The 144179-nt window shown below is 38.9% G+C and overlaps 1 protein-coding gene, 1 long non-coding RNA gene and 1 other non-coding gene across 4 annotated transcripts; 1 reads left to right on the top strand and 2 right to left on the bottom strand.

Annotated features, from left to right (window-relative positions):
* Window positions 1-35209: 35209 nt before the first annotated feature.
* Window positions 35210-102544, top strand: sult4a1 (sulfotransferase family 4A, member 1). 2 transcript variants are annotated; one of them, XR_005634726.1, is made up of 8 exons: window positions 35210-35667; window positions 66987-67117; window positions 85013-85093; window positions 86572-86698; window positions 87246-87340; window positions 87916-88054; window positions 90965-91053; window positions 100272-100357. XR_005634726.1 is itself a non-coding variant. In XM_039761831.1 (7 exons), exons 1-7 carry the CDS (start codon window positions 35499-35501, stop codon window positions 100382-100384), a joined length of 855 nt encoding a protein of 284 aa, XP_039617765.1. In that variant the 5' UTR covers window positions 35212-35498; the 3' UTR covers window positions 100385-102544. The 2 variants fall into 2 exon arrangements, 1 of the variants encoding a protein (XP_039617765.1); XM_039761831.1 differs by lacking the exon at window positions 90965-91053 and having other exon boundaries at window positions 35212-35667; window positions 100272-102544.
* On the bottom strand, window positions 94407-108834 carry LOC120534328. The gene is made up of 3 exons (XR_005634727.1): window positions 108754-108834; window positions 95700-95810; window positions 94407-94441 (listed from the first exon to the last, which is right to left on the bottom strand). It is a non-coding gene; the product is annotated as an uncharacterized LOC120534328 (long non-coding RNA).
* Window positions 108835-116229: 7395 nt separating this feature from the next.
* trnad-guc lies at window positions 116230-116301 on the bottom strand. Its single transcript has one exon. It is a non-coding gene; the product is annotated as a tRNA-Asp (tRNA).
* Between the last annotated feature and the right edge of the window lie 27878 nt (window positions 116302-144179).

The following is a 144179-nucleotide window of genomic DNA, read 5'->3' as shown; positions in this document are numbered from 1 at the left end:
CAGACGCAGCATACGTGCCTGTTTGAACCGGACTCTGTTTATCGGGTTGGCCGTTTCAAGAGGTTCTGACTGTTTTCCGCAAACCGTGGCTCAGGAGCCTGGTCATAAAGACTCTGGGCTGCTTTAACATCTTTCCGCCTTTTCACAAGGTTCATTCATTTGTTCAAAATGCTGTAGATGAACTGGAAAATGAACATTCTATTAGCGAGGCTATTGTACAGGCCTTTCACAACATGGACGATCCATCTTACTCTAAAATACGTGAAATAGCCGATGCTTTCTCTAAAAGGCATTTTTCTGTACCAGACATGACCGATGCACCTTTGGGGTTTTACAGGGAGTATGATATAGAAAAATCAGACGAAGTGTCTGAACTCAATGTGCCTGTACTATGAAATGTTTTAAATGTTTTTAATACTGATGTTTTGAAAATTACCAATAAATCCTCCTTTGATTTTTAAACCATTGACATTTTCTTTCACCGTCGGATGGAGGGTTACTTGAAAAAGTTTATTATAGCCCGCAAATCCTGGTAGCTTTGGGGGAAAAGACTCTTTGAAAAGAGCTCTTGAGGTTTCGGGTCAGAAAAGTAATGACCAACAGGTGTCGGACTGGTTATCCGGTCAATATGCTTATACAATTCACAAACCCGCTAGAAGGCATTTTAGGAGAAATAAGGTTTATGTATCCGATATAGACTCACAATGGCAGATGGATTTAGCGGACATGACAAATGTGACCGAGCATAATCGGGGTTATAAATATTTGTTAACATGTATCGACGTACTTTCTAAGTGCAGCGTGGGTACGACCCTGAAGAACAAAACGGGTAAGGAAGTGACGAGAGCCTTCCAAGACATTCTGAGCGCCGGGCGTACTCCAAAGAAACTCCAGACCGATAAGGGGAAAGAGTTTTTCAACCGTGATTTTCAAAAGCTGTTAAAGAAGATCGGGATAAAACATTTCACCACTGGAAACGAATTAAAGGCCTCCGTGGTGGAGAGATTTAACCGGACATTAAAATCTAAAATGTGGAAATATTTCAGCGCTTATAACACGAGAACCTACATCGATAAATTGCCTGATTTAGTATACTCTTACAACAAAAGTTATCATCGAAGCATAAAAATGGCTCCTTCCGATGTAAACACGTTAAATTCTTGGAAAGTTTTCAAAATTTATACGCCGCCAACCCCCAGGCCCGCCATTGTTTAAGTTTAAAGTAGGAGACACGGTTAGGGTGTCTAAAACAAGACATCCTTTTGAGAAAGGTTATGAACAGACATTTTCAGATGAAATCTTTACCGTATCTGAACTTGTACCTAGGGCCCCGGCGGTGTACAAACTGAAAGACTACGACGGTGAAGAGATTGTAGGTTCCTTTTACGACCCCGAATTACAGAAAATTAAAGTCGGGTCCACAGACGTTTACAGGATCGAAAAAATACTGGCCAGGAAAGTTAAGAATAAAAAACGACTCATTTTAGTCAAATGGCTCGGCTGGCCTGAAAAATTTAACAGCTGGATACCGGAGAGCCAGGCCCAAGATGTTCAATAAAATCCACAGGGCTCCTAATCGACTCTTCATTCTCTAGCGGTATACGATGGAGCGCAAAAGTTTTTTTGTGACACTTCCGAGCAACGCTTCCTCGGACATTTTCCCTAGCAACACCATTTCCAATTTCACACGAAGCTTGCTAAACCCATAGAATTAGAAGGTTCTTGGGAAGTCGGTCTAGCAGAAGTTCAGTACCCACATACGTGGAATACCATAGACAAGCCAGATAATGAATTCTACGTTCGCCCCGTGTAAAAACATTACTACATTCCATGCGGCTATTACGAAGGTATTCACGACCTACTGTCTTTTATGAATTCGACAACCTTAAGCCTGCCCACTTTGACCGATGTTGCAGCTGGATTTGCCCCTTCTGAGAACCCTGCGAAATTCAGTTATAATGCTGTGGAACGAAGAGTCTACGTGGTACCGGGTGAAAAGGATGAAACTATACACTTAAAAGGACAGCTGGGTCGAATATTAGGAGCGCATCCTGATCAGACTCGGGGTTTAACTTATAAGGCTCCTTTCCCCGCCGACATCAGGGCCGGCTTTTACACTTTATGCGTGTATGGAGATATGGTATCTCATCAGAGAGTCGGAGACAGCTACGTACCCTTTTGAGGTGTGTTCATATAGAGGATCAGGCGAATAAAATTACAACCATCACATATGACAAACCGCATTATCGCGGTCAGCAAGAATCATTTTGACACTGTGACTATTGAAATAAAGACGGACCAGAACAAAAACGTGCCATTTCAGTTTGGTAAGGTGATAGTGAAGTTGCATTTCAGACCCGTCAGGCATTGTATGCACGACTGATACAATGAGGTCTTACCAGGACCCGACACCTTACATCCAATATTATCAGACCCAAGCGGGTAACGGCTTACCAGGATTCTCTGGATCCCCTGTAATGTATGGTGGGGGGATTGGAGGTATATTTCGAGGACTGTTTAGAAGAGCTTTGCCTCTCCTGAAAAAAGGCTTTGACATCGCAAAACCACATATCAAATCCGGCTAAAAATATTGTAAAAGATGTGATCACCGGGGCTATATCCAGTGCTGCAGGTGGAGTCCTAGAAAAACAGGAGGGAGCGGGCTTGATGGTCATGAGAAAGACAAAACGCAAGAGACCACCGGGGTCGCGTCAGCCCCCGACAGCTAAAAAGGCTAGGCGCACTATTTTTGCAGCATTCTCTAAACGTCGTCAGAAGAGGAACAAGAGTAAAGCCCGCAAAAAGAAGAGAGACATTTTTAAGAAAAGATGGCTTTCGTACACAGAATGTCTGAAGAGTGTGTCAAATCTGAACTGGATCTGTTTACGGTGCCTTTCACTCAGACGAGTGTAGATAAAAGTATATACGTTGAAGTCCCACCACTCTCAGCCCTCTCTGAAGTAGCCCCGCTAGAATTTCTCATAGCCGGAAATGGGGAAGATTACCTGGATTTGAATAACACTCTTCTACACCTAAGGGGAAAGATAGTGAATGCTGACGGACTAACATACCTGCCGGGGCAAAGGTCGGATTTGTCAACTACCCTATAGCCAGTTTGTTTTCCCAAGTTGATGTCACCCTCGGGGACCGTCTAATATCCCAGAGTTCAAATTGTTATCCTTACCGAGCTGTCTTAGAAGGCCTGCTAAATTACAGCCAAGAGACTCTTCATTCTCAGTTTGCTACAGGACTTTTTTACAAAGATACACTTAACAAATTGGAAGAGACAGACCCCGACGGAGAAAACATCGGTTTTAAAAACCGAAGCGCCTATACAGCCGGTAGCAGGACTGTTGAACTTCTGGGGCACATACATACAGATCTCTTTTTCCAGGAAAAACTACTATTGAACGGTCTAGACGTGAAGATTAAAATGGTTCGGAACAAAGATGAATTCTGTTTAATGTCCGGGGATGCCGAACGTTACAGAGTAATCATAACATCGGCCTCCCTGTTTGTAAAAAAAGTAAAAGTTTCACCGGCCGTGAAATTAGGACACGCTCATGCCCTTACCTCAGCCAATGCTAAATACCCTGTGGAAAGGGTGAATATGAAAGTATTCAGTATGCCCGCGGGGATCCGAGTATGCAATCAAGAAAACCTGTTTCTGGGCCAACTACCAAAGTATGTGGTGATTGGCATGGTAGATAATGAGGCCTTTTCGGGTCTTATACACGGAACCCGTTCAATTTCAAACACAATGATGTAGAGTTCCTGGCTCTGTACATGGACGGTGAACAGATTCCTGCCAAACCCTTTCAACCAGACTTTGTAAGCGGCAATAGTGCCAGAGAATATTATAACCTGGTATTGGCCACTGGTAAGCATTTGAAGGATCAAGCTCTGGCTATCAGCCGTTCAGAGTTCTCGCAAGGATATACTCTTTTCGCTTTTGATCTAACCCCGATCAAGAATGCGCGATCATTTTCATTAGTTAAAACTGGAAACATGAAATTTGAATTACGCTTCCGCGTCCCTCTCCCTCGGACCGTCAATCTAATAGTATATGCGGTCTTGACAACATCATTGAAATCAACCAGAGACGTAATGTTCTGTATGACTACTAATAAACACCATGAATACAAAACAATTAACAGAACTACTGTCCCAAGACCCCTACACCGAAAGATATTTCCGCGGTGTGTTGGCGTGTGATCAACTACCGGAAAAAAATAACGGCTTGCCGCCATGTTTGTAGTGAATACTCACCGTCAAACCCAACCCGGAGAACACTGGCTGGGGATTTACCTCACAGAAGACGGAAACGGGGAGGTTTTTTGATTCCTATGGAAATCCCCCGGACTTTATCTACTTCGAAAGACATTTACCATTTCTTAAGCAAAACTGTAAACAAATCATTTACAATAACCGACAGCTTCAAAGTTGGTTCTCGGACAAATCGGTCATCACTGCCTCTTCTATCTGCATCAGAGAGGAAAAGGTCTCCCGTACACCTCTGTAATAAAAAAGTATTCTGAGGACGTGAACAGTAATGACTCTATGGTCTCTAAATTTGTTCGTTCCTGGCTTCCTTCACGGGACTCTGTTTTATCAGTACCCTTGCATGCAAAGATCCGAGACCTATAAATATTTCAATAGACGGTTAAAGGATGACGACACTCTGTAATGATATAAAATTGTATTTAATAAACAAATAATTTTACAAATTAATAAGCAATCCATTCCAGTCTTTTTTTTCTCGGTTTCAGTCGGTAGGGGCCAACTTCTGTTTGATGAGCAGGAGGGGCGGCGGGTGGTTTAAAACTTTCAAGGAGTTCTCTCGTTTCATCATTAGGTACGACAGAAAATGGAATGTTCAAACCGGCCATGGCGTTTACAAATTCCTTCCACCCCCGCGGCCTCCTATGTTCAGGTATTGTATGAGAAGCGGTCAGATTACGGACCAAATCCACCATGTTGGATCCGACCAAAGGTTTACCTTCTAACAACAGCTCTCCACGATTATTCCAGAAGGCGTAATGGGGATTAACGGACATTTTATGTAAAACAAATTCAATATTTTTCTTTGATTTTACAGGCGCGCTTCTCAAAACCTCTTGCCAAACCTGGTCCTCAGACACCTTGACTGTTCCGGGGCCCCCCTCGCCACTTTCTTCTTTTGGTAATACGACAGACTGCCAGCTTCTTTATCGGCTTTTTAACTAGAGTCAGATATCTCTGCAAGATGGAAGTGTAAAGCTTCACCTTCTCGTCAGCCCCTATATCACAGCGTTGCAGGATGTTTCTCATTTCTTTGTCCAGTTCAGTTTCTGTGGCACTCAAGAGTTCGTTCGGGGTAGCACTCTTTTGCTGAAAAAGAGACATCTGTTGCTGCGGGACCAAATACATTTTCTGAGCGTATTCCATGTTTATGCTCTAGAAGCTAGTAAACTGGATATGAATGGCACGGCTACGCTTAAAAGAGCCCCCAAAAAGCCTCCTTTCTGGTTCAGAATAGCTTTCTTCTTTTTTAAGGTTAGTTTTTTGTCACTTATTTTTCGGACAGATGTTTTATGCTTCTTGAGTCGCTTAAACTGTTTGGGGGAAAGAGGTATATTACCTTTTAAAGTATTACAGGCTATCTCGGACAAAGCATTAATTAAATCGTCAGAAGAGGCGTTGATAAGATTTTTACGGCGACAAGAGCAACGGAGTAAGACCTTGAGAGGTTTTAAGTTTCTGGTTATTCTGGCCGACATGCTGACGGAATATGTTACTTTGACTCAGAACACCTTCTTTTATCTTTTCACGGTGTACACGACAGGCCAGTCGGGCGGGAACAGACCTGTTCTTAATCGCAGTTCGTCGGGGTCTGCGCCTTTAAATCCACTAAGAGATAGCCGTACGGTAGTTTTGTAGCATCTTCGAAAGCCTCCAGAAAGAACTTAACACGCCTCGGATACATTTGACGGGCCAAGGTAGTAATCTGCAATTTGTCCCTGGGGTTTTTAAAAAGAGTAATATAATTGGCGTTAAGATTAATCGTTCGGCTTTTCTTTCCTTGAAAAAATAAATTTTGAACCAAGTAAATGATAGACAGATTCCGATGATGAGTATATTTTGTGAAAGCTTTTTCTATTTCCTGGCTTTCGCTAGCCGCTTCCATCAGATCATCTATAATGACCAAATTTATTTTCTCAGGAGGGAGAAGTTCGTCGTCGCATAAAGACTTTGGGAGCCCCTCAATAAATTTTAATTGCTGAAATTTAGCCGACAGCTCGTCGTACATTTTCTGCCAACAACTATAAAACCAAACGATATTTTGAAAAGGGTGAGACACGACGTGATTCGAATGTTCCAATAATTTTTTCACATAATAGGATTTACCGGAACAAGAGGGTCCAGAGATAATTTTAGCGAAGGGGTGTTGAAGGCGGGCGTCAAAATCTCTTTTAGTAGCCATAAGGTCTTGTGTTGTAATCTTTTAGGAGAACCCTCTTGTTATAAACCACTCTGAATTTCTTCCTGAGTGGTCTGTTTTCTAAAGTGAAAAGTTTTTTATTTCGATGGATCTGCTTACCGTGAACCAGTAACTCTTGAGTAGGGGCTTCAAGAGACGTCACAAAATTCTGAACTAAATTGGTTAGTGACTCGAGGTTTATAATTTTACCGGTTTCGTGATTGATGGTGATACCTTTTACCTTCATACATGTTTTGCCTTGTGCCGTTTTATACCCGTCACGCCTTTGGACCGCCTGAAGCAAATTCAGTAATATAATCACCAGGATTTAACTCACTGGTGAGCTCTCCTAAATAGTCACCCAGAGGAGGATTGTACTGACCCGGCTGAGAAGTAAAAATGACCGAGTCGGTGTCATGGTACAACACCCTTTCTCCCAGACTGTCCAGTAAATCGTACAACTCTAACCGTGCATAGGCCGTGGTGAAAGCAGCAATGACAACATTAACGCTACCAGGTAGGGTATACTTTTCATCGGTGTACTTCCATTGTATTTGAGCAATCTCATCGCCGATAAATTCAAAATAAGAAACATTATACTGTTTGGAGAAAATGTATTGCAAGAATTCCTCACCGTCCTTGACTAAGCTAGTAGTGAGATGGAGAGGTTTTTGCCCAAATTTACCCCAAAGAGAATTTAAAAACAACTTTGAAATCTGCCTCTTGGCTGGATTTTGGCGATGTTATCGCGGTCCAATCGTACACCTTCCTTCTGATAATAATCTAAAATATAACGGTCGCGGGAAGCTTCATCCGTACACCAGGCAGGATAACCCGAGGCCTCCTGCTTGCCTTTTAGATGAAGCTTGATATAATCTGAGAATAAGTCAGAAGTACGTTCGGGGTAATGCCAAATCTCGTATACTTTTGAAACTTTATACCCTTTGTCAATGGCCTTTGCTATTTCCACACTGCACCAAGTACCGGTTAAAGCTCTCTCATCCTCTGTGTGACGACAGTCCACAATCTGAGCTTCTGTCTCCGCGCAGGTGCGACAGAGGGTGAACATTAATTTCCCACAAAACCTGAGAGGCAGGACTGGAAAATTGAGACCACGTGGAGGATGGACGGTGGCTTTAATTAATCCAAAATACTGCCCGAGATCCCCAAACTGCTGAAAAATGATAGTGGGGTGACCGACCGGGTACATTTTGTTTTATTCACAAACGGGTACAAGCTAGTGAAATCATAATAGTGAATCTGTTCGGCCCCCACCGCCTTGTGGTACAATTTTATGGCGTTGGTACGTCCCGAACAAAGAGTCCCTGGGTTGTATACGTTGAGGGAAATCACAGTGTTTTAAGAAACTTTGTAGCCCGAGGTCTTGTTTTTTCATACTCTCCCAAGAATGCTCCCAGAGCACTCGCACATCTAGATTAAATTTTGTCCTAAGTATTTCCAATTTTCTCATAAACTTTTGATACATAGCCGCACAAGTCATACCGGTTAAAGGATGGGTACTGTTTAAATCATAACATTCGGGCAGCCGTGATAAAACAACCAGCAAATTCAAAGGCCGTGAACACCTTTAACTACGGCATAGCCGTCAAGATGAAAGGAACCCTTCTTTACTTCCCCAAGGTTTAGAGCGTGTTGTATGTTCAATTTTTCTGTTTCACAGAGATACAATAACCATTGAATAGAGCGTTGAATAGTTTTTCTGACTACTACTGTAATGGTCAGAAGGAATTATACCTACAGACTTTGGAGGCATGCAATTTTGCCTGTACATGGCCATACATAGAGATGCCAGGGTCATGCATTGAAACGGGTCAATGTTGCCAATTTTGATGACCTCGTCTCTGAATTTAATGCACGCTGTTCTAAGAATTTCACGTCATTTTACAATAAAAAGCCATCTCCTCTTTAAAATTAAAAATACCATGCTTGACCCGTCGTACCAGGTAAAAATTCTTCCTTTTCTTTGGTCATCATGCTCTGAACACCGTAGCATTCAGGTTCGGGGTAGGGACCGATATAATTCTGGTTTTCAGCCGTATTGAAGAAATGGGGGAAATAACCTTTTGCGGCTTCAAACCCCATGGCTTTAGGCATGGCACTCAATTTCATTGTTAAAAATTCAAAGAATCTATAAAACGTAATTTATAACCATCATCTGTGAAACACATCAGCTTATTTCCTTGAGTAGTAACACTAGGGTTCACACCATTTTCAAGCAGATACTTCATTAAAAAGTACCCATCGTAACCTTTTGAATTGTGAGCTATGAAGGTATAGCCATGATACTTGGGGCGACGGTATCTGGCAAAGAACTGTTGTACACAATCTTCACCCGCCCAGAACCAGGATTTACCCTGTAAGGACTTACAGTATATGTAATTAGGAATGTGCACCCCCGTTTCTTGCCGACTTTCAAAATCGTAAAACACGTATTTCACAACGATCCTCAGACTTCAAGGTTTCTATAAAGCACTGATGGTTTTCCGCATCATTTCCAATTTTTGTTTTACAAACACGGCATTCTTTGGGCCGACATTTATGGGGTTTTGAGGCGGCATTCACTGTGTAAGTTTTGTAACACAGGGGACACATTTTTGCAGTGTCACAGGCCGCTTCCATATCGTTGGTCTTGTCGTTAAATTTAGGAATCGTATGCTGAATAAAACAAAATTGGGACCGACAGTAACGGTTGCAATCACCACACTTGACAAGTTCTTCAGGGATCGGACGGCAGTCGGGGGAGAAACACACGTTGCAATGGCCTTCAACGATGGCTAAGGATGGAGTGGTAGCTTGTGTAACAGTAATCGCATAAGTATTTAACCCCCAGAAACCCCTTTAAATTCAAAATACCATAGTAATGGTTGTCGTGTAAAAACATAAAATAGGTTTTGGGGTTTCTACCTCGGGAGCTTTCAAATTTTAAAAATTTATCATTTCTTAGACACCTGTACCAGACAACAATTTTAATACCCAGCAAGTTTTCAAATTTATGCAAATCCAAAGGACACTTTTTCATGCTCAGATAATCCAGCCCTGCTCTAAGTTTATACGCTTCACGCATGCATAACGGGGCTTTGCCTGTACCGTCCTCCATTAGGCTAAGCAGACAAAAGGCAAAACAGAGCTGATTCCGTAATTATAAGAAATAATTAAATGCTTCATTTTCTTTCTGACTATTTCATGGTTGAGTAGAGATGATACCTTGCGGCCATAAGCGCCCCCACTAGGTGACCGAACAATCTGAGTGACTAGCATCAGAGACTCATCAGCCAACACACTTGCATGACTCTGAAGAAGATTCTCTATCTGCTGAAGAAAACCGTCTACATTAATATTAGAGCCAGTCAATTGTATAAAAACGCTGATAGGTAATGAATCGCACGCAATTCTAGCTGTACGACATCTTGCGGATTTAAAGTTCCTGAAAAACTATCCAGAATTCTTTGCAACGTCTCATGAATACTGTTAAACACCTCCTCGTAAGACTCTAGTTCATAGGCATCTGCGAAATTTAAGGGGTGTCTTATTTCAGTGTTGTTAAAAGCAGGTCTGTCGATCTGTTGAAAAATGTCCGGACCGTCATTACTAGAGACAGCAGAGGGCCCGGCCATGCCCAAAGTAGACGAGGGTGAAGGTTTAGATACCACAGAACCACCGGACATGACTGGCGCGATTGAAGAAGTTGAAGGGGTAGCTGCAAGCGGCTGTGTAATAGGGGCTGATGAAGCGGTGACTGGAACAGGGGGCAAGACTGAAGCAAGGGGAGCTATTGGAGCAGAAGTGGAAGCTATGGGACCAGAAACAGAGGAGCCAGTGATTGGGACAGAGGGGTTACAGGGGCCTACTAAAGTAGACGGCTTGGCCCCAGAGGGGCTAGCTGAAATAAACGAGACTGAAGCAGAGTGCCCCAAAGGGGTCATGACTGGAGCAGAAGTGGGAGCTACAGGGCCAGAAACAGAGGAGCCAGTGCTGAGGACAGAGGGGTACAGGGACCTACTAAAGTGGGAGCTACAGGGCCAGAAACAGAGGAGCCAGTGCTGAGGACAGAGGGGGTACAGGGACCTACTAAAGTGGAAGCTGTGGGGCCAGAAACAGAGGAGCCAGTGCTGGGGACAGAGGGGCTAGCTGAAATAAACGAGACTGAAGCAGAGTGCCCCGAAGGGGGCATGACTGGAGCAGAAGTGGGAGCTACCGGGCCAGAAACAGATGTAGCCAAGGGAGTAACCGAGACTGATGTGGCCATACTGTGAGAGGGGGTGACATTTACAGAACCCGACATATTTGTTAAACCATGACCCGTTTGAGCATTCACATTCTCGTTCAAAGACCGCTGAACCCTTTCTAACAAGTTATTTAATGTCTGCATCTCATCTGGGGTGGCTACTGGACGTAGGGCTTCTAAAAGGCTGTCAAGCTGGTCAAAGTCGATGGGAGTGGTAACAGGTGAAGGGGCTCTCATGGTCGCTATTATATTATTCATTTGGAACAGGTTTTGATTTTGCCAATTAATATATTCCAATTCATTAAAATATCGGGGTGGTGGAGTAGGCATTTTGGGGCGAATCGAAAAGGTGAGCTCATCCGACATGTCATGCAATAAACCAACATTTTGAGCACCGCTCCCAGCATCCAAGTCCTCACTTGCACGCCTTTTGCCAGACATTATTTGGGTAACAAGTTTTCTAAAATAGCATACAATAAAATAACCTTTTCACGTATATCCGGAGACAGGGGTAAAAGGTCCGGTAATGCACTTTGAAAAATCAACAGCACTCGTTCGATTTCCGCCTTCAGCTCAGCAGCTTTAGCAGCGGGATCCAATCTTTCAGGCTCACCGATTATTTGGGTGAGAAGTCCGGGTGATGATGCAAACGGCGGTGATCCCCCGAGTATATGAGTCAGTAAGCCAGGAGAGGCTGGTTCTGAAAAAACAAGCAAGACTAAGTTTTCTTTAAAAATAAACATTTGTTGAGCGCTCGCACAAATAATTCAACTTACCGGGGGCGTGAATGAGATGTTCAATAATAGACTGTCCGAGAGCCTTTGCGCCGATTCTAGATGCTGACTGGAAACTTGGAAGAAAACCCGCTCTTTGAGGCGTCGAGTATTCTGCTAAAAAGTACATATTTAACCCCAACGCCCCTATTTTCTTCCCCACACACACACAAACGCGCCCTGAGTTGAAAGTGATACTTACTTTCTGGGGACTCTTTGGCTGAGGCAGGATTTTTATTCTCAAAAAGGCAATCTGTTTCAGCTATTAAATCCTCCAATTGCGAACTAGTCAGTTTTAAAGAATCAAACAGTTCACCCTCCGATTCTAAAATATAAAAGACTAGGTTTGTACGTACTTAAAGACCATTGCATTAAAAAGTAATCAGCCGGAACATTCTTATAAAAGTAATTAACATTTAAAAAGTAATACGTTTGTACATACTTAAAGGCGTTAAAAGTTTTAAACCGGTAGCGGTCTTATAATCAACCTTTCGATTTATAAAAGGTTAGTCTGTATAACTACTATAATTAGGGTTAGGGTTATTTGTACTTAAAGGCGTTAAAACAAAATTTCGATTTATAAAAGGTTAGTCTGTATAACAACTATAATTAGCATGAAATGTACATTACCAATAAAATAATTTGTACATAATTTGTACATACTTAAAGACGTTAAAAGTTTTAAATCGGCGGTCTTATAAACAATATTTCGATTTAAAAGTACGGCCGAAAGAAGATCTGACTCACTTTTGAACAGCCAACCGGCCAGAAACTACAGCCTTCTGAAATAAGAAAAATAATTCATTTATAAACTCGGGCATTACGACTAGATACAGTTTTTTCATTTAAAAGCAGAAAACATACCTCCGAGTGAGAGGCTGCTTTGAGATTGCTCTTCGTCGCTGGAACTATCTGATTTGAAAGCGGATATAGAAGAAAATCATTTCAACAGTTTGATGAGACGGGCGTTAACGGCATATATTTCTATAATCTACACTTACCCTCAACCACAAAAGTATTTTTGCCAAGCCAGCCATTGCGGAAGAAAAGCGAAAATGCCTACCTTATGGCAAGATCTTGGAGACACTCGTAATGTTTGAATAGTTATTGTAGTAACACAGCGAAGCCAAACACTTTATCGCGGCACCTAGGGACCCGTAACGCCTTGGAGGGCGGAGCGGCGCGGACGTTTGAGAAAGCTCATAGGTTCAGAGTTGTTGATGTTCCGCCTCTAAGGGGCGGTGACCCTTTCTAGCGGCAAAGAAGCCTCATTCAAACACATGCCTCTGTAAGGTTCAAATCTAAGCGTATACTTTGTTTTACCGAGAGATCGCCACACGTATTTTAAAGTTAATATACTGTAAATGTGAAATAAAGTCAATTTTGACATTTGCACAATTAACACGGCTAAAATAAAGTAACGGAAAGACCCCATTCTTAGATCGCGACATATATTTTAAAGTTGACATACTGTAAATGTAAAATAAACTGTATTAACACGGCTAAAATACATTATCAGAAAGAGCCCTTTCTTAGTTCGCCAAGTGTACTGTAAATGTGAAACGATCTCAATTTCGACATTTGCCGATTAACGCGTCATATAGAACCCTTTTTAATAACTCTTCTTGCGAGTTTGTAAAGATCACTGTGAATATAAGAGAGTCGTTAGTGGAAAATATTTCATTTAATATCTTTGTTCTTAGACCATAGGAATGTAAAAGTTTTGTGCTTAAGTTTGCAGAGCCAGTGCTAAAAAGCGTGTTAAGAATTTTATTAAAAATCAGAAGGAGTGTATATATTCTTAATCGCTTTGATTCGGGGTGAGAATAAGTATTTTACTTATGATATAAAAAAAAATTGAATACGTTTAAATTAGATTAAGACTTTTGTTAATTGATAACATGAGGGGCGCCGACTCCCTGTGGGGACCTAATTGCTTCAACATCTGTCTAATGCCTAAAACAGCCGGTAAGCATGTAATCGGCAAAGCCCTGGGATCTCACGGTATGGTAAGTAGATGAGACAGGCCGTGATCGATCATATTTGGCGCATTCCGATGGGGAGGCACGTAATTTTCAAAGAGGCATTCAGGCATTAGGAGTGGCCATGTATTTTCGTGCTTTTGATTCTAATGCAGCTTATAACGTTTTTAGAAATTTTTTTATATTTATTTTCTTACTATTAGTTTACAACTTAGATGGGAGAGTGAAAATCGTTTTTAGTTAGGGCGGTGTCGTGATCTTGTAACTTAGTATGGTTTGAGGGGGTGAATATTTCAGTTATGACTGTGCAGGAAAAATAAAGATGCGTCGTGAACTTCTAACTTAGACGCGGAGTGAAAATCGTTTTTAGTTTAGTTTGGTTTGAGGTGGCTGTGGTGAACATCATTTTAGTTATGACGGGGCAGGAAAGACGCGTGTCGTGAACTTATAACTTAGAGCAGAGAGTCCCTATCGTTTTTAGAAAATTGTATATTTTTAGTGGGGTGTTCGAGAGACAGTGCTGAAAAGCGTGTTAAGAATTTTAGTAAAAATCAGAAGGAGTGTATATATTCTTAATCGCATTGATTCGGGGTGAGAATAAGTATTTTACTTTATGATATAAAAATTGAATACGTTTAAATTAGATTAAGACTTTTGTTAATTGATAACATGAAGGCGCCGACTCCTGTGGATACCTAATTGCTTCAACGTCTGGCTAATGTCTAAAGCAGCCGGTAAGCATATAAGCGGAAAGGTCCTGGGATGTCACGGTATGGTAAGTAAATGAGACAGGCCGTGATCGATCATATTTTGCGCATTCCGATGGGGAGGATGCGTTCGTAATTGAAAACGAGTCTTTTGAACCGGTGAAATTTACAAAGAGGCGTTTTCAATTACGTCTGTGCCGTGAGCTTAGTTTGGTTTGGGTTGGCTGTGTGGTGAACATCATTTCAGTTATGGGGTGAAGGAAAGATAAAGACGCGTGTCGTGAACTTAAAACTTGGAGGTGGAGTGAAAATCGTTTTAGAAAATTTTATCGTATGGGAGTAGGATTTTTAGTGGTGCGTGTTTTCTTTGTCCTGCCTACGTTGTGGTTGTCAGCTTGTTGAAGTAAGAAGGAAAGTGAATATAAACCATTGATTAGTTCTTTTATTTGATAATTTACTAACACTTGCCCGTCTGGGAAGGGATATTTATTTTCTTGCAATTAGTTTATAACTTAGAGCGGTTGTGTGAATATTTTATAGCGTTTTTATGTAGCGTACATATGCGTGGCTTTGCACGGGATAAGTGTATATTTAATTTTATAATATTAGTTTTGAATCTAATGCTTATAAAATGTGTCCGTGCGCTTATATCTTAGCGGGCCTGTGAATATTTTCAGAAAGTTTACACATAGCTATGACGGCAAGACATGTTTGTATTTAATTTCACAGTATTAATTTTGAACCTAATGTTTATAAAATAAACCCACGTGTCCTAAGATTATAAATACATTTTCATACTTTTATAGTTTCATATTTACATAAATTATATTTTCATAGTTCATATTTTCATATTTCCATATTTTCATAATTTTCATATTTTTCATATTTTCATATTTCATATTTTCATATTTTCATATTTGGGGGGGCTTAATGTCATCCATCATATTTGGGGGCGGGGCTTAAAGTCATCAATCAAATTCACACCTCTTTTGACACTAACTATCTATATGTACTACTATCATCTTTAAGTGGAAGAAGTTCGAAACCACCAGGACTCTTCCTAGAGCTGGCTGGCCATCTAAACTGAGCGATCGGGGGAGAAGGGCCTTAGTCAGGGAGGTGACCAAGAATCTGATGGTCACTCTGTCAGAACTCCAGAGGTCCTCTGTGGAGAGAGGAGAACCTTCCAGTAGGACAACCATCTCTGCAGCAATCCACCAATCAGGCCTGTATGGTAGAGTGGCCAGACAGAAGCCACTCCTTAGTAAAAGGCACATGGCAGCCCACCTGGAGTTTGCCAAAGGCACCTGAAGGACTCTCAGACCATGAGAAACAAAATTCTCTGGTCTGATGAGACAAAGATTGAACTCTTTGGTGTGAATGCCAGGCATCACGTTTGGAGGAAACCAGGCACCGCTCATCACCAAGCTAATACCATCCCTACAGTGAAGCATGGTGGTGGCAACATCATGCTGTGGGGATGTTTTTCAGCGGCAGGAACTGGGAGACTAGTCAGGATAAAGGGAAAGATGACTGCAGCAATGTACAGAGACATCCTGGATGAAAACCTGCTCCAGGGCGCTCTTGACCTCAGACTGGGGCGACGGTTCATCTTTCAGCAGGACAACGACCCTAAGCACACAGCCAAGATATCAAAGGAGTGGCTTCAGGATAACTCTGTGAATGTCCCTGAGTGGTCCAGCCAGAGCCCAGACTTGAATCCGATTGAACATCTCTGGAGAGATCTTAAAATGGCTGTGCACCGACGCTTCCCATCCAACCTGATGGAGCTTGAGAGGTGCTGCAAAGAGGAATGGGCGAAACTGGCCAAGGATAAATGTGGCAAGCTTGTGGCATCATATTCAAAAAGACTTGAGGCTGTAATTGCTGCCAAAGGTGCATCGACAAAGTATTGAGCAAAGGCTGTGAATACTTATGTACATGTGATTTCTCAGTTTTTTTATTTTTAATAAATTTGCAAAAAACTCAAGTAAACTTTTTTCACGTTGTCATTATGAGGTGTTGTGTGTAGAATTCTGAGAAAAAAAATGTATTTTATCCATTTTGGAATAAGGCTGTAACATAACAAAATGTGAAAAGTGATGCGCTCTGAATACTTTCCAGATGCACTGTATATTTGTGTTTGAAAATGGCAAGTGTGTGCTATACTTTAGCGCTTAACTGTAATAAGAGTAGTTATATGCATGGAGAAAACCTTAGGACTTCCTGGTTTAAGAATGTTCACAGAATGTCCCCTGTTGTTGTTCAACTATCCCTGTTTATTTATCTCTGTATTAGCTGGCTTAATGGAGCAGTAACAGAATGTTTTGGTAGACATCCAAAGTAGACAGTAGTGTATACCTGCCTGAGTTATTCAAGTCTGTTGGGTTGCCTGGATGTTTTATTTTAAATTGGTCATTTGAGTTGCAGGGACACCTGAAGTTTTCAGTGTGATCTCTGGAAGGATGACCTCAAGAGTTTTACAGGAATAATCCTTGCTACAGATGTGATTCCTAGGTTGCCCCAGAAGTGCTTTAGGGCTGAAGTTTAAAACCCCCTACTGGAAATGAGTAAGTGGAGCTTGGAGTTAGAAGAGGAGGTCTGGGCAAGGGTCAATCTGGCTGTGGGGAGCTGTCCAGTGTGGTTTTAGAGAAAGGTTATAGAGAAAAAGTAGTGTTAGCAACAGTATTATATGAGAAAAGGTCCAAACAAAACATGGAGACACATCGAGATAATGCCAAATTGTTCAATAGACTCTAGCTGCGGACCTCTAAAGCTCCACTCCATTTAGCAGGTTGTCGCTTTGTTGTATTTTAGTGGTAACACCTGGTTGCACTATGGTTAACATTAAGGTTTGAGGAGTGTTATCAGACTCAAGTCAAGTAAACCAATTCACAAAATCCTGCAATCCAATTAGCTGTCTAGTAGAGCTACTGAATTGTGGTGCTGTGGAGGTCTGCAGCAGAAACCATCTCAAATAGTTAAACCCAAAGAGACTCTTTGTTATTTTGTAATATATTTGTCATTCCTCCACTACCTGTGTGCTTTACTAAATTACTCTTCTTCATCTATATGTGCCTCTCTGTTAGTTTTCAGTTACTCTGTATATGGGTATGCTAACCTTGGTCCTACATTCAGTTTTATCTTAATTATGTGCACTATTACCTTATTATAAGGTCAAACTCCTAGACTGTTTTTTATAATGCATAATAAGAAATGATGCATGAATCTTATTTTCATAGATAATTCAAGTCATAAACAGTTATTGTACTGCATTATCTGTAAGTTAAATGGCACCCAACATACTTTCAAATGCATTTATTGTAACTCTATAGCTGTCAGTCACCTGGTTGGAAGTTTTGTGGTTCCTCTGTTCCTTTAGAAAATCATATTCCAGTTTTTTTCTTTGCCATTTCCAGGACTGCCTTTGTCCTCTGAGGGCTTCTATACTCTCAGTTATGCAAGTAAACATCATAATCTCCCCTTTAAAAATTCAATAAAGGCCACAATATCAGAATATCAGAAAAAACTATTTGAATTGATTTCTGTTTGTATACTCGCTTTGTGGCATTACTGTTACTCTTTGCTTGATTGGTTTGAAGTACTTTTTGTTGTTTTTTTGTTAGATTTTTATTGCAGTTTCACTGTAATTGTGTTAGCCTTGCCCGAATGACTTTACTTTTCAAACAATGACTCTTTGATTCTGATCCTGTCCTTCTTGAATGAGAAAGAATCACCTATTAATTTCCAAACTTATGCTTAGCTTTGTTCATAATTTAGTGAGCATGGCTCAATCTGACAGCAAATATTGGACCTAAAGGTATGTGTGTCAAGGCTACTTGATCTCTGACACTGGTGTTTGCAGAGAATACTTATAATCTAAAATGTGAATTGATTCAATATGAACATACAGTAACTTAGAACAACAATTGTGCACATGGCAAATCATACATTTACTTATGCTACCAATTAGGTTCTTCACAGTCTTCAATGTCTGGTGCAGCTTCTTGACTTACCAGTGAATTGCGCTCTCTGATTTAATAGAAATCCCTTACTTACAGCCATTATGGAACTAACAACCTCCCATCCTTGGGTAGCATACAGTATATGTCATCTAATGGCTAAATAACTGGACTACAACTGCAAGTACAATGCTGCTGATTCAAATCCTACCCTCTACACAATGTTTAACCCTAAGTAATTCATTTAACCTGCCATACCACATGCACTTCAGAACAGTTAATCCACCTGAAGCTAAACATGTTTTGGCCTGACCAGTACTTAGATGGGAGATCAAAGGGTGAAAAGCTTGGGTTGCTGCTGGAAGAGGCATTGTTTTACCCTAAAATGTTGTTTACCCTAAGGTCTGAATGTGGATACCAATGCCCCAGTACAATGGGGGACACAGCTAATATGTGTTGTGTATACTGGCACAAAATAGCTACTGTCGCATCATCCAGGTGGATGCTGCACATTAGTGTGGTTGAAGTGTCTCCCCATTTACTATATATAGTGCTTTCAGTAGTTAGAAAAGCGCTAAAGAAATGTAAGGAATCATTATTATTATTATTATGCACTAGTTGTGAAAAGACGCGTATAGTATGCAAATGATTAAAATGAGTACTGATCTTGTACGTCACAACAGATAAAGAGTTTGGCCAAATATATAATAGTAAAATATTTACAAAATTAGGGTTAGGGTTAGGGTTAGGCTTGGGGTTTGGGGTAGACTTAGGGTTAGGGTTTATTATAGATCAGATTCATTTTAGATGAATTAGAATAAAACATCAACTTATCTTATTCACCTGAAAAACCTAGTCTACCTAGTTTTGAATTTTCATTTTCAAAATCAGCTGCTCTGTTTAGGTAATGTAGAGCTTTGTGGGTTCTAGAATTTACCAGATTATACTGCTTACTTGTCTCACACTAGACCTTTGCTAACAGCTAACAGAGAACCTAACTGATAGTGATGACCTAACCTAACCAACATACCCATATCTAATCTTAAATGTCCTTGTAATAATTGTTGTGTGCCAAAGAAAAGTCCATTCATCCCTTCATTTTTAGACAGCTTAATTAAATCTTAGGTTTCAAAGACCAGAGTTATTTGGCCAGCATCAAATGCAAAGTAGGAAACAACCCTGAGGACCGTGCCAGTATATTGCATGTTGGACAAACACCCATAATCAGTTATGCCAGGCAAGTCACCAACTATATAAAATAAACTTGATTTGTCTGTATATCCTTGTGTTACTAAGGACCTTTAACCACACATTGATCCAGTTACTGATAAAGTGTATTAAAAATTGCATGGAAAATGTATAATAAAATAACCACTTTAAATAAAAAGTATGAACTAAAGAAACAGAAAAATATTCCTATTCCTATAAGATAGGAATTAGCCTTTGCCTAAGAGCTTGGTTTGAACCAAAGTAGAAACTGAGATATTGTTTGGTAATGGGGTTGAATGTTTAGAATTAATTTGACACGTTCCATTCAGTTCAGTTTATTATTTAATAGTTCTCATCACTGAGTAAAAGCTAAAACTAATTCCATATATTTAAAACTATAATATGCAAAGATACAGTATTAAATCTTAAAGATTTGCATATAAGTGTATTGGAAAAGCAGTCACATTTTATTATGTTGTTAAATTGTTTCAGTTTTCTTTTTTCTACAAACTGGGCAAGGTCTAGTTTTTTGCTACCTTAGAAAAAGGCAATTTCTATACACATAATTGCAGGTCATAGAGATTTCCCATGAATCATACATGGATGTTAGATGGAAGAGCAGGAAGGGTAGTTTCCCCCTTTTTTGATTTTGGTGAGCTGACACTCAATCGTTTCATTGAGCGCCCTCCTTGCAGATCTTGATGCATGGATATTTGATCATTTCACCGGTGGGGTGGAAATTGGTCAAAAGGCTGCTCGCCATTGTGGGCCCCTGTGCATGCACCCAGAACATCCTGAAGTTAGATCCACCTCAATTATAATTAACTAAATTCAGCCCCAAAAGTATGAGCCCTTCCCACAAGTGTTTGCAAATTTATTAAAAAATAAAATGCTGAAATCTCACACTGCCACCAGTATTCAAACCCTTTATTCAATACTTGGTTGAAGCAGCAATTCCAGCCTGGAGTCTCCTGGACTTTCACACATTTGGATTTGGAAATTTTTCTGCCGTTGTTTTCTGCAGGTCTTCTTCAGCTCTGTTAGGTTGAATGTTTTTTGGTCCCTCTAGAGATGTTTGACTGGATTCAAGTCCGGGCTCTAGCTGGGTCACTTAAGAACATTCACAGAGTTGACCCAAGACTCTTCTGTGTTGTCTTTGCTCAGTGCTTAGGTCATTGTCGTGTTGGAAGGTGAACCTTCCTCCTAGCCTGGGAGCCAGAGCACTCTGGAACAGGGTAGTCATTAAGAATAATTTTGTTCTTTGCTTTGTTCAGCTTTCTTTCGACCTTGTCTAAATTATCCTAGTCTTTGTCCTTGAAAACCAATCTCACAGCATGATGTTGCCATAACCCTGTTGGAATGGTTTTGCACAGGTGATGTGCGGTTACTGGATTCCTCCTAACATGAAGCCTAGAACCGAGGCCAAACAGTTACATCTTGGTTTCATCAGACCAGATCATCTTGTTTATTACAGTTTGAGAGTCCTTTACGTGCCATATTGCAAAGTCCAAGCAGTTTTTCATGTTATATAATGTTATATAATAAACCTGTGTCAGAATTAAGCATGTTCAGATAAGTAATTAATGACAATTGAGAAAGGGCTGCAAGGAAATAAATGCATTGATTTTTTTTCAAAGAAGTGAATAAATGAACAACTCTTTCCTTGTTAATTTGTTCAATAAACAAACATTCAAATGAAATAACATTTGCTGTAAACACTTCAGAATGGTGAATGTTGTGCTAAAGGTTGGCCTCAGATCCTCCCTACAATACAGTAATGTTATATGACACCTAGCAGTATAAAGCACTGAAAACACTTTGCTCATCTGCTTTGTTCTAGTTTATCGTTTCAGAAATCTATATTGCTCTTATTTGTATTGCATTTTGTAAAATGAAGTATAGTGGTGAGACTGATTTTCAGTAACTCTGCTGAATTAATACTGATGTATCCTCTCATGACATTGCAGAAGGATAATTGATAACCAGAGGCTATTCTTTCTTATAAGGCTTTTATGGTTGTGATCTTTTGAGGAATAAATTAACTACTGTAGCCTGCAACAGTCAGGTTTGATTGATATTGACACAACAGAAAATAGACTACAACTGAAATGATATAAAAAAGGTTTTATCTATCTATCTATCTATCTATCTATCTATCTATCTATCTATCTATCTATCTATCTGTCTGTCTGTCTGTCTGTCTGTCTGTCTGTCTGTCTGTCTGTCTGTCTGTCTGTCACACATGTGTACGGGAACAAGTTACGAGCTTAGTTGATGACAATACTACCCTGGGTCACCTGAGGGCATTGTACAATAATGGCATTTCTTCTTCTTTCCCTGACCTGTTACCATCCATCCTCTTCCGCTTATCCGAGGTCGGGTCGCGGGGGTAGCAGCTTAAGCAGAGAGGCCCAGACTTCCCTCTCCCCGGCCACTTCTTCCAGCTCTTCCGGGAGAATCCCAAGGCGTTCCCAGGCCAGCTGGGAGACATAGTCCCTCCAGCGTGTCCTGGGTCTTCCCCGGGGCCTCCTCCCGGTTGGACGTGCCCAGAACACCTCACCAGGGAGGCGTCCAGGAGGCATCCTGATCAGATGCCTGAACCACCTCATCTGACTCCTCTCGATGCGGAGGAGCAGCGGCTCTACTCTGAGCCCCTCCCGGATGACTGAGCTTCTCACCCTATCTTTAAGGGAAAGCCCAGACATAGTCCCTCCAGCGTGTCCTGGGTCTTCCCCGGGGCCTCCTCCCGGTTGGACGTGCCCGGAACACCTCACCAGGGAGGCGTCCAGGAGGCATCCTGATCAGATGCCTGAACCACCTCATCTGACTCCTCTCGATGCGGAGGAGCAGCGGCTCTACTCTGAGCCCCTCCCGGATGACTGAGCTTCTCACCCTATCTTTAAGGGAAAGCCCAGACACCCTGCGGAGGAAACTCATTTCAGCCGCATGTATTCGCGATCTCGTTCTTTCGGTCACTACTCATAGCTCATGACCATAGGTGAGGGTAGGAGCGTAGATTGACTGGTAAATTGAGAGCTTTGCCTTACGGCTCAGCTCCTTTTTCACCACGACAGACCGATGCAGAGCCCGCATCACTGTGGATGCCGCACGGATCCGCCTGCCGATCTCACGCTCCATTCTTCCCTCAGTCGTGAACAAGACCCCGAGATACTTGAACTCCTCCACTTGGGGCAGGATCTCTCCCCCAACCCTGAGAGGGCACTCCACCCTTTTCCAGCTGAGGACCATGCTCTCGGATTTCGAGGTGCTGATTCTCATCCCAGCCGCTTCACACTCAGCTGCGAACCGATCCAGAGAGAGCTAAAGATCACGGCCTGATGAAGCAAACAGGACAACATCATCTGCAAAAAGCAGTGACCCAATCCTGAGTCCACCAAACCGGACCCTTTCAACACCCTGGCTGCGCCTAGAAATTCTATCCATAAAAGTTATGAACAGAATCGGTGACAAAGGGCAGCCCTGGCGGAGTCCAACTCTCACTGGAAACGGACTCGACTTACTGCCGGCAATACGGACCAGGCTCTGACACCGGTTGTATAGAGACCGAGCAGCTCTTATCAGGGGGTCCGGTACCCCATACTCCCAGAGCACCCCCCACAGGATTCCCCGAGGGACACGGTCGAATGCCTTTTCCAAGTCCACAAAACACATGTAGACTGGTTGGGCAAACTCCCATGCACCCTCCAGGATTCTGCTAAGGGTGTAGAGCTGGTCCACTGTTCAGCGACCAGGACGAAAACCACACTGTTCCTCCTGAATTCGAGGTTCGACTATCCGACGGACCCTCCTCTCCAGAACCCCCGAATAGACTTTTCCAGGGAGGCTGACCTGTTACTGTTGGTATTAAGAAGCCTCAGTTATGTTTCTTGACACAAATGATTAATTGGCTGAATGTCATCAGTGTTAGTGTGTCAGAGAGAGGATGTGCAGCATTGTTCATAATGGCACTCATTTTTGTTACCTCCAGAAGGCCCAGAGTGTGTCCCATAACTAAGCCTGCCCTCTTAATTAGCTTGTTGACTCAGTGCGCCTCTCTTGAAGTGAGGCTACCAGCTCAGCACACCATAGTGTATAAAATTTCTGTGACCATCACAGAGTTGTAGAAGATGTGTGTGAAGTCACTGCCCTCATTAAAGAAACACAAGTCTCTTAAGGAAAATGAGACTACTCTGTCCTTTGTGCTACAAGACCAGACCAACCTGTCATTGATGTGGATCCCCAAGTATCTGCAGCGGTGCACCACCATAGAGGCTCTTTTGTGCAGCAAAAGTCAATAACCAGTTCCTTGGTTTTGCTGATGTTAAGTTGCAGACAATTCTTTTTGCACAAAGAAGCCAACTTCTCCACCTGACTCCTATACTCTGTCTCATCCCCCTTACCAATACACCAAATAAATGCAGAGTAATATGATAATTTCTGCAAATCAATTGACTTGGTGTTATATTTATAGTCAGAGTAGTACAGAGTGTAGAGAAAAGGAGACAGGACTGTTCCGAGTGATGCTCTAGTGTTGGTCACATCTGTATCAGAAACAGCCCCTGAGACTTAGAAGCTGTGGTCCCTAATCCTTTTGGAGTTTTTATTTTGAAAGCGAAATTGTATTTCATATAGTTGTATACCACTTCAGGATTCAACCCACTATTCCATCTATCTAATAATTTTCTTCAGATTCATTTTTCAACACATGGTCACTACAGGTCAGAGACTATGCTTGCAGGATTAGGGACAAGACAGAAATCGATATCTGGAGCAGGAGTCAGCCTAACACATTGCAGTATCATGCTCAACAGACCAATACAAAGTTGTTACAGAACATACTGTCTTTGGATTCAAGGACGGAAAACTGTAACACACAGATAAAATCTACTCAGATGTGGTAAGAATGTACTAAGTTTACACAGATAGTGTGCAAGCCAGTATTTAACCCATTCTCATACACTATTAAAAATAAAGGTGCCAGAGTGGTTCTTCAGAGCAATGCTGGAGGGAAGCCATTTTAGGTTCCCAAAAGACCCATCCACATGAAGGTTCCAAAAAGATCAATTTATTTATTTAGATATGTAACAGCCTCCATACACTGAATAAATATGACTAGATGGTAACAGATTTGTGAAATACCACTGGGACACAGTTTTAAAAATAACACAACAACACAGGCTAGGTCCAGGTTTTCTTAATATCTCAGGGTCCTGCAGCTTATATTAAAGAGTTTAGTTTTTTTTCTACATATTAATAAATTTTTCCAAGCCCAAAGAACCAACTTCATATGCAAAAAAACCATGTGAGAATTAGTTTTTTGTCAAGCAATGGTTCTATGAGAAATCACACAACCTGGTAAAGAACCATATGGTACCATTAAATAACCAGTATTTTTAAGAGTGAAGAGTTGTGGACCAATAGCATCAAAAGTGATCTTTTTTTCAGAGTTGGGTGTTCTAGTTGATAAAATACTTACTTACAAGTGCTCAAGTTAGGATAATCAAACTATAAAATTTGGGGAAACTGCGGGACAAGGATGCAATATTTTTGTTTAGGATTTAAGCTTAAGACTTTGCATCACATAAATTTTAATTATTATTATTATTTTAATAAAGATCCTTAAAAGAAAATACTCATTTACTGTCACTTGTACATAATTTTAAGTCATGCACTGGCAGTACATTTGGAACAAAAATACAGTGAAATTTACAAAAACTATATATTAATGTGCTTACTGATAGTCATTTCACAATATAGAATAAGCAGAATAGTTAACACAATTTGTCTTGAACAGATAACTAATTTTTCAAGTTTAACCGGGAGATGTGTGCAAAATTCAAAACAAATGAAAATGAAGCAACCAAAACCCAGACATGAGTCAAAATTCAGAGTCAAAATTCAGGCATAAAGTTGAAAACCAGGTGAATAAAGAGATTCAAGAAAAGTTTAGAATGACCTATCTGCAGATCTTATAAAGCTCAGTGCAAACGCTGACTTTTTATCTAGGACACGACCCTTAGAAACGCAGAGTACAACCCTAACAAAGTTATGCAAATTGGCTTCCATAATAGGAAGAGCCTATAAGACCCCAAAATTCAGCCCTGATCATGACATAAGTATACTGAACAAACAGAAAATGTAAAGCATAAATCAATCATTTAGTACAGAAGAACAAATCTTTAAACAGAAAACTACATAATTTCACTAATCATGCATTAAATATACTGTACATTGAAACATATATATACATATATATTCTTTTTTTTAAAAAGAAACCAATTTTACATAAGACAAAAGTAATACATACAAAAATCAAAATCCAATTTGCAACTTATAATGAATTGCAATGAGAAACATCCATCCATCCATCCATTTTCCAATCTGCTGAATCCGAACCTAGGGTCACGGGGGTCTGCTGGAGCCAATCCCAGCCCCAACACAGGGTACAAGGCAGGAACCAATCCTGGACAGGGTGCCAACCCACCGCTGGACACACACAAACACACCCACACACCAAGCACACACTAGGGCCAATTTAGAATCGCCAATCCACCTAACCGGCATGTCTTTGGACTGTGGGAGGAAACCGGAGCACCCGGAGGAAACCCATGCAGACACGGGGAGAACATGTAAATTCCACGCAGGGAGGACCCGGGAAGCGAAGCAATGAGAAAAATGTAATAGTTAAATCAAATCACAATTAATACATATTTATATGAAATTCCAATAAATTGATAAGACGAAAATCTTTACTAAAATTCCCACATGAATTTACCGCAAAGATTACAAAAGTGGAAAAAGCAAAAAAGATGAAAGATTAAAAGTGACTGTAAACTTACCAATGGATACAGTTAAATAACCTTCAATAAAAAAGGGGGTAAATGAGAAAAACAAAGAAGGGGCCATAAATTAGATACATCATAAATAAAACAAATGAAAATCATTTTGTGCGCCAACTAAGTGAAATGGTCAGTCCTAGGTTTATGCCAGTGATACCATGAAGGCCTAGAAGAGCATGTAGCATTGAGCCATTATTGGGAGTTGTTTCATTGGATTCCTCACTCTTCCAGATGATTCAATGTGTTGGCCGACACATTTTAAGGAAGGACCTCTTATTCAGGGCACAGCATACTAACTTTAGACTTAAAACAATAACAAAACAGACTAAACATGTAAAACAGAATGAATAATGGAAATAACAAAGTAGCAAAAAAGATTACACTACCTGTTGTACAAGGTCAGGTGCTCATTATAGTTGATAACATTTTCTACCAAGTGATCAGAAAGGGGAGCTGTGCAAACAATAATGAAAACTGTCGCCATAGATATAGTATAACCAAATATACATAGATTGAGATAGAATGAGGAGTTGGAAACTAAAATCAAAACAAATATTTAGAAAATCCTTAAAGAAAAGAGAATGAAAAAACTAATAGAAAGGACAAGAGGCAAAGCCTACCTCACCAGTATTAAGTAACTACTGAAAAAAGCTTGACTGAAGGGACTTGAAACTAGCTAAAAAAGAAACTGAAAAAATACAAGGTCAATGAAGTGGAATTTGGAAGAGGCATACAGCATTAAACACAGAGCTTAAGTAGCAGAATTCCTGTTTACTTCACACAGTCCATACACAGCACAGAGTAGTTTACGACTGAACGTAAATTAAACTAAGGGGTATATCACAGAAAGCAAACCTGCTCTGATAGTACAATTTCCGCTTTCACAATTATTTCCAATCCTAAAGATGCATCTGACACAGAAAAGAAACTCAAAGTTCTGCGGCACTTGGAGCATGCAAACTCTCCTATGCATTATTCAAAAAACAGGAAAGGTGCTGGCTTCCTGTGTGCTGCATTTTTCTGTGGAGAAAACACACTAATCTGCACGAATGAATGTTTCAGTGAGTGTTCATCTGGAAATTGTGCCATGGATGAGAGGCACAAATAGAATTGATTTTACTTACATGCAACAGATTACATGAATTACACGGCTGCAGAAAAGAACACAAGTAAACACAGAAGTAAACACAGTGACTTTCTTCATCAAGGGTGAATCAGGCAGGTTTTCCTGTATTTGGACTGCAGAGGCAACAGAAGAAGGTTTAGTACACCCAGACACCTTCTGGCCTGGCGTGGAATTACCTTCCCTTGGTCCATACAGCTCCTTCCTACTCACATGTGTGTGACACCTGCTAAGCAAATTTTGTTCTCAGTTTTGTGAAACTATATGCAAATCAGTACTTGCCTGCTGTGCTCATCACTGTCTGTAATGTTTCTTAATGGCAAGGATGTTCAAATGCTGAATTGGATGGTTGCATTAGCAATTTTTGTGGTCGACATTTTTTGGTCAGGAAGTGAGCACCATCCAACAGAATGAGCAGTTTAGAAAGTCATTTTATTGGAGAAGTAGTGAGCCTATTGATATAGTTGTAAGTGATCTCTGTTGCACCTGGGATTAGAATAGAAAACCATATCTGATTAGCACTTAAGTGGAACCACCTTACATTGGAATATGTTCTTAGGATGTTAGCTCTGAACTGGATCAGAAACCAAAATTGATTTTGCGTCTCTCAATCACTCAGTGGTTTCCATCTTTTTTGGCCACTGCCTCTGTGATGTAGCATGCTTAGGTGTATACATAATGTCTCTAAAAGGTAGCTCCTCCCACAGCCTACAGGTATTAGGAGAATGAATGACAACTATCTGTTTTTAAAATCAATCAATCATCCATCCACCCATCAATTTTCTGAACCTACAGAGCTTTGGGGAGCTGGAATTTTACCTAGCCAACATCAGGCTCAAAGCAGAAAGCAGGCCAGGAATTAATGTAGCACTAATCAACACATCTTCAGATGTTTTACCAGCCAAAATTGTTTCAATCCAAGATAGAAGGGGTCAGCCTTTTATGCATGTACAAGAATATGTAAGGAGCTTTATTTAATCATGCTGCTGCCCTCTTTTTTCAGTGACTCCCTTCATTGATGAACCAGTTCCAGACAGCTTCAGGGTCATATGCCATGACCATCATATGACACCTGACATGTGGCTTAACCTGTTTCTGATCATTACCATTGAAAAGTACTCACCTAACAGGCTTCTTTTATTATCTTGTACTTCACCTGTGACAATGAAGTCTACTTTGCTTTGTTCTGCCACAGGTTTTCTGTTCCTTTTTACCCTTTCATAGATTCAACCCTATATTGGACTTATGTCTCCTTGCTTTGCCCTTATGCCTTTAGTGTCCTGCATGTCCATCTTACATTGTGATGTTTGCACACCAGTCAATCCACTGCTTCACTGATCTTTAATTTTATGATTTTATTTGTTGGTATTTTGTGATAGCACAGCCAGGGAAATCACTTTATAAAGCAAATGTGTATCTTATAGACAACACAGTGACACAGCAGATAGCATGGCTGCCTCATTACATTTAGACCTCAGCTCAGGACATGAATGCTTAAGCCTTCTGTGTGGAGTCTGTGTAAGCTACCCATTTTCATCTTCAGTATCCTGCTACATTTGATTCTGGAGTGATCTCTGACATACAATCCCACCTAGGAATGGTTGCTTCCTTGCATCCTCTGGTAATTGTTGAACTAGACAGATGGATGAATAATTGACCAGAATATGTTGTGCATGGCTATGTATATCTCAGTTACTGTTTTTTATCTGTAAAACCATAAAGGGACTCTCAGCCTGTCTCAACAAAGAGCTATATATCAAAATCAACTAAATTGAAGTGAGTTGAAAGTGTACATATTCTGTTCAGGATTCTAAATTTAAAGTTTATTAGGGCATGCTTATGAAAAGAAAACAAGAAACAGCACTTATCCATTTGGGTTCAGCCGTACAGAACTGTGGCTTTCAGGTGCTGGAGTTTAATGCACAGCATTGTTCTGACACTCAACATGCCTTCCTGCAAGCATATTTTAGGCTATCGTATTATACTGTAGTTTGATGGCGTGGTGGAACAGAGGAATGCAGTGCTGCCACATAGGCCCAAATCCTGGGTTTGACTCTCACATCTGGCCTCTATTTGTGTGAAATGGTGTTGAATTTTCTTTGGCTACTTTGACTGTGCTTTCACAATGTATCATTTAAGTATGAATGGGTAAGTGACATTCTAAAAATGTACATGTGGGTATCTTAAAGTAACCTGTTTGATATTTCCATGAAGGTTGAATTAGAAAGGTTAAAAACAGTTCAGTGAGGTGGAGGTAATTCATGGGGAATACAGGCAGAGTAACCTGGAGACAGCTGAGATCAAAACACTACAGCACAAAAAAGTTCATCAACCAAATCAAAAGCAACAGACAGACTTAAATAAAGATAAAAGCTAGTCACAAAATAAAAGAGTAACAGCATCCTGCTCGAAAGAGACAGAAGAGACACATGCATCTAGTTTTAGATCCCTTCCAGGTCCCTTCCAGTTGCATAACCAGCACCTGCTTGTAGGTGTATTATTGGGTCCATCAGTTTGAAGAGGATTAATTTTGGCATTACCGATTTAGAAACAAATGTAGACATGTCAGCTAACCTCTGATTAATCGGATGAAGCACAGGATCTCTTTCTTGGTTTAAGTGTGTTTTTCATTTCCTTAATATTTTTTTTTGTCTTTTACATATTTTGCATATTAATTCTGTTTTTATTTGTGCTCTGTGTTTTACCTATTTAACACTGTATTGTACAATAGTTTCTGCAATTCAGTATTTTATTATTAATGTATGTTTAGCTCTCTACCTTGTCTCCCATTTGTTGTGCTTAATGATGCAACTGAGGACATGCCCCTAGTAGTATGCTGTATAAGGGGATGCTACAGTTACACTGCTGCTTCGGCTTTGCTTTTGATTCCTGTATTTTGGTCTGTGAGTCATTTTGATGTTTGGATATCCTGGCTTTGACCCCTACTATCTGTAATGCTGAAAATACTAGTAAAGGAATTTATTAAGTAACTGGGAGAACTTTCATAGCCAAAAAGGCCAAAAAAGGGTCAAAAACCAGCAAGGAATGGCAATGTAACCAAAGCCAAAACACAAAAATAAAACTAAAGTCAAAAAGGACTGTACAAGTCAATCCCAGAGAATCTTAGCAGTAGAGGACATTTTTCAGCAAAAGCATGAGTGACAAAAACATTTTCTGAATCCACAAACTCATGAAGATAAAACCTTTTGGAGCGATTTTTAACCCTTTTGGGTGATTAGTCAGAAGCATGCCCCTAGAAACACTCAAGTTGCTCTAACAACCAGTGAGCATGATGGCACTAAAATGGTGACAATAATGGAAAAAATTCAAATAACATAAGGAAAAGTAAGTTTTAATAGGAAAAAAAGTACATTCATAATCTACAGCAACAAAAAAAAACACAAAATAGAGAGCCAGATGTCTAAATCTGAGTAAGTGAAAGGAAGAAAAATGCAAATAAGCAGTTATATATCATATATATATATATATAGGAATACATCAATATCATTTGTACTCTCAATGGCTTTTGTATAATTGGACTTATCTGGATTTTGGTTCCACCTTTTCAGCAAAATCTGTTATGCTCCTTGCTGTTTCTGCCTTGCTTTTCTTGTATACCTTTTGAATAACGTGGAATCTGTTTAATCTTGGAACAGAGATTTTTTTTCTTTCTTTTGTGGTCACTTTTAATATATTTTATATTTAAAAACATTTGTTCCATTTTATAGCCTGTGCAGGCCTTCAGCCTGCCTTTTCAGTTTTACAGTTAGACTATTTCTGTTCCTTGGATAAAGACCTGTGCTCAGGTCTGGCTTTGTTTCTGAACTCCTTTTTGATATTTTTTGAGTGGCAGGATCATCACAGGTAGAGCTGCAGAATCATTTCTTTGGGATGTCTTTTGCTATGTCTGCTATCTTAATAAGACATGTATGCCACTGAATGCCTCCTACAATGAAGCACTTTATCCTACATAATTCAATTTTGAAGTAATGAGGGTAAGTGTGAGAGATTCAGAATGGATATGGTTAAGAGTGAAAGAAGAGACCCATCAGCGAGCTTTGTGTATGCTAAATCCAATATCAGACTTAGCTTTAAATGCCGATTTGGTCCCTGTTTACAGGGTGTTTTTTCATTGTCTCCTTGTCTGTGCAGAATTTTCTTCAGTTTCTTAAGAAAGTCAGGTTCAAAGATTGAACAGACATGTGGTTGATTGCTAGGCACTGTATGTGCCAGAGCACACTTTATGGCTTAGAAAAGACTGACTGCTCTGAGGTCACAAAGCCCCTTAAACCTGGAGAAAAAAGAAGCTACTCATAATAAGGCAAAAGTGGAGACCTGAAATGCTCTCATTTGTCTTCTCTGAAACCAGCGCAGTGCCAGTCACATCTGAAACTCTGCCAAGCCTCTCTGTAATATCCAGCAGGCCCTTGATTCTGACAGCACTGCTGAGGCCTTCCATTGACAGCTCCATGTACTGACAGCCTGGCAAATCAGATGACACACTTGGAACGGTTCACTGCCTGCAGTGCCACTCACACATGTATTTTTCAGGTTGAGAATGTTTGGATACATTAATGGTGACAATGTTTTAAACTTGGTTTTTCAGGTCCTATGTGCATTAGCTGAACTGCTTGGCCTTTAGCCTCGGCTGTTCTGTTCTAATTGCTGTACGGGATGCACTTGTGGTTCGGTACAAAGATGTCATTTTACCGTCATGGAGAAAATAAACCGGACCACAAGGTTGGGGCTGATGGCAAAGGGGTGATTCTAATTTGTTGAAATGGAAAAGCAGGCCAACATGCCCACTGGCCTCTTTGAATGTTAATTTTTTTTTTGTTTTTCTTTCTTCCTAATTAGTAGGCTGAATGGTACTGATATAGCGTCCAACCTGGCACATGGACTTTGCAAGCATGCAGCATTACCCAAAGGGTGGACCATCATTTTAAGAGTTTATGTGCTGTTATGCCTTGTAATGACGTGCACTGTTAAAGGCACAACATGAAATTAAACTGACTTATTTACCTGACAACTTAATTAACATTTCCTTCTCTTTCACATTTTAGTACATTAAATGTATAAATGAACATTTACTGTTTTATTAGATTTCTGAGCTGAGCTGGCGTCCCATTCAGACTGGTTCCTTCTTTGTGTATGATGTTCAAAGACAGGCATCTCATCTAAATCTGATTTCATCATATATCCAATATTGAATAAAATTAAATTGAACTAAATAATAACCCTGTCCTTTTTGTTAATTGTGATTTCAAACATCTGTCAGTACATACATTTAACTCTAAAAGCCTGCTTAATGCATGACTGACAATCATTTTGGGAGAGATGCTTGGTGATGGGTATTGTGTCTGGGAGATTGGCATTAGGCAAAGTGGAGCTTTGGTATGAGATTCCAGAAAAGTGCTGCAGAGACGAAAGGAAATAAACTTCAGAAGAAGGGCTTCTTATCTGCCTGAAGCTTCAGGACTAATGAAACGTGATAGAAAAGCATCAGACAGTGAATTTTAGCACTGTCCCTTTAAGATATAACTTTCAGTTAGGTTCTTTCACACATTTACTGAACTAATTTCTTCGAGTATGGAATCATGGGGAGCTGGGGCTTATGACAGCAGCATTGGGAAGGAGCAAGAAACCAACCAGTAATATGAGGTTTGTCTAAAAGTGTCACAATAGGCCCACCTTTGCTGTATGACCTGCTTGACTTCGGGTGGTGGAAGAAGTCCAGCAAGCACAGGGAAAACACACTTTGACATAGGAAGGATTTGAAAAACAGCTTTGATATGTCCAAATGATGAACTCATGTCTTTGGAAGTTGAATTACAGAATTGAACTATGTGGTCAAAGGGGGATCATGTAGACTCAGATGGTGACAAACCCAGGTCTCTGAACCTATGAAATTCAACCTTGCCAACCTTAATTCAGTTGAAGTTAGCTTGGTCAGTTATATCACAGCACAAGACATTTTCAGCAACAGAGAGAAGACACAGTTTAAATGATGTTCTTAAGAATTATTTATGAACACTTTGAAATTACTTTAGCTTTTTTTTCCTCTCTGTTGCTTCCTTACTCCCTGGTATGGAAAAAACATCACTTATGAATAGCTGTACAATTCATCTTGATATCTAGTTATGTAAGACATCAAGTATTTTAGGATTCCCATACATTTAGACCTGAAAAAGCCACATTTGAGACCATATGCATAGGAAATTGCACCTTTATGATAAACAGCAAACCAATAGGTGTCTTCAGCAAAAATGATCAGAAGGACTTAAGTTGTGCATGCCACATCAAATGGTCCTGGAGTTCATCTGTTAATGGGATATGAAGGGTCAGAATTACCCCTTTTAAAATATTTTTTAAAATTAGGATTGTTAATTTAGGTATGTGGAATGTCATTTTATGCTGTTTTGAGGTTGCTGATCACAAATATCATCCTTTACCGGTGGCCGTAGCCATTTAAGAGCCACTCCAAGAAGGGTAAAAATGAGAAATTTCAAACATAATCATGCAGGTTATCATTTTAGACTGTTTCAAGGTCATTGATTAAAATATGATGTTATTTTTGATTTTAGATTCTTTACTAGAGATCTAGTCCTCTGTGACCATTATGACGGGGGGTGGGGGGTAAAGGGTGGGAATGATAAATTTCCATTACAATGGAGTTTAAACATTTAAATTGACACACACATTTTAATATTTCAGTCCCATCCAGGACTGATTTATGTTTGGATAGGGTTTGACTTGTAACAATTATTTACTGAATATGTAGGTTCTCCAAATGAATATAAATTTTTTATTATTATTATGTACTTCTACAATAAATAATAAATTATTACATTTCTTATGAATACCAAGAATTTGGGTGGCTCACGCTAATTCAGACTTTTTATATAATGACAAATATATATAAATATAAATATATAAATAAATAAATATAAATACATATAAATATGGTTGATATTTTTGAATTTGGATTTACTTATTTGCTGACTTACATTTATGGTACTATTGGTTACATTTCTTTTGGTCTTCCAATTGGAGCACAGGCTGGTCAAGTGACGTGTCTATGGTCACACAGGGTCAGTATTTCAATTCTCAACCTCAGGAGTGAAAGTCCATGCTTTAACCAGTACTCCACACTGTCTGCCTAGGTATGTGTTAGGCCTGGTGGTAATGGAGGAAATGTAAAGATCAAGAAAAAACAAACCTCTGGTGACCAACATTCTAAAAGAAAGGTTCCAATCTAGGGGCATAAATCAGACTGACAAGGTAAGACTGACTTGAGCATACCTACATTGAAGTCAGTATCGGAGTGAACTTCATTACATGGTGTATACAGGGAGCAGAAGTCTTCATCAAGTACTTCTTGGAAGGTGGTCATACAATATTCATCTGTAATAATACATTTGGAAGGGCATTGCCAGGCATCTACTTTGTATGGGTGGACATATGCTGTCCAGTTGATGTGCTTTCCATCTGTTGCTCTCTGAAACACACACAAACCAGGCAACCCTTTCTTTTCCTGAATCATTGTACCTTGTACATTGTTATAGGATAACAGTTAATTACAGTCTAGTTTTGGCTGACCCTTTTAGAGTTTTCAGTTAGTCTAATGGAGTGTGAGAGGAAACTGAAATCCCAGTGGAGAATATTCAGTCAGAATCTGAAACGTGAGTTATATGGGGCAGTGCAACTATGCGCCCCAGAATTTAAATTCCTTGCGAATTTAGGTAATTTCCATATAGTGCAAACACTCCCAGACATACACAGTTTTGCTCCCACGCATGCCGAATCACCCGCTGTTTATGTGTTAAAAGGATTTATGCCATAACCCGACGTAGATCGCTCAGGCCGCCATCCCAGCCGGAGCCCGGAACTTCTCTGATACATTTCAGAGGCAAGCTAGCTGTCGTTTGCGAGCTCCACATTAGAAACTGCGCTCAAGCTCGAGAGTCGCCTTCGCCTTTAAGCGCTGATGGTGCTGATGCTGAGGCATCGTCAGGAGCTACATTACATCACTTCGAGCAGAGCTGATTTGCTGAAGGTCACAGGCTTCTTTCCATTCCGCCACGGGATTCTCTGACTTGAAGTGCGTCTGATCCGGGCGTACATTGTTCATTATTTTTATACTGGCTAGAAATATCGGCACATAAAAACACGAGGCTTTGCCAGCGGGGACCGCAGGATGGCAGAGAGTGAGGCCGAAACGCCCAGCACCCCAGGGGAGTTTGAAAGCAAGTACTTTGAATACAATGGAGTGAGGCTCCCCCCGTTCTGCAGAGGGAAGATGGAGGAGATCGCGGACTTCTCGCTCAGGAGCAGTGACATATGGATCGTCACCTACCCCAAATCAGGTACGGTCACCGGCCACTACGCGGCGTATTTGAAGTGGGCCACTGCGTTGACGGCTACCAGAAATAAAGGTGTTTACTTGGGACCAGGGCTTACTGCTGCTGCCGCCGCCGAGAAGTTCCGCCACCTGCGCCCACAGAAACAACTTGCGTTCAATCCGCTACACAATCCGTGGTGTCCGCATCGCGCAGGGCGTCAGTTAGGCCGAGTGGCATTGCGTGGCGCGGTGTGGGCTTTCTTATTTATTGGTTGTTTTTGTTTATTTATTTTTTGTTTTTTCTTTATGACCTAGGAAAACCTGGCGTCCCGTCTTGGACTGATTTATGTTTGGACAGGGTTCCACTTGTAACGATTCCCTGCTGAATATGTAGGTTCACCATATGAATGAAAAAATATATTTTGTATTTTCAATTTTACAATCACAGAGCAGATGCAGTGTTTTATGATGATGATGATAATAATGATGATGATTGCAAAAAAAACTGTGGATAACTCCAGCAGCAATCGAACTTGAATTGGAGTGGATGCCAGTTCATCACTGAGAATCAGAGATGATCGAAAATCATCCTTCTGATCATCCATCCATTCTGGGCACTTTTTAAATTCAGTATCCACGTTAAATAATATAAGTGTGTGTCTGTGTATCTGTACTTCCTTCTGGTTGCTATCTTTCAGTTATTCCAACAGGTGGCACATCACAAACAGTTGTAGTAATAAAATGCATTGCACTTGTCATTCCAACAAATGGTACATCACAATCATTAACACTGCTTTTATGTATACCGTGCCAAGTGGCTAGAGACATCAGCATTACATTTGTCATTCCAACAGATAGTACATCACAGACATTTCTAGCATTTTATTACATGTTACAAAATACATTCCAGTAGAATGAAATGCAAATGTTTATACTCAGATTTACATTTATTACTTGGATTTCAACCCTTCGTAGACAGGTGGCACAGGGAGTTGGATAAAATGTTATTCCTGCAGCAATGTACTTCAGAACTGGAACCAACCCTGGAAGGGATGCCTGTTTGTGAAAAGACAAACTCACCCACACATCCTCATTTATTCATCAGGGGACAGTTTAGTTTTGCAGACCTGCCTAACTACATGTCATTCAGAAGAAGAACATGATATTATAGGGAGAACATGCAAGCCCCACACAGAAGGCCACTTCCACACGGGCACAAATGCTGTAATCTGCTGCTTCACTTATCCCATTACCATAAAGAAAAAATGTTACAGGTACATTATTACTTATAAAAAGCCCAATTTGTGTCTACCTTACTGTGGGTTCAAAAACTGCAGGATATTTTTATAACTCTGCACAAAGAAATGATCTTGTAAGGCTAATCAAAATTACCAATATATATAATTTTCTGATACAATATGTATAAGAGTTATGCTTTATTACAGTGTGTGGCAGTGGATGTGTTGTTCTTATCATTAGGGCTTCAGTATTGAGGCTTTAAAATATCACTGGAGTCTAGAAATGTGATGCTAATAGTTATATCACTCGTCACAGCAGGCAGTGTGGAGTAGTGGTTAAGGATTTAGACCTCAACCCCTGAAGCTGTGGGCTGAAATTGCACTAGTGACACGTGTGTCCATGAGCAAGTCACTTCAACTGCCTGTGCCCCAATCAGAAAAAAACAAAACAAATGTAATCAATTTGTTGTCAAATGTTCTCCAGTCCTATTGACTTAATTCTTGCAAAATAACAACAAGTTAAGTTTTGAAAGTTCTTAAAGTCCTACTGTCTACCACACTCCCTGGTAGCTTATTCCCTGTGTCTGTGGTTTTCTGTGTAATGAAAACATCCTAATGTTTGTGTGAAATTTACCCTTAACCAATTTCTAACTGTGTCCTTGTGTTCTCAATGAACTCATTTTAAAATACAAGTCTTGATCCACTATACTAATTTCTTTCATAATTTTAAACACTTTAATCATGTCTCCTCTTAACCTTCTTTTGCTTAAACTGTATAGGCTCAGCTCTTTTAATCTTTCCTCATAATTCACCCCCTGTAGCCCTGGAATCAGCGTAGTTGCTCTTCTCTGGACCTTTTCTAGTGCTGCTATGTCCTTTTTGTAGCCTGGAGACCAAAAGAGCACACAGTACTCAAGATGAGGCCTCACCAGTGCATTATAAATGTTGAGCAGAACCTCCTTGGACTTGTACTCCACAGATCGTGCTATATAACCTAACATTCTGTTAGCCTTCTTAATGGCTTCTGAACACTGTTAGGAAGTTGATAGCTTAGAGTCCACTATGACTCCTAAATCCTTCTCATAAGGTGTACTCTCGATTTTCAGACCTCCCATTGTGTATTCAGACCTAACATTTTTACTTCCTAATAATAAGTAATGATGCTGGAAAGTGGAAACGTTGCATGTTAACACATGCATATAAGAATTCTACCATATTATCTGTACAGGACAATAATGACCCAATAATCCTATGTTATATTGAAAAACTAATTCAGAATACAGACAACTATTACTGCACCGCGGAACTTTCAGTGTTAAATTATTCTAAAGTGGTTCCTATATGTTCTTTTAATGATTAACTTAGCACCAGCAATTTTGTTGTGTAATTATATTCCCAAAATCATGTCAGAGCAGAAAATATCTCATAACATAATATCCTCAAACCATAATCCAGTTCTAACTAATAGAAGTCCAGAACCTATCATGGCAGTACCAGACACATGGGAGGAAACTAACCTTAGAGTGTGTGATTGGGCCCAATTTGGGATTGCCAATTAATGTAGCATGGACATTTTAAGGAATTGAGAGAAAAAAAACAGTGCTTAAAATATGGGCAACAGGGAAAGCAATCAAAATCCACATGGACAACAATCTGGCATAAGATTAGGACCCAGGACACTGAATTGGTGAGGCAGCAGTGCCCACCACTTTGCAACCATTAGCTTCCTGATGGCTGAAGTTACTACTGTGACTCAAATAAAAGTATACTGTGTCATATAATGGAAAAAATTAGGTACAAATAAAATGAAAGCCTCCCTGTATGAAAACTGTCCAACAAGATCTCTTTAGAGAGTGATAAAGAAAAGGAAGACATACTGTATGACATAGTTTAGTTAAGATATCAAAGAAATGTGGCTCCTCATCAAAGATTCATCTTGTAACTGGATGTCGTTGACATCAGAGGCACAGGTCCATCTTACCAGCATCATAGGCTCCCAGGCAAAGTAATGTGCTGGGGTCCCTGTTTTGATAGCAAAACAGAAACTTTACATAGGCCTCTGAAAAATCCTGGGCCCCTACACTCCTGGGTCCCCTGGCTAGTGCCCATTGTGCCCATACAGTAAGATAGCCCTACAGAGATGACTTGTTAAATCTGAATTGAATTGAACTGCTTAATAGGTCATGCATACAAACAAGACAAGACTAAAAATCCTGGGTTAGGTTACTTAATGATTTGTGCTACAATTTTAGTTTTCCAAATTGATGCTGTGAAATGACAAATGGAGGAATACTTACAGTAGGTAAAAACAAGACCTGCACTTCCTTCAGAATTGGGGAAACTGTTAAAGTTACCTTTAATTTAGATAAGGACAACATGCCAACAAAAAGAGCATTAAATATAAATTCAAGATGGGAGAAGAATAATGTACAGAATTTAACAGGTTATGTTGACATAACATTCCTATCATCTAGTGCACATTCACTTAAATATGTTAGGTTGTATTTTAGAAATTTAAATTTAAATGAAGGGACATTATGCTCAAACAGTGTGTTGGTTAGACCGTGCCTAGAATATTGTGTGCAGTTCTGGACACCATGTTACAAAAAAGACATAGCAGCACTAGAAGATGGAGAGAGAAGAGCAACCAAGGGTATCCTGGTACTAAAAGGCATGTTTTATTCTGACAGGCTCAGGGAATTAAATGTCTTTAGTCTTCAGCAGAGAAGGCTGTGTGGGGACCTTAACCAGGTTCAGAATTTTCAGTGGCACCAGTAAGGTTGATCCTTCTTTCAGTTAAATAATTAGAAACTAGAAACTCAATGACATTAGTAGAAATTAGGGGAACATGCTTTAAATACACTTCTTCAAACAAAAGGGAACAATCTACTGAGTCATGTAGATGAAGCAGAAGCCATGACAAGTGCCTGGATGATACACACATTCCTTCACCATGCCTGACTGACAGCTGTGGTTTCGTCTCTAAAATATGTCATGTTCTTATGAACTGTTTAGCATATGTTGACATTTAAGAATCCTTAAGCTTTATTTTGACAAAAAAAGGACATAACTTTATCCTTTGTCATCATCATTGTGCTATACCCCATATAGTATACATACTGTGTACTGCATCCAGGAGCAAAACAAAAAGCCAAAAAAGGGAAGAAATCTGACCTTGAAAACCAGTTAAGGTTATTAAATGGGACACCTTTTTGTCCTTTTCCCTGTTTTCCACAATCCTCATTAACATTCGCAGTTTAAAAATTTGGAGCTTACTGTACCCAATGTATCCTTCACAGACAAAACACTAGGTTTTCACCAATTGTGTTTTCTAAGAAGGAAGTCAATTTCAGCAGATTTTCTGAACATTTGTGTGCATGCACATTTACACATACTGTACAATGGTAGACATATTTATTATGTGAATATCTGTATAATATAAATGTTGCACCTAGATGTCCCTCATTAACACAGAATAATGAATTTTGTGTAGTGATGGCAGCTTATTCACCACACACAGACCACCCTTCTACTTACCTTTTTTTCTTCCATCCATCCATTTTCCAACCCACTGAATCCAAACACAGAAAATGTAAAGCATAAATCAATCATTTAGTATAGAAGAACAAATCTTTAAACAGAAAACTACATAATTTCACTAATCATGCATTAAATATACTGTACATTGAAACATATATATACACATATATTCTTTTTTTAAAAAAGAAACCAATTTTACATAAGACAAAAGTAATACATACAAAAATCAAAATCCAATTTGCAACTTATAATGAATTGCAATGAGAAACATCCATCCATCCATCCATTTTCCAATCTGCTGAATCCAAACACAGGGTCACAGGGGTCTGCTGGAGCCAATCTCAGCCAACACAGGGCACAAGGCAGGAACCAATCCTGGGCAGGGTGCCAGCCCACCACAGGACACACACAAACACACCAAGCACACACTAGTGCCAATTTAGAACCGTCAATCCACCTAACCTGCTTGTCTTTGGACTGTGGGAGAAAACCGACGCAGACACCTGGAGAACATGCAAACTCCACGCAGGGAGGACCTGGGAAGGGAACTCGGGTCTCCTAACTGCGAGGCAGCAGCGCTACCAACTGCACCACCATGCAGCCCACTCTTTTTCTTTCTTTCAGTTAACTTTTAACTTATCTAGAAATAAATGTAAGAGCAATGGAATTTTTTAATCAGCACCCTGTAAAAATAAAGTTAAATAAGGTTTTACTCAGTATTTATGTTACACTAAAAACAACTTCATGGCTGCATTATCTGCACTTTATAATGATTAATTTCTGTAACACATAATTTATTTACAAAGTTCCAGACCTGCTCTCTACCATGGTCCAAAGCAGCCTGTTTAATTATCTGTTCGGTACTTCTCTCAAAGGAAATTCAAGAATAAGAACTAAAGTTAGTTATAGACTGTCCACAGCCAACAACTAACAGCACATCAATCAACGGTGGTCTTACATCCTTTGAGTCGGAATCTGCTGTGTGCTACATGACATTATAACGTGCTGTCTACTCACACATGTAATTGCATTCTGTTATCAGTGATATTTTTGGATGGTTCATTGTTACAAACATATTTAATATTTTGATGAAGTAACTAAAAATGTAAAAATGATTCAATTTTCAAATCAGTTAACAAAGTCCTTGAATGCACCTAATTAAGCTGCTTATCCAGGGCATGGTCTCAGAGCAGCTGGAGGCTATCGCATCAACCGTCAGGTGCAGGGCAGAACCAACATCCAGACAAGTCACCAGCCCATACACACATACTGGGCCAGTTTTACAATGCCAGTTCACCTAACCTGCTTGTCTTTGCACTGTGGGAGGAAGCCAGAGCACCTGGAGAAACTCCATGTGGAGATGGGGAGGACATGCAAACATTATGCAGGAAGCACTTGTTGTTTGGCATCCGTGCTGCCATTGTACCACCCAATGTTATGCCATGCATACATTTTCTGACTGTTTTAGTTTTACCTCCTGTAGCAGGAAAAATGAGCTGGTGTGACAGAGGTTTGTGGAAGTTGCTTGTATAGCTAGAATTCGGAACACCATCAAGAACAATTTATTTCTTGTATAGCCCCAAATCACACAAGGAATGCCTCAATGGGCTTTAAAAAGTCCTGTTTTTTCACATCCCACCAGCCTTGATTCTTTAGGAAGATATTATAAAATAAAACTTGTAGGGAAAAAAATGGAAGAAATCTTGGAAAAGGCAATTGTCACCTCGAGCTGCTTGGGGATGAGAAAAGATGAAAATATACAAGTGGAAATCACCTCTCTTAAAGTAAGTTGGAAATAGTAAACTAATCTGTGACTGAAGTCACAAAGAATGTTTCTCTGCATTAAAAGCCTGACGGATTCAAAAATTTACCAACATTGGGAGTTGTGAAGTTACAAACATTTGTACAGCATGCTCTATGTAAGATATTTCAACAAAATATGAACTCTCCAAACACATTTTCTTCAGTAATAAGTATATCAAATATCAACAAAATCTGCTTATTCTGAGCAGAGTTGTTTCGTGCATACAGACAGGCAGACAAGGTGACGAAGGTAGATACTTTTCACATTATATGCAAAGACACTTAAAAATGACATATAGAAAAACAGAACTGCAGTCCTGATGTTTGTACCTTAGTGTTTAATATTGGTTATGTCCTGACCATACGTTTTGCTCTGCATCTAAAACAGGAGTGGGCAAAGTCGTTTCTGGAGGTTAACAGTAGCTGCAGATCTTGTTCCAGCCTAATAGCTTAATTAGAAAACAATTGTTGCCAATAATGTAATTAATAGTGCTTTAATTCTTCCATGTCAGGTCAGGTCTCATGTCCTAGATTTCCTATCGAAATGATTTGAAGTCTAAAACGGATGAGTAATTCTCAGTCCTTTTCTCTTCACTTGTCTTCTAAGTATTTAATTAAACCAAATAGTGCACAAAAAAACACACACAGGTGTAAATGGAAACAAGCTAAATAGAGAACTGCTGGTTTCTTTTGTCATTTGCATCTTATTGCTAATGATAATTAGTATTTTTATATTATTTATTAGTAATAATAATTATAATATTTATTAATAATAATAAACCAAGACTAAAGCTGTTTAAGACTAAAATAGACAATAAGGGTTCAAAATCTTAATGAGCGAGACAACGAAAATGAAGCAGAAGTGTTATTAAGCAACTGGGTTCGAACAAAAACCCACAGCCACTGCAACCCTCCAGGAATGACTTTGCCCACCCCAGTTCTAAAGGAATCTGTGTCTGTCTCACTACAAAAATCTGTATATCTAAAAGCAGCATACAGATCAGGGATGGCAAACCCTATATACAGTTGTGTGGTTTCTGTCACAAAACCAGAGCAAGGAATCAGGTCAAGGAAAATAAAGAAACTTGCTTTCATCAATGCTTTTAGCATTTGTGATCAGTAGGGGGTGTTGTAGCACACCAAATCCCAAACACAACCACACAACCCAGTCCCGGGTTCAAATAAAACAGGTTTATTAATCAAAATATCTTACAACAAGATTCTTACACATTGGGTCTCCACAAATACAGTATTCTCATCTCCTCTCTCTTTTTCTCAATTCCTCCACATCTCCAGGCGAGTGTTGTCCAGCTCCTCTCCCAACATCAACTGGATGAGGTTGAGTGGCTTTCTTTATCTTAGACTTGGGAGTACTTCTGGTGCTTGTTCATCACCTGGTCGAATGGAAGTCCCCAAGAGTAGGGATCACTAACCATCATGACACCCTCTGGCACCACCCACAGAACCTAATAAGGCTGCCCCATGGGATACAGCTCCCGGCATGCCTTGTGGGTGTCCATACAGATAGTGCAACCTAACATATCAGGGGTGCATGTAGCCCTAACCAGTTGTTTCCCCAGGTCCTTCTATCACCCTGACCTCCTGAGCGGGTATTGTTCCTCGATCTGACCCTGCTCAGATGTCAAGATACCCAGTTCCAAACTGGAATCATCAGATGCAGGGCAAGAACAACACCCAGCCAAGGTGCAAGCCCACACACACAGAGCCAGTTTAGCAGTGCTAAAGCAAGGAACATCCTGTCTTTCTTCTTGACCTTCCGATAGGCTGGCCTCCCTCCAGGTAGGAACCTTGTCCTATCCCAGCATGGAAGGCCCACCCAAGTGTGCCGTCCTTTATATAATATAATACAATACTTGCTGCTACTGTCACTGCAGAGTTGGCACACTCACCCTGTGTGTGAGTAAGTTTTTCTCTGGGCTATCCAGTTTTTCCTCCTCATTCCAAAGTTCTGCAAGTTTGATTAACTGCGTGAGTGAGTATGTGCGGATACATAATCATGTCCTGTAATTTACTGGTCTTCCATTGAGGCTTAGTTTTTACTTAATACATGATGCCGACAAGATCAGACACCCACCACCTTGAACTTGGTTAAGTGGATTTGATAATGGATGGAACGATGGTTTACATATTACAGCTTTAGAAGCCCTAAAGGATTTTTATAACCAATAATTAGGATCTTTAACTGCATCAAACCTTCTTTTGGTCCTGTTAATTTTTATGCAAGTTTAAAGGTAATGCGCTCAGCAAAATAATTATCCTGTTTAAGTTTGCTTCACGTTTCTATCTACAGTATCTCCCCTTTGTAACTCAAGTATATAGGCAGTGGACTTGGCCAAAAATAATAAATCAAACAAAGCTGTCTTGTTTCTTGGTTTCTACATGCTGATACTGTATTCTGTTTTTATTAAACAATTTTATTTAACTTGACTCCACTGACTGTTTGTTTGTCTGTGTCAAATCTTGCAACTGATTTTAAAACCCCTTTTGGCAAAGCAAATTTCTTCAAATTTTGCATACATGTTCAGTATCAATGACAATACAATAATCCGTCAAAACTGATGCAATTACGTAACAAATTTGGCCGCAATTAATTAATTAAAGCACACAGATGTGGCCTTAGGGGTGTGTGTGGCTAGGGCTGACCAACTCAGTTACGTCAAGCAATGTTACTGATATGTGTGGACTGTATAAACTTGCATGCAAATTTAATAAAAATAATGTTAACATACACCAGATTTTCTAATTATAGTATTCAGCTAAATTTTTGCTAGATATAATACAAACTTTACAAATAAAATATGAGTTTCAGTGTTTCGACAAGAAGTGTGAAATTAATGTAGAGGTATCATCATGAAATTTCTTACTGATTTTCAGGTTCAGGGACGTAAATCTACTTTTCTTGCCTTCTGATTGGAAAAGTCGTTGATGACATCTTCGTAGTCTAATCTGGATGCAGTGTCTTTTTCTATAGATAGGAGAAGCCAACCCGCCGACTAATGGGCTATGCTTATTTTAGGAAGGGATTATACTGGCGACCCTTTTCGGGTGATGAAGGTGGACTATGTAATGTTTTCAAAGACATACATGTACGAAATTTGACATTGAAGAGGAATTTTAAAAGGGTTCTTCTTATTAGCATCTCAAATATATATATATATATATATATATATATATATATATATATATATATATATATATATATACTGGAGAATATAACTTGACATGCGGACCTCAAAAGCGGGGCCCCCTTAGGCGCGGGGCCTGAGGCAGTCGCCCCACTTGCCACCTCCAAACGTTGCTATATATAGAATATAATAAGATATAGGAGCTTACAAGTGAGAGATGCATCGAATTGCCCCTACTTGCCTCTTCCAGTGAATGAATTGGGTAAATATGCGTGCTGACTTTACTTGTTTACTCTTGCAAAGGAGTAGCCTTGATGATCACAGCGAGGAACAATTGCCGTATACTTGCCACTCTGTCGTCAATATTTTTTTTCCCACTCAACCGAGCACTAATCCCATAAGAGCCTGAACAGAAAAATAGAGACAAAAATATCAAATTCTCTATAGTATTCAAATAATTCTGCAAAGAAGATATATTATGTAATACTTTTAAAGAAGCTTCACATTCATTAAAAATGATTAAAGAAAAATCATTTGCAAAATACCCAAAAAGTAAAAAGTAAAATATTTAAACAAAATTTTAAGTAATAAAATATTATTTAGTTTAAAATTCAAAAAAATTTTTTTTCTTTAACCACAGTTTTCATGGTTATATGTGACTAAATCAAATCATGGGATGCACATAAATTAATTAATTCAATCAAATAATAGAATAGCTAGTTTCATTATAAAGTATATAAAAACAAAATACTGTAATTTTCCACCATGCTAAACAAGTTTCAAAAATTAATTGAATCAATTAATTTACATGTGGCCCACGATTTTATTTAGTCACATATAACCATGAAAAATGTGGTTAAAGAAAAATTATTTTTTTGCTTTTTAGTGCATTTCTAACTGAAGTAATACAATCGCATTACCTACATTTTCTTTATATATTTTATTTCTTTTCAGATACTGAATGCTGGGACTGATTGTGGATTCTTTGCAATGTCAGCACTACTACTAATCAACTCTTATATTATATATTAAATGCCTGGCATTTCACATTCACTCCAAAAAAACAAAATGTTTGCGTGCGTCATCTGTTGGGGTCATGCAAGGCCATCCGCTGTACTCAGCCTTGGACCCTGCTCTTTTTGTTCTGCATTTCTTCTGCCCTATCCATCTTACAGTATTTGACAACATTCTTTCTTATGGCATGATCTTGGCATCAGGAATAGGGAAATAAATGAGGAACGCACCCTTTCAGCAGAAGTCTTGAACTATGTCTTTAAAAGTATTGTGAAGGCCTTGATTTAGCTGTTGCTTTTTGTTGGTTACTAGTAGTTCTGTACTGTTTCAAAAGACAATCACATAGCTTGAACAGTCTCTCTTTTGTTTTACCAACAGGAAATTGCAGCACAGCTCAGATCTAATTTGCTACTGAACCTGATTCTAATTTAATGAGGGATACAGGACTGGATGGCTTTTATATGAGGCCAAAGCTAAAAGTTAGGTTTTGGGTTGTCATGTGTAACAGTGGGGGGCCTGAGCTCTAAAATCAGCATAAGAACTGCCCTCCAACAATATACAGTCTAGTTTCTTTCAGTGTAATAAAAGAGCAAAACTAGGGGATCTTTAGAGCCTTAATTTAATTGGATGCTGTTGGGATTGCTCCACTGTCACAATGAGGGGTACACTTTGGGGGCTTTAAAGGCCTTCAGAATGGGGATTTCTGCATAGGGTTTACAAAAGTGTGTAAAATGATGCAAATAACACAGATAAAGAGTTGGGGTACCACCTTGTTAACCCTGTATAATTTGACAGTTTTTTTTGTGTGTAAATAAACATGGAGTTAGTTGCAGAGATGTCTTTACAGACACGAGTACAAACAGAACTGAAGTAGGTAGCTGGTTTTACGAATTATGAAGGAAGATGGTAGGAAGGGGCAAGTCCAGAAGGACAGACACTGGAGATGATGTCAGTGACAGAAGGGTCATTAATCACCAGGTCTGCAGAGGGAGAAATAGAGAAAGGATCAGAAAGCAGTGCCAACCCCTGGCTCGGCAGGTAACTACATTTGCTAGAGCCCTTAAGCTGCCTTCCATGTGCATATGATTGGCATGTAATGAGATCATCATAGACTCGTTTGTGTATTTTACCGTGTCTACCTACTACATTTATTTATTTTTTAGAATGTTACCTTTTTTTATATACACATTTTCTTTTGTTATTTAAAAATTTGTATCATTGCAGTAATGTTAAGCATAGACTGTGATGCTTGGTTTATAGGTATATTGTCAAATATTTTTCTTTACCTTTGTGATTACTCAATTAATCTTTATTATATGCAGTATAATATCATTTATAGCAGAATGTACAACGAGACATTTAAAAAAATACCTGAGATTACAGAGCAATGCGCCAGAGAGTAACTAGGGAAATTATGTCTATGCATGCTTTTATATTTTAAAACAAATTATTGCACCAGAGATTTGCAGTGAGCATCGCGTCAAAGTAGGAATGGATGTACTCAAATACAGAGCACATGCATACAGATACACATAGCTGGGTTATGGAAGCAAATCAGAATAACCAGAGAAAATCCTAGTGGACATGGGCAGAGTGTGCGAAATTCACACATAAAGACTACAGGTACCAAATAGAGTACATTAGATTAGATAAACTTTATTAATCCCTTGGGGAAATTCTACCTAACCTATTTATGTGAATCCCCAGGGACTTTAGTTCTACACCACTTCCATGTCCTCTCCCTTAATGGTGACTGGTCTCAGAGGTTTCTAGGCATGCCGGAGCTATTTTGTCTTGCTGATGTTGAGTTGCAGGTTGCTGTCCTTAAATCACAAAATGGAGTCCTCCACAACTTTCCAGTTCTCCGAGTCATCAAGTAATACAAATACATGGAGTTGCCAAGAAACACCAGTAACACCACACAACAGTTCCACTCTGCTATGTTACAAGGTTATTCAAAAGCAAAATAAATAACCAAAAATACAGGGATATCAAATCATAATAAAACCACATAAATCATTTGACAACAATAGCTATAATAGTAACATCTTATAAATACTAAATGTATCCCTATTTTCGTAAATACTACTTAAAGTTAATGTTAAAAAATCAAACATAAACTAGTAAATACCAAGATTCTCCATTATATTTTTTATTTCTATAAAATGTTTAAAGCTGCTTTTATGAAAACACCCTGATAAAGTCAGGTTTGTCAAAAAATGTCTTTTCAGATTTGTGACACTTATTGTTGCGCGACTTATGTTTGCATCAGTATGTGGAGGAAAAGAGAGTTGGTTAGGGACACCTACCGGAGATTAATATTTAATGGAAATCAAAATTAGCTTTCAAAAGTCATAAACTCCTAATGTTTTCATTATTCAATACCCTCCCTTCTTTTTCTTTATATTACCCCAACTTTAAGGCTACCCACCAGTCAGTTGATGATTATTTCTAAACAGCCTGTGTTCTGCCAGACTTTGTGGTTTCCTATGCCCACGTTCTAAAGATGCAGAATTAGCCTTTGAACTGGACAGACTGTTCCTGCCGTGGCTGCTCATAACTGAAGACAGCAGCTTCCAATACCTTTCAAATATGCATTACATGTGCTTTCACTATGTTCCTCACATTATCAGCATTATGCAAACAAAGCCAATGTTTAAAAAAGAATTAGCAAAATATACAAATAAGGAGGCAGAGTGTAACGGTAGTACTTTAAAAAAAAAAAGAACATCCTGAAGACAGCAGCGATTAATCTTAGTGTCATTTGCAACTGACAGTACAAGATAACACAGTTGATGTGTCATTGTGCAATCCAAGCGTGAACAAATCATGTCCTTTTATTTCTGAACTAATTCAATGATGAGATAAAACATATCATAACTAAACTCCTTTTTAGCCTTGAAAGAGCAGCAGGATTTTCCCATGTTACTAGGCTGAACCATGTAGGACTTTTAAATAATAAGTGCATTTCCCACGGTCTCACATTGTTATTCAAGCCCTGCTTCATACTGTAACTCCTTCTGTATTTCACACTCACACACATTCACACTTGTTAAATAGCAAATACCAAGACTGCCAAACACTACTGTGCTGAAAGACTGTGAATATCACTATATCATTTAAGCAAAAATATACTTAAAGGGGGTGGCACAGTGGTAGCACTGCTGAATTGCACCAAGGAGAGCAGGGTTTGTGCCCCAGGTGTCCAATGTGGAGTTTGCATGTTCTCTGCATGTCTGAGTGGGTAGTCTTCAATTTCCTTGACTGTCCACAGACCTGCAGGTTGGGTGTGAGTGTGTGTGCTAGCTCTGTGATGGACTGGCCGCCAGTCCTTGAGTTATTCCTGCCTTGCATCCAGTGACTGTTGACATACCCTCTGGCTGTCCCATAACCCTGTCCCCTGGATAAGTGAGTTAAGAAAATGGATGGATATACTTAAAGGTACATGACAATATTTAGAGAAAAATAAAATGAAATCTTGGCTCAATGCAAACCGTTGTATTTTTGAATGATTGCACCCAATACTATTGTTGTTATGTCAAATAAAATTAAACAATTGGACTGCCTGGATGCCAATGTACTGTAGATCGTGAATGTGTAGAAGTTCATTTCAATGGCAGAATTAGTTTTTTTTGCAGCTTTTATTTTTTCATTTTAATTCAGGCTGTTCATGCTTTCTGTGGATTGTTGCATCATTGCAATTTCATCATGTGCATTATTTGTCCTATTACAGGAGATATGAATTGTGAAAAACTGTTTATTTTTGTGATCTATATATAGAAAAGTGAATGTTTGTTTATGTATGTATGTTACAGCATCACTTCCGATTTTCATGAAACTTGGTACACATGTTTGTCATTGGTCGACTAAAAATACTGTAGGGTGAAATCAACCCTAATCCACCCCCTTCTGGGTAGGTTGAGGGGTGATCTTGTGGTCTTGTATGCATGTTATTATACAGTTGATACTCCGAATGACGAACTGGAGGTGACTGCCAGCATTCTTTATGTTTGAGCACCGCAGCACCCCTGTTGCTTTTGATATTCAATAGAGTTGTCCAGTTCTGAGTGTCAACTGGATTATAACATACAGTACATACAAGACCGCAAGATCACCCCCCACCCTACCCAGAAGGGGGTTGATTAGGGTTGATTAGTGAGTCTTCATTGTTTGTTAATTTATTTTTATTTTTAAAGCTGTGTTTTTTTTAAATGATATTTTTCCCAATTAATTAAAAAAAGAAAAACTTTATTTTCCTCCTGGGCAATGCTGGGTATTTCAGCTAGTTGATAATAAGTGTAGGGTATTCAAAATGTAAAGCAGGCCTCAAAATACAAAAGAGGCTTTTGTGGTCTGTACACTTGAACAAAAGCCAAGTATTAATCTCAAAAAGGGAGGGGGCAGCAAAAAACCCTTTGACTCAAGAAAAAAAAAATCTCTTTAAGTTTATTAATCAGAAAAGGGCAAAACAAGAAGTTGCCTCAAAATGAGCTCTCAAAAAATGGAGATTCTTTTCATGCTGTTTTTGACTTTATTGCTGTCTGTTGTTGGTCACCAGTGACACTTATTCTATCAGAACCTTTGTTGTCTCTTTACTGCGTGAAAACATGAAGCTAAAATGTGTTTGCCCATCACTTCAAACAGTAATAAGAGTATAGGAGAAATTGGTGTGGCAGAAGTAAGAAAGTTGAGATGGATGTGTGGAGTTACAAAAAAATTGCAGAATAAGAAAGGAGACAATCAGATGTACAACAAAAGTGGAAGTGATATCTAAGAAAGTACAGGAAAGTAGGTTGAAGTGGTATGGACATGTGATGAGGAGAGACAATGAATATGTAGGCAAAAGAGTGATGGGAGTGGAAGAACAGGGGAAGAAAGAGCAAGGAGGACCAAAGCAGAGGTGGATAGATAAAATAAATGCTTGAATGGTGAGGAGGTGCAGGACCGAGCTGTATGGAGGAGGCTGATTAAGCACATTAACCCCACATAGAAGTTGGAAAACATGAAGAGGAAGAAGAAGAAGATTATGAAATACATAGGTCAAGTAAACTAAAAAAGTATATATTTTGGGCAGAGTGTTCCTGTAAATTCCATAGAGGTAGCCTTCTTGTGTACAAACCTTTTCCTGTTTTACTTGATCCTTTGAAATCCCTTTCTTCCTCAGTCACATAATTCACACTGTTAACACGAGCTACTTGCCAGTGGATTGTCAATGATCCCTTTTGATTGCATTTCATTTTAGTAGCCTTCAACCAATGATTTTCCTTGGACTCACATGTTCATTCATCACAGATCAAAATCACCTTTTCTGTCAGTTAACAAGTTTCAGCCACCAACAATCTGCAGCACTTATAGTTATAAACAAAATGGGTTCAGTTGCAAATGAATGTGTGCACAACAGAAAAAAAGCACAACCTTTGGGTGTTTGCTATGATTCTCCAGTGGTCGGAATGTCTACAATTAAAAATAATAAAAAGTAATCAAAAATATGTAATTGTAATGAATAGAAAATTTTAAAAACAGTCAAATGAATCTTTAAGTATGCATGCATCAATTTTTTTGACATCAAAAGTGGCTAAAGGAGTGTGTGACATCATCAGTTTAAGGTTTGACATGTGTCAGTATCTAATTCATTAACATTTTGCTTTTTTCTTCATTTTTCTGGGGCAAAAAAACCTTCATCATAATATTACTATGACATTCAAATCTCCAAGGTTTATTTCATTGAACTATGTTAAGCTTAAAATCACACCACACCGAGCAAAAAACAAATTCATTCAAAAATGACTAAATACAACATGCCCAGTTCAGACAGCCACATAGACCAAAAACTCATGTAGAGGATATTAAAACATCGAAAGATTACTAAGGCAAGGCAGGCAATTTTAGAACAGCATTAATGATTTCAGTGTAGTATGATGGTGTAGAGACCTGTGTGTGTTTATATTTGTTTCATTTTATTACAGTATATCTAGCATTACTCCAAATAATGCTATTAATAAGATAAAAGTAATAATTTATTACATTTATATAGTGCTTTTCTTGCTACTCAAAGGGCTTTAAATAGAGCATGGGGTGCCACTTTAACCACCACCAATGTGCAGCATCCGCCTGGATAACACAACGGCAGCCATTTATGTACCAATTCATTCACCACACATGAGCTATTAGGTGGTGAAAGTGTGAAAGAGATAGTTAGCCAATCAGGGACAGGGATTACTAGGGGGCAGTATAGACAAGGCTGTGATGGAAAACTTAGCCAGGACATCGGGAAACATCCTACTGTTTTTGAAAAATGGCGAAGGGGCCACCTGCCCATCACCATCAAGGGACTGCCCTCAGCCCTACCCACAGTCCCTTGTGATACATTGTATCTGCTGTCATTGATGAGTTCTTGTGATTATGATTCTTGTGCTTTGTGGATTGTCTCGATGTTTGACCTCTTTGCTCTATTTTTTTTAACCTTTCTCTGGATTTGCATATTGAGACGCCTTTGCTACTGGATTGCCTGTTTTTGTCTTCCCTTTGTGTCTTCTCCTTGTGGGGCTTTTGGTTACTGGTTTCAAGATTTTATGCTCAGGTACTTCCAGATTCAAAATACTCACTTTCTTATAGTATATTATGCTTCAAAAACAATTTTACTCTGGGCTGCAGTAGGCCTTTCTCTGGAAAAAGTTACCTGTTGTGATGGACAGCACCTATGGGCTCCTATCCCATCCGGAATGGGTACTCACCCATTACCAAGTGGAAAAGCCAAGAAGAGAAAAGGACAGAACAATTCCTGTTTTGGCCAGAGAGTTGGCACACAATGCCAACAATATGAAGAGTGTGCTGGTATTCCAGCTGAGGTCGGCCAAGAACTTTTATATAGCTGGGAGGCCAATACACTGGAAAGACAGGAGGAGACAACTAGACATTGTTACAGTTTCTCGCAATACGCTAGATGGTAGCATCTTTGTGCTTCCATAGCCATATGGGTGCCTGAGTGGCATGCTGGGAACCTGATGGATTCCATGGTGTTCTGCAGAGATCTATGATCCCTACTTTGTGGGGCTTCCTCCTGAACCACATGTGTTGCCTACTGGAAATGCCCTGGCACTGGAAACGCTCCCGGGTTCTCCATAAAAGGAGCTGCTCTGCCTCTTCCAGATGAGTCAGACGGAAGAAGAACAAAGGCCGCCTGTGAGGATTGGAGGAGGAAAGAAGAAGAGAAAGAGAAAGAAGTATGATTGTGGTTGTCTTGGAATGATAATTTCATAAGAAGCCTTTGTTAAGGTAATTTATTATAATAAACCTTTTATTTGAATCTAGGAATTATGTCATTTTGGTTGTGTCTGGGGTTTGGAGTGCTGCAGTGGCCCCTAGTGGTCATACTGTAAAGATAAAAGAAGACCCACCTGTCCTCCCTCTGTACTTATATCTGTCAAAGGTGGGTCTATTAATTTTCAAAACTTACAAAATGCACCAAATGCAGCAATGAAAACGGCAATGGGCTTAAATATGTCTAGCAAGACACTCACTTAACACTACCAGCAGTTGTGAGTCTAAGGTTTAAGAAAGTGCAGATTGCATTTTGTACATATTTTATGCATTAATATTTTGCATTATTTGTATTGTTACTCATGTAATGCCACTTTTGTCCTCTCTGTTACCACTATTTTGTGGTTGTTTTATATTGTAGCGACTAAGGAGGGTGAGGCACAAAACAAGTGCTGGAAACATGGTGCTCCAAAGATGCTGAGTTTATTAAACAAGAACTGAACAGAACTGCAATAAAACTTTACCAGCCCACTTTTTAGGGTCGCTGGGCACACCTATAAAACAATGAAATGTCACCATGTGTTTTGTCTTTACCTGTTTTTCGTACACTGTTGACTTTTGAGACTTTCTTTCTCTCTCCTCATCCATACACACATGTCCCCACACCCCCTTCCTTCCTGTCTCCTCCTTCCCCCTGTGCACGCAACTTCTGTCTTTCTATGTAGTTGTAAAAACACAGAGCCTGCCCTAAACAGAGTAAACAGAAAACATCAATTACAGAACGTCACAATATGGTCGCTATGCTTGTTCAGGAGATCAGATGGCAATGTTTGAGCTTTTGCATTTTTGGCTAAAAACGTTTGCAACTGCTTTTAAAATGTGTGGTCACTAATTAAGCACAACAGAAGATGCATGACTGTCCAATGTCACATGCCTTTCTACGTTAATTTAATTTATTCTTGTATTAATTTTTACACTCACACACGTCAATTGTGAGCTTTTCTTTGCATGCAACACTAATTTAACCCAGAACATTTTAAAATGTTAGACAAGTGATGCCAGAACAAAGATTAAGAAATGGCCCATAAAAAATGCAAAAACAAACGATTCTTCATAAAGCTTGGCCCTGAACACACAGGATTTTAAAAAAAATATATCAGAAGTCAGGAGTGACCATCCATCTTCTAAACGCACCATGTCATGTATTTTCTCTGTCTGACATTTAGGTGTCAATTTCTGGTGATAAGTGGCTGTCACCTAGATCTGTTACCCTTTTCCATAGCCATGTCCTGTTTTGCAGATGAGATTCTTAACTTCAACCAATAACTGATACAGCACCTCTTCAGTCAGGTATTTAGTCATATTGCTTTCATTCCATCTCCTAATAATCTTTCTGTCCATCCAAGCATTTCAGGTTCACATTACAGTTCAGATTCAGGTTTATTATAATGTATTAAATTAAATTCTTATCTGTATGTTTTCAATTGACTAGTGACATCAGTACATACCAACAGCAGACAAAAATGACAACAAATATGATACCTTAAATGTAACACATTTAAATATGTTACATTTATGTAAATGCCAGTCAACATATGCAGTCAAGCAGTAGTCTGCATGATGGAATATTGCCAGCTAATCAGTTCTCCATCCATCTAGCTATTAGCTCAAGTATCTCAAGTCAAGCATTTAGTTCCAACACCTTCCATCCGTCTTTCTCCACATTCAAACATCTATTCACTTTTCTAGCTGTAAATCAATTCAGCTAAGGGCTCCAGTCAATCCACACAGCCAGGGAAACAAATCTCTTTCTGTCTACCAAGCCATTGAGACAGTTGACCAGTTCCTCATCCATCTTTCCAGTTTAGCATTCAGCTGGCTTGCTGTTCATTCAGTCATCTTTTCTATTTATCCAATCATCTGTCTGCTTTGTTGACTGTCTAGCATTTCAACCTCTAGTTCCATCCATCCATCCATCCAGCCAGCCATCCATCCATCCATCCGGCCAGCTATCCATCCATCAATTCAGCCAGCCAGCCGGCCGGCCAGCTGTCCATCCAATCAGGCATCTAGCCAACTACTCGGCTTTCCATCCCTCTATTTTCTAGCTGAAGTCTGTCCATTTAGGGATTTAGTTGGTATGACATTCATGCATTCATCCATCATTCAGTACACCCAAACAACTATCCTTTTAGGTAGCCCAGTCACTAGCCCCAGTCCATTTATCAATTCTTTCATTTAAGTACAGATAAACAGACAGGTTTCATGCCACTAAGCACCTGTCCACCCTTCTAATAGTCCAACTTCATCCATTCAGGCATTCAGAACATAAAAGACAATCTTTTTATTATAAAAAATAATACATTTCCTTATTGTGTGCTTTCTAGAACTGTCCATCTGGATTTACTTCCCTGCTCTAACGTGCCACAGCTGCTAGAGTTTCAATTGATTTCTCTGTTCCCACAGTGCATTGCCCTCTGTTCTTAGTCTCGGATCTTCTGCAGGCTCTTCCTGTAAATGTTGCCTTCTTGTCCTCCTTGTGTTACAATTTACATTTTTTTCTGCTTCAGAGTATGCCAGCCAGCTACTTTATTTTAAGATGCCTGCTGTTAAAGACAATACAGTATTAAATAAAGACATTGATTATTGTACAATTTAATTTGATTGTCAATGCTGCTTTTTTCAGAGAGCAGCACTCTAAAGAAATTTTCAGAAAAGTAATAAATAAGATTGCTTGAGAGATGATCTTCCTGTCTTTTCAGCATTAGCACCTTTATGAGGTAAAGCAGTGATAAATGAAATGTAATGCCTCACATTCTCAGCTGGAATAAGGAGTTTTTAATCAGGTTGTGGCACTGGACTATAAACCGCAAGGCTCCTGGTACAATTTCCATCTCAAACTTCCTGTTAGACTTCTTGTGCTTCAGTTATAAATACATACAGCCAACAGCATATTAACAATTACACTATGGATCTTGAGTATGCTTGTTGAGTGCTTTGAGCACGGAAGAAGCACTTTATAAATGAAAGTTAGTATTTAATTATCAATAACACTGGCGATACTTGGGTTCTTCACACAGAGGAGATCCTAGTAGGAGAAGACCTGTAAATGGAAGGCTGTGTGGTGTAGCAGCTAAGGTAATGACTTTAAGCCACACGTTTAATTGTCCAATTCCCATCTTTAACTCTCAGTGTATCCCTTGAGTCATAAATATCACTATTTGCCAAAATGTATATAGACAAATATTCTGAATCTCGATCTTGTAAGTAATCCAAGATAAAGTTGCCAGTCAAATAGCCAAGCATTTCACTCATCTAAGCCTTTCTTCTGGCTTAATAGTTAGTTGGGAAGAGATTGGGGTGACTGTTTATTATTTAAAATCCAACAGTCACATGTACAATAACTTTTGGTACATTATTCTCATTTATTTTACTTTTCAGATAAAGCCCGTTTGGCAAAACAAGAACATGCCTATAAATTGGCAAAGAGTTCTCTGTTATTTGTTTTCTCTTTGTTATACTTTTTTTTCTGGTGCAATTTAAGTTAAACTCTATAAAATGTATTTTCTTAGAGCAGCATCTCTCTAGCTGTCACTCATACTGTGCCATGAGGCACCTCAGAGCTTAATTAACCCACTCATGGTATCACGGGAGACGACTTTACCGATTAACTTGACAAAATGCACTCTGTTCAGACAATAGCGCTATTATTTTTGTGTGCCTACTCTGGCCAAGTTGTAATGTAGAAACTATTATGTTACGGGGCACAAAATGTTTCATGAGATTTCTAGGTACAGTACCATAAGTTTGGCTCTCAGTGTGGTTTTCTGTTTTGCTAATATATAGAGAGAAGAGGTGCTTTTTTGTTGGCCTACTTAAAATGGTGACAGTGCCAAGGGGGCTGTAACTGGTACTTTGCCATCTGCTTATTCAAAGATTGTGTGTGTGTGTGTTAAATGAAAACTTGAGTTGTGGGTAAAATTGCAATTCATGTTTAAGGACCATATGTAGCAGATCTCTCAGAGTGTCCATGGGCTTAAGAAATGACTCAGTAATGGACGTACTTAAACAGAACCCCTCTTGAAGACTATGTGCAACACGGGGCTCTAGAATAACTACTGTATATGGAGTTATTGTTTTAAACTGCAGTAGTTTTACTGTGGGCACCAGACAAAGGGAATGATATTTTGCAACATGCCATCATTTGTCCCTTTTCCTGCTAGGATGCACAATACAGACATCCCAAGCCTCCCAGAAATCAATGTTTTCTCCCAGACTCCTGTAAGAGATTCCCAATCTCACGGAAATCTCTTCTGGAAACCCCAAAGGGAATACCCTCCCCAGAAAAATGGCCATCAGACTGGAAACCCCAAGAGGTACCTGGTCCCTGAAAAAATGGCCTTTGAAACTGGAAACTGCAAGAGGGGCAATGACTCTGATACAAACAATTCCTAAAACTGCCCTGTGCACAGCCTCATGGTCTCTTTACTGTGTGCATGCTCCTTACATGGAACCGGTTCTGCAAGAGTGGGATGTCTACAGCATATGAATTACAATGGAGCTCTGAGGTCCTGCATTCTGTTATATAAGGCCTGGGAGTATGTAGGTTATAGTGTTGCACTGGTTTACCGACAACCTAGTTTTGCTCAAAATGTACACTCTTCAAATCGCTGTATATCTTACCGCTTTCTAGCTAGTCGTGTGATCTACTCGACAAAAGAGTAAGATGTGTTTGTGTGCTTGCGCACTGCACTTCTATGGTTCCACTTCCACCAGAAAAGCCAATTAAACAATGTCTGCAGTGTGGAAGAACTTTAATCATGATCAGAGTTCTAGTGTGAGTGAGCCTTTCTATAAAAAAGAGAAAGCGTTACTTCTGAATGTGATAAAAGCAGGCCATTCTTTCACGTCAGTGGGTCATAAATATGACATGAATGAGTCCATGGTCCACTAAATTAAAAAGATATAAAAAGAAAATCACAAAGGTTTTTCTGCTGGTGCAGCAAAAGCTGCATAGATAGTGTGAAATAACATTTGACCACATTAAAAATAATCGAAAAACACAATCAAAATGATCTAAATGATCAACACTATTAAAACATACTGACCTCACAAACAAACCAAGCTGGGAGTTTGTACATTGATGCCTACAGCATTACTAATCACTTCACAACAGTCTGGATAACAGACTTAATTTGTTAGGAGATTTTTTTATTAAGTACTATGCATATGAGTTTTTGTATTAAGTAAGACTTTTAATTAGTATGCTTTTAACGTTTCATTAAGTAAGACTGTTGACACTACATACACTTGCTGAAAAAGTATTGTAAAGAATGTTTTGATGTGGCTGATAAATTTATTGACTACAGTCACATTGCAGATGATGCCGCCGTGCTGAAGGTGAATATTTTAAGTTGTGTGTTTCAAATGCTCAGGGGTGGGACTCGCTGTGTGAATCTGAAGCTTAGGAAGACGTACAAAAGTGAATGGACTGAATTGACCCTTGGAGACGGTTGGAAATTTTGGGACTGGGCTGATTTTTTTGGATTTAATTGAACTAATTCACCCCTGGGATGCTGACATGTCATAAAGTCAAAATGAACCTTAAAGGATGGACAGCAAGATTCGACAGAAGAGGATTCCAGTTTTCATTTAAGAAGGCACCTTTGGGTTTAATTGGTGTGTATGAGAGAGTGAGGTGTATTTTATCTTTAGGAGGTGCTGATTAGAAGGTCGGGTGGCTTTAAGTAAGTCTGGGGTGTCTGGGAGGAGGGGTGGGTGTTTTGTGCATTTGAAATTCATAGTTGATAGTTTATTTATTCATAATTGTAGATGTGATGATTTGAGTGTAACAATATATTCTTATTAAAAAGTTAGAAGTGAATTATTGTGTGTTTACTACATAGGTAATGATTTGTGTGTGTGTTTTTATATATTTTTAGAGAATTCTGTTGGTATAAGGCACCCCAGTTCTTATTAATAAAAAGGGTATTTTAAAGACATTTATCATATTTATTAAGGTGCACAAATTGTTCAGACTCGAACCGGACCCAACCGGTGAGAAGAAAAGGTGGTGGCAGCGAATATTACTGTGAGACAGTGAACATCTGCTCCTGTTGGCAATTCCGGATATTACACTGGTGGCAGAAGTGGAATAGATTAATAATTTTTAAAAAATCAATCAATTTATCAGCCACATCAAGACGTTCATTACAATATTTTTCACTGTTATTGAATTATACAACATTGTGTCTCTTCCCCTTTAAGGATTGTTCAAAGCTGTTTCAGTAATTGCTTCATATACTGAATCATACTGCCCTGAACCTCACGAGTTACATTTGAACAGACCACGTGACTCAAGGATTGGCCCCACACAGAACAGGCAACTGGATTCTTGACGAGCTGATTTTCATTTTAAAAAATCAGCAATTGAAACCGGCCATGAGAAACCCAATCAGTGCAAATCAAATATGTTTCTTACTCTTCACATGAAAAAGAAAAACAGCAATTTTTCAGTGGCCTGTAGTGTTGTAAAAATAAACATCAGTTTATTTTGGATTCTTTTCAGATTATTTTATATTATAATGTTACTTTGTTATTTGTTTTGAATTGAATTGCTTCTTTTGAAATATTGGGATAAATTAGCTATTAGCTGACCAAACAAACTTAAAGGATAAGCTTGGTATTTTTCAAGTCCAAGTTATTTCTTCATCATCAGGGTATGTATTCATTTGCCATAAGAAATTGCATTCTAAAGTGAAGCAGTTTTTATAAATAAAAGTAATAGGTAGCCAACACTTTATAATTTGTCACTATGATTTTGTCTCGTGTTTTGCCCTTTTTGACGTTTTTTGGATTTTATAATGCCACCTGCTAGTCCTGTGAGTACACTTGTTATCTTTTGCCCTCAACCTTTGTCTTCTTATTTGGTCTTTTCAGGATGACGCCTGTTTATAGGATATTTCTGTTATAAATGGCCGCTTCGTACTAGTGCCAGTGAGATGGGTCAAAGACTCACAGACAAGGAGGTAGAAAGGCTGAGAAATAAGAAATAAATGTGGAAACTTGAATATTTTGTGGATGATTAGTGGACAAACCACCTCACTTGTTTAAGAAGGTTCTGTATCCTTTCTTGCATTGAAATTAAACAAATATCCATCCATCCATCCATCCTCTTCCGCTTATCCAAGGTCGGGTCGCGGGGGTAGCAGCTTAAGTAGAGAAACCCAGACTTCCCTCTCCCCGGCCACTTCTTCCAGCTCTTCCGGGAGAATCCCAAGGTGTTCCCAGGCCAGCCGGGAGACATAGTCCCTCCAGCGTGTCCTGGGTCTTCCCCGGGGCCTCCTCCCGGTTGGACGTGCCCGGAACACCTCACCAGGGAGGCGTCCAGGAGGCAAATAAACAAATAATTTTTCTTAATGAACCATTTTGCTCTGATTCTGAGTGGCATTTACAGAGACAGTCTGTCAGGGTTACACTGGGGCGCTGTCCCTGTCTCGAGTTTAGTTGGTTGTTTCCCCTTAATATCTCTTTTAATTTTATAGAGCTAACTTAAATTGTACCAGAAAAAAAGTATAAAAAATAGGGACAAAGGGACAGGGCTTCCATTGATTACCAGTTGCTGACATACATTGCTGATTGCAGCAGCCACCTGAAGGTGTCTTATATAAGGACTTGTCTGTGCCTCCCTTCTTTCCTAAGCATACAGTGACTCTGAGATCCTCCTTGCTTTGGGTTTCTCTTTTTTGAATTCAAAATGATTATTTTTCAGGTTTGATCCCTTCTTATCATTAACTGTGTCTGTCAAACTTTGTGTTTCAACTGACCGTGGACCCCCTCAGAGATTTATTTTTTCCAGGTATGCCGCCGACTGTGGTTTTTCCTTCCCTCTCATCCATTATCAACTGGCCATAATTCAGCAGATTAATTAGTGGACACAGATTGCTGGGTTTCATTAGTCTTACTCAGCTTCCAACTATTGTGTTTTCCAGTCTATGTGTTCAGTGAATCTGTGTCCTTATTTATGTAATTATTCATTTGTAAAGGCTGCAATTAAATTTTACCTGAGAACTTGAAACAGCGCTCTACACCTGCATTGAACTGCTTGAACTGAAGTGAATATAGTTTCTAGTTTCATTCTGGGTTCTTTTTTGGGTTAAAATCTTCATTCTGGCCTGCTAGTTTTTTTAATTTATAGTTTTATAAAAGCAAGGTGCAGTTATTATTCTTCTTTTGTCTTTAATTTAATTTAATTGTTCAAGGTTACTTTTTGTAACTTCAATTAGAATTATAAATAGCATTTAGGTATCCAAAGTTTTGTTTTGTTAAATAATCATTATGTATTTAGGATTAACAACCATATAGAATAAGAAGGACAATGAAGAAAATAATTTAACTATAATAAGGGTTACATACTGTAGAAATAAATGGAAGCATTTTTCCCACACATAGATACACAACATAGACCATCATACCCATTACTGGATTTTCTCCAAAAGAAATTTCACTGCTACAGAAACCACCCTCCCATTTCCTAGCAACTACACTTTTCTGTTTCTTCATTCCTGCTGATAATGGCTCACATGAAGCCTGCACATTGGAACGTTCACTTTCATTTCTGTCTCTGATGCATCTTTAGGATTGTGATCACCAAGGTTGTCAACATAATTGGCAAAGTGGGATTCCTCTTATCAGTACAAACACAACACATGTCTGCTAGCACAACAAAATGTCTACACAAGACAGGACATGAGTCAGGTGACTTTTTTTTTTTCAAGAGATCATTATTTAAATACTAAATCACAGGCAGGCAAATGTAAAATTAACAACTGAAAATGCTTCCAGATAGAGAATAAACAAGTTTGAATAAAATTGATATGACATTTGTTTTGTAAATATTTGTGAAAAAGGGAAATACTTGCTTTCCTGGCAAATTCAATTTCAAAGAAATTGTTTCACTCATCAGTATATATGAATGTTGCTTGAATTGATCAACCATTCAGGCTTTGTGAAAACTTAGGGAAAACACTGCAATAGACGAGTGCTTGAGCAAATTTAAAACTCTTTAGGGACATCTTTTCTGGTTTGACTTTGATACATAAACTTGGCTGGAGATTTGGTTTTGGCAACTTTCAGACATTATAGAATTATTTTCAAGGGTTGATTGTAAGATAGCACAGCAGTAACATACATTTGATTGTTTGATTTGATTCCACAACAAACTAACCATGGTTAAAATTTAACACTGACTCTGATCATCATAGATCCATGGATTTAGCTAAAAGAAATGTGCTGTGAAATAAATACTAACTATACAAACACACCACAATACACATGTGTGGCCTGGTACATTAAATGATAAGCACATTTTCATACTTTATGAAGCGCCCACGGACATTATCAGAATAAAATATGAATGTATACACAAATTAAAGTGAGAACAGAGAAGTCATTGTTAGCAGACCAGACATATAATATTTCTGATGACTAAGGTTCAAGGCTTGACCAAATCTCCCTGCGTATGCTGTGTACAATTTACATATTCTACCTTTGTTTACATGTGCTTTCTGTGGATACATCAATTTCTCTCCATAGTCTAACAATATGCATGTTAGGTTGATTAGTTTTATGAATAGTTGTTGTACCTGCATTGGTTTTGATGAGGCCCTGTCTCTGGCTTTTTTTTCATTTATTGCATTTTGTTCATTTTTCTTTGTATATTATGTACTTAAAATACTTGTGTTTTCAAATTACTTTATTTTATTATTTAACTATTTTCCATTATACACAATGAGGGGAATAAGTATTCAACATTTTAACTTTTTTCTTATTAAAGATATTTCCAATGCAGCTATGCACATGAAATTTACACCAGACATCGTTGTTGTTGTTCTTCTTCTTCTTCTTCTTTTGGCTTCTCCCGTTAGGGTTTGCCACAGCGGATCATTTTGTTCCATATTTTCCTGTCTTCTGCGTCTTGCTTTGTTACACCCACCTCCTGCATGCCCTTCTCTCACCACATCCATAAGCCTATTTTCTTAGTTCTTCCTCTTATCCTCTTGCCTGGCAGCTCTATCGTTATTAACTCAAAAATAAAATGGCCAATGAACTGTAACATTCTAATCCATAAAAAGTTATATGCAATAAAGTAGAAAAAAGTATTGAACCCAGTAACTAATGCCCTAGTCCATCCTCAGCGATGAACAACAAAATACCCATGCAGGAATGGGAGCCTGTGATAAAGACTCCCGGGTGTCACAACTTATTTCCCCCACTATCTTAATGAGGAGCCTAGGGTCATGGCTTTCCTATGATGTAGGAGTTCAGCTGTCATGGCTGCTACTTGAGGCTGCATGCTTAAGAGGATATCAGGCCCTAAGTGAACTGCTCGGACTCTGAGTTATTTTTTTTGTCTATTTGGTTAGCTCTTCAATTGTTGCCTTTAGTATTGCTCATCTTTTATGTAATTTGGACATTTTGCAATGGTTACCCCTTCTTCCTTAATTGTAGTTTTTTGTATTAAGCATTTTGGCCTTAATTTTAGTATATTTTTGGTGTTATGAATCTTTGTATTAAATGACTTTATCTATATTATTGTATTTTTTTAATTCTGGTTCTTCATATTGTTTAGCCTTGTGTTGTATTTCTTGTATTATTACCAAATAAACAAATCTAAGTCCACTTAACCCAAATATTCTAAACCAGAAAAAAGAACCAAAACAGCTGAAATGAAAACAACCAACAAACCTAGAAAACAAACAGAAGAGAACAAAGGCAGCTGAACAACAACCAGTAATTGATAATGCCTGAGCAAAGAGCCAAGACAACAGGTTGACTATGAATAGGGCCTTCAGGTAACACCTAAACACATCATTATGGGGAAAAAGACTGGGGCAAAATTACAATAAATACTAAACATATAAATTAAGGAGAAGCAGGGGTGTGGGGCAAAACCACAAAAAGATGAAACACGAAAAACACTGAAAAACAAAATCCGAATCTTAACAATATGCTTTATTGACAAGTGAGAGGGAAGTAAAACACTGGCTGTAAAGACACCATTGTCAAGAATGTATTGTTTTATTTTTAGTATTTGTTCCAGTTTTCATCCTGCTGTTAAATTTTATTTTACATTTTGTATTGTCACTTCAGTGACTTGTTTGTTTCTTCTGGGCATATCCATGTTGAAACTACAAATTCAGAGTTTTGCTATCAAGAAGATGTTTATGATGCATGTATTTCACTTTGTACATGATTTTGTTAATGCTGCAGTACATATTTTAGATCATTGTGGACGACCAACTTTGTGTAAACCATTTGGAGAAGGCCCTTTTCTGTTCCCACATGACTGTGCCCCAGTGGACAAACCAAAGTCCAAGAGGACACAGTTGGAGAATTTAGTGTGGAAGAACTCGAGTGGCCTGCCAAGAGCCTTGACCTCAGGCCCTATGAACACCTTTGAGATGAATTGGAATGCTGGCTGCAAGCCAGGTCCTCCCATCCAATATCAGTACCTGATCTCACAAATGTCTAAATGGGGATAAATCCCCACAGACACACTCCAAATTCCTGTGGAAAGCTTTCCCAGAACAGCAAAAGGCTGTTTATAGCTGCAAAGGAGAGACAACTCTTACTAATGCCCATAGTTATGGAATTGGATGTCCAACAAGCTTGTGTAAGTGTCCAGAAGCATTTGGCACTATAGCGTACCTTACAGTACAATGAAAAAAATCTGCTGCTCATGTAGCTGATGCAGAAATGTTCAGTGACAATACAGTAGAAAACAGAGTGACACTACCAAGTAAAGACAAAAAATATATACACATAAATAAGTAATGTTAAACTGAAAATCTACATATATAATTCACTAAGGCAAGACACCCATGGAAAGCACGCCGGAAGGGGCGTGGATTCACTAAGCTGTCGACAAGTGAGACACCTATGGCGCACGCAGGAAGGAACCACGCCCACCAACTCCAAGACCATTGGATACGACGACAACTCACAGAGCCACGCCCACCAACTCGGACGTGACAACACAGAAAAACCGGTGTCATTTATATTCGTCTGTCATAGAGGTCACATGCAGCTCCGACCCACGTTGATTGTTCATAGAGGCATGTTTCTCGCGGAGGTGAATCGCCATATGCAGCGTGTAAAACTGTTTGCGAGGGGTATCCCATGGGATCCTTAAAATATTCCTTTACAACTGAGGTTAAAATACAATGAAGTGAGCAGTCTTTAAAAAACGAGTTTTCGGTTACGACGCACGACCGCGTGCACCATAGCAAACTGTTTTACACGCTACATACAGCAATTCGCATCCGCGACAAACATGCATCTTCTTAGATACTCCTGCACTTTGTACACACCCCCCTCCCACCTCGCTGCTACCGTGGTCGGGTGTCTTGGTGGATTATATATAGAAAGGCAGCCAAAACCGCACAGAGCAATGAAAAGTCTACGTGAGTCACAGGTGCACCTGGACTGTACAAAGACGACAATGACACGAGTGACTAGTTGGAGGTGGGCACATGAGCAGGCAGTGCATACTGGACGAGAAATCAGCAGACTAGCATGATGGAGGGAGCGAGTGGACGTCCTTCTCCTCTCCTCCCGTTCCACCCTCCGTGCCTGAGTGCCACACGGACGATTGTGTGTTGGTTCCTTCCGTGCATTGTTACAATGTTGCTTTTCTTGCTGATTTATTACATTACCGATTTTTCAAATGTTAATTTTCTCCCTGTTCTTAAAATTTATTAAAAGACCGGCCTGATTATGCGGCATATGGTACGCCGCGGGTTGGCTAGTAAATATATAAACAAATATCAGATGCAAACATATAAAATGCATCAAGCAGAACAAGTAACAACAGGACAACATGGAACTGCCAGCATAATTTATAAACCTCTTCTGTGCCCATCACATGAGCTGTACATGTATTAAGAGATGCACACAAATCAATTATGGTTAATTAATTATCTAATCATATATTTATTACCTCTTTTTTTATCTAGACTAAATAAGGCCTGTTGCATCCCTTTAAAAGGCAATATCTGAGGCTTTAATATCCCCTGCCCAATCCTTGGTTTAGCTAGTGATGTTTAATCCCCTTTGTCTTTTAGAATCAAAAGAAACAACTTCAGAGTCAAATATAATCCAGACAGGAATTTAACTCTGATTCCAGTCAAAGTGGTGCACAGGAGCTCCGGTGTCAGACTTTAAAATTTCTTTTATCAAGCTATTTGCCAAATCCTTTCATTCATTCACAAACTGAAGCAGTTTTATCATGGGAGCTACAGATGGTAAGTCTTTCACTTTCTCAATTTCTTGTCTTTCTTCAGGTACAAGTCTGTTACAAGAAGTAGTATATCTGGTAAGCCAAGGTGCTGATCCAGATGAGATCGGTCTGATGAACATCGATGAGCAGCTTCCCGTCCTGGAGTATCCTTCACCTGGGCTGGACATCATTCAGGTACTCCTGATCAGGGACTGGCAGAGAGGACCAGTGTCATTTAGAAGGAAAATGTTATAATTATGGGTTTTGTTCACTGTAGAACCCACTTTTATACCTTTTTTAATTCATTTTTACTACAATAGAATTGCATTTTGAAATTATTTGATTTAGTTTGTCATCACTAATCTTTTCTGAGCATGGGAACTGTCATTTTGTGGTGCACATTGTTGCTGGCAACAGTGCCTTGGTTGCTATCAAATTATTCCCAGAAGTGTGATGTCCTTGTATAAAACATGTAACAATAAATAATAATAATAGATCATTTTTTAAAGACTAGTTTGTGATTTATTTTCATATTATTCTGGATTTTGACTTTTTTGCATTACTTCAACTTTGAGTTTTAATAATAATAATCCATCCATTACCAACCTGCTACATCCTAACTACAGGGTCACAGGGGTCTGCTGGAGCCGATCCCAGCCAACACAGGGCACAAGGCAGGAAACAAACCCCAGGCAGGACGCCAGCCCACCGTAAATAATAATAACTCTTTACATTTATATATCACTTTTCTCACTGCTCAAACTACTTTACATACTGAAAGGGGTGCCACTTTAACCTCCACTAATGTGCAGCATCTACCTGGATGATGCGATGGCAGCCATTTTGCACCAGTACACTTACTGTTAGGTGGTGAAGGGGTGAAACAGGGGACAGAGAAAGAGGGTGATTAGGGGCCCAGAATGACAAAGTCATGGAGGGCAATTTAACCTAGACTTTGGAATACATTCTACTCTTTACAAAAAAATGCCCTGGGATCTTTAATGACCACAGAGAGTAAGGACTTTGGTTTTATGTCTTGCCATTTTTACTGCACAGTGTCCCCATCACTGCACTTGGGCACTTGGATATTGGAGTCCACATTCAGACCATTGGGTAAGCACCCTCTGCTGGCCTCAAGAACACCTTGTTTTGGTTAGTTAATTGGGTTTTACTATATATTGAGTTCTCCTCTCCTCTCCTGCTCCTGTGTTTTTGTGATCAGCCATTATAATCCCAGCAGAATATAAACATAAAACCTTGCAATCTTAATTAAAGATTACCATAAAAATTGAGAGACTAAAAGAGAAGGTCCTTAAAACAAACACACAGTGATGTAATGTTATCTTTATCTTAGTACTACTTTCTTTAAATTATATGCATCTATCCTGTCTTCCACATTTGGGAGCAGCAGATGTAAAGATGATGGTGGTCTTTCTGTCTCTCTAGCTGTCTTCCTCTTTCGTCATTACAGCATGTGGTCCTCTGTTATCCACCAATTGGTCATGCATTCGTATCTCTCTGGGAGGCTGTTTTCTAAGCATTAAAATACAAGAAGTTTAACAAAAAAGAGACCATTCTGGTCACCACATTTAAGCTGATGTTGCATTAAACAACTTGTCCATTGGTGGAAATTTGACATTTTACAGAAGCTCAGTCAATCAACTAATCAATAAATAAATAAATAAATACACACACACTATGGTTTGAACAGCATTATTCATAATGGCACTCAGATTTGTGTTCATTCTCTTCTCCGCTACTACATTCAGGGGGTCCAGAGTGCATCCCTTAAAAGAGCTTGTCCATTTAATTAGCTTGTTGATTCGGTGGATCTCTCTTGAAGTGATGCTATCGGCCCAGCACACTACAAAGTAGAAAGCCACACTGGCCATCTCAGAGTTGTCGAAAACCTGGAGAATGTTACTTCCCATATTAAAATTCCTGGTCTGCCCTTTCTTATATAGTTCCTCTCTTTTACGAGACCAGTCCAGCCTGTCATTGATGTGAACATACATACGTGTAGCAGTTCAGAGGGGATCTCAGACTTGATGACTGAGTTGCTGATTTTGTCTTCAGAGCACGTCATATTACATGATTAATATTCACAGAGTATCAGTCAAATCAAATCAAATCAAATAGCCTTTTATTGTCAATTCGCTATGTATGTGCAGCACATTCAGGAGAATCGAAATACTGTTTCTCTCTCCTCTTTGTAGTACAATAAAATATAAAAAGTATAAAGTAAAACATATAAGATAAATAACATTAGAACTTGTAAAGTAGACCTGTGTACAATGTGCAATAGTCATTAGTGCAAAAGCCAATTACAGTAAAAAAAAAAAGAGAAGGTGCATTATAGAGTAGTTTATGAGATGTACAAAAAGACAGACAGCAGCAGATGTAATACTGAGTCCTTATATAATACCAGCTGAAGTAGGGTACTTGGTAGAAGGTGACTCTTGTTACGGTCCAGAGGCAGGAGGCAAGAGGGGAAGGTAATGGACAGAGTTCAGCATCCTGATAGCTTGGTGGATGAAGCTGTTAGGCAGTCTTGTGGAGCGGGCCTGGAGGCTCCGGTACCTTTTCCCTGAGAGGAGGAGGCTAAAAAAGGAGTAAAAGGGGTGGGAGGAGTCACCAGCAATGCTGATGGCTCTACGGGTGAGGCGGGTGTAGAAAATATCCTTGAGGGAGGGCAGTGGGGCACCAATGATCTTACTGGCCACATCCACTATACATTGCAGGGACTTCCTACAGGAGGCAGTGTAGCTTCCATACCACACAGAGATGCAGTTAGTGAGGATTCTCTTGATTGTGCCCCGGTAGAAAGAGCACATGATGGGGAGTGAAACTTGTGCTCTCCTCAGTTTGCATAGAAAGTAGAGGCGGGTTTGAGCTTTCTTGGCCAGTAATGTGGTGTTATCTGACCAGGAGAGGTCCTCTGAGATGTACGTCCCCAGGAACTTAGTGCTACTCACCCTTTCCACAGCTACACCATCGATGGTCAGTGGGGGGTGCTGTGAATGACCTCTCCTGAAATCGACCACAATCTCTTTGGTCTTTCCCACGTTCAGGAAGAGATTGTATTCTTTACACCACTGGACCAGTTGGCTCACCTCATTCCTGTAGTTGGCTTCGTTATTGTTGGTGATGTCATATTAGATGACTGTGTAATAACTTTCCAGCACAGTTTCACAATACCACCCATTAATCTGATAGCCAGTAATGTGCTGCCTGACAGAGACAGTTCACATGCAGTGTCTTACATGAACATCAAATCTTGACTTTTGTGGGTATTTTTTTTTTATTCTGTCCTGGTATGTAAATAATGTGACATCAGACAGATGAACCTCTCCCTATTCCTCATAGCTACATTATATGAATTTCACTTCTGGCTGAGCACTCACTGGTTGTCAGTTGTTAAACACGCAGATCCCGCCACTATGGCTTAATATAAAATCAAGCCTGTCTGATTCTGTCCGGGACAGAATCGCAGACTAATTGCTGGGTATGTCACATGACATGACTAATTGTCACGTGCACACACTACAACTGCCACAAACTCTCTGAGATTATAGAAATATAGTCTATGTGTGAAAATCGATTGAAAAATCGCCTAATGTGAGGTGGCCTTTAGGTTAACTAAGATTTGCAAGCAACTGCAGAGTTACTGTAGGAGTGTGGGGCTCCTGATAAATAGAAAGAAATTCGACACTTAATTTCAAAGGCAGGCATCCAGGATTGAGCATTGACTGCTTACAATACAATACAATACAATACAGTTTATTTTTGTATAGCCCAAAATCACACAGGAAGTGCCGCAATGGGCTTTAACAGGCCCTGCCTCTTGACAGCCCCCCAGCCTTGACTCTCTGAGAAGACAAGGAAAAACTCCCAAAAAACCTTGTAGGAAAAATGGAAGAAACCTTGAGAAAGGCAGTTCAAAGAGAGACCCCTTTCCAGGTAGGTTGGGCGTGCAGTGGGTGTCAAAAGAAGTGGGTCAATACAATACAATACACAGAACAGAACAAATCCTTAATACAGCATAATAATAAAAATTTTAGAAGTACGGAGCAGAATTTAACAGTAGATGATATCACATAATAGATTTGGATATTTTTAGAGTCCTGGAGACCTCATCCATCAAGCTGCCTCTCCATTTGGCCATTCCACGGCTGAAACGGTGCTCGGTCAGCCAATCCGATGAAAGGACCCCTTTTCCCATGATTCCTGTGATCCTCCATCAGGGATGACTTTACCATAGGCAGGCAAACAACTTGGCAGGTGGGCCGTGGCACCAATTGCCACATTTGAGTACCGAGAAAGAAACAGAATAGGTGAGGGTTAGTATTCAAATTATAACAATCATGTTACTTATGTTTTAGTGCTAATGACTAACAACAGAGATGCAGTCTGTACAGTTAATCAGCAGCTCTAGTCAGGATATGCTAAACTGAAGTAGTGAGTCTTCAGCCGGGATTTAAAGGCTGAGACCGAAGGGGCATCTCTTATAGAAGCAGGAAGACCATTCCACAGTTTAGGGGCCCTGTAACTAAAAGCTCGACCTCCCACTGTTATTTTATTAATCCTTGGAATCCTAAGCAGACCGGCATCTTGAGATCTTAATGTGCTCAGGTTTGTAAGTCATGATAAGTTCAGACAAGTAAGCGGACCTTGGCCATTTAATGCTTTATATGTTAAAAGGAGGATTTTGAAATCTGCCCTAAACTTAACTGGGAGCCAGTGTAAGATTTAAGAACTGGAGTTATGTGTTCATATTTTCTTGTTCTTGTAATAATTCTTGCAGCGCATTTTGGATTAACTGGAGGCTGTATAAGAACAGTTTGAACAGCCAGTGAACACCGCATTGCAGTAGTCAATCCTACTAGAGATAAATGCATGAATTAATTTCTCAATCCTGTTTATTTAGAAAGCACCTTAATTTCCTAACATTTTTAAGATGGAAAAACATGTTTTGGACAACTTTGTAATATGTGCTTTAAATGACATGCTAGAGTCAAAGATAACTCCTAGATTGCGGGCTGATTCAGTAAAATTAATTGGGATTCCAACTGAGTTAAATGATGACAAAATATTACTGTGATCAGCGTCATTCCCTCCAACAATTAACATCTCTGTTTTATCTGTATTTAAAGACAAGTAGTTCTCATTCATCCATTCCTTTAATTCACTAACACAACTAATTAAAGACAACATCGGAGAAACTTCATTTGATTTAAATGAAAGGTATAACTGGGTGTCATCTGCATATGAGTGAAAATTAACATTATGTTTCCTAATGAGAGATCCCAGTGGAAGCATGTAAAGTGAAAACAGTAAAGGTCCCAGTACTGAGCCCTGCGGACACCATATTGAACTTCTGTGTATAATGATGGAGTACTGTCAGCACATTTCTGTACATTGGAATCGATTTGATAAATAAGAACTAAACCAAGCGAGCACGGGCCTGTAAGCCCAACATCGTTTTCTAGCCTGTGCAGTAAAATAGAATGGTCAATGGTGTCAAATGCTGCACTTAAGTCCAACAACATAATTACAGTGGAGTTTCCTTCATCAGAGGATATCAGAATGTCATTTACAACCCGTGTTAGTGCCGTTTCTGTACTATGACCAGTGCAAAAGCCAGACTGGAATTTCTCAAATAAATTGTAATGCGTAAGGTGTGACTGAAGCTGACTGGCGACTACTTTTCTAGTATTTTAGAGAGAAATGGTAAATTTGAAATAGGCCTATAATTATTTAGTATGTGTGGGTCTAGGTCTGACTTTTTAAGTAAAGGTTTAATGACTGACACTTTTAGTGCATCAGGTATTGTGCCATGCAGTAATGAACTATTGATAACGGTTAGAATAGGTGCTGCAAGAACATCCATTGCACTTTTACTAGTTTTGTTGGCACTGGATCTAGGGAACAAGTAGTGGGCTTCATTTTAGTAATTAAAGTTAAGACTTCCTGGTGAGTTACAGGATTAAAATTACTAAAGTGCTGAATGCAATGTGGCAGGGTCTGCTAAGCTAGTATTTGGTTTGTACTGTGATGCTGAGATCTGGGATCTTATATTTTTAATTTTCTCATTGAAGAAGTTCATAAAGTCTGTACTGCTAATATCTGTTGGTATTTTGCACTGTTGATCTGAATTCCATTTGTTAATTTAGCCACTGTTCTAAACAGTACCCGAGGATTTTTATTATTGCTATCTATTAATGTAGAATAGTATTCTGAGCGAGCTTTAAAGAGGGCTTTTTTATATTTATTTACACTCTCTGTCCATGCAATTTGAAAGACATGTAGCTTTGTTGTTCTCCATCTGCTCCAGTTTTCGACACTCTAATTTAAGAGCTCGAGTATTTTCATTAAACCAGGGAGAGTTTCTATGTGCTTCACTTTTGTTTTAAGGGGAGCCACTGTGTCCAGAGCATCTCTCAAGGTCACATTATAATGTGATGTTAGCTGATCTAAATTGTTTTCCACGTTTACATTTGATGTTAACTGATCTAAATGGTTTTCCACAATTACACTCGACTTACTCAAGGTATCTATAAATTTTGAAGCAGAATTACAATCTAGATGTCGCACTGTCTTTGTTTTAATCTGTGAGTCCATTGGCATGGGCAGAACTAAATCAAATGTAATTAAGAAGTGATCGGAAATAACTTCATTTAATAGAGTAATATTTAAATTTAGAATTTCAACTTTGTACGTTATAATTAAATCTAATGTGTGGTTATGATTATGAGTTGGACCTTTGACAATCTGACAAAATCCTACTGAATTTAACAAATAAGTAAAACATTTGCTAAAAGTGTCAGTTTCCACATCAATGTGTACGTACATTAAAATACCCCATCAGAACTACGTGATCATAATTTATAGCCAAATCAGATAAATTTACCACACCCTACACATCAACAATAAAACTTACCACAACCAATGTACTCTAACACCCTGGAGGTTCCCGTGTAGCTGTTTTCAAGTGTACAGTAGTTATCCAAGCTGAATTGATGTCTATGCTTTTGCAAGGAAAAGATAATGATCCATTCAGGCTGCAGGATGGAGTATTTAGTCTGAATTAATGTTTGCTTACAGTATGTTATGAACCTTGGTCATGCCACTTTAGGCATTCATTTTTCAGTTTTCATATTTTTATTTAGATAGTGATACTGTTGTGCTGTCACATTATAAATGTTTTTTGTTAATATTGTTGCCAGTATTATTGTTAGCTATGACATTTGTTCCTGGGCATGTGATCAGGTGGCATTAGCCATGATGTCATCACTGAAAACATACTTAGGAGAACGCTTCTGGAATGCTTGTTATCTGTGCATTGGATGGACTAAAAAAATGAATCAATGAACCTTTGAAGCAAAGCTTAACATAAGAGGAAATTATTTACGATTAATTAAAGGACGTTTTACAACTTAACCCTGTACCACCTGAGGGGAGATTATCATAATAAAGCCTTATTATCCAGTAAATTAAGGAAGGATAGTAATTTTTTCATTAAAACATTACATAACTTCTCAAGTGTAATAGAATTTGTATTTGTACTAAATTTAAACATCCCTTTACTCAAAAACTGATGCCAAAATAGCAAAATAAAAATGGCAGACACGGATTTTTCCACATTTTTGTTATAAATTACAGTATATTTCAAGTTCAAGCAATGCCAGGTCAGTTTCTTTTCCTTTGAGGTTCTCAGACATGACAATCGTTCCTGTGAAAAGTTTCATGTTGATAATACAAAGAAATAAGTAGTTACAGCATTTGGCACCATGGGCTTCCCTCCCATCTTCAGAACCTTTCCAGGCAGGGATGCCCAGAATATAAATATAAATAACTAGGGGCTCTGCCCCCTGCCTGCTTCGCTTGCCAACCCCCATGCGGGTGCTACGTACTAGCCCCTTCGCGGCTCTGCTGCTCGCGTATGGGGAAGCAGATGTACAATTTAAATAGATTGTTATTTTTATGGGAATTGTTACATATGCAAAATAGAACTGTTTTACATTACAGCGATTAATTAACCATATTTAAAAATAGTAAAATGTAATAAATTGAAAGAAGATTATGTTTCATGTTGCATTAGAGCTATTAATTGTGTTATACATTTTCGTTCTGTTTGGCTTTGAAATTAACACACAAATACTTTTTAAACTTAAGCTTTTACTGTAAAACTTCAGTAAAAACAATATTTGGAATTAACTTTTCATCAATATCGTATTAAATTTTGATTCCGTGTTTGAAGTTACATCATGACAACACAACGTATAACTGCCCGTGAGTGAATATTGTTTCTTTCTCTCTAATAAATAAATCGACTTTTTCAAATGTTTGTCCCTATGATTTGTCAATTGTCTTAGCAAAAGATATTCTAACGGGAAACTGTTAACGTTTTAATATGAATGGCATATCAAGATTTCCTTTGGTGTCTAATGTTATCCGTGGAAGATATACTACATTATCTTTCTTGTTGCCTGTTAAAATTTTACATTTCAGAATTGTTCAACCAATTTTGAACAGAACTAATCTTGTCCTATTGCATAGCCCATCACTCATACATAAATTATGCAATAACATTACGATACATCCTTCTTTCAACAGTAATTCGACTGGTGGAAGACGTTAACGGTGTTAACGGTTGTAGATATTCTACGGGATATTGTAAGCTGATGTTTTCATCTTCCGTACAATCACCATCAACTGTTTCAGCATAGTCTATTGTTATGCACTTAGCCAATTTGCAGTGTAACCAATTGACAATTTTCACGTTAGTTTGTTTGACTTCAGTGCTAGGATTGTCCATGTACTCATTTCTTCTGTTGATAACCCTTCGGGATGAAATTCTTCAATAAGGTTTGTACATAATAAGTCTTCTTTTATTGGGAACTTCAAGCGAGGAAAATGTAAAAATTCATAAGAGCTGTTAGCACAGGAACTATGTCTAACAAAAGCATTCACATGAATGAGTGCTGAGAGGACCATTGGCGTGGGCTGTTAACCGTAAATGATTGAGAGGAGAGTGAGACTTGAAAAAATCTCTTGGCGATAGTCTCATCTCGTCTCAATTTTTTTTTTTATAATAGAGACATGTTATTGTATATACACACACACACACACACACACACACACACATATGCACACACACACACACACACACACACAAAAAAAAGCCCATATCATTGTTTATTTTGCCACACTCTCCTTTTTTTAAACATGGGCACATTATATATATCGTTGGAAATGTCTCATTTGCAGCTATAAAATGGTATAAAGCTTGCACCACCAACCTGAAAACACCAGCTGCTTGGTGCCAGACTCGGGTGCCCACCTGTTTTTTATGGTGAATATTTTGCAAACGCTGTGTTGATGGATTATGTTGGAGTTCTTAAGGCTGCTTCATCACACGTACATGTGTTTAGGATTGTTTTAATGAGGAGAATCTGCTGTAAGAGCTGATATGTTAATTGTATATTTTTGCTGTTGCTTTGTGGAGTTATATGTGAGAGACATGCTGGGTGATAGTTTTTCTGATATTTCGTACATGGTTGCTGTTTGCTCGGTCAGAGCAAGGGTTCAAGGTTAAAATCTGCTGGTTGAAACCATTTGATTGATGTATATCAATTGGGTAATCATCCATCCATCCTTCATCCAACCCGCTATATACTAACTACAGGGTCATGGGGTCTGCTGGAGCCAATCCCAGCCAACACAGGGCGCAAGGCAGGAAACAAACCCTGGGCAGGGAGCCAGTACACTGCAGGGCACACACACATACACCAAGCACACACTAGGGACAATTTAGGATCGCCAATCCACCTAACCTGCATGTCTTTGGACTGTGGGAGGAAACCCACGCAGACACGGGGAGAACATGCAAACTCCATGCAGGAAGGACCCTGGAAGTGAACCTTGGTCTCCTAACTGCAAGGCAGTAGTGCTACCCACTGCACCACCGTGCCGTCCTTGGGTAATCATTGTACATAAAAATCACTAGGCTTGTTTTCATTTTTTTGGTTGATGGTATATGACACAGCACATGTATGATTTCATGCCAGATTAAAAATCAACTGTACATACTGTAACAATGTGATCACTATGAGTGTGCAGTAGGCACCCGTGGCTTTCAAATGAGGTGTAGTTTGTGTCTGCGGGTGACGTAGTTCGTCTGTATGATGCAGTGAAAGGTGTTTTAAAAACATTTTTTGAATCCTTGTTGGCCCAGTAACAACAATTTTTAGTTTCGGTTTAGCGTTTTTAGTTTTGACGATTCAGTATTTCAGACTCTGGCAACTTTAAAGTCTGTTCTATCATCTGTTTCTTTTTGAAAACATTTATTTTTCTGTCTTGCATTCTTGTAATTTTACTCTTCAGGAGCACCTTGCCAGCAAACAGCTTAGAACAGCTTTTCACACTGCATGAATGCTTTGAATTCCAATTTCTAAATTACTGCAGAGGCAGTGAATTGCAGTAGGTGGCTGTCTGAAGCCAAATTCTGTTTCCCTTTTTGTGGTGTCCAATATTCACAAGCATGGAAAAATGAAAATGAGCTGAGATGAGCCAGTAAAGTGAGTTACCAGTAAAATAGTGGTGACAATGCCCATATGGAACATTGAATCCCAAAAGAGAGAATGACTTGTCATAAGGTGAAGGCTCTTACTCCTTTACTCCATCAAGGTACCTCTGCCACCTCATAAATTGTAGAAACCAACCAGACCTCAGTAAGTTCAGGCAATAAAAATATGAACTACAATTTCAATATTAACCCTAAAGTCTACTTGCGACTTCACTCCACCCCTCGGCTTCAGAGACTACTTTAAGTACCTCCACCTTCATATCTTGATACCACACAATAGCCACTCAGTTGTAGACTCTGACCTTCTAGATCTTGGCATCTATTCTTTTAATTTGGGAGCTTTTGCCAGAATCATCTTAAGGCATTAGACTAAATGTATTCATTGAAAGGAGAGGACGTTTAAATCTCATCCTAGGGCTATCTGTGGTTTGAGCCCGGAAATCACTTCCAGAGCCAGAGTAATTCCTGCAAGAGCTAAATGGCCTTGTAACTCCCTAGCAAGGTTATTATAGTTAACGAAAACTAAAATCAAAACTGAAACTATTATTAAAAAAACATTTCCATGAACTGAAATAAAATAATTAACAAAACCGAAATGAAAAACTAAAACTAAACAAAACTATTAAAGTAGCTGGAATAAACTGAAATAAAATAATAATTTACTAAATAATTTTAGTTTTCGTTTTTGAATGAATATTCTTGCTGTTTGTTTTTAACTCTTATAACTTTTAACTCTAAAACTGAAAGTCATCCACCACGAGCCGCCCGCATATATTCATCTAGTGAATGGCGGCTGGTGAAGGGGGGCGGGCATTCACACAGCATTTGCGGTGACAGAGCAAGTTGAATACGTGGGTAAAGCGTGTGGAATCGAAAGCGATTTACGTACCGCTTTTCTTTGCACTTGTTGTATATTAAAAATGTAATTCAAATGCTTGACACTGGACTGTGGTGTTCAACAAAAACTTTACCGTATGGAGTTTATTTCTCAGGCGCCTGCTTTTTGTTGACAGTAATTCACCTGCCACTTCGCATACGAAGTATAGAGAAAGTATAATCATGAAAAAAAATTGACCTCGATATTTTGATGAATCTTGATGTTTTAGACCTCCCCAAGTCCGAAACTTTTTTGGAATTATTTCTCTGTGTATGTGTAAACACGATAACTCAAAAACGCAACTAGATAAATGGATGAAATTTGGCATGTGGTCGTTACACCAAAATTGTACATCTGTATTAACAATTGGGCCAAATCCATCAACCAGAAGTTGTACTTTACCTGAACACATACTCGGGTATTTTTTTTTTTGATTCATGAAGCTGCAGAGTCCGATTTAATCAACTTTACTTTTATAATAATTGTTCAATATATTATTAATTTGTTTTAATTTGTTGTTGATGGCTCTTTAATGTACATAATATAAAAATATAATCATTGTCTTGCTGTTTACTCCTCAAATATCTATCCCTATATCTGAGTGCAGGAGAAAGTCGAGGGTAGACCATTCCTGATTTTTAAAAATAAAATGGCACTGATCGAGAGACTGACTAGGTTGTCATACAAGATCAGTATATTGTTGCTGACCATTCAGTTTTGCTATAAACACATCGTTTAACAATGCAGAGATACAAACCCTGTAAAATTCCTGATTTGGCAATGTCTCTACTGAACTACAGGTAAGTACTGTCTCAAAAAATTGTTTGTGCCTGAGATGGAATCAGAGATCAATATGGCTGGTAGAAAATAACAAAGCCCAGTATTTGAGATTTTTGAATGCACTGTTGAAGGCATTTATTATAAGCACTTAGTCGTTGGAGCAGGATATGTTGTGTGCTGTAGACATTTAGAGTAAAAAACCCTCACACCTTAAAATTCACCCAGATTTCATTACAAATTGGCCCATTCTGGGCAATAAAAGGAAAAGAAAAATGTGCCAACAGTCAGCCCATGAAGATTTGTTCAGCACAAATGACATAGAAAATATTTAAAAAATTATATAGTAGTGTAAAATAGTTCATATTCAGTATCTGGTTTTGATTATGCTTGTTTTTTTTAGACAAAAACAAAATCAAATAGTAAACTGTGTTGTGTAGTGTAGTAAGCTTCCACTAACATTAAACTCATATTATATCCAAACTCATTAAGTGCACAGTTCTGTCTCATTGTGACACAAAAACTAAACTAAAACTAAACTAGTAGCTCTTTAACCATATTATAATTTCTAAAACTAAAACTGAAACTAATATATATACAAATAAAATAGAAATGTCTTTTTAAAATAAAAACTAAACTAAAACTAAAAATACATGATGAAGGAAAACTAAAACTAAACTGAATTTCCAAGAAAGGTCAGAAAAAATATAGAAATACAAACTAATATAAAAAGGCAAAACTATAATAATCTTGCTCCCTAGTATTGTAATCTGAGCCTTCAAAAGACCATATCTCCATGGCAACATCTGAGCTTCTCTGCTTTCTTAGCAGGGCACTCTAGCAAACTACACACTGCCACCTACTGTCACCTTAGAGATATAGTTGTGTGCCAGTTATCATCAGCCACAATCTCTCTCAATCTCTCTCTTCATTGCTGAGAATAAAAGGGCCTGCAGTACACCAGTCTGGGTTTCTCCCTCAGTCAGAAATCCCTGTTTTGATGTATTCTGCTGTGTGCTTCTTAGATGGCATTATGCTGATAGGATTGAAATCCTACCAAATTGAGTAAACATTGAATAGAACAGATTGACTTTTATGCTGTAAATGTGAACCCTATGTAGTTGTATTAACAACCAAGGGTTGGACCGTAGAGAGACTCAATCATCAGACAACTGAAAACAACATTTAAAATGCATCTACCAGAAACCCATTTCAGCAGTTAGTATGACTCCAACCATACATTATCTACCAATTATCCGAGGTCGGGTCACAGGGGCAGTAGCATAAGCAGGTAAGACCTCCCTTTCCCCGGCCACCTCCTCCAGCTCCTCTTGGAGGACCCCAAGGCGTTCCTAGGCCAGCAGGGAGATATAATCGCTCCAGCATGTCCTGGGTCTGCCCCGTGGCCTTCTCCCAGTGAGGCATGCCTGGAACGCCCCCCAAGGGAGGCATCCAGGGGGCATCCTGACCAGATGCCCGAACCACCTCAACTGACTCCTATGAATGCGGATGAGCAGCGACTTTATTCTGAGTCTCTCCCGGATTACTGAACACCTCACCCTATCTCTAAAGGGAAAGTCCAGCCACCCTGTGGAGAAAACTTATTTCGGCCGCTTGTATCCGTGATCTTGCTCTTTCGGTCACTACAAAAAGCTCGTGGCCATAGGTGAGGGCTTCCCTTAATCGTGAACAAGACCCTGAGATACTTGAACTCCTCCATCTAAGTCCCAGAGAGCATTCCACCCTTTTCCAGCTGAGAACCATGGCCTTGGATTTAGAGGAGCTGACTCTTATCCCCGCCGCTTCACACTCGGCTGCGAACCACTCCAGTGAGAGCTGGAGGTCACTGTCCGATGAAGCCAACAGAACCACATCATCTTCAAATAGACACGAGATTCTGAGGTCACCGAAACAGACCCCTTCTGCTCCTTGGCTGCACCTAGAAATTCTGTCCATAAAACTTAAGAACAGAATCGATGACAAAGGGCAGCCCTGGCGGAGTCCAACCTCAACAGGAAACGAGTCCGACTTATTACCGGCAATGCGGACCAAGCTCCTGCTCCTCCTGTACAGGGACTGAATGGCTCGTAACAACGAGCCTTGTACCCCATACTCTTGGAGCACACCTCACAGGATGCTTCGAGGGACATGGTTGAATGCCTTTTCCAAATCCACAAAGCACATGTGGACTGGTTGGACAAACTCCCATGCCCCATCCAGGATCCTGGCCAGGATGTAGAGCTGGTCCAATGTTCCACAGCCGGGACAGAATCCGCATTGTTCCTCTTGAATCCAAGATTTGACCATTGACCAAACTCTCTTCTCCATCACCCCTGAATAGACCTTACCGGGGAGGCTGAGGAGTGTGATCCCCCTATAGTTAGAGCAGATCCTCCGGTCACCCTTCTTAAAAAGGGGGACCAACACCCCGGTTTGCCAGTCCAGAGGCACTGCCCCCGATGTCCATGCAATGCTGCAGAGATGTGTCAACCAGGACAGCCACACAACATCCAGAGCCTTGAGGAACCCAGGGTGAACCTTGTCCACCCCAGTAGCCCCGCCACCTCTGAGCTTTTTAACTACCTCGGCCCCTGATATCGACGGGCCCACCCCGGAGTCCTCTAGCTCTGCTTCTTCTAAGGAAGACTTGCTGGTGGGATTGAGAGGATCCTCGAGGTATTCCTTCCACTGGTCAATAACGTCTGCAGTTGAAGTCAGCAGGGCCCCATCTCCACTGTACACAGTGTTGGTGGAGCACCGCTTTGCCCTCCTGAGGCACCTGACGGTTCAACAGAACCTTCTCTGTGCCGACCGAAAGTCGTTTTCCATGGCTTTCCCAAACTCCTCCCATGCCTGAGTTTTTGCCTCTGCAACAGCCAGTGCCACCACATGCTTGGCCTGCTGGTACCCTTCAGCTGCCTCTGGAGTCCCACTGGTCAACCAGACCCGATAGGACTCTTTCTTCAACTTGGCGGCCTCTCGAACCTTAGGTGTCCACCACCAGGTTTGTGGATTGCCACCTCAAGAGGCACCGACAACCTTTCAACGACAGCTCTGTTCTGCTGCTTCAACAATGAAGGCTCGGAACATGACCCATTCAGACTTAATGTCCTTCGCCTCCCTTGGAATGAGGTTGAAGTTCTGCCGGAGGTGGCAGTTAAAGATCTTTCTGACCGGTTCCTCCGCCAGACATTCCCAGCAGACCCTTTTTATACGTTTGGCTCTGCCTGGTCTGCCAGCCTCTCCTGCCATCTGATCCAACTTATTAGCAGGTGGTGATGACTCATTAGTTAGTTAGTATGACTCATTATACAAAAAATAAAAACTCCACAGTGTCTTCAAAGCAAACAGCTCACACAAAAAATTAGTTTTTAAAACACAAAAAAGAAATAAAGTTCCTGTATATAACACAGCTCGTAAGGCTTAAGTGTCCAGGTTACATTTCTTAAAGCTTCTATTTGTTATTACATACACCATGACTTATGTTTGACCTACGTACATAACGTATATGACAGTCAGAAGACTATATGCCCTTAATGCTTATCTGTCTAAGAGTTCATGTTTCTTTCTGGCTGTCTTACTTCCACCTGAGCGCATTCTATTGTCTATATACAGAAATATAGCAGAACATTCTATTAACTTGTTAGCTTACAGTGCATCCGGAAAGTATTCACAACGGATCACTTTTTCCACATTTTGTTATGTTACAGCCTTATTCCAAAATTGATTAAATTCATTTTTTTCCTCATAATTCTACACACAATACCCCATAATGACAACGTGAAAAAAGTTTACTTAAGATTTTTGCAAATTTATTAAAAATAAAAAAACTGAGAAATCACATGTACATAAGTATTCACAGCCTTTGCTCAATACTTTGTTGATGCCCCTTTGGCAGCAATTACAGTCTCAAGTCTTTTTGAATATGATGCCACAAGCTTGGCACACCTATCCTTGGCCAGTTTTGCCCATTCCTCATTGCAGCACCTCTCAAGCTCCAGCAGTTTGCATGGGAAACGTCGGTGCACAACCATTTTAAGATCTCTCCAGAGATGTTCAATTGGATTCAAGTGTGGTCTCTGGCTGGGCCACTCAAAGACATTCACAGAGTTGTCCTGAAGCCACTCCTTTGATATCTTGGCTGTGTGCTTAGGGTCGTTGTCCTGCTGAAAGATGAACCGTCGCCCCAGTCTGAGGTCAAAAGTGCTCTGGAGCAGGTTTTCATCCAGGATGTCTCTGTACATCACTGCAGTAATCTTTCCCTTTATCCTGACTAGTCTCACAGTTCCTGCTGCTGAAAAACATCCCCACAGCATGATGCTGCCACCACCATGCTTCACTGTAGGGATGGTATTGGCCTGGTGATGAGTGGTGCCTGGTTTCCTCCAAACGTGACGCCTGGTATTCACACCAATGAGTTCAATCTTTGTCTCATCAGACCAGAGAATTTTGTTTCTCATGGTCTGAGAGTCCTTCAGGTGCCTTTTGGCAAACTCCAGGCGGGCTGCCATGTGCCTTTTATTAAGGAGTGGCTTCCGTCTGGCCACTCTACCATACAGGACTGATTGGTGGATTGCTGCAGAGATGGTTGTCCTTCTGGAAGGTTCTCCTCTCTCCACAGAAGACCTCTGGAGCTCTGACAGAGTGACCATCATCTTCTTGGTCACCTCCCTGACTAAGGCCCTTCTCCCCCGATCACTCAGTTTAGATGGCCAGCCAGCTCTAGGAAGAGTTCTGGTGGTTTTGAACTTCTTCCACTTACAGATGATGGAGGCCACTGTGCTCATTGGGACCTTCAAAGCAGCAGAAATATTTCTGTAACCTTGCCCAGATTTGTGCCTCGAGACAATCCTGTCTCAGAGGTCTACAGACAATTCTTTTGACTTCATGCTTGGTTTGTGCTCTGACATGAACTGTCAACTGTGGGACCTTATATAGACAAGTGTGTGCCTTTCCAAATCATGTCCAATCAACTGAATTTACCACAGGTGGACTCCAATTAAGCTGCAGAAACATCTCAAGGATGATCAGGGGAAACAGGATGCACCTGAGATCAATTTTGAGCTTCATGGCAAAGGCTGTGAATACTTATGTACATGTGTTTTTTTATTTTTAATAAATTTGCAAAAACCACAAGTAAACTTTTTTCATGTTGTCATTATGGGGTGTTGTGTGTAGAATTCTGAGGAAAAAAAATAAATTCAATCCATTTTGGAATAAGGCTGTAACATAACAAAATGTGGAAAAAGTGATGCGCTGTGAATACTTTCCGAATGCACTTCATGTGGGTAAACAGAATCTTCCATTATCTATGTGAAACCTATATTCTATTTAAATTAAGCATAAACCGTGGTAAATTTACCATTAACATTAACTTAAGAGGTTTGGCTTTTAAAATATTTTTAACGTTTGGATGTTCTTTATAACTTGATCATCTTTTATAGTGATGGCATCAAGATGTCACATACCACACATAACAGTGCGATGTAAAGGTGGCTCCAAAATGGTGGCACCCATGCTGGAAACACATGAAACAGAATTGCAGTGATGTCACTAAAATAATGGTGGAATATGTAAATAATAATAAAAAATAAAGACAAATCAAATGCAAAGTGAAATAAATGCATTCGTGACAGACAGAACCTAGTTCTAGTTGAATTTCTTCTCAGTTTGCTTAATGTCAACTCTAGACGCTTTCAAAATCTTCTGAAAATTGGCCTGTGACACAAAAGCAGCTAAGACAGTCCAGTAATAAGAGTGTACTTAACCATAAAAATGGCAGTAATAAATAGTGGATAAAATTCTACAAGCTATTTATTTATTTATCTATTTCCTTTTAACTTTCCAGGAGCTGACTTCACCTCGTTTAATAAAGAGCCACTTGCCGTATCGGTTTCTCCCAACAGCCATGCACAACGGGGAATCCAAGGTAAGTCTGTCCACTTTTAAACATGCTTTGTCCTGGGCAGGTCACAGGGAAGGGAAGTCATCAGCAAGAATACATTTTCTTACTTTGTCTTCTCATTCTTCTTCCTATTAATCTTTTCTAAATCCCCATTATCTTTGTGTTATATGAATTACTTATGAATGCTTTGATATCACTTCAATTTTTTAAGTTTCTGGTGCATCCTGAATTACTGGTACAAGAAAACCCGCACATTTACATACCATTTGACTTGCCTTGATGTCTGGTTGTGCAAGACAGCAACTTCTTGGGGGTTCCCTCCTATTTTTGGCCCCCTAGACCCAAAAAACCTCATCTCATATTAGAGCATATTTGGACCATATTTTGTGCAGGAAATTCCTCCATTATGATAAATAGTAAAACGATAGATGCTGTCAGAAAAAATGAGAAGGAAGTTGTGCATGCCACATAAACTGATCCCAGAGGTTCACCTGCTAAAGGGATACAATCAGTCAAAGTTACTCATTTTCACCAAACAAGAAAATGGGGATCACTAATAGGAGCATGCGGAGTGCCATTTTATGCTTTTTCGAGGTTGCTGAACACAATATTTTTAATATTAGATTTTTTGCTGGTTGTTCTACCAATCTTATACCCACTATCAAAAGGTTAAAATGATAAATTTCAAACATGAGCATTTTAGATTATTTCAATTTTGATAAACAAATATATGTTTTTTATTTTATTTTATTTTTCCTTTACTAGGGATCTAGCCCTCGATTGACCTCTGTCAGAGGTTGAAAATGACACATTTCTATTATAATCAATAATATTTAGACATTAAACATTTAAATTGAAGCATATGTTTTAATATTTCAAATATCTGAAAAAGCTATTCTTATTTATTTTGTACTTCTGTATATGAAGTAAATCATATTTCTTTTGAACACTCTGACGTAGAGTGACTTACACTAATTCAGACTTTTTTCAATGGTGAAGCGGTGGGAGATTAAACTTGTCACCCCAAATTGCAATACACAACTCAAGAGACAACATGGCTGTGCCCTGAGCATCTTGGTGTATTGACAAATGTAGTGAGATAAATCTTTGATTACAGTAAAACATGAAACGCAGTGGGTGGAATTCTCTGATTTATTGGTTAAAAGGCAACCATCGCAGCACATATGGTGCTCTTTCTCTTTCTATAGATCACACTATAAATTTCAGCTCTTTGCCTTTAAAAACAAAGCTGAGCATAAAGAGCAAACAAACAAGCAAACTAACAAGTAGAAAGAAGATTAGATACAGAAATTGCTGTTTCAGAGATTCACCTGTCCTTTCTACATTCTCAAAAAGATAAAGAGAAGATAAGGAAAATACTTGAAAAAATAGTTGGGAAAGTTGAACTCCTAACCAATATACTGACTCTAAAAGAACATACAAAATAACCACAAATACTTTCCCTGTTTGTTTTCCAGTTATTTTTTAATTTTTTTTTACAGGTGATATATATGGCTAGGAATCCCAAAGACCTTGTGGTCTCTTATTACCAGTTTCATCGCTCTTTGCGGACGATGAGTTATAGAGGAACATTTCAGGAATTCTGCAGGAGGTTTATGAATGACAAGTGTAAGTGAGATTATACACCTTTTATTACTAGGTATGCATTGCATTTGTAACTAATTATTTACATGACCGCAATATCTCAGTTCAGTCCATGGATGGATGGTCTTCTATGTCGAGTTCTTGTGGGTTTGTTTTGGTGAGTAAAGGCTCCTTCATGGACATGCGTGAATGTGACTTATGATGGACTGGCATTCAGTCCAAGGTTGTACTCATTTCTGTTAGGACAGGATTCTGGCTCCCTGTAGTCCTATATTGAAAGGAATAAGTTAGGACAATATATGAATGTCTTTTCCCAAATTAGAAATTTTCCCAATTTAAAAACTCCTGCAGGGGACACCATAAGACTAGGAACATTGGTGCCCTGCATGTAGGGCAGCTTTTCAGGGGAAAAACACTGTATTTTTGACTTTTGGGGACAGGCCACTTGGCCTCCTTGATAAGAACTGGAAGAAGTGGAGCCAGGGGGCATCTGATGGAGAAGAACAGCAAAGGTGTAGCTGTAGATGGGGTGGTCAGTAAGCAATTTATCTGTTATGGATTATTCTTTCAGTGGGATATGGTTCCTGGTTTGAGCATGTGCAAGAATTCTGGGAGCACCGTATGGATTCAAATGTCCTTTTCCTGAAGTATGAGGACATGTTCAAGGTATGTTAACGACCCATTCAAATATAATTTGTTTATTTCAAGAGTGGTAACAGCATACTGTGACCAATAAGGGGCATTGCAGCATGGCCAACCTCAGACAGCACCCCAGAAACACAAGTCCCAAGTTCAAATAAGTAATTTATTATCATTAATTACCTTACAAAAAAGTATTTTCTACTATATAAAGCAACATAAACCCACACTCTTCTCTGTCTTCCTTTTCTCCACACCTCCAGGTGAGCTTTGTCCTCCTTCCTCCCAACTCCAACTCACCTGGACGTGGCTGAGCAATTCCTTTTATCTTGGACCTGGAATAACTTCCTGTGTCCCGTAGGAAGCACTTCCAGGTCAAACAGAAGTTCTAAAGAGTAGGGATCACATATTCCTGTAGCATCCCCTGGAGTCACCCACAGCACTGTGGGTGTTTGCACTGGTATTGTCTCCCAGGGAGGCTGCAATCAATCATTTCAGGGGAGCCGGTAGCCTTGCCAGGTTGTCACCCCCTGTTCTTCCATCCTTAAATTTTATAATTTATTATTTTCTTATTGTTCCTAATGTTGTTCTTTTCCTTTCAGGATCTTGCCACTTTGGTGGAGCAGCTAGCCCGGTTTTTAGAAGTAGCATGTGACAAGGTCCAGCTAGAAACCATGATTGAGAACTGCCACCAACTCATTGAGCAGTGCTGCAATTCAGAAGCGCTTTCCATTTGCAGGGGTATGTACAGTACGTCCACTTGAGGGACACAGAACTAAATCATTCTTCAAGAATGCCTTATCGGGCTTGGCACCTGCTTTTGTAGAAGTTATATCTTTGAAGCCAGAAATCCCCTGTTTCTGCCTGGATAATGAAAAATACATTACCACCCATTTTATCAAGACAGTTGGTCTTGTGATCAAGACATGAAGGTAATGGGATTGATTTGGATGCAAGAAGAACCATGTAGCACAGACACTGATGCTCTAAGATGCTGCTAGCGGAAAGAATTAGATTGACAATAAATGGATAGACACATTAAAATTTTAAATAGCTCCTCACTTGCAGTATGATTGAGTTGTCAGGGTGCAGTGTAAGGTGGGGCTGTCTGATGGAATTCACTGTATAGCAGCCTCAGGCTGTCAGATATATTTCCCAACACTAAATAGTTTATTACCAGTATAGGGGAGGGAAAAAAGTGGAGAGGGTACTTTTCACAAAAGTTTAATATTAGAACAATTCCCAGAGTGGAGAAGGAGAGCAGAAGGTCAGAGCTAAGCACAGAGTGCTTCTGTAAACAGATCATTCGCCTGCCTGAAGTACTGCAGTACTGGACATTATAGGTCTGCTCAAAATGGGAACATAAGTGCTTTGATTTCTTGCAATGATATTCACACTTTGTTAGGGGCAGTATGGGAGCACAGTCTTGGCGTGGCTTCCTCACAGATGTTGTGTCCTGCGTTTAAATTCTATATCAGGTACTCAATGTATTCAGTGTGCAAGTTCTCCTTTTGTCATGTGGTTTTTCTCAAGAGTACTTCTGTTTTCCTCCCACTTCCCAAAGACAGGCAGGTTAGCTTGATTCTCAACTCGAAATTGGCCCAGTAGGAGTAAGTGTGGCTCAATGGGGGTTTTAGATGATAGATAGATAGATAGATAGATAGATAGATAGATAGATAGATAGATAGATAGATAGATAGATAGATAGATAGATAGATAGATAGATAGATAGATAGATAGATAGATAGATAGATAGATAGATAGATAGATAGATAGATAGATAGATAGATAGATAGATAGATAGATAGATAGATAGATACTTTATTAATCCTTTGCTTGGTTTCTGTCCTGGCTCTAACTCTCCAATGAATGATGTTTTCCTTGCATTCCCTCTCGCGTATATGAGGACATGTATTAACATTTCAGATAAGTTAACACAACAACAGCAACAGAATGTCTCATTGGGTTTTAACAAGCTCACTTAATACAGAACTATCACACATGAGGATACACATTTGTTAAAATACATCAAAACAAAGTAGCAACTAATTAACAGAAATGAAAAACAATATCTGTCAATCAGTTAGTTGCAGAACCACAGCCAAATTGTAGAAAAGGAGTCAGACAAGCCAGAAACGGTTAAGAGTCCTGGATATCTCAGCAAACAAGCGACCTCCCCAGTACTGACAATTGCAGAGCTGAATCAGTGCTGGGCTGGCCAATGATGAAAGGACCCTTCAGCCTGACGATTCCAGTGCTCCTTTATCAGAGATGACTTTTCCATAGGTAGGCAAACAACTTGGCAGTAGAGCAATGACACCAGGTGTCACATGATGATACCAAGAAGAGAAACAGAATATGGGAGGGTTAGTGACAATTTCTAAATGTCATATTAATTATTTTGTAGTACTAATGACTAACCAAAAAGATGCAGTATGTACATCTATTCAGCAGCTCTACTTAGGGTATGCTACATTGAAGTAGTAAATCTTCAGCCAGGATTTCAAAACTGGAAGGACACATCTTATAGTAGCAGGCAGACCATTCCACCCCTTCACAGCTGTTGATCTGTTAAGCTAACAGGTTATGGTTTTGTGAACACTGAAGTAGTGACCTATGAAAGTATATAATGATGGCTGCAGTTGGTGTTCTAGGACAACAAAGTTTGTAAGCAAGGTAAGCATGATTAGTTCTCTAGGCTAATGGTGAAATCTCCATCCTCAAGCTGAAAAAAATCAAATGTTACAAATGTCAGGTTGATTCCTTGACCCAAAAACATTTTTTATTACTGTAAAATTTAGGCAGTGCTGTGTCAAAGGTCCTAGAAATCAAATTTGAATCCCAGTGTGAGAAGAGTTTGGATGTTCTTCCTTGGTCAGTTTTGGCTTTTTCCTTCATTTCACGTTCCATATGACATGATTTCTTTGTTTAATTGGTTTAATTGGCCTAGTATGACAGCGATTGCCTGGAATGAATATATTCCTGCCTTGTGTTCGGTGTTGCTAGCAGATGTCAAGTCTCTTCACAACACTAAAATTAAAGTAGCAGCTTCAATGAACAGATGGATGGATGGACGACAGTTCAATTTACTCATTTGTACAGCCACAGTATATTGACAATAGAAAGGGACAGATTTGTTTTTTTGAGTGTTCTGCTGTACACAATCCCCCTACAACCTGCTTTTGTACTAGTAGTAGCATTGTCATATGTACAGAGTCCTGAGAAATTCTTACTTGAATGTCCAACCAACAAGCAACAAGTCATCACTGTGGAGTATAGGCTCCATGGAAGTAAACATGTAAGAGGTTACACAACTGTGAAAGAATTTGTTGAGCTGGTCATAAGTCTACATCGGCACAGTGTGCATGAGTGAGCTCTGCAATGGACTGGCATGCTATCCAGCGTAGGTGTACAGTGTGGTTTGGGACAGGCTCCTATTCACTGATAGAAATGCATAGATGGATGTATGGATGCCTTAAAGTGTCAAGGAAGGTCTGCTTGAAGTAAAATTTAATCATCTCCAATTTCCAGCTTTTTTTTTTTTTTTTGCTTTTTTTATAACCATTTTCATTTTATAGATTTATATATAGATACCAATTTGTTTTTTGTTTCGTTTGCTTTGTTTCTTTCTTAATTTTGTTTTTCTTATAGTACACGGACTTGAAGATATGTTGCTGTGATAAACATTAGGAACATTAATGTACAGTACGTTCAATGCCATGACCAAATATTTTTACAAGGTGAGTTGAAATTGTATACTGCAGCCAAAGCTTCTTAGAAATCAGAGTTGGAGTAATAAGATCCAACTTTTATTAGACATTTTGGAACAGAATTCTTTTCAGTGAGGTCTGAATCAAAGGAATGAATGAGATTAGATAGGGTTGTCCCAATCTAAAGAGTGATTGATTTATCACTGTTAAGTGTGTAGATCATTGTGCCAGTTACTTCTCTCTGCTTCCTGTTTTCTTTATGTGTTTTCATTGGATACCCTAGGGGTAGTCTGGTACCTTCCTGTACAAATTAAGACAACTGGTAATTTGAAAGAATGCTATACATGCAACAAATCAAATGTGAAAAATAAACAGATAATATATATACTTTATAATTTGCTGTATCATACCTGCAGCACAGAGTGTAAACCAACCAGACACATTAAAACAATGGAGTGATGGCTGCTCAGAGAAGATGGTTGTAAGCTAGAGTTTTCATTTTCTGCCTTGTTTGATCTTTCCTCTTTCTTACAATATCTCTTCTTACTTAAAGAGGAATGGGCAAGGTCATAACTGACTTTACATCATGTTCTAACACTGCATTCACTTGCTATGACAAGTACAGGACATGCAAGTTTGACAGCAGGAAATTTCACAAGAATGCCTTTCCAAGTCATAGCTCCAATTTTGAGATTACTTTATCACCCAAATTCACTGAGTTGTAACACTAAAATAACAATCAGCACAGCTGGAAATAATTTTTCTGTTGCACTGTATTTGCACAAATGTGGTATCTACCCATATTTTAAAAATACAGCTGATCTTTAATTGCTTTTGGTCTGGCTTGAGCAGCAAATATACACTGAATTCACATCTTCCCCAAAACTCCAACCTGAACATTAGCAGAACAAAGTAAGCAAGGGTAATGTCATGAGTGGCAAGTGAAAATTTCAAGAGAACATGAACATAACATTAGAAAGTGTGACACTTCTGCCTTCCTTTATAATTTCTCCAAATATCATTTTATTACTTTAATTTTCATTACATTTTTTATGATTTTTACTATGTAATTCTGCAAGCTCTAATTGTCAAAATGAAGGAACAATTGATTGTATGCATGTTTGTGTGTACATGTGCACATTTCTTTAGATTAGATTACATTAGATTCAACTTCATTGCTAATTACAATGAGAGTGGAATGCAGTTTTTCAACTAACCAGAAGGGCAAATAATAGTTCATTGCAAGTAATCAGATAAATATAAATTTATACAGAAGTGATGAATTGTACAGACAAGATTAAGTGAAGCGTATATACAGAATGACTAGTGAGAGTTAAGATACAATATGGACATTGTATACAGTAAGTACAGGATTACGTCAGGATGAGCATCCGGTGTAAGATTTTGCCAGATCAATATGTGGACAACAATACAGATTTCCATGCCAGATCGGTTGAGGCCTTGATTAATAATGGCCACCACCAGTACTGGTGCTGGTAGAAATTTGGCTATTGTTGGCCCAAGAAGAAGGGGAGCTGTCTGGAGACAGGGAGAAAATAAGAAGGTAAAGAGAGTGGAACTGAGGATAGGAACTTTGAATGTTGGCAGTAAGACTGGTAAAGGGAGAAAGTTAACTGATATGATGAAGAGTGGAAAGGTTGATATATTGTGTGTGCCAAATGGAAGGGGAGTAAGGCCAGATGTATCGGAGGTGGGTTCAAACTGTTCTACCATGCTGTGGATCGGTGGAGAAATGGGGTAGAGGTTATCCTGAAGGAACAGTATCTCAAGAGTTTTTTGGAGGAGAAAAACTGTTGCACAGAGTGATAATTATACAGCTGGAAATTGCAAGTGTGATGATATATGATGTTAGTGTATGTTAGTGTTGTTAGAAAGAAGATTTCTGGAGTGAGTTGGATGAAGTGGTGGAGAGTGTACCTAAGGGAGAGAGATTGGTGATTGGATTGAATTTCAATGGACATGTAGGTGAAGGGAACAGAGGGAATGAGGAGGTGATTGTTAAATATGGTGTCAAGGAGACGAATGAAGAAGGTCAATGATAGTGGATTTTGTCAAATGGATGGACATGGGTGTGATAAATATGTATTTTAAGAAGAGGGAGGAACACAGGGTGACATATAAGAGTGGAGGATGATGCACACATGTAGATTATATTCTTTGTAGCAGGGTCAGTATGAAGGAGATTGGAGATTGCAAAGTGGTGGCAGGGGAAAGCTTTGTTAGGCAGCATAGGATGGTTGTCTCTAGGATGATGTTAGATGTCAAGAAGAGGAGGAGAGTGAGGGCAGACCCAAGGATCAAATGGTGGAAGTTGAAAACGAAAGATTGTAAGGTGGAGTTCAAAGAGAAGGTAAGACGGGCAATGGGTGGCAGTGAAAAGTTACCAGATAGCTGAGCAGCTACAGCAGAAGTGGAAAGGGAAACAGCTAGAAGGGTGCTTGATGTGACGTCTGGATAGAGGTAGGAGGACAAAGAAATCTGGTGGTGGAATGGGTTGTTACAGCAGAGTACACAGAGGAAGAGGTTGTCGAAGAAGAAGTGGGATAGTCAGAGAGATACAAAAAGTAGACAGCAGTACAAGGGAAAAAAGCATAAGGTGAACAGAGAGATGGCGAAGGCTAAAGAAAAGGCATATGCTGAATTGTACGAGGGGTTGGACACACAGCAGGTTGAGGAAACCCTGGAGAAGTGGAGATATGCTCTAGAGAGGAAAGGAATGAAACTCAGTAGGAAGATGACGGAATACATGTGTGTGAATGAGACGAGGATCAGAGGAATGGTAAGGATGCAGGAAGTAGAGTTGGCGAAGGTGGATTAGTTTAAATACTAGGAAACAACAGTAAAGAATAATGGGGAGTGTGGAAGAGAGGTGAAGAAGAGAGTGCAGGTCAGGGTGGTGTGGATGGAAAAGAGTGTCAGGAATGATTTGTGACAGATGGGTATCAGCAAGAGGTAAGGGAGAGGGAAGGTCTATAGGACAGTTGTGAGACCAGCTATGTTATTTGGGTTGGAGATGATGGCACTGACCAAAAAACAAGAGACAGAGCTGGAGATAGCAGAGTTAAAGATGTTAGGATTTGCATTGGGTGTGACAAGGATGAATTGGATTAGGAACGAGTACATTAGAGGGTTAGCTCAGGTTGGATGGTTGGGAGACAAAGTCAGAGAGGCGAAATTGTGTTGGTTTGGACATGTGCAGAGGAGAGATGCTGAGTATATTGGGAGAAAGATATTAAGGATGGAGCTGCCAGGTAAGAGGAAAAGAGGAACGCCTAAGAGGAGGTTTATGGATGTGCTGAGAGAGGACATGCAGGTGATGGGTGTAACAGAGCAAGATGCAGAGGACAAGAAGATATGGAGCAAGATGATCCACTGTGGTAACCCCAAACAGGAGTAGCTGAAAGAAAAAAAAGAAGAAAAATACAGTAAGTACAGTATGCATAGATTGAACATGTACAGTAAATAAGATAAACAGTTGAAATAATAGAAACAGTAGCATGCAAACAGTTGCATAGTACCTGGTAATCCTGAGGTAACAATAGTACAAACAGTGCAAACATGATAGACCTGAGATTGTTACAGAATGCCCTAAGGTGATTTAAGGTGATGTGAAAAAGGTGGACTGGTGCTTGGATTTTGAGCTCATCAAGTTGACAGCCACAGGGAATAATGTGAATAATAAAGAACTGGCCAAGAGAAGTACATCTCTGGGTAACCAACAAGAACTCACTGTCTGTTGGAAGATACATTTGAACAATGAGAGTCAAATACTTACTGATTGTATGTACACTATGAAACTCAGAGGAGGAATAGGAAATACTAAAGATTGAGGGGGTTTGAATGCAGTATGATGGCTGGTACAAGGCAAGATGCACCATAACAAATTGTGCAATTAATAAAATTTCTATATTAAAAATATTCAATATGTATGATGCATAGAGTGTATCTCAAACTTATTTGTTCATCTGACTGTGGCCTTTTCATTTTAAAATCATTTTTTAAATCAGTTACATGATTATTAACATACCCTTGTACAAATGGCACTCAATGAAGTACTGCTCCGTTGTTGCTTGCCTTGTTATTTGCGGTTATGCCTGATAATTAGATACTAGCTAAAAATGAGAGGGAGGTGAAGAGAAAAAATTAAGAAATTTCTAGAAACTAGCCTGTAGGTTTATGCAGTTTTAATTTAAGATAATGCAAATTACTAGTATGCCTAAAATATATATATATATATATATATATATATATATATATATATATATATATATATATATATATATATATATATATATGTACCTATCTATAACTAACCTACAATAAAATATAGAAAAAGTTAGGAAAAAAAAAATTTTGAGGAAATTTTCCTACATTATGCTCACAAAAGAATGGTGCTTAGAAAATTAAATTTGTGTTCAACATTTAAATCAAGCAGTGCCATAGTGGTTAGCATTATGGCCTCATGGGTCCAACATGGTGAGTTCCAATCTCAAATGTGGCTGTTATCTGTTGGTGATTTTCACTGGATACTCTCATTTTCCACCTATTACTCCTAAGATGTGTAGTAGGTTAATTGATGATAAGTCAAACAGGAATCTGTTTTTACAAAGATAAAGTAGTTTTCTTTTCAGATGGGAGTTCGATAGTGAACTGACCCAAAGATGGCCAAACTGCTAGTCATATGCATTCCAAGCAGGAAGGTGTGAGTCCAGGAGGGTGGACAATGGAAGTGACGTCAAAGGTGGAATGGCCGTCAATGTTCTCTTCTGCAGAGGGAGGAAAAGAGAAGGCATTAGCACACAGCGAAAACCCCTGGTTTGTTGAGTAACTACCATTACCAGAGCCCTTCAGCTGCCTCCCAAGCACATGCACATGGCAATATGCGAACAGGCCTTGTGATGGATTGGCATCCTCTCCAGGGCACACTCAATGCTGCAAGAAGTATCAACCCTGAATTGAATTAAATGGACTGTTATGATATGTAATACATGGCTGGGCTGCACAGTGGTTTGATCTGTGTGTTTGTCCATGTGTCTGTTTTGGCTTTTCCAAAGTACTCTGGTTTCTTCCGCATTCCAAAGACTTGCATGTTTGGTTGTTTGGGGTCTGTAAATTGGACTGGTATTTGTGAATGTGGATTGTTGTGTTAATGTGTCCATTCAGAGTTCTTCTGCCAAATGTTAGATCAAGCAGAAGCTATTCAGATTTGAAACTGTGCACAACTATTTCAACATAATGGGTCAAAAATTTTAATTGCAACACCAAAACAGTTTGGTGTACCCTCAGTTTGGCATGTAGTGATTATAGATGTCCTTACAACATGGTGCAAGTTATGGTGGCAAACTTGCCCTCTTTAGTTTTAGGAGGCCACATTCATTAGAAGCCATATTTCTTCTAGTTTTCTTCATATTTTCAACATACTTGCACTGTGTATGATTTGTGATTTCATATTCTGACAACAACACACTGGTTTAATTTCATCAAGTCGTAGGGTGTATTTATATCCTGGCAATTTATTATATATATATCTTTGTCCAAGGCATGTTTCTGTAGCAAAACCATACATTTACTTTATTCGAAACGTTGTAATCTATTATTATTATTGTTCTGATTTCATCCACATTTATTCTGTTCTAATATCTAATTTCATATATTTTATTGTAATATTAGGTAATAGTTATACATGTGATCTGCTTTTGCTTGGTTTCATTACAGTTTCTTATAATTCTTTGTTTCATGTGCTGGTTGTTCTCCTCTGTGCCCAATGCTTCCAGAATTTGGCTATGGCTCTCCAAACAATGAATCAGAATAAGTGGTTTCAGAATATGAATGGGCAGGATGATGTAATTCAAGAAATGTAGCCAATTTTCTTGAAGAGTGTTATTAGTTAAGTGATAATTTAGAAACATTACTTTTGTTTCATTTGACTGTTAAATAATTATATATTAAATGTAGACAATTAAAATTCACAAAAACAGAAGAAGTAGGTAATGATTCAAACAAAAAGAGACTTCTGTAGTGTAGCTGTTTTGTTATTTGAACTTGCAGGATTAATATTGTTACAAATTAACTTTTGGTGAGGTCATGTGTTCAAAACATCACACCACCTAGTATCCACACATCAGAATTAGTACTGGCAATGGAGGTTACAATAAATATTTACCATGTAGTCTTGTATGACTACCCCTAACAAAACATGTTATTTTGGTGATATGTATGACATAGTTTTTTGGCTACTTATATACTGTATATGGATAGGTGGAATTATGGATAAGGTGAGGTAAGACCCCCTCTAGCATACATACTGTAGTATGTCAATGTCACAGATGGCAGCTGGGAAGGAATGCAAGATTTTTTGTGGTTCTTCACTATAGTACAGGTTAGTATTAGAAAATCATTACTAAATAAGTTAACATATACTAACATTCATAATTCATTGAAGGTGGATTTTGGTCTCGTTAGCCTTGACCAATAGAGTGATGTATGGATATCTTTCTTAGTCCGAATGTTTCTTGATATGTCCAGAGGTTCAATATAAAGCTAACCTCAATTCATTCTGCTTAACATGTTTATCATGGGCTCTGGAGATGTCAAACAGAAAGGGATCACTTCTACTCCCTCACCCTTATTTCCTGTTTCCTGCTTTCTTCTTTCTGTCTTCATGTTTAATCTTTCATTTACACAAAAATGCAGGAGGCTACATTTTCACGTAATGTTTTGAAATTAAATTGGCTCTTTTCTCTGAGGCATGTAATCGGGTAGGGAAGTCTACAGCACCATCTAAAGAAATATCATCGAAATACAGAATGTTTGGATATTAAAATTAAAGTTATTTTAGGATATTATTAGCTAATCTATTATTATGATGAAGTCAAGAGTTTGTAAGATATGCATAAAATGTGAAAGAAAGAAGTATCCCAAAGTATCTCAACAGTGACATACAAAAGAAAATGTGCCACTCAGTCACAAAGGGTTTATAGCATCCATAGGCAGACAAACAAAAAAATATTTTGACTGATCCTATCACTAGTCTGAAAAAAGGAACTGCATTAAGAAAGGATTCTGAAAAACTGCTCAAGGATTTGCTTTACTCCCCTTTCCCAAAACTGACAATTGTGAGTACTTAACTAATAATAAACTAGCTCCTAAAGAGCAAAACAAAAACACCATTGAGCTGAAAAAGGGAGTGGAAAAATGGACTTAGGACAAAAAACAAACACATGAGCAGAATTAAGTAGTGTGCAAAATCTACAAAAATACAGTAGTTGGGGAAACTAATTTTCTGACTTATGTAAAAAATACTAGAAGAACCAATGATGATACCACTTTGCAAATCCTAGGGCATCTTCTATTTCAGCGGTAATCAAACTTTCGTATTTGTCCCCCTTTCTACCTGAAATAATTCTGCGCCCCCTGCATAATATAATATAAATGAGAATAACCCATGATACAACTAACAAAGGAATGATATTCGTGTGGTGTCACGGTATCCTTTTTACTTCCATAAGATTTGTATGTATTTGGCTAACTGCGAATGAAATACTTGCAATTTATTTTTTTTAAAGTGCTTTAATAACTGTTAAAATGCCTTGTGTGGTTTTTGGTAGTGATTCTAATCTCAAAAACAAAGAATAAATTATTTATTCTAATTTAATTCTTTTTTTATGTAAAGAAATGATTAAATATGTTTTAATCTTTAAAAATCTCATAAATGAGGACACCGATGAAGTTATTCTGCGCGAGACGAACGTATTTTCGTCCAACAAATATTATACCGCTGTTAGGTGTATCATGAAAATCACCCAATACGCAGTAAATTATTTAACTCAATTTGGCAATATTGGCTACGCTGCCAATGTGGTGCAGTCACACCGCATTATCACCTGATCTACTGTTACCCGAATGTTCGCGATCGAACTTTTCTGGATTGAAAATACGCGACTATAAAAGCAGCAGCAGCAGCAGCAGCAGCAGCGGCGCCGCTCGTCATAGAAACAAACTTCAAATAGAAAAGGAGCTCAGAGTGTCTCTCAAATATCAACCCAAACCTGGACGGGCTGTGTACTTTAAAGCAGGCACATACTAGTCATTAGATCTATGCCTTAGAAATGTTTTATTATAATTTTAGTTATAACGCATTTGTTGTGATTGTATGCTTGCAAATTTAAATTTGAAATAAAAATGCAAAAAATTAATTTTGATGTCTTCTTCATTTATTCGACGCCCCCCTGGGCAGTTTGAGAACTGCTGTTCTATTATATGCAAATTTAAAACCAAAGAAATATTTCCAAACCCTTTTAACATCACATGCTCTGTGATGTTACAGCATAGTGACCATCTTGTATTTATGGAATAATGTACCTCCAGCCAAAAACCCAATATGAAAAATTTTAAGAAAACAATTTACAGCCAAAAACACCGAACCACCAATGCACCCAAATGAATGTGAATCCTGTTAAAAATATGATGAAGAGAATAAAATGACTACTGCTCACTAAAATGTAGGATATCTTTCTTATGCTGCTCACTTATTTAAGTTTAAAGTGTAATCGATGGCAGTCTTTTGCCTCTTATTGAAGGATTGTTTCCAAAAAATCAAATTTGATCCTAAGTTATAGGAGCGTACATGTCTGCAAAATAACCATTTGAATAATGTAATGCAGCAGTCCTCTACTCTCATAATGTATCTTTAATAATGAAACACAACTGCCGGTTATAGCACATATGTACCATTCTACATGCCATTTTGACTTGCACTACAGTGGTTTAACCAACTCATGGCACTCTGACCCAGGTTCAAAATTTTCAGAAGCCCCTTCAGTATGCAGTTTATATTTAAATGGATTTCCTCTCAAAGTCAATAGAATTACTCTTACGCTGATTATTTAAATTGTGAGTGATTATGTGTTTGTGTTTAGGTGTGCCCTAGGACAGGTTAGCTGACATCCTGGTCCCATTGCTACTAAGATAGGCTGTGGCTTCCAATTAACCTGTCATAGGAAAAAAAAAGTGAGAACATGGGTGGGTAATATGCAAAAGCACATCTCTTTTGGTAATAACCCTCTGATCATGGCACACTATGCTTTTCTCTGAGTCAGATTAACCTGTTTCTTAAACCTTACCCCGAAGCACTTCTTCTTTTATAGTTTGTCATTAGCCACTTTGGTACTGCACTTTAAACATCATTTATGACGGACACCTTCTTTTCTTTTTCTTTTACTATTTAGGACGGGTTGGCTTGTGGAAGGACATCTTCACTGTGTCGATGAATGAGAAGTTTGATGCAATTTACAAACAGAAGATGGGAAAGTCAGACCTTACATTTGATTTTTGTCTGTAAAATTCCACTGCATGCATTTTTGGGCTGTTCATTTTTCAAAAGCTTTGTAAACTTACTGGATCTTTTGGCGCCTTTATTATATGTACTGTAAAAGCACCAGGACTTCTGAGTCAAGTTGTTGTTTCATCATACTGTATAATGTTTCAGTTTATATACGCAATATATGTACTGTATGTATATCAGTATGATGCCTCACATCTGTGCCATCTGCAGATTTGTTTCTGCTTAATAAGCTTATGTATTTTTTATGTGTCTTTCCTGTGAAGGCGCCCTTTAGATGGTAATGCAATTTTCCAACCTGTTTTCCAGATGAGGCCTATGGCCACTTGCCCTAAATTGACCACTGATTTTCACCCATGCCCCCAAAATTGCAGGTGGCTGAAAGAAATCAAAACTTCCTTTGTTGGTGTAGAAAGAGGTATATCTGGATGGTCCGTGCTCCTCTTTGTAAACCCACCCAACATGGTTGGCACATGTCAACATGAAGGTGAGAAACTATTATGTACTATGAAAGCAGCCTTACCATTTTAGGATGGGTACAGAAATTCTGGGTGTTAGTTGTTCTGAAATTCTGCACCATGCCTTAGGATTACTGTTCATTTCCAGAGGTTTTTATTGTACAATTTTTTCTATTTGTATCCACTAACCTCTTATATACGATATGTGGCAAGAGGGTTAACAGCTTATGACTAACTTAAACAGCATAGGCAATGCTGTGAAACTGTTTTATTAAAATCTGCTCAACTCCTTCAACTTCCCCATCAGTAGTACATTTATGTCACTCCTAAAGCAGAATTGTCTGCAGACAATCTGTCATCATGGACTGTAATGATGTGCTTAATTTTAAAAGTAGTTGCCAGAAATCACACACTAATAAACAGAGTGAAAACGAAGATGCATCATGATCTTCTTCTTTTTTGCCAAAAGCATAAGACTTTCTTTAGCTGCATTACAAAGTTTACAGTTTTACATCTTGCTCAAAATGTGCCAAGCCTGGACATTTATACACAAAAGAAGCTTACTGTACAAGACATGGCGTTTACATAATAGAGAGGGTTGATATAAAAAACAACCACTTAAGTCATCATCACCGTAAGGCCAGTTTATTCATCAGACATTTCGAGTTACCCCTTGTGACAAAATATATATATATAGGACATTCTAAAATTATTCATACTAAGTTAAACCTAATTGTAGTGGGTATGTAGTTGAAGTGGTCAGCACTGTGGCCTCACTGCTCCAGACTCCTGGGGTCAAACTGAAGTCCAGCCACTGTCTGGGTGTTGTTTTCATATTATCTTTGTGTCTTTGTGTTTTTTTTCTGGACGCTTTACAGTTTGCCCACATTCAAAGATAGGAGGGAAACCAAGATTTGGTAACACTTTAGTTTATTTACTGCAAAAATGCATCTTTTACTCATTTATTCTTATGTAACAAGACCTTAACAAACACTTCTTTGGTTGTTCATGACACTTATAAAGCATCACTTGATAGGTTACTCATTTCTGTACAGTGTGGCTTCATGACATGGTGGTACAATGACTTGTTAATTTGAAGGATTCACAGGTCTTATACTAAATACGGAATATCAAGAGCAATGTCTCTCAGTGAAGCCACCTCAGACCACTCCAGAGTAAAGTTTTGTTAGGAAGTCACATTGCAGATATGAACACACACTTTAATCTTTGGACTTCAAATCCCATTGCTGACACTGCATGACCATGAGCAAATCACTTCACCTGCCTGTGGTCCAACTGGGAAAATCCAAAAAAATAATGTAACCAACTGCATGTCTTAAATGCTATAAGTTGCCTTGGATAAATGCATCAGATTAATAATATGTAATTTAATAAATCTTTCATTATTTTAAATGATTTCTTCAGGCTTAGGTGCGTGTTATCCAGACCAGTGGTTCTCAACGTTCAATCTTGGTGGCCCCCTATGGCTGCAGGTTTTTGTCCCAACCTTACTGTTTTAATGTGCTATATGTGTAAATCTGACACTACCAGACTTTTCTAAATGAAAATAAAAGAAGAAAAAAAAACTGGCCAGCTAATTAAACAATGTGATTAATTAAAAGTAAAAATGACAACTGATGGAGAAATTGATTGGAACAAAAACCTGCAACCCCAGGGTGCCCTGAGGACTGAACATTGAGAACCACTGACGCAAACAATGGGTCTCCCCTAGCCAGTCATCAGGGACCACCAAACTGTCTAGGTTGTTGCTTGCTCCGAGCACATCTGTACCTGGCAGTCTGTAACATTGTTCTAACCCATATAGGCCTCCTGTGATCTTTGGGTGTACAATTTGATTTGTCCCATATGGTTTTGGCCCATTTGATGTCCATATAGGCTTGCTACCTGGGATATGTTGTATAACAGAATTGAGCATGACTAGCATAGTACTTGTCCATACAGCGTCCGTTTAGAGCAAAAGACAGCATTACAGATGAATTAAGATTAGATAACTATGATGCTAATTCCATCTGTCCGAGTTAGCTAAGTTGGTTTCATATTGCCAAAAAACGTAAAAACAGTTAAATACTGGTGCAAGCTTTTTGTCTTGGGTGATAATATACAACCATAATTCACCATAATGCTGGCAGGAACAAATTCTTGAAACTGGTAAATGTTTCCTTCTGCCAGAGCCAATCGCTGGCTAGTTGGTATGCCTCAGGCTCTGTGTGAGCTTTTGGAATTAGAAAGAACACAATCAACAAACTGTGGCTTTATTTTAAAAATGTAAAACACATACAAAGTGATCAATCAGAGAAATACTCAAAAACAGACCATAGTCAGATTGTCAAGGGGATGAAATCGTGAAAAAACAGAGAAGGCAAAATCTTAGCAACAACAGCAACATGTATTTCTGTACCACACGTTCATACACAGAATGTAACTCAAAGTGCATTACAAGATGACAAACAAATAGTAATAAGAAAATAAAAACAAATTAAATTAGTTAAGAAAAATAAGGAAGAAGTAACAAAGAATAAACTAGTATGAGAAAAGTGGAAAAGAGTCCTTATATATAATATCACAGATTTTGAGGACTCAGCTGTTGAGGTATAGGAACAAGGTGGGCATTCATAATCAGTGTTCATTTCTATCAAGCAACAAGAATACCACTCTCTGAAAAGGAGCACGGTTCCACAGAAATATAATATTTATCATTAAGGGCAGCAAGAGATGTTACAACAGCAACCCATACGAAAATGAGAATGAAAAGTTGCTCTCCTCATAGTCCTGTTTTAGTGCTCAGAGGTTTCTACTTTCTCCAGTATGAGAAAATTACATTACAAGGAATGATGGGGTACAAAATGCAGGAAATGATTGACTGTGTAATGGAATGGAAACATATAAAATGTAATTACACATAAATGTAACTATATGTAATTGTAATTACACATAATTACACATATATGTAATGATATACTTGAGAATTATACACAAAAGTAGGCGTTAATATATTCTTATGTTTTTTTTATTTCTTATTTTTCCTTTTTCTCTGGTTGGCTTTAGAATCTTACCTGTTGAATAACTCATATGCATACAGTATGTGTATATATTTGTGTGTGTGTGTGTCTGTATATATAAATAATTACTGTATATGACATATGTGTGTGTGTGCGTGCGTGTGTGTGAATATGAGTACATGTATGTATGAGGAAAAAACTGGAAAATATTATTTCTACACTGAAAGAACTAAGAAAAAATTAGAAACAGAGTATTTCACAAAGGCTCAATACCCAAAATGTTTCTAAATTTCTTTATGATTTTTTTCAGTACAGAAATGACCTTTACCTATTTTTCCTCTTTTAGATGATTCCTAAGACAGCCTTTGTTAACTACATGCTTAAGAATATACATATATATGATAATATACTGAATACCTGAATACATACATATATATATATATATATACGTACAGATATAGAAAACAATAATCGGGCATTGTGTAACTGAGCGAACATTAAAATAGATCACCATAAGCAGTTTATTTAACTTCCACTTGTACAAAGCAACACAAACCAAAAAAAACATAAATGACCAAGGGAAATATCAACTTGCTCAATGCTGGAAGAATCTCAGGGTTCTGTTGCTGTAGTTTAAGTCCAATATCACTTGTAAATGTGTGTGACAATCCGAATCATTACAAAAATGTGTCAGGCTCGACCAGTGTTGATTTGTTTTTTTAAATCAAATCTATCACCATCAAAGCCTTTATTTGCTGAGACAAAGCAGGGAAAGAGCAAAAGGGGTACAACAACAAGCAGCAGCTGTGGGAACAGTGGACTGTCAAGGTTGGTGATGGCATCAGTTCATGCTGATCCCTATTTGGTACGTTCCTGAACAGTCACCTGTGTTCTAGCCAATAAACTTAAGAAAACTGACATCACACTCAGTTGCTCCTCTGTTTTGAATCACATTTCTTTGATAAATTTCTATAGCATTTTTACCATATTCTATATGTAAATACAACTGAAATTTAAAATACAGAAACTATTAGAATAACCACTGTGAGAAACCCACTTTATGATTGCCAATATCACAATGTTTAATTATAGTGTTATAGACTAACGTATTATTCATGAATGAAAATAATCTGTAGACAAGCTCATTGTCTTTCATAAATGAAAATGAATTAGATCTGTAATTATGAATTGTCCTTCAAAAGTGGTCACTTGTGGTCCTGTACTGATCACCTGCTTAGCTTGGAGTCCAAACCTCCGCTCTTACTGCACAGATACTCTGCTGAATGTACCACATTGTGAGTTTAGTTTGAATGTGTAAAGTAAAGGTTAGTAATTTTACTTGGCATGGCTCAGAATCACTTTTTCTCTGCTATCAAGTCCTGTAGTTTTAGTTATATTTTTATATTTATTGACTATTGCATAAACACAAAATACTGTAATGCTTGCTTTAAAAGTTTACTAATAAAGATACTTAACTTACTCATTTGTGGTTTACTTGTTTACAACATGTAAAAGGTTTCAACAGTCAGGTGCTGTTATTAGCACAAAGTCCCAATAATTGCTCAAAAATGTCCAGAGGAGGAAACCATCAATTCCCAGTTAGTCATATAAACAAGGTATCTCTATAAATAAAAGATGTATTTATTCAAAATAATCTGTGGCACAAAAATAAGGTTTAAGGAGTTCAAAGTAAATAGGCACTGAAGACAATACCTTCAAAAGACAATGCCAAAAGTGAAAAAGTGAAAGCCCCAGTCCAAGCTGAAGTAGAAAAACAGAAAATAGCTTCAGAAATCCAGTAAGTTACAAAAAGCGCAATAACAATAAACATTAGAGGAACTCGCCACCACAAGTGCATTCAGAATGAACCGCAAGGGACTGTACATTGTCCTTAGCCTTTATTTGGCTGAGGGCGGTTTGATTATAGTGATGGGCAGGTGGCACAAACTCTTGGTGAACCACCCACAGAATACAAGGAACCCAACAGAATACACATTGACATAAAGAAACTAAAGAATGAGAACTGCTCACAAAAAATATGAACAAAACCAACATAAAACCAGCATTTGGATCCCAGACAGGGAAGGAATTCTATCTGAAAAACAACAAATACATTGTTCAGCTATTTTGTCCACATAAAGTCAAGATCTGAATGTCTCCATTGTTCTGGTTTTGATGACATCAATCAACTTGCTCTGTGTTTCCACAATTCTGAGTCTTGGGAAATGCCTGGCGGCAATTTTCAAGCTTCTTTTTTCAAGAGACCCCCTAACTACACTTAGGATGGCTGTCCACTTCAGGGGTAATCCTTCAGCAAACTCACCTGATATAACCTACTAACACTGAGATCAATGAGCACTGGCCACCAGTGTCCACCTATAGGAGAGAATAGCAGGGAATGCGATCAGACCAAAACTCTCCAATGAGCAACCATACTCTATGATACCTTTAAACAGCTAAATCTGGTTTAGTTACGCTTCAGCTGTCTGATTAGTGTTGTGATTTGGTGTCCCAGTGTTTTACCCCACGTGTTGTTACCCCTGCACAGACTATGCCAGACATACCATGTAGTCATGACCGAACTTACCAGTGAGTAAGATGGAGACATAAGCGTGAGGAATGGTGCAAAGAGCTGCTCTTTACTGCAGCAAATGCCACTATCAAAAGTTCCAGTACTGTGTCATACGCTAATCCAAAAACAACCTGATGAGTAAGTTATACAGTAAGTAGGAAAAAAATATTCTCCTTCCCAATAATAAATAATTACTATCAGGGTAGGTAACTCAAAATAGGCAGACCAACAAATTATTTTTATACCTCCACTATTCTTTCAAATCAGAGGTTGCTCACCCCCTGGACTGGCATCCACTTCTGCTCATGCCATGCCAAGGTCTCCCCTTCCCAACCTGGTGTGGAGTACTGACCACTAGCAGCATCTTAGGAGACATAATGCATTTCCTTTGTTTGTGTGCTCACAGTTGTTGTCCACAGGACTTTCTACACTCACCACTCACTGGTTTTAAATCCCACTGCTTACACCAACTGTAATAGCCCATGCATTGCAGCTCATGCACAGACTTTGCCAAGGGCATCTTGTTGTCATGACTGAATTTACAGCGAGTAAGAGAGAAACAGCCAAGAGAAGTAGTGTAAACAGCTGTTCTTTATTACAATCCAAAAACACTACACAGATGATACTAATAAAAATATGAACAAAATAATGATATATCTATATATATATATATAAAGGAGAGTTGGGATCCAAGAGACTGTGTTTGAGTGTTTGTGGAGGGATTGAGAGTTAAGGCGGGTGGGGGAGTCACGTGATCATCTCCCCTCCCATTCACGTCATTTCATTTACTTCATTTCGCTCCGAGCTGAGCCACGCTACTGACGCGGTCTTGCCGTTCTTTTTCCTTAGTGTTTAGTCCTTTCTCCTTTACTAATTTACTGTTTAGTACACGCAGTACTTACACAGTCACTTATAAAAGGGGAGAAGACTCCGTGCAAGAAATGGGTTTTGAAACTACCTTGGAACACATGTAATCAACGAGGCAATTAAACGGAACTCAAGAGAGGTCTTCTAGGTTGGAAAAAAAAAACGCTTGGCTGCCAAAACCAGGCGATTAAACAAATCTCAACAAGAAACGACTTCAACTTTAAAAAAAAAAAAAGATTCACTGCCAAAATCAGACGGTTAAAAGAATCTGAAAAAGACAGGACGTCTAGATTGGAAAAACCACGATCCGATGCCGAAACTAGCCGGTTAAACGTGCAGTGAAGTGCGCCAGGTCTGCTAGTATACATATACACACCTTCACAATAACCTATGCAGTAAAAAGAAAAAAAGGTTATTTTTCCTAATAAGGTCAGGTCAGGATAGGGAGCAGCACTGGTGCGTTGCCGAACAAACCACACGACGAAACAGTTCGGGGTTCTGGTTCGCAACCCCCCAGGCAGACATGCGGTCCAGTCCCACCCTCCGGAAATGACCCTCCACCTGTCAGGTGTTACGCAGGTGACCCCTTTGGCCTGATCTAGCCACTGAGGTCCTCAACAATAAGTATCCTGCAAGCCTGACGCTCCCTCACAATATTATTATTCCTAATAATAAATAATGATATTTAGGGAAAGTAACTCAAAAAAGTAACTCAAAATAGACAACTGTATCCCTATACCTCCATTACTCTTATAAATCAAAGATTGCTCACTCTGAGTTCTTTCTTTTTCAACTTAGAAGATCAAAAATACATTCTTTTGTTGGAACCTCTCAATTTTACATTTTCAATCAATACTGACATTCATGTGAATTAACCAATGATGTGTTTCTTTAGGATGGAAAAGCTTCATCTGACTCTCAGACACGTGCATGCGTGTGTGTGTGCAAGTTTCACTTGTTCAGCTCCTTAAAGACACACAGGTAAGTGACTTTTGCAACTATTTATACCCTTCCCTACTGTATGACAGCTAGCAAAAAGAACAGAGCGAAAAGGAAGGAGGCCTCCAGAAACAGCCACAGCACAGGCCAGAAGAGGCTTCTCCTGACCAGTTAAGAACAATTACCTGTTGGCTTTGGCCCAAAAAAGGGGAAACTAGATTGTAAAGTTCAAAATGCCTAAAGTTCCAAAAATCTTAGATGTCTCACAAGGGAAAGGAAATTGTTAAACAAAACCATTGGTTTGAAAAGAAGATTGACAAAAAGGCAGACAAGGATATTTGTTCAATATATAGAAACATATAGCAAAAAACGCAAAAAGGAGTTGCCTTAAAAGGCAATCCATGGCAAATAAGTTCTAAAATGTAATACAAAGCCAAAATCCAACAAGGAAAGAAAATGAAGAGTAAAAACCTGTAAATTTACAGACACGCACAAAAAAACAACAATACTCACACACTTGATTCCAATCAACTTTGATGCATCACTCTTGAGATCCTCATTTCTGACACTTAAATAGCCAGAGGGAGGTCTCGGTGTGGTGACATCATGGTGGCCCCGTCTCTTGGGATACCACCTGCAGAACACATAGATAGATAGATAGATAGATAGATAGATAGATAGATAGATAGATAGATAGATAGATAGATAGATAGATAGATAGATAGATACTTTATTAATCCCAAGGGGAAATTCACATATGTATGTATAAATATGTATGCATATTTAAAGAGACAGTACACAATTACAGAAAAACACAACCAACAAAAATGGTATAAAGACACTAAAATACAAAGAGTCAACAAATGCAAGACAATGAAATGACCCTGACTGTAATATAACAATACTGTACATTCTCCCTGGCTGATATGCCTCTACTGCACAAAGAGGACATTAACTATCCACGGCTGCCACTCCCAATACAAAGCCATTCAGAGGAATCTATTCTAATAGCCTGGGGCTTCGTTTCCATTTGTGTGGACGGATACAGTGCATTCAGAACACATTCAGACTTCTTCACTTTCTGTGCACTTTATTATGTTGCAGATTTTATTTTAAATTGATAAAAATGCACTTTTTACCTATAAATCTACACCCAATAACTGTGGAAGAAGAAGTTTAGGGTAACATAGCATTCATCTTAAAGAAATAGCATAAAGGCTTAATAAATATGGGCACACCAGGAAACCAGATAAAGGTCAGGTGAACAACAAAATGTACACTGAAATATAATTATTGGTTTAGGAAAAATACTGAGATTGTCCACCAACGGTGTCTGGGCTTTCCCTTAAAGATAGAGTGAGAAGCTCAGTCATCCAGGAGGGGCTCAGAGTAGAACCGCTGCTCCTCCTCATCGAGAGGAGTCAGATGAGGTGGCTCAGGCATCTGATCAGGATGCCTCCTGGATGCCTCCCTGGTGAGGTGTTCCGGGCACGTCCAACCGGGAGGAGGCCCTGGGGAAGACCCAGGACACGCTGGAGGGACTATGTGTCCCGGCAGGCCTGGGAATGCCTTGGGATTCTCCCGGAGGAGCTGGAAGAAGTGGCCGGGGAGAGGGAAGTCTGGGCTTCTCTGCTCAAGCTGCTGCCCCCGCGACCTGACCTTGGATAAGCGGAAGAGGATCGATGGATGGACTGAGATGGTCAAGTAAATGTACAAGAAGAAAGGTTGATGTAATATACAAAATGCACTGAAGGATGACTAAGCGATGACTAAGAAATCAGCAGAGGTCCTATGAACAATGAGAATGGACAGTTGTGATATGCACAGAAATTTCAAGGGTAGTAGCTCATCTCAAAAGGTATAAGAAGGACCAGAATATAATATAATAGACTTTTATTTTATATAAATCATTAGGGTGTAAACCAATGAACCAACCAGAGTAAAATGTATGCACTGATTGACACTGTATGTAAAGTCAGTAGTTTATAAAATGAACCTCTATTCTGTGTTTCTCAGATATTGATCATGCTGCTTTTGAAGAATGCTCCCTCCAAGGCATTTTGCCAAGGAGTAATTAAAAGATACCATGAACAGCTTTTCTCCTTCTCAGCTTCTTCTTTCTTTGGTAAGATATTAAATTTTGACCACATAACCCATAATGACAAAGTGAAAACATGCTTTTAGAAATGATAGTACATTTATTAAAAATGAAAAATGGAAATCTCTCATATATTTAAGTATTGTGTAGAAGCCCCTTTGCCAGCAATTGCAGCTTTGAGTCTTCTTTGGTAAGTCTCTACAAGCTTTACACACTTGGATTTTGGCAGTTTATCCCATTCTTTCTGTCAGATCCTCTCAGACCCTGTTACATCGGATAAGAAGTGTCTATAGACTGCCATCTCCAAGTCTCTCCACACATGTCTGTGGTGTTTACGTCTACTCAAGGACAGAGACTTGTCCCAAAGGCACTCCACTGTTGACTTGGCTGTATGCATCAGGTCATTGTCATGCAGAAATGTGAACTGTTGCCCCAGTCTATAAGGTTATGTGCGTTCTGGAGGAGGTTTTCTTCAAGCACCTAACTGTATTTGGTTGAATTCATCCTTACCACAATGCACCCACAGAGGCATATAAGGGAGAAAAGGAAAAGAGAAACAAAATGTCAGAAAACAAAGTAGATTAAAGGGAGGAAATAAGGAAAGAAGAAAGTAAGGAGGGGAAGGAAGGGGGAGGGGGGGGCAGGCAAAAATACGGGAAGAAGAGAACCAGGGCAAGAGCGAGTGAGTGAGCAAAGGAAAGAGAGAGAGAGAGAGAGAGAGAGAGAGAGTAGAGGCTGGTAGCCGTGAGGATAGCCCAAAGAAAAGGAGCAGAACATGGGGCTGCTGAAGAGGATCACTCCGGCTGAGCGTTTCAAGGAGCTGGAGTGATCAGAGGTGCGAGAGACTCTCCACGGAAGTCCGGGAAGGCAGCAGGAGTCAGAGACTCCTGGAAGGACTCAGAAACGTGGGGGCAACCTGCACCTTCATATATTGTGTACTAATTTAGACCACGTGAGCAGCTTTAACGGACAGTACAATAGGTTGCATTGCTAAACTTGCTAAACTAAATTCCTCACGCATCAAAAAGACTGTTACGGACATTAAAAAGCACAAAAATATATTTTATATTTATATTTGGACAGAAGTATAGCGTGAAACTGAATCAATTGCATTTAATAATGCCACAGGAATAGAAAAGCGATGCATGGACATATTTATATGTGTAATATAAAAACTGGCGGCACCCAGCGTCAAAGCAGTGCTACTGTTCTTGTGTGATTACTCATTATTTTCATTACGCGGCTGTATAAATACACAGAAACTAACCGCATATTTTTTTTTTACTGTAATGCATCTGATTGTAATTAACTCGTAACAATATAATGGTCCAGAGAACAGCCATAATATTCCAAATACCATAACTGCTTTAGCGTTGTTACTCTCACTTGTCCTTCTTCTTCGTCTTCTTCTTTCAGCTCCTCCCGTTAAGAGTTGCCACAGCGGATCATCTTTTTCCATATTTCTCTCACTGCACGACTCGGAGGATTTATATCACTGTATCTGTGTGTGAATCACAGCAGCAGCTGATCGGAAAGAGAATTATCGGTATACGGCATTAATCACACGCTGTCTCTGCCACGGCAAAACGTTTCAAAGCCTTTCCTGTACAGACCTCGCGGTTCAGAAACAGTTTAATCCCCAAAACTTTAAATGCAGCCAATCAAGTGCTCCTTGTAGAACGGTTTGTACTTATAAGTACAATCACCCCACTGTAAACTTGCACTACAGTTATAATATCTCACAACCTGAGCCACTTTATAAAGCGCGTATTTACATATGATGACGATATCATTTTTAAGGTGAAATGCAGCAAAATATGTTTGTTAAATTATACACGTAAAACTTTAACTTCACAACTGGGAGTGTCGTGAAGGATAGAATAATTAAACATGTACTACGAAGATATTTCAATGTTCTTTAAACGTTTTGAAGAATCGGCGCTAAGCTTACAGATGGCTTAACGTCTATTACAGAGCTGATTTTATGGCGATCGGTTACTTGGGGAAAGAAAAGCAAGGACTCTTGGGGCGGCCACGCCAATATATATTGAATATAAAACAGAAAGAGAAAATAACAACACAGCTAAAAACGCAGCGACAAATTTCGACAAAAGATAAATGCTTGTCATGAGCACGAGGCTCATGAAACACATGTTTAATAATGTGCTTTAGCTCCTATCATCATGAAAATGACATCACGTATACATCTCAGTATTTTAGTTATTCAGAGAACTGTAATATCACAAATGTAATGGACTCTGTGTCCAGTTGGAGGAAGAGAGCCAGTTTAAGAAGCAAGTAGTGATTCACACACATAGATCACATACGAGTAGAAGATCAAATACAAAACAAAGCATTTAACGTGCTACTTTAATTACGATGTGATTTGAGAAACTGGTTAATTAAACGATTTTAAGATGAAGTTTATAATGTTCTACTAAATGACAAAATAAACTACGTGATTAAAGTGGAAATGTAGAGATTGAAGTTGACATTTCGTGCTTTTCCCCCACCGTGTGCCTTTTTCTCTGTACCCTAATAAACTTTCATATGACACTCAGACAGTGGGCTTACAACTCTTCTTTTCACGGCAACTTTGATATGTGACTTCTTTTTTATTTCCGGCACTGTGCGATTTTGTGAATGTCAGCTTTCAAGTTTCTCCAACACGCTATGCCACTCGATCAACTTCATTTTGTTGATTATACCACGGTTTATTTGAACAAATAGTATATGTTTTTCCTTTGCCTCCACTTGGTATTCGCTGAAATTCTTATATTTTCCCCGTGTTTTTCCCATTGTCTTTTCACAGAAGGCTGCGCTTAAGGGCGATTTATATTGATTTGCATATTCAAAGAGGCGTAATTCTGGGAGGATTTGGGGCGTTACAAAATGCGCGTGCACGAGCGTTAGTTTTCACGCTGATCGGGATTTATGTAGCGGAAGAACGTGGAAGTTGGAGTACGCACAGATTCCTGCATCTGGATTTTTCTGTGCGTAAACACATTTCGGGTTTTGTGCTTACGCCATGTTATAGTGCGAGTTCTACGCACGGCGTTATACATGAGGCCCCTGGATGGCAGCAAACACTTCCTCAAGGATAAGCTTCAGCTGCTCAATGCTCCTGCCCTTGTTAAAAAGATAGATGGACGAGTAAACGTGTCACCGGTTTAACATACCACGTGCCTGCTCAATATTCTTTCACTGAAGCACACATTATCAGTCGTAGGTAACCTTGGCGTCATAAAGAAATAACCTGTAGGGTGACAGAATAAAAGCAATCATAAGTGTGCCTTTTTCAGTTATTACCGTCTAGTGGTCTACAGAACAGAAACACGAATTCACATCTGTGTATCAGCATTTAATAATGTGCTTGGTGATGACTTTGAGATAACACCATGGAAGACGAACAGGGCAGCTGGTGAGGTGAAGTGCACAGCTAGTCACCTTTTAAAATGACGGAATCTCACAACAGTGGTTTGCATTTTTTACCTTCTTAAAACATGGATATGCTGTTTTCGTGTTATGTGTGAAATGTCAAGGCGCACATCAATACTCAGTAATGTTTTTGGCTTGAAAGATGGGCATATTTGGTAAGTTTAAGGCTTTTTCCTTTTACCTATGGACTTGTGCATCTTAAGCCCCACTGTAAGCTGCACGAACTGATAAAGCATTTTTAAACGTTTAGAAATGTTTCAGATTAGAACACCGCAGTATGTGGCAAATTGCTATATTTGTGAATAAATAACTGGCCTGAAAACGGCCAACTAATCCTTTAACATGCAAAGAAACACGAAACAACAAGACGAGCGGCATGGTATTGATCTTCTTCCTTTGTTCACTGCAAGGGCACCACGTAGTGTGGTCCTGGCCGATAGCTACAAGCATAGACATATATAGATAGACGCAACATTCACTGTGTTGCCCAGTCGACACGATACGTCAGCGCGTCCGCCTTATTGCGAGTGGTAAAAGTGCCATTTAAAAGAATACAGGTAGACGTGGAAACCGGGTTTTCTGATGAAAAAACAATAACGTTTAAAACAGCATCGTTTACGTACAACAGATTTTGGCGAATCGTTTAAATGCAATTATTTATATCAATGTATACACTAATAATGGAAATTATTAAATAATAATATTATTAAATAATTCCTCCCATATAAGTAACATTTCTCGGACTGCTTTCTTCCATCTCCAAAACATTTCTACTGTAGACTTCATCCTGTTCTTACGCAGCACAGTACTGAAGTATTGGTTAATGCCCGAGTCACCTCACGTATAGATTATTGTAATGCTATTCTATCTTGCATCCCACAAAAACGTATCCATCGCTTACAACTTCTTCAAAATTCTGCTGCCAGGATAATAACCTGCTGTTCTAAATCCACTGAACATATTACACCTATTCTCACTCAACTTCACTGGCTCCCTGTTAACTACAGAATACAAAACAAAATACTGCTCTGAACATTTAAAGCTCTCCACAGTCTTGCTCCCCCCTACCTCACTGATCTCCTACAGACTTGCACTCCCTCTCGCTCTCTCAGATCCTGTAATTTGAGAGTATTCAGCCTGGCAATATGGTGCAGCCTTAGTTTGTGGAAGACAGACAGAACTAAAGACATGAGCATAAAATGATGGTTGTCAGTTTCAAACTGTGTTTCTTCAATGTGCTTCTTGAGAAAAAAACATCACCAAGTTTGAGAAATATTAACAGCTAATAACAATCTACATAGTTAGTGACTAAATACGTTTAGCCAAAATGTTGCTTGGAGGCTCACGTGAGCACATAAATGCATAGCTTTGCTAGCTTAGCCTGGCGTAGCTAAAGTAAAGATTATAAAATGGGATTTTCTAATGGCCAAATATAACCAAAACAATTGTTCAGCCTTACCTATGAAATGTAATCCCCCGTGATCTGGTTTGGAGCGTGCAGCGGTTTGTACAATGCCAAGCAGCACATGTGTGAGGCATCTTTATCCATTACTTCACTCCAGCAGTGCCACTCGCAATATGGCGGCGACGTTGACGTACGATGCTGCTGGACCTGGTCATTTAGCGTCTAGTACATGTTGCTGCCGCTCGGAGTAAAATGGGTGGATCGGGGAGGGGCGGGATAAATGTCAATCAAATTCCAGTTTAGCGAATCACGTTGTTACTAGTGCAGGACTTCGGCGAATCATGTTGTTGCCAGTACACATCAATCAAACGTTAATTTGTTCAAATTCTCTGGCAGTTTGCAAGTAGTCCGGTGCTATCTCGGGTACCCTGATAGTCCATCGAATGGCCAAAACTCTTGTGACGTGGCAGGGAGGGGAGTCATTTTATAAGGGGGTATCTGCAAATTCTCGTGGCACCATTCAGTCTGTGAACAATATTGTTTAGCATCTAAATAAAGTTTTGAAAGTATCGATAAGGGATGATTCCAGCCTTGTGCACTTTGCTGCCGGGAGCCCCCGACACCTGAAAAACAGTTTGCGCGTGGTAAACACTTTAGTGCGTGTGTTTTTTTTTTTCGAAACCTGCTAAAACGGCTACGGGTACTTCAGAATCTGAGTGTACTAGGGGTTTAATTGAAGCCGCGATATTGTGTTATCCGAAGCTGAAACCCCGCGGAACGTGGAAACGTCGGATTAGAAAAAAGTGAGTGTTTGCTGACTACCTTTCAGGCACAGGAGTTTGGGTGAAAACGCCATTTTCCTGGCTTCGTTTGTAAATTTTCTCTGAAATGAGTGCGGAACAGTAAGACGTGGCTTGAAAACGCAACGTTTTAATTGAGGGTGATTCTCGCCCTTTCCTCCCACGACATCCGTAATTTGTTTTAATATAAACAAAGGCGGATTTGTAAAATGGCCGAAATGAAAAGAACATTTACAAAAATGTTTGCTCTCCCCGTCGGGGAATCGAACCCCGGTCTCCCGCGTGACAGGCGGGGATACTTACCACTATACTAACGAGGAGTTAGCTGAGTATGATGTTGTTGCAGATGCAGTTATGGTGTAAATAGGAGTCAAGATAAAATTGGCGTTAAAACTACCGAAAGAAGATGTTATCATTCTTTATAATGCATGCTTCGTATATAGGTATACTTAGATGGCGTCGCAGCATTTCGAAAATGACAGGCAGTGCACTTAAACTGAAATTGTTACGCCTGCCCCTTCATTATCTATAATTGTACTAAACCACTACCGATGTAATCTATTGTCGGCCACTTCCGTTTCGGGGGTCGCTGTTTTGCAGCTTTCCAATCTGCCTCAATAGACTATAGCTGCAGATTGGAGTCTGCCTGCCTGCAGCGACTACGTTTACTGTATACAATAATTAGGCTGTAATATTTTTCATTAGTTTTTAGGACATAAATCAATCGCTAATTTATTTGTTTTTTTTAGAATAATAAGAAACAATCGTTAAACAAAATGCAGTATTATCACAACACGCAAATACTCTGTAGTAGATTCGAAACGTTTTTGTTAAAGAAAAGCAATATATAATATAATATAAAACGTAGTAGTTTATAATTGAATACTTTAATATATATGTATTACAGGACATAAAAGCAAGAATTGGAATTGGTACTTGTGTACTGCACGGACTGTTTGTACCCTTTTCGGTACTTGTGTAGTAAACGGACGGCTCAAGAATTATAAGGACAGTTGTTCATGTTAAATACGGTCACATAACAATGTACAATTAAGCAAAATTATTTATTTGTCTTTTGTACAAATGTAAATAGGAAATCTTATAAACTTTACCACAAACTTTGTGTTTAAAATTGTTTTGCCACATCGCGGAATCGAACCTGCGTTTCCTCGGCACGGCCTAAATGCTGGAAGTACTGCACACTGGCTATTCTCGCCACTTCTTTTGTGGGGGCGCTGTTGTACCGTTTTCTTTTGTGCCGGCAACATCTACTACTACAGTAAACGGGCAATTTTTTTTAAGCGTTTTCTTAAAGGAAACACTTGTTGTTCGGCAGGCGCACACATTTCATTTTGACCTCAGAAATGTTATGGAGTAAAAGCTGAAATTTTGTAAATTTGATTCATTTGTGGCTCATACCTTAACTTTATTAATATAACTGTGGTGCTTTTTACTTTGTGTAAAGTCAGAATGAAGCTACTACCTTTATTTGGTCCTCGGAAGGAAGACACAACTCAAAAGAACACAGTTGTCTTTGTAAAAAGATAAGATGTCTCAAAGTTGAAGTCCTGAAAGAATTTATCCTTCAGGCTGCAAAATACAACGATACATCTTTTAGATTTATAGATAGAACTTTTTGAAAAGGCAGAGGAGCACAACATTAAGAAGAACTGGGTCAGACTGAAACAGAATGCTTCACCACACAGCAAGGCTGCATTCTGCATGAAGCAGTTGGCAAGAGCAATGAACAACCAGTACAGAAAAACTGTCAGGGACACACAAACGCACTTTAGGTAGAGGTGGGTGAAAAAACAGAAGGCATCTAATCTCGGCCCCCTGGTCAACATGTGCATGTTTTTTCGCTTAGAGCTAAAACAGAGTCCCAATAGCCATCATCGTGTATACACACAGGTTCCACCAGAGTCAGACGGAAATCCATTCATTGTCTTTGTAAAACACAGTGCCTGAATCAGGACATGGGGTTCACAATTTGGAGAGTGTTCAAGGCAAAATAGAGATGAGATGAGTAATGGAGAAAGATAAGTGACTCAGCTTCGGGCACCCATAAGTCTGAAGTAATAGGGAAAGATATAAAAAAAATGTCAGTTCTCTCTTGTGGTCTGAGTGTAGTCTGCTAAATAATATAGTGGCCCCTTGATAACTTGCAGGAATTATCATGGATTGTTTAAAGCCGCCATGGTGCTGTAATGATAAATATATACAAGTTATTTTTCTCTGTGCTTTCAATTGTATTGGCTGACCTGTTGATTGATGACATTAGTGAAAGTAATTAATTCTGCATTATATTAATGATATTTTATTACGGTCAACTGCTTTACTTGCACCAAATTTGTATTTTCTGTGACTGGTAATGTACATATTTTTTTCTTTTTTCCTTTTTTGTCTCTTCAGCCTTGAGTCAATGTCAAATTCTATGTCGTTTTCAGGCTGGTAAAGATGTGCCCAAATGGAACGGAAGAAAGCGGAAACCTTAGAGATTCCATCCCTCTTGGAAAAGAAGAGCCCACAGTGGTAATGGGAAAGCTTTTCCAAGTGCCAGTTTGGGTAAACAGCTGACATAGACCTGTATGTCCTGAAGGAGTTCTGGCAACTCTACATGGACAGCAGGCAGAGGCACAAACACAATGAACTCACTGCCAAGAAGAGATAGTGTAGCTTCACAGTGAAAAGCCAGAGGAGCTGGACAGACTTAAGACAGCTGTTCCTCTGACTTTGTGACCCAGAAGCCCAATCAGGATGTGCTGTGATGGAGTGTCACCCAAATGAGGAGAACCCAGTTAGATAGATAGATATACCTTTATTGGGCTTCCTATAGAAGCTCTTTAAATAAATAAATGCAGGTGTATTGCTGCTGGTATAAGGGACCCCCCAGTGGTGTTTCTTGACACACATCTGCTCAATGATTTATTGGCTGAAAGGCCTCAGTTTTGATGAGTCAGAGGGTATGTGCAGTATGGTTCATAATGGCTCCCAGTTTTCTTTTAATTCTTTTGTTTGCTACAGGTTCCAGAGTGCATCCCATAACTAATTATGCCCTTTTAATTAGCTTCTTGATTCGGTGGGCCTCTCTTGAAGTGATGTTACCAGCACAGCACACCACAGCTTTGAACACTGCACTGTAATGGAAGGATTTTTCACTGTAAAAAGCAAAGGTGAAATAAAGAGAGGGAGGGGGAATCAGGAGAGCAGATGGGCGTTGGTCGCTCCAGCGCAGAATCAGCTACAGAGACTAATGTTTTGGGAAAAACAGCCGGGAATGTTCTAAAGATACAGCCAAGGCTATGTAAGGAGTTGTTTTTCACTTCGAGAGGCTTTTTTCACATGTAAGCATATTACTGTGTCTTCTGGTATCAGGCACTAGCCTCAAGGCCGAGTAGAAGAAAAATAGTGCCGTGTCCCGTGGAAGGAGGGGGTATGCTGAAACTGATCACTTCTGCATACACTGCTTCCACGTAAGCCGCTTTTGGGCAAGGACACCTAATTAGTATATAAGGGAAGGTTCCGCCCTCAGTTTCTTTGGATGCTCAACCGTGGGGAAAGGTGCACAACGCCCGGTGATCTCTTGATAAAAGGCACATGGGTTGATCCTCTGACGAGACTGACCTGTGGGCTCCCTCAGTCTACTGGTCTAGGATGATGGCTCTGGGTCTTTTGATGTATGTTACTGTATGTATGTTATTGTAAGTATATGTTTATCTCTTTAAGCATATATATTTATTTCTATAACCTATTGTTACTGCATTATACTATTCATATGTATTTATATGTTATAATTGAATAAGTAAATTTTATTGAAGTATCGGACCTCTTCTCTCTGATTTTTGCCCACTCATTCTAAAGAACCCCTTGAACCATTTTCCCAAATCAAAACATGCACTGGCCATCAGAGAGTTGTAGAAGATGTGAAGGATGTCACTTCCCACATTAAAGAAACACATTCTCTTATGGAAGAAGAACCTGCTTCTTGTCATTTCTTATGTAATGTGGACCCCCAGATAACTGTAGGAGTGGACTGCCTCTAAATCAAGTCCTTGAATAGCAACCAGCCATAGAGGCTCTTTGGTGCAGCAAAAGTCAATAAGTATTTCCTTGGTTTTGCTGATAATTCTCTTTGCACCAAGAAAGAAACTTGTCCACCTGACTTATATAATCTGTCTAACCCCCCCCCTTATTCATATTATTTATATTATTCACCTGATAAGTGAAGAATCATCTGAGAATTTCTGCCAGTGACATGACTTGGTGTTATATTTATAGTCTGAGGTGTATATAGATATGGAGACCATTTTGTCCCAAGTGTTGTTCCAGTGTTGCTCACATCCATATTAAAGACACAGTCCTGGAGTCTCACAAACTGCGGTCTGTCTGACAGGTAGTCCATTATCCAGGACACTGTAGGCTCATCCACCTGCATATCTCTGAGTTTACCTTTTAACAGGGATGGCTGGATGGTATTGCACAAATAAGGGAAACGTACTGCCTGAGTGGAAGTGTGTAAAGTTTCCATGGGTAGGCAACCCAGCAGTTGTTACAGATGCCTGGACATAAGACCATAGAGAGTCAGAAGAGCCCTTGGAGAAATCCACAAGCCATCAGGTGGCAGTACACAGTGTCCACATGGTATGGGTGCAACTAATAAGCAACAGGGGAAGTCAGCGACACAGATAGCGTCACTGGTGTCTAGTTAATGGATTCAGAAATGCGGGGCCTCTGGAGTGATGGCCTCAGCTCTTTACAGAGGAAGTCTCTTGACCCCAGGAGTATCATACTGTATATCATTTACAAACCTACTTAGTCCAGTTTAGGGCCATAGAGACTGGCGCCTATGACAGTAATGCTTGGTGCAAGGTAGGAAACATTCCTGAACAGGGCTGTAATCATTCACAGGGCCCACTTTGTGTTTGTACTTTTGTTTAGCACTCCCTTGTGTCTATTTGAAGTATAACAGGTATCGACATAGGACCGGGATACACAGAGTTACCAATTGAGCCCTGAATGATCCGGCATGTTTTAACTTCACCTTGGAGGGCCCAATAATCTTGCCTGTGTAGAAGGAAAATTTTTTATTAGCATAAGAGAATAGCAAATTAGCATATAGAGCCATAGAAAGTAATTAAAAGCTTCTAAAACATTAGATTAAGCATAAATTAGAATATAAAAGCAAAATACGATAGGTCTAGCAAATGGTTAACTAAAAAATCAGTTATATTGCATTATTTTATAGGCTTACAGCAAATTTTCCAAAGTAATGAAAAGAATAGCTAAAAGATGCAGTGAAATCAGTTTTGGACAGGATAAGAGTGGAAGACATCTGTGAGTCAAGGCTAGGAAGAGATAACATGGAAAGAAGGCCTCTAAGAGCAGCTGGATTGATGAATCAACAAAAGGCCTTTTTACTACAAACAAGGTCACACTATAATGCATCTTAGCAAATGCAGGCATTAGTAAAAATATTATAAGAATATATTAGCAATTAACTTTAGTGTAGAAATTAAGACAAATTAAGCATGCCAAGCAATGATCAAATGAAAGCACATACTATACTTCTTTTTAATTAAAGCTTAAGCTTCAGGTTACTATAGTAAAAAGTTTGGAAAACCTAAGAGAGGAAAACCCATATATGGATTTGAAGCCTTGGCCAGTTAGAGAAAATGGGAACAGAATAGAAAGATAACACATTCCATAAGAGGTTCCCATAGAAACTCGAGATTTGGTCGGATGGGAGTAAAAAGGGAGTCAGTGAAGGTAAACAAACCAGCTCATTAGAGCAAGGTCAGAAAAGATAGTAAATTACATCAGGAAAGTCCAAAGATGGAAAGAGGAAGCCATCCACCCAGTCTAAGACCAATCAGAATAAGCCAAACAGACACCAAGAGGAACAATAGACAGTAAGACCAGGTGTAGAATTAATTAAATAAATGAGCTAAAATGATCAGAAATTGTTATAAAAACCCTGATGGCTGTAATGTTCTTTGCTCAATCTAATTTGGCCGTATTGGGTTGAGTCCTTGTTATTTTTTGTGGTTGATTTATTGCAATAAATCCTTAAAATTCTGTCTGTCTATCTTGAGTTCTAATAGCCTTTATTTTTAGGTAAAAAGCCTCCTGATGATGAATTTTTCACCACGACATATTGGTGACCTTCCGACGTGATAGACTAATAAGGCAGCTACGTGAATCCAGAGCTAGGGGCAATGCTCTACGAAACGGGCACAGTTGGTGGCCACCTATAAGGTAAGCGATATTTTCGCTAAACTAATTTGTGTAAAGTTTCAGAGAGCATCTGCCCCTCCAACGGAGACATATATATATATATATATATATATATATAAGCGAAAACATAGCTAGGTGAAGTGTAGACACACAAATATTTCAAATAGACCAGCACCAAATAAATAATTGTGTGAGTAATTACGTGAGCTCTGTGTTCACCTAGTGGTAATAAAATAAGCCACAAGAGCAGAGACAAGTGCGAATGTGAGGAAAAACTCCAATAGTGAGCAGACAAAAAACACAGTAAAGTACTAAGCTCATAAAGGGTGTAAGTGGGATTTTGTAAACAAACATTTCTTCCATGCAAAAAGTGGATGAATATATACATGACAGTGGAATAGAGATCAGAATATTACAAATTCTTAAGGATAGAAAGGAGAAATAAAAATATTGCAGATTATTGAGGAGAAACAAGAAAAATAGCAGGAGCTGTAGATCGAATTACAGGAAGAGTGCTGTGTAAATACTGGAAGGTTAACACTCAGGAGAAGGATAGTACAAGATTTATTACTGTGGTTGGAAGTGGTGGAAAAGTTAAAAAGCAAAATTTATGGCACAAGAAAGGATCCTACATATAACCCATGGTGTGCATACTCACTATTGAAAAGAGGATTTTTACATAAACGCAGCAGGACAACCGTACAAATTAGCAGAAGGTACTAAAGACTTTTTATTGAAAGCAATCACCGAGATATTAAACTTAGATGAGGTACAGGAAGAGTGGCCCTATATAGATTGGGGAACTATAATTGCAAGAAACTGGACAGTGAGAAAGTTGGGAGCTACTTTGGAAAAGTTTAATAGAGTCAGACAAGCTTTACTTTATTGAGATTCCCTTCAAAAAACACTTACAGCCATATTTACAGAAGGGAATAAATCGTGGTTTCAAGAGAAGGCAAGGAAAGACAGGAAAAATACTAAGACATCCTGGTGTTGAACTCCGTATAATAGCAAGAAGGGTAAATTGGTGTCCGAAAAACGCTGTTGGAAGATTTGTGCTGCCAGCAGTTACAGTGAGAAAGGTCCTGTGTAAAATCAAACCTAATTTAAATAGAAATTCAAAATTTAGATTGGCGATAGGAAACTCACGGCTACAGGGAGTTAAAATGAGTACCAGCGAGTTGCCCGTGGATGTATTGGGGCGTAACGATCCCCTCCACAAAGACCTTATTGAAAAATCATCTCAAAAATGGCATAAGAGAACAAAAAAATTTAAAAGCTGCTGGCCACAAGAAGGTTCATTTAATCTGGAGTTGTGCAAAGAAATGATAGAGCACGTAAGAAATTATAAAATAGAAGATGTGAGCGAAAAAAGGGAAAATAAGAGGAAAACGGAACTGAACATAATGCAAATGTTTATGGGGGAAGCTATGAAAAGAAACACATTAGAAGGAGCGAGTTGGTGTTTTGATAGCGGAGAGATAGGGGGTAGAACCCCATTAACACTGCTGTTAGGTATGTCATATAAGTTCCCACTGACAAAAGAAAAAAGAAAATCTAAAGGGCAAATAGAGATGAAAAATGCGGAGAAACAGTTAGGAGAAAAGAGAGAAACAGTACAGGACGAACTGAAAAAACAAAAGATTAAATCAGCTCCAAGGCAGCAGCAGACACGGAGCAGTGGAATAATACAAATATATGGCTGTGGGTGCCACCCCCTAACACAGGAAATGGTGGGCCGAAGAAATAGTTTTATAAAACAAATGATGGTTAAAACCTGCGAAGACACTGGCCTTAATTGGGAAAATGCTATGCCAATGGCTTTAATGTTTTATCGTTCGGAGAATGACAGAGCGACATATTTACCGCCACATGAAAAGCTTATTGGTCAAACAATGACTACACCTGTTTGGAGGGAACTCCCTAAAAGTCTCCCCTTGGAGCAGCTTGAGAATGAAATGCAGAGTTAGATGAGACATCTTTAAGATTTTCATCAAAATGGTATCACTGTTAGGAGGTACAGCAAATAAATATATAAAAGCCAAATTAGTGAGTTAAGCGGAAATAAATTAAAGATCAGAGAAAGAGTATATTACAAAAATATATCCAGAAAAGCATTAACGTAGTTCAAGTGACATAATTTCTTAAAAATAAATTTAATACCATGATTTAAGTACTTTTAGTTGGCATGGGTTTCCTTCCTTGCAGCAGTAGGATTTCGTAAAATTATCAAGAAAGCATAATTAACGTAAAAGTAGACAATTAGAAGAAGTGCGAGCATTTGGTAAATTAGAAAAGTACTATAATAAGAATTCAGATATTAAAATGTTAAATTTTGAAAAGGTTAACTTGATTTAAATAGTTGTGCTTCATGTTACTCCCTGTTAAAAATAATTCGAGTCATTTTTACAGTCTGATAAGTAAAGCAGCCTTCAGAAAAATGTAGGAGGATAGCACCAAAAAAAAAGAAAAATTAAGCGATAGAAAAATGTTTTGAGTATATAGATTTGTGTGTAAATATGTATATATCTGTACTTATATTTGTGGGGAAAGAATAACAAGTGTTGAAAAGAATATCACGCGCGAGAAAAGAAAAGTGCACTGTATTTAACTTCAAAGGTACCTGGCGCTCGCTAATGTCTGTGTGTGTGAATATGTCTGTGTTGAACTTATTCAATGTGTGCGCATGTATATTATGTATGTGTGTGTGTGTGTGTGTAAATATGTTTGTGCTAAAAATGTGTGAGCGTGCCTGTTATTTGTTCTGTGGGTGCGTACGTGTGTTTGGGAGTAAGAAAGCAAAAACATGGAGACTTCTGGGTAATGTAGTTCAATTATGATTTGCTGAAACTACTTTGTGTATATAAATTTACAGAGCTCTGAGTAAGTATGGGTTAAAATAAATTTGAGTATTTGTAACATTTGATAAAATGAAAAATGCATTTACTTTTAATAATAAATAATGTTTATAAAATATGCGAGGCATCTTTCCTTCGGACCCTGATCAAGTCTTAAGGAAAAGTGCACTTTTGATAACTATAACATTCAAGGGAAACAATGTCTTTCAAGTTCCTTCTGTCTTTTCTTTTTCTTGTGATGGTTGTATGTGAAATTTTGCATTATGGGGATTATTACAGTGGAGTGTGTGGTGGCGCAGTGGTTAGCACTTATGCTAAGATTCGAGTTTATTTGTGCTTTGTGTTGAAGCTTACATGTTATTTGTTTTGAGTTAATATTCTCAATGACAGTTTAGTCTTTTTGCTGGGAGTGCCGTCTTGCTGTGGTATCGAACCGCGTGATTTCTCGATAGTTGGATTTGCCCTAATTGTCGCAGGAATGGATCGCCACGGAAGCAATTCCTCGTTGTCGCTGAGTCATTTCGCCAATGGAGTCTCCTTGATCTAGAAACCAGCGCCGTCTCGAGCTGAGTAGGATCGTGTTATGTTTCCTAGGGTTAACATCAGCTAACGTCATGAGAGGCTGTTTTATATTCGTTTGTCCTGATTGGTAATGTTAAGTGAGAATGGAACTTTCTCTTCTTCAGAATTCATTTTTTTTCATCTTTCTGATTCCTTTGCTGCATTGTTTCCAAATATAGTGTGTAACAATAAATAATAAGTAACAAAACTGGGGTAAGATTGAATGTATTAAAACAATGGTTTGGGTGATTTTATGTATGTTATATAGTGTATTAAAGGGATCCCTATGTGTGTATGTTAAATAAGTTTCAGTGTGTTTAAAAGTATGTGTAAAAATATGTAGTGTTGTTTGCAAGGATGAAATAATTGATATTAATGTGTGTGAGAATGTGAATGTAAATGTTGAAATTAAAAGAGCTCTTAATTCTAAATTAAAAAGATATGAACAGGTGGTGTAAAAAGTCTCCAGATTAGGCATATTATATGAGCAACCCCTTTCATTTGAGTACTGGCCAGACTCTGATGAAGGGGAGGATTTGAATTAAAATGATTAAAAATTCAATTGAAGGAGACATTCTTTAAAATAGTAAATGAAGCTGAAGAAAAACAATGGCTTCCATTCCAGGTAGTGTTCCATGCTAAAATATGCTAAAAAGAGGGAATAAGGGGTTAACTAAGAGAAAACCAGACTGTGCTCTTTGGAGTCAACATTCTGAAAAACATGTAATAAACATCTGAAAGATAATAATGAAAGAATGTGCAAGATCAAGTGACTTTAGCAGTAGGTTATGAGGAAACAAAGTCAGGGTATGTAACTGAAGTATTTTCTTAGTTTGAGATTCTGGGAAAAATTTACCTGATAAAGAAGTGGGTTCTTCATTCTAAACATGGGTAGAAATGTGTAAAATTCTTAGAGGGTCTTATAATAAATAAATAAAGGCACATTTTGCATTATAGGGCATTCTGATATATTGATTTCTTTCCTCATTTCCTTTGTGTGTAATATTGACATGTTTGTGTGAAATATAGTGGAATACTGGGATCACAACAAAACTAATGGAAGGTTCACTTTTATATTTTTGATGCATTAATGAAATATTGAATGAGACATTTTAATAATAATAATTTTATTAAGATTTTTACTAAGATCCAAATGTATGTGGTATTTTAAATAATTAGTAATAAAAAGAAAGAAAGAAATATTATTTGGGATACATGTATAGAAACCTTAAGCTTTTTATAAGGGGTTAGAGATGAAGTCCAAGATTATTTTTTGCTGCTAAATAACCTTTGAAATAATTTAAGGGCCTTTGAGTGGGAAGGATAAAATATTTTACTTCACTGACCTTGTTAATCTTAGATATGGTCCAAATATACTCAAATGTCTCACCTTGTGTAAAAAGAAAAATGTTTTTAGGACTTTGTACATTTAAACAATGCTTTATAATTAGATACATGGGAGAGGAAATATGGAGCCTAATTATTTTTTTATATATTTAATGTTACAAAGGAAAAAGATTAAGAATTTACCCGTCCAGATTGTGGATTTCTTTCTTGACTCTACTTGCTATGCTAACTATGAGATGTTCTCTGGAGGTTGCTGGTATACTTGACGATCATATAAGGGAGGGGTACAATGAACACTAAGACAAATTTATTATAATTGACTGAAGCCTTCTTGATTTTTACACCAACCTCCACGGAGCATGGCTCTTTAACTAATAAATACTCAACCTTCTCTTTGGTTTTGTTTGTTCTCTATCCCTGGACGTATTTGTCTTCCCTGTAAGGGAGCTATAAAATTTGGCTTTTATTATTATATTAATGGGATCAGTTTTAGTTACCCTCTTGCTCCACATCTCCTCTACTTGTAAAAATAAACACAAGTGTCAATAAGGGGGGAAGGGTTGGTATAATAAGTATTGGTATAAGTATGTTTAATTTTGTTTAAATTTTACATTTTTGAAACCAGTTTAAATTTTGGAACTATTTTTAAATATTAGGGAACAAATGCAGATAATTTGAATCATTATGTCAATGTTATTGGGACCAATTTTGTAATGATTTATTATTGAGTACATTTCCTTTGTAATACATTGATTGACTTTATTTTATAATGACTTGGGACATGTTTTTAATTGAGTGGAAATTGCAACCGCAGCCAAACTGGAAACAGCTATAAAGGAGGACTTGAACTTTGTGCTTATCAATTTAAACTTTTACTCTGATTGTTTAAAGATAAATTGACTTAGACAAGCACAGACTGGATTGAACTGACCGTTTGTTTTACTGCTAGCAATATTTTTAATAGGGATACCCCCAATGAAACAGATCTGACATCTTATGACATATTATTTTTTGGATCCATTAGTAGCTACCAATGAAGAATCAATATGCTGACTATTTAAATGAGCTTTTTAAGTCTTTACATCTGCAGGTGAAAGCTGTTTTTCCTAGTGCATCGTAGATGACAGCATTTGAAGTTGAACCAGAGATTGGGCTGTGATAAAGGTCTGCAGATAAACTAATTATCTGACTCCAAGGAGAACCCAGCCATACCAAAAAGGGAATCAAGTCATGAATCAGGCCATCGATCAGCTGACTACTGGACAACGCACTTCGATTCCAGTTCCAGGCATCATGGATACCTGCTGCCAAGAGCTCAATTATGCTGGTGATGTTTGAGCCCAAAAGATCATGTGGATTCGAATCATAGATGACATCTGCCTACTTGGGTCCTTTTACCTGGGATATTGGACCCCAACACCTGCTTTAATCCTTATTAGAGAAGAAAATTGTCACACTTTTACTCTGCAGGGCTCAATGTTCTTGCTGGAGCCTACTTTGACTGTCCACTTGTTTGACAAATAACAACATCTTTTAAATTAAAAGTATTTGAACTGTAAAGTTATGAAAGGTATAGAAGGGAAAATCAATTATTTGTAAGCAAAGCAGAATATAGGGACTCCTAAATAATATGTGTTTAATGAATGTTTGTAATAATGGGAATACTATATGATTATTATGAATTCATAGTGGTTAAGAATAGATATTTTTAGATAAATGTTTTGATATGCCTTCTGATATTTAGTATGAGATAATAAGTTACCTTTAAGGACCAATGATTTTGTTATCTGTAAAGTTAATCAGAATTGAGTCTAATCTAACATAAGGGATCTATTAGAGATTGTTAAGTGATTGTCATTGCAGAGACAATCCACTATTACTAGTTAGGGTCAGTCCAGTTTAGATATTCTAGGTTATTAATTGTAGTACTATAGCAAATAATATAGAGCTTTACATTTAGGTACATTTATTTAATTGAAAAGAATAATAGTAAGCATATGGGATGACACACATAACTAGTATTTTGGGGATAAGGGACACCTACTATAGGTCAGAACATCCATAACTTTTAGAATAGGATAAAACAGTTTAGGCTAGCATGTTGATGGTGATACAGGTCAAATGATTAACATCATGGCTTGATGAGTATATATGTTATAGAAATCAGTGAAATGAAGTAATAATTTGGCCCATAGGAGATGGAGTGTCTTATACATACAGTGGTGAATGTGTGGTCTGTGAATTAAAAAGCCCAGATGAAGTCTGAAGATATGAATCCTTAATAAGAAGCTTGGGTATAACCCTTGAAATTGAAATTGAAATTGAAATGAATGTGACCTCAAAAATGACCCAGTGATTTGCATTTTGGAAGGTAGTGCTGACATCTTCCGAAGGGAGGATTGACACCTACTGTCCACAAAATGGCTGCATTAATGTGATAAAGGTGGCTCAAGGTTGAGACCACAGCTGGGTGTATATTTGGGCAATTTTATGAATGAGTGTGTTAAGATGTGAGCATGGTGAGGTGTGTAAGGACTTTATCTCTGATTATCATTGTGCACAGCGGTGGCAACCTAAAACTGAGAACTTTTGAGTTATTTAAGATAAATATTTATGCCATCTGTATCACCACCAACAATATTATTTATAGGTCTGATTGTAGATGAACACAAAGAATTAGGTACATTAAATAGTTATTTCGCCATATTTAGGAATTGGGACATACATTATGTGTTTAGTGTAAATCCATCTTAGAAAGGAAAGGTAAAACCAATATAATTAGTATTAGCTTTATTTGAACCTGGGAATCATGGGGATTCATGTTAGTGAAGCAGAAATTACTCTCTTAATGGTATTGTTATATATTTGAATGGTATTTTATTGCTTATTACCAGTTTTCTAATTAGTTATTACTAGAGTTGCTGTCAAACAAGTGTGCATCCAATTTCTTGAACCATGGACATCTTCAGTTACAGATTTTAATTCTTTTCCTGATGACAATGTGAATGATGAAATACCAAATCAGAAGAAACTCCTTGGGTGAAGTGCTAGTAACCGCTCCTCAGGGAGGTGACCCTCTACGATGTGCAAAGTACCTGGGTTGAAGAAAAAATGTAATTTCACTGGAAATATATTTCTCCAAGCGAAGAAAAATACTTATTATGGACAATTGTTTTATTATTATTATTATTATTTTCTGCTTTAAAATAACACTAATTTGTGTCTTCCATGGATTATATGATATTCCTATAATGTTTACATTTATCTGCACCTGTGATTGATTATGCATATATTTTTGACTGTTAGGGTAGGGCCAGGAAGTCTTTTACTCCTCTTAGTTGATTGATGGGGGAGATGTTTGGCTCCTGTGCCACCAGAGGAGGGGTATGGGTGTTGAAGTATTGAGAAGAACTGTGAGAGGTCCGTATTGGGCTCCGAAGAAGAATTGAATCAGCATCCCCTACCTTTCTTTTGGAATCAGGTTAGATGTTGAGGTTTGATTAAACCTCAAAAGGGAGGAATGTAGAAGGAAATTTTTTTATTAGCATAAGAGAATAGCAAATTACCATATAGAGCCATAGAAAGTAATTAAAAGCTTCTAAAACATTAGATTAAGCATAAATTAGAATATAAAAGCAAAATACGATAGATCTAGCAAATGGTTAACTAAAAAATCAGTTATATTGCATTATTTTATAGGCTTACAGCAAATTTTCCAAAGTAATGAAAAGAATAGCTAAAAGATGCAGTGAAATCAGTTTTGGACAGGATAAGAGTGGAAGACATCTGTGAGTCAAGGCTAGGAAGAGATAACATGGAAAGAAGGCCTCTAAGAGCAGCTGGATTGATGAATCAACAAAAGGCCTTTTTACTACAAACAAGGTCACACTATAAGGCATCTTAGCAAATGCAGGCATTAGTAAAAATATTATAAGAATATATTAGCAATTAACTTTAGTGTAGAAATTAAGACAAATTAAGCATGACAAGCAATGACCAAATGAAAGCACATACTATACTTCTTTTTAATTAAAGCTTAAGCTTCAGGTTACTATAGTAAAAAGTTTGGAAAACCTAAGAGAGGAAAACCCATATATGGATTTGAAGCCTTGGCCAGTTAGAGAAAATGGGAACAGAATAGAAAGATAACACATTCCATAAGAGGTTCCCATAGAAACTCGAGGTTTGGTCGGATGGGAGTAAAAAGGGAGTCAGTGAAGGTAAGCAAACCAGCTCATTAGAGCAAGGTCAGAAAAGATAGTAAATTACATCAGGAAAGTCCAAAGATGGAAAGAGGAAGCCATCCACCCAGTCTAAGACCAATCAGAATAAGCCAAACAGACACCAAGAGGAACAATAGACAGTAAGACCAGGTGTAGAATTAATTAAATAAATGAGCTAAAATGATAAGAAATTGTTATAAAAACCCCGATGGCTGTTATGTTCTTTGCTCAATCTAATTTGGCCATATTGGGTTGAGTCCTTGTTATTTTTTGTGGTTGATTTATTGCAATAAATCCTTAAAATTCTGTCTGTCTATCTTGAGTTCTAATAGCCTTTATTTTTAGGTAAAAAGCCTTCTGATCATGAATTTTTCGCCACGACACCTGCTGCTTGGGCTATTGGAAACTGTGAATACACAACAAGAGAAGACATACAGTAGCTCTCCGTTACTTGTCTCTCTTTTCTCCATTCTCTTTTAGCAGCGTGCGGATTTTCCTTTGTCATTCCAGACTGCTCTTGATTTCTCCTGCAGCCTCCTGAGCTTCCCACCGTTCTTACGACGCTTTGTAAATCTCAGTGGTGTCACCCAACACCTGAAAACTTTGGAAAAATGTGGTCTTTCTAAAAAGATCGCCATTGCCTCCAGAAGCAGGCATCTCCCAGTCTGCCAGTCACTACAGCACAGTCAACATTCTCTTTGCCTTATTGTTTGGTTGCTTTAGCTCAGTTTTGCATTTGATGGGTCGCGTTGAGAGAACCCAGGGCCTTCTCAGCGTCTAGTGTGTGTCTATGCAGGCGTGTTTGTTAGTATGAATGTTTGGTTGCCACTCATTAATAACTACCATTACTCATTGCACTTATTGACAGTAGGAATTAACTTTTGTGAAGCTTTTGGATGTGGACTGCATAAGTAAAAGGGGAAATGACAAGAAAAACAATGAACCGGGGCACAGCCTGCTCATAATAAGCAAGTGTTTGGTGAATGCGCAGGCCTTTTGTCAGGTTTAGACTCATTGTTCTCTTTTGTAACCGAATCTGACTGTTTCATATCATACTGTACCTCTATAGGAATTCGCACGTTGGCGCGCCCAATGGCTTTCTTTGTGGAGACTGCATGTTCCTCCCATATTACTCTGGCTTTTCCTCGCACATGCAAATAAATGTGTTCTGTTAGGTGACTTGGCGATTGCAAATTGTCCATTTGTGAGTGGAGCTGATGCTGTCAGAACTCGGTGCCCCCTCAACTCGGAGGTGGATTGAGTGAGTTTGAGAACATTACGTTCTGAATTTACAAATAATTATGGTGTGCGGAGTACTGGTGTTAACGTCAAACAATGCTGTTCTGTACATCTTTTATTTGTACAAATGATCCTAGTACTGTATTTTACATTTAATTTGTGTACATTTACTCCAAAGTGGTACTTCTTAGTTAAATACCCATCTAAGAGAAGAAGAAGAAAATCCATACAGTATTTTGTAATGGATTTAGAATTCACCTTTGTTCAGTGTCTCAGTTTGTTTTCAGTATGTTCGTTAATCTTAAAGTAATAATCCCCTTTATATTTAGAACTAAGCAAGCATTTGCTTTCAAAGATTTTAACATCCACTATATTAAAAGGATAAGTGTCTGTCTGTCTGTGTGCTTGTCCAGTTGCTGTGTGTCTGTCATTCCTATGGGTGGCACATCACAAACATTTTTAGCAGTAAAATGCATTGCATTTGTCATTCCAACAGATGGTGCATCACAGACATTAACACTGCATAGCAAATGGCATATAACAGGAATGCGCACATTGTATGGTGCTCCACGAATGTTCATGCTGAAGTCTACATTGATTACTTAAGATGTGAACTCGGGTAGCACAGCTAGTATCGAATATTTTGCAAAGCCATTAATATTTATTGGTGTTCTCCGTTAAATAAAATGAATTTGTCATTTTCATTATACTTGTTTTTTCACGATACACAGATTGGCAGCTTGTTGCTTGTTGGTCTGGCATGTAGCAAGAATTACACTCTACTCTGTACATGTGATCATATTTCTACTACTAAAATTCATTAAGTCATTTGAAGTGTTGGCAAAGAAGGAACAGCATGACTGTTTAAACAAACTTTAATAAACTGGTTAGATGTTACAGTTTCATCTGTCCTTATTTGGGCAGATATACAGACTGAAGAAACTCCTATTACTACCTGTAGTCTACTTAATATAGCTGCAATTACACCTATAGACGTTTGTTTTTAAAATGGCAGCCTAATGCAGTAATAATTTGCTTGTTATATCTTACAAGCAAAATACATGGAAAATTAAAAATGTCTGGGTCAGGGGTTTAAAGTGGCGTGCCTCATCATTTTGAGGTTGAAAGAGAATATGAAATTATTATTAATTGAAAGGACCACAGGAAGAAGAAAGTCACTTTCTTTTTCTGGGCTGTTGGTCTCTTGCACCTTTGTTACTCTTTTGACCGCTTGTTCATTAACACTTTAGCTTATTTGTAAGGAGTTTTATTGAAATAACAGTTGACATCACCATTGCAATGCGTTCAGTCAGTTTTGTCAGGTTGGTAGGTTTCCTGCCCAACTCAGCTATTTTTGATTGGTGTTTGCAGGAAAAAAAGCGCGGCTTCTATGGGTTGCATTTTTTTGAGCTATTTTTCAACCCCTCTATTCCGCATTATTACCATTTTTTCATCCATTCGACCCCATGTTCCCTGCTTTTCGCACTTGTATATATATCCTTTATCGTTGAAAAATCTCCAAGGGGGACCATCCTGTTGTGTGATGCAATATACTAGGGGTACTAAAATGGCGGACCGCGGTCCACAATCCGGACCGCCAAGACGTTTTTGGCGGACCGCGACTGTCTTCTGCGTAAGTCAAAAGTCAGAATATAAAAGCACCAAAATTATTGTTGTTTTATTATTTGCCTGGAAACAGTAAGCGTGATTAAAAGCGGCAATTTAAAATGACATTTTGAGACGAAACACGGCAAGTACTACAATGCGAATTATCCACCAAAGTCAGAGCTCCGTTCGCATAAGATCGACGCCCGTAAGTCGTCGTTGGTAGCGAGTTCATTGCTGATGATGAAAGCGACCACCACACAATCAAATGTTACAGAAGCTTCGCTACGCATTGTTTGGGTTCTTGGCAGACATAAGAAAGCATCTACAGATGCAGAGGTTGTTACAGAATGCATGATGTCTGCTTCTTCGGTTCTATTTAGCGACAAAAAGTGTGTTGAACTGATTCAGCAGATACCATTATCAGACAGTACTGCTAGTCGTCGTGCAGATGACCTTTCTGACAATGTCGGTGGTCAGTTAATATCAGATCTTAAACAGGCTGAACTGTTTGCTCTCGCGTGCGATGAATCCGCTGATAAAACTGACATGTCTCAACTCTGTGTGTTCACAAGATTTTTTGATGGCCATAATTTTGTTGAAGAGTTTCTGACATTACTACCGCTAGCAGGACGTGTTTTCAGCATTATCGCAGTTTATGCACGCAGCTGGATTGGATGTAACAAAAATGGTTTCCCTTACAATAGACGGGGCACCAGCAATGACTGGTAAAGATAGAGGACTTGTCACTCGTATGAAGGCACTTCAGCCCATCCTTGTTGCTTATCACTGCATCATTCATCAGTCGGCCCTCTGTTCAAAACTTTGTGACGAACTGGCGGAAGTGATGTCTACTCATGTGAAATCAGTGAATTTTTTACGATGTAATTCATCTCTGCAGCATCGTCTGTTTCGTTCTTTTCTTGAAGAGATGTCTGCAGAATTTGGAGATTTGCTGCTTCACAATGACGTCAGATGGTTAACAAAGGGCCGTTTATTGGAAAGGTTCTGGAATCTCCATGAAGATGTAGCTGACTTCCCGCAGTCCTTGAATACAAAGAAAGCTGCAGAATTTTTAACATTTATTCAAGACAGTGACAAGGTCGCACTGCTGGCATTTCTTGTTGATATTAGGGACATATAAATACACTGAATTTGTCACTTCAGGGTGCAGACAAAACCGTTGTCGAATTGCAAGAAAAATGTTGTGTCTTTGAAACAAAACTGAGCATTTTCATCAGTGACTTGGAAGGTGGCAAGATGCTGCATTTCCCAAACCTGAAGAGCTGCATGACAGCTGATCAACAGGCAAGTTTTCAGTTGACTTCCACATTTCTACATCATTTGAAGGTCGAGTTTGATGAAAGTTTTAAGGATTTCAGAAAACTGAAGTCTATGTTTTTGTTTGTTGCTGATCCTTTCATTGTCCAGCCTGACGGTGAATGGACATCTGTGGCTGCCTCAATTTTTCCGAACTCAAACCCGTCACTGTTGCAAATGGAAGCAGCTGATTTGCAAGCTTCTCACGTTTTGAAAGCAAAATTGAACAAAGTCGGCATAACAATTTTTTGGTCAAAGTTTGTTCCAGATTCTCAATATCCTGCTGCAAAGAAACTGGCGATTTCCGTGCTCACTATGTTTGGTTCAATATATTCTTGTGAGTGTGCGTTCTCCACTATGAACACCATCAAGAAGAAACATCGAAGTGTAATTACCGACCAGAACCTCAGGAATGCAATGAGAATTGCACTGACTGGTTACTCACCGAACTATGCTGCCATTATGAAATCGAAACAACAGTTTCACACTGAGTGACAATCATTTACGTACCAACTGTTGTAATTGGTGTGTTAATTGCAAGTAGTCATGTGACTTTTTTTAATTGTTTTCCATGTTTTGAGCATGTCTTGGTCTTCTGTAAAAATGTTATCATTTGCGTTGAATCTATTACTAGCCTCCTACAGACCTACACGGTAAACCTGGCTATAGCGGACCCCGATGGTTGGTGGCGAACTGAATGTGGACCGGCATTCAAAAACTTTGAGTACCCCTGCAATATACCTATTCTATCACTCTTCGACTATATGTGTCTAATCCTCTCACTCTTGACGCTGCATAAAAACTTACTGGTGTGTCATTTTATCTACAGGTATTGGGGCAAATTCACTATTTTTAAAGTGTCCTTGGGTTATACATTTTTTAAAGATCTAGTAACCCAGGTTACAATGGACATCCTTTAGACAGGTGCTTCTTTTTTAGATCTGGTTTTAAGGAGCATGTACTGTATTTGAACAGCCCAGTTCACTATGACGGGTGGCACGGTGGCGCAGTGGGTAGCGCTGCTGCCTCGCAGTTAGGAGACCGGGTTCACTTCCCAGGTCCCCCCTGCTTGAAGCATGCATGTTCTCCCTGTGTCTGTGTGGGTTTCTGCCCACAGTCCAAAGACTTGGCGATTCTAAATTGTCCCGTGTGTGTGTGTGCCCTGCCCAGGGTTTGTTTCCTGCCTTGCGCCCTGTGTTGGCTGGGATTGGCTCCAGCAGACCCCCGTGACCCTGCAGTTAGGATATAGCAGGTTGGATAATGGATGGATGGAGTTCACTATGACAGATGCTAAAGGAATGGCATTGCTTGAGCTTATGTAGGGTAGGATAGTTTTCATAACATGGCTATAAAGCACACATTTGTAAACCAACCAGGATTAAGATAAGCATTTAGTCCATGTTATATCCCACATTTTGTATGGATAGGAGGGCACCAAGTTATCTGGAGGGATTAAAAGCCTTTGGCAATAATCTTTATCATTAAATAGGAATCTCTTATATAAAATAACTACAGTTAATGAATATTCGATGATTTCCTGATCTCCAGGGTAAATACACTGGCATAGAAAAGAACACAGAAAGTTTAATAACACACAATTCACTGCGAGCTGTGCACATGACAATACTATGTGGGAGATGGCTGGGGCGCTTGCTTGGCTGGGATGCCCCTCTATTGGAAGGACCAGGCGAGAAACAGGTCCACGGCAATTCCTTCCCCAGAACATGAGAGGGCAAACACCCTGGATTGCATCTGGGCCACAGGCTTGGAGCTTGGGAGGAGGCGCCTGCATAGTCCCAGAGCTCGGAACTGCAGCACTTCTGAATGAGAAGAGGATACGGGTGCCCCTGGAGTACTTCCGGGTGCCCATGCATCACTTCCATCACACCCAGGATTGCTGCCGAAAGAGGATCAGAGTGCACCAGGAGCACTTCCGGTTGCACTGTAAAGGAGGCTGCCTCACACCGTTCGAGGAGGCAGAGTCGGGAGGTGGTGGACGAGAAGAAAAAAAGAAAGAAAAACAAAGAAAGAAAAATAAAAGGGTTTGAGCAGTATTGTGGGACTGTGTTGTACTTGTGGAGAACGGGGAAAACGTTCCCCCAAAGGGAAAAGAAACAAAAGAGCATGTTGGTGTTTCACTTGTGTGTCACTGTGCCTGTCTGTGTCCGGGTTTGGGGGAGCTGTACGTACCCGTGGCTTTCACAACTGCTACTCTTATTAGCAATGCTACGGCTTGTCAGCCGTCTGAGGAGTACTTCAGAGTGAATATTGTTTAGTAAGATGAGTTCGGCTATTAATGAGGCTGTCGTAAAAAAGAGCAAAGTCACTTTCTTTACCTCTTTCAAAGTAAGAGTGTTGACTTTGGTGTGTCTTGCACACAATCGGCCAGTCTGTCATGTTTTGGGAGGATGGGACACACAGGTGCTGTACACAATTGCATATAAACCTTTAGAAGTGTTGAGTTGCCTATTTGACCAGAGCTAAGTTGGCTGACTCTGCAGCCTCGTAATCAAGAGCATTTGGGTTTTGGAGAAAAATGAATTCAAATAACAGTTGAGAGTACCTATTATGTGTTTGATGTAGCGAGTTATTTATAAACTTGGTAGCTGAAATTCATTGTACATTTTCATATTGCAGTTCTGTACTTCCATCATCATCATGCTTGACAAGTACAAGAATTAAGTCAGAATTTACAGTGATCCCATCTACGTTAGCACTTGTAGTGTCTGACTAATAATGATTGATGTTCTAGGTTTTACATTTATTGTGTTGAAAACACCAGCAGATTGAGCCACACACAAGATGGAAATTCCTCTTTCCATTTCTTTCATAATTCTATTCAAATGGGATTCTTGTAAATTCTTCTCTGTTTGTCTAAGGCATCGTTGTTTAGATTGTCTTTGCATTAGTATCTCTCTGTCATAGATCATCATATGCTAGCTGTGGTGTGATGCCTGTCGTCTCTTATCTTGTTCTAATGGCAATTTAAGGTTTTTTTTTTTTAAATTCAGCTCCTCTCTTTTCTTCACCCAAAATTGACACACTAAAAATCTCAAAAGAGAGAGAAGCTGGGCACTTGGCTTAGTAGCACATACGGTGGTTTCAGAAAGTATTCTAACCCTTTCATATTTTACACAATTTATTAATGTTGCAGCCTTGTCTTAAAATCATGTCAGCTTTTTCCCTCCACATCAAGCAACACTCACTACCCTCAATTCCAGCTTCACCTTTTTTTGCTGCCCTAGCCAAAAATGAAAGTGTTGTGCCCAGACCACTGACTGGCAAATCAAGGAGCATGTAGTACAGACACAAATATTAATCTCATTATATTGGTCATCACTGAGATGTTTCCACATTTTGTTTGGACTCCACTTGTTGTCGTTTCAATTGATTGGACATGAATAGTTAAGGCACACAACTCTTTGTATGAGGCAATGTGTATTGGAGCAAAAAGTAAGTCATGAGGTCGAAGGGATTGCCTGCAGAGCTGAGAGATAGGATTGTGCTGAGGCCCAGGTCAGGAGGAAGGCTACAAAAAACTCATTGAATTCATTGAAGGATCCAAGAACATAGTGGCCTTCATAATTCTTGAATACGTTGTGAACAACCATGACTCATCTCAGAGCTGGCCACCCTTTCAAACTGGGCAATTGTGTGGGTAGGGCCTTGGTATGAGTAAGAGAGATGACCAAGAATCTGATGATCACACTGACTGAGCACCAGAAAACCTGTGTGGAGATGGAAAAAACCTTCAGAAGCACAATCATCACTGCTATACTCCATTGATGGGGGCTTTATGACAGACAGAAAACTCTTTTCAGTAGAGGATACATGGAGGACTGCTTGGAGGCCTAAAGGGCTGGCAGACTGTGAGGAACATGATTCTCTGGTCAGATGAAAGCAAGATCAGTGTCATGTCTGGAAGGAAACCAGGTACGGCTTATCACTTGTGCAATATCATTCCAATCGTGAAACATATTGGTGGCAGAATCATGCTGTGGGCTTCACAGGCAGGGACTGGGAGACTAGTCAGGTAATGGAAGCCTACTCCAGAGTGCTCTGGTCCTCAGACAGGGCTGCAGGTTTACCCTCCAACAGGACAAGACTCTTAAGCACAAAGCAAAGGGTCACGTTCAACTCTGCGGAGACCAGAAAATAGCTGTCCACTGCAGAAAATGAATGGCAGGAAATCCCCAAATTCAAGTGAAAGCTTGTCACGTCGGACACAAGTAGACTCAAGGATGGAATTGCTGCCAAAGGTAATTCAACGAAGTACTGAGTAAAAGGTCTGAGCTGTCTGTTGAGGCTGTGTCAAGAAATGATTGGCTGTAGGAGAGAATGGTGCTTGTGTTGTCAGCATGAAAGATTGGAAACTGAATCACAATAGCCATAAACAAGCACCACAGTCAGTTTGGCAGTGCAGCTTAGCTTAAAGGGCCAAGTTGAAGGGGTACAGAGATATTTGGAAGCCATGCTAACTTGTCAGACAGATGAGCAAAGGGTCGCAGGAGATGTACTTGCTGAGACACCTCAATGCCACGAATTTAGGATATTTCATCCCTAAATAGAGTTTCACATGTTCATCCATGACTCTGCACAAAAGTAGCATACATTTTAGAGTAAATAAGCATTTCAAAAGTAAACTTCAGTTGTGTAGTAGTTATATGTGTGTAAATGAACTATAATTTAACACAAATGTATACCTCTGTCTAGCTGTACTATAAACTACATGCTAGTTAACACAAACCGTTACAACCAGTGCATTAGCAGTGACGCACAGATAGAAAGAAATGTGAAAGAGGCAAAAAGGACTGAATGAAAGAGGTCAGTACAGAACAGAGAAGTGAAAATAAAATGACTGACATATGAAACAGTAAGAAGCAGTTTTAGCTTTTTCACCAGTAGATGGTATTGCACCTACATGACTAGAATTTCCCTCAAATATCATGCAAAACAGAGCAAAGGCTCCTCCACTGGGCAATCCAGCCACATGTGTGACAGACATGGATTCTATTTTCCCCAGAAAATGAAGTTGTCATACCTTTTCCCCCCCACTTCAAAACTGTAGACATCAAGACAGATTGAGGCCACCCTTTTGCCTGCAGGCTTGAGAACATGATAGCTACACAGCATTAAATGATGACTTAATATTTATTTCCAGCCTTAGTTCCCCAAACCCCACTAGTTGTAAGTGCTACTTCTGCAAGTGAGTCATTTCTGGCCCTAATGTACCGATCAAGCCTCTTGTTTGTCAGAGACAGGCGACACAGACTGTGTCTCCTTGTCATTCTTTAACGTTAACATTCTGTGTTACCTTCTGACGTGAATGGATGGCATTTTGTAAATGGGCAGTTATTACATATGCATGCAGTGGCATGATGCATGTCTGCTTATATGATGGCAAACATTTGTACGTATCGTTTTAGATTTTTGCAAGGTGATATTGAACTACAGGTCTCAAGAGAGCTGTCAAAAGGTAATCTATAACCAGGGGAAATGTCAGGTTGCTGTTATTGCTACTAAAGATGGTGTTAACAGTTATTGGGCCATGTGACACTGAGCACATTAGAACAGTAGAACAATCTGGACGAGAACAGACCATTCATCCCAATAAAGCTCACCATCCTATCCACTTAATTTTTCTAAAATAACATCAAGTCTAGTTTTGAAAGTCTTACTGTCTACCACACTACTTAGTAGCTTATTCATTGTGTCTGTGGTTCTCTGTGTAAAGAAAAACAGTCTAACTGTACTAATTTCCTTCATATTTTTAAACACTTAAATCATGTCTCCAATTAATTTTCTTTTGATTACGCTTGAAACGTCTTAGCTATTTTAATCTTTCTTCATAATTCATCTCCTGAAACCCTGGAATCAGCTCTTCTCTGGACTTTTTCCAGTGCTGTTATTTGCTGTTTGTAGCCTGGAGACCAAAACTGCACAAAGCACTCCAGATGAGGCCTCACCAGTGCGTTATAAAGCTTGAGCAGAACCTCCTTGGACTTGTACTCCACACAGCAGGGCGCTATATAACCTAACATTCTGTTAGCCTTCTTAATGGCTTTGAATACTGTCAGGCAGTTGATAGTGTTGAGTCCGCTACGCTTCCTAAATCCTTTTCATGAGGTGTGCTTTCAATTTTCAAAATTGTGTATTCAAGCCTAACATTTTTACTTCCTACTTGTACTACTTTATATTTACTGACATTAAAATCCACCTATCTTGGTATCATTTTCAAACTTAACCAGCTTGTTACTTATATTCCTATCTAAATCATTTATATATATTAAAAATAGCAGCGGCCCTAGCACTGACCCCTGTGGAACACCACTCTTAACATCGGCCAGTTCTGATGAGGTTTCTTGCACCATCACCCTCTGCTTCCTGTGTCTGAGCCAATTCTGCACCCATCTAAAAACATCACCCTGAACTCCCACTTTTTAACTTGATGCCCAACCTCTCATGTGGCACCTTATCAAATGCTTTCTGAAAGTCCAGATAAATAATATCATATGCTCCACTTTGATCGTATGCTTTTGTTGCAACCTCATAGAATTCCAACATGTTAGTAAAACATGACCTCCCTCTTCTGAACCCATGCTGACTGTTCAGAATAACTCCTGTCCTTGTCATGTGTTGCTCAAACTTATCCTTAATAATTTCTTCCATTAATTTTTCTGTGATGGATGTTAAGCTTACTGGCCTATAGTTGCTTGGACCTGCCCTGTCACCCTTTTTATATAATGGGATGATATTTGCCATTTTCCAGTCCTTCTGAATCTCTCCAGTGTGGAATGACTCCCAAATAATATGTGTCAAAGGGTTTATTTATGTATTTACTCACAAGCCTCCTTAAGAACTCGAGGGTAAATATTATCTGGTCCTGGTGATTTGTTTGATTTCAGCCTATTTAATCTAAGCAGTACTTCTCTTTCTACATAGCATTAATAATTATCACATAGGGTTCCTTCAATCTACCATTAGGCTTTTGTGAAGATGTGACAAACTTTTGTAAAATAATCAATGACAGTAAACATGAGAGAGGACAATCACTCTCTTGAGAAATGTGTTGGGTGTTGTAACTTACAAAAGGTTACAAAGAGTACAGAGTTTGAAACTAGGCTGGTGTTACTCTCATGATTCTCTTCACTCTGGTTTATTGCTTTGTTTTATATTTGTATTATAATGTAAATTGTTTTGCACAGTGCTTTGAGATTGTCCATAATCTCCATGCTGCTGTATAAAATAATGAATACTCAATTGACTTTCCTCTGCATCATCCTATTAATATTACATTACAGAAATAAATATCAAATTCCAATTTGTTATCCACTGCACATATTAGATAATAAGCCTTCATTCAATTATTAATGTATTGGAATCTATGAGGGTCCATTGAATTTCATGTCTGTCTGGTACAGCAATCCACGACTGGTAGTTTGTAGGACTGCAAATATTTTTTTCAGTTTATTCTCAAAGTTGCATCAGGAATTGGAAACTGGGGGAATGCACTACCAATGCAGGTACGCTTTTCCTATTGTACATATTGTATTTTGTTTTTTTACTCACATTTTGGTTTAAAAGTGTCAGGCACTGGGCTGATGTTGACATTCAAATGTTCAACACATTTAAAAACAGTTTTAAAAGATAATTTCTCAGTTATATTGTGGGAATTGCTTCATAGTGTTCTGATGTGTCTTTAATGTCTATCCTAATTAATGCCATTCACTCTTTCTGGTTATGCTATACCTTTGGTCAATTAATCCCTAAAATGACTATACAACTCCAAGTTAAAGTAAGGGAAATATGAGTTTTTTCTTTGTTTTATATATGGGAAGTGTGGCTTAGTAGCTAAGGGTTGGATTTTAAACCCTGAGGTTGTGGGTTGAGGTCATGCTACTGACACTGTGTGACCCTGAGAAAGTCAACCAAAAGAAATGCAACCAATTGTATCATAAATGTTGTAAGTCAACTTGAAAAAAGGTATCAGCCAAATAAGTAAATAATAATTTGTTAAGCTAAATGGTACATGCCAGTATGCTGTAATCAGAGACACAAATTAGGCTGGGTGATGTATAAAATGTTCATTATCTTGAATAATAAGTAGCATTAGCACTACATAAGAAGCATGGTGCGACCTTTCTCAAAACTTTAACTATATACTGCACAGTGAAATCAGAAAGTGTTAAGCCCCCTTCGCTTTCTGCACAATTTATTGTGTTGTAGATTTAAATTGATACATTTGCCATTTTTGCCCATCAATCTACACTCAATAACCCATAATGACAAAGTGAAAACTTGTTTTTAAAAAGGTTTGCAAATTTATAAAAAAATCAAAAACTGAAATCTCTCCTTTATATAAACATTCAGCCCCTTTCCTGTGGCCCTCCAAATTGTGCTCACGTGCATCCTGTTTGTTTTAATTAACCTTCAGAGAATGTGATTGGAGTCCTCCTGTGGCAAACTGAACTGACTGGACATCGGTTAGAAAGGCACACACCTGTGCATTGAAGGTCACACTGCATGTGAGGCCAAAAACAAGTCATACAGTCTGAGAGACTCTCTGTAGACCCTCACAATAAAATTGTGGTGACACACACATCAGGGCAAGGGTATCAAACCATTTCTAAAGTTTAGAGTGTACCCAGGAGTACAGTTTCCTCAATAGTCGTGAAATGAAGGAAGTCTGGAACCCCCCCGGCCCATCCTTGAGTTGGTTATCCAGCCAAGCTGAATAACCAAGCAAGAAAAAAATTGGGTAGGACGTGAACGAAAACTCAACGGTCACTTTAACAGAGCTTCACAAATCCA

The sequence above is a fragment of the Polypterus senegalus genome, chromosome 8 (assembly GCF_016835505.1).
Source record: "Polypterus senegalus isolate Bchr_013 chromosome 8, ASM1683550v1, whole genome shotgun sequence".
NCBI classification, from domain to species: domain Eukaryota; kingdom Metazoa; phylum Chordata; class Cladistia; order Polypteriformes; family Polypteridae; genus Polypterus; species Polypterus senegalus.
Note: the sequence above shows the minus strand (reverse complement) of the source record. Positions and strands in the feature narration are given on the sequence as shown.

Coding starts and splice junctions, on each gene's coding strand:
- sult4a1 (XM_039761831.1), top strand. CDS start 35,499: ATGGCAGAGAGTGAGGCCGAAACGCCCAGCACCCCAGGGGAGTTTGAA. Junction 86,699..87,245: donor GAGGTTTATGAATGACAAGT/GTAAGTGAGATT, acceptor TTATTCTTTCAG/TGGGATATGGTTCCTGGTTT. Junction 87,341..87,915: donor AGTATGAGGACATGTTCAAG/GTATGTTAACGA, acceptor TTTTCCTTTCAG/GATCTTGCCACTTTGGTGGA.